Here is a 111,995-nt window from a genome sequence, read left to right as displayed (position 1 = left end):
AAAATATCTATTTCAGTAATATTTATAGTATTCTATTTTTGTCTTGCTTTGTCCTGCTTTTATATTTCTACCACTTAGTCACTGTTGTTCTTTTTTTTAAAATCCTCCTGTTAAAGGTTTTTTATTTCTCATTATGGCATGTTTTTCCTCACTCGAATTGAGGGTCTAAGGACAGAGGATGCCGTTCACTGTACAGATTGTAAAGCCCACTGAAGCAATGTGATTGTGTTTTGTGGCTGTATAAATAAAATTGATTTGATTTGGTTTGATTCCCTCTGCCTATGAATCTAAAGCTGTAACACATGAATTTGTCCACTGAGGGATTAATAAAGCCTTATCTTATTTTCATTTTATAATGAAAGAAAAACAAACTAAATCAAAATAAATACATGTAACTTGTTATGTCAATAAATACTGCAATCAGAGTTTTTGATACAGTTGTATATGACATCAGGCACAAAGTATTTCCACAAACATCACATTATACTCATTATTAACTTACAGTCCAAAACCCAGAGATGTTTAAAATCATAAACACAAAAAAACACACCAGAAAGTAATATGATTTGAGAGTCTGGGACCCCAAGAAGGCATTTATTTTCTAAAAAAAAAAGATTAGTTGATGATCAAAATAGTAGCTGACCAATTTTCAGTCAATAACTTTTTTCTATTCGATTATTCGCCTTATCACTGCAGCTTCATATGATGCATATCTCAAAAGGACGATAAGAGTCAACAGGTGTCTAGTTTTAAAAAAAAAATGGCACAAGGCAACTAATGTATGAAGTGATCATCATCCATCAGCTGAAGTATGATTGTATGAACATTCTGACGAAAACCTGAGATAAAAAAATTAACAAAAGATTTTAAAAAATAGAAATAAGATAACAGTAGTTTGCCAATATAATGCAGTTGTTAATGACGGTGCATGACGATGCAATGGTTAAAGTTAGAAAAGAGATTCATTAAAAAACAAAACGACGAGAAAGATTTTGAAACCCAGTCTAGTTTATTGTGTTGCTCCACAGTTCTCCCACAGGCTGTGACATGCTCTGTTATCGTGTGCAGTTTCCATGGCAATGTCAGTTTTTCTCCCCTCAATTTTTTCTAATTCTCAATATAATTTCTCGTATTATCATTATCAAGTGGCTTATATTAAGTAGACATTATATTCGGCATGACTTGCTGTCAATGCGTTTATTGAATTGATCTTTCTTTCTGTTTCTTTTTACAAACGTCCTTTAATGAGGAGCTGCAATGATTAAAGGAATGTGTATACAACAATAACAACAACACGTCACTGCACTGGTGTTTGCCTTGTCAGGCATTTCAATAAATACCATAACACTTGATCATCTGTGCTTCTTCGGTGGCATGAAAACATATGCAGATGTTCAGTGGATGTGAAAGTAGTTGTGAAAGAGAATAAATATTGTTCTCATACTCAAATTTAGATTCCTTCTTTGGTATGTTTTCTCTAATCTTTTCTTATTTCACTTCTTCAGCCCTGTAAAGGTTATTTAATCCAACAATACTTAATTTTAAGGGGTCACCTGACAAAAAAGTTGAGCTTTATCAACACTACTATGGTATTAAATAAACAAATCAAGCTGCAGGTTGTATTTAAAAGTTAAAAAAAAACCCCAAAAAATCTATAAAACAATGACATTAATTAATAAAATGACCCTTCCTTTACATTGCATTGCAATGGACTCCTACCTGTCTTGAAGTGTTTCTGCAGTTATGCTCTTTGTCCTTCTCTCTGTTGTCCAGCAGAGGGCCTCCTTTAGTGAAAGTCTTATCCTGCTCCATCCTCTTCTCATCAACACCCTGATGTGAGATAACCACTATTGCTTGACCTTAACTGAGTTATTGCTTAATTAAATGGTGTTAATGGAGTGATTTGGCTAATAATGTAATTAGAAGGCTTATGATGTAATGACTGACTTCTGAGTGATTAGATTTAATGGAAGAAGAGAAAGTCTGTGAGGTTTTAACAGTGAAATTAAACTGGTTTTGATGCATGCCAGCAGGTTCACTGATGATCTCACATGTGGAAAATTAATCCAAAATAAATGTCAGTTAGAATATGATGGAAATATATCTCAAACGGATGTACATTATTACGAAACAGGCATACAACATATTTCTCAGCTCTATCAGTATGTGTTTTGTTGTTGTATCAGGTGTAAATAGGCCCAAATCTGTGGTTGTAAATAGATTCTTAACTCCCTTGATATGAAATAGAGTAAGTGTATTTCAGTTTCTGCTTTGAATCTTAAAACTGACCCACTGAGTGTGACTCATTCAGGAAGATGTGTGGGATGTGTCATCATCTTTAATTTGAGTGTAATGGCATGCATTAATAAATGCAGCTTAATGGAAAATCTATAATAGTCCCAGAATAGTCTTACATGGTGTGTTTGCAAAGCTCAGTAGTGAGTTTACAGGTACTTTGACACTGCTGTAGGTGTACGGGGGAAGGCTTTACTCCAATGAGAAGTGGTGGGAAGTAACAACATGTGCTCTTACTACTATAACCGAGAAGCTTTTTCACCTACGTACCTTTTGTGGATGGCCCACACCTTGATCTAACGTGCACTTTAATACAACAGCTTGCAATGGCAGCTATTATGCTATTTTATTATATCCTTATCACTATTTTTTTCAGTTATTTTTTATCTTTTAAAATAAGTCCCCATCTTCTTCAGTGGTTTAGAAGAATGCAGCATTGCTGTTTTGCTGTGAAGCTACAGAAATGTTTATTGGACTACAAATCTTCACCTGACTTTCCATCAGCATGGGGTGAGTAGACAGTGACTGAATTTAAAAGGGGCACTATGTACTTCAGTAATTCAAACTTAGGATTTTCATATTTACAAAAGCAATGAGGACATGATACAAACTCAGAAATATTGATCTTTTTCATAACTTATAAACAGGCTGTGGCAGGGTCCGACAAATATAAACAAAGTAAAACAGTATCAAAGTTTATTCAGTCATTAAAACAAAGAGAGTTTGTTTATTTAGTTTGTTTAGGCACACAAAGAAATCAGCTGATGAAGATCTTTATTCTAACTAACATTTCTTCCCCAAAACTAGATAGTGCACCTTTACGTTTTTGGGTGAACTCATCAGTAAAGTCAAGTCACAGTATTTTTAAAATGTGTCGTGCAAGGCTGTATTACCAACCGTGCAAAACAGGTAACTGTCTCAGGGGCCCTGAAAGAGCCTGTGTTCACCGTCTGTCCGCTGGACACTGTTTTTAATCTTGTGGCCTGATCTTGTGATCATGTAGTGTATTTTTAAGAATAACGTTTTGTTTCATGAAAAACAGAAACAGAAAACCTTATTCCAGTATATACACTACTCAAAATGAGGGATATTGGGATATGGGTGCATAGAAGCATGTGCATGGATATGCAATAAAAGTCAAATAAAATGTGTTGCATTATTTTTAGGGGCCAATAATACTCGCAAAATAAAAATTCAGATATGTCACAGAATAAACAATGAAAAATATCCCAATATCCCTAACTAATTTTGAGTAGTGATTACTATTATTGTTTTGGTGTGTTTGTGCTAAATATCTCATGAAGCTGCCATCTTTAGTTGACCTACTTGATGTGAACTTGAAGGCAACTGCAAGATTCATTAGCCTACATAGTGAACATGTGAATGACCTGTCATATTTGTTATCATTTTGTATATTAGTAGCTTATAGAGTCTCGATTTAAGACCCTTTTTAGGGGTGCTCAAGCACACCTAAATATCATTTCTGCACCCCTAGAAATAATGAAAAACAGAAACAGAAACAGAAAACCTTATTCCAGTATATACACTACTCAAAATTAAGTATATTTGGACATGGGTGCATATGTGCATATGCATGGATATGCAATAAAAGTCAAATTAAATGTGTTACTGAGGGACTATTACTGTTTCTGTGTCTGTGCATCTATAGTTGACCTACTTGATGTGAACTTGGAGACAACTTCACTCCGGTTCATTAGCCTACATACTGAACATGTGAACGACCTGTCATATTTGTTATCATTTTGTATATTAGTAGCTTATAGAGTCTCAGGGATGTAGAGTAGGGGTTGGTGAGGGGGGGTGAATGCGGGCTAACTTTTGACATCATGTGTGTACTGTCTCTTTAAGAGAGGGGGTCACCTGGGACCGGGACAGGTGTGAGTTGCTCTAACAATCACGTTTCACCGGGACCGGGGAAGGTTTTCTGTCTCTTTCTCCAACATGACCACGACCCCCCCTGCAGAGCCGGGTCAGAGTCAGGACGGGATGTCTGACTCACTTCGGCTCTGCGCGCGGCGGAGCTCGAGCTCTCACGCCAACTCCATCGTCAGTGACGTCTGCGTCACGTGTCCGTCTCTTCCCTCGGCACGTCCGTCGTATTTTCCTCCCCTCCACTGCCTGCTTTAACACCGAGAGCCACTCGAAATAAACAAGCGCAAAAACAAGGGGGCCGTCGTGGGGACCGGCGTGGCTCCGGTGTCACGTTTATCACCAGCCGATGGACAGAGGGGGCTCCAGCCTATAAGTTACCATCAGTGAAGCCCGAACCTCCCGTCAGTCTCTGGCTCCACTCAGTCCATATCATTGTAAACTTTCTCAAATCCTCCGCCGCATACACCGAGCCCCGACAGAGCGAGGTGAGTGCGGTTTTATCATACACATTTACACACAAGTGTTTCACCTTTCCCAAACTTGTGCGAGCTATTGTGGACAGCCTTACCTTTGCGGGCTGCGCTTTGGCTCAGCGGTGCTGCCCAGCTGCATGTCGCCTGCTTAAAATGGCGACAGCCAACGGGGGGGTGGGGGGGAGAGAAAGAGTAGTTTTTTTTTATTATTATTATTTTATTATTAAGGCTGGGGGCTTGCCTTTTTCCTGCACTCTGAATCGGGTACAGTATTTAAACCTATACGTGTAGACGAGCCCATTAAGTTGGGGCTCACTCCGCCTAACTTGAGCGGAAGATGAACACGCATCGTTTTCGGAAATGTTTGACGCGGCTCCTCTCAGGGACTCAGCGTTACGGTTCAACCAGAGCCGTTTTCACTCAATACCGCTAAATGTTCCCACATTTGTAGAAACACTGTGTTCACGTTAGAAGAAAACTAGATGTTGTCAGTGTATATTACAGAGTGACATGTTGGATATTTCCCGTAAACAAAAGGCAGATGCTACACCAAGTCTCCAGTCTGTGCTGTGAATGAAGAAGTTAGACATAACTTTGACCTCCTGTGAATAATAATGTCTGTCAGAGTTGCTAATTTACTAGTCTTACTAGACCTTTTTTATGTTGTAAAATGTTTGTGCTCACCCTTTCCATAAACTCTCATGCTTTGCTCCATGTTCCCAAACAGGCAGTTATAAGTTTGCAAGCTGTTGCCATGGTTATTTATCATGTCAGTGTTGTCATGAGTGTGTGTGAGTCCAGGGATTAAGAGGAAAGCTTTCCCAGACGGCTACCGGTCAGTTTATGTCAGATGTCCACGTGAGTCCCGGCCATAGACAAGCAGCTTAATCCAGCCATCACCTGCTGTACACCTTTTACTATTAGAATAGGCCCATTTCCGTACTATACTGTTGAGGATTTAAAAACCAAAACAAACCCACACAATTTGTCTATGTGGGAGCAGCGGTACAAAAGTTTGTGTTATTATTGTTCTGCCTCATTTCGCTGTATGTCTTTTGTGTTGCTGTGGTGATGCTTGAGCTCAATGGCTGTGCATGTCAGTGAATAGTCTCGCTCACACACCCCCGTCACCGCCTCCCACCCCTCTTTCTCCTCGCTTTCTTTCCCTTAGTTTTTAGTTTTGCAGCTCACACAGGTTAAGTTGCTCTGAAAGGTGGCTCGCACTTTTGCTCTTCTCACATCTCGAGTCTTCTTGTTTCCCATTATAAGCACCAAGCAATCTGATTTTGTGTGTCAGTCCCTCAGTAATTAGCCTCCACCTCTCTGTGTTGACCTGTGTAATGACAATTTACTTCCAGATCTCAACCACAAAAACAGAATCAGCTGCTGCTCAAGAGCCTTTCTACAGTCCTGGCGTTGGGTGGGGGGGAGGGAGAGAGCAGTGCGATCCACTCACACGTCCAGAGAGCGAGCAGGTTCGGGTCAGCAGCAGCAGCAGCAGCAGCAGCAGCAGTAGCAGCCTCTTGCTCTGCTTGGCTGGTTAACAGCTTGTGATGTCAGCCATTTTAGGTTGGACAGCAAAGAGCATGGTGCTCCGCCATTTTTCTCTCCCTCCCCACTCAGCAACCCAGTTTCAACGCATGCACTGGCAGTGGCCACAGCAATGCAGCCGTTCGCAACCCACGCAGCCATCCGCTCCTCTGACCTGAGAGCAGCCCAAATGGGACCGAGCAGCAGATGGAATGACGCTGTAGGAACACTGTCATTGAGGTTTTCTTATTGTTGCCAGAAAGAAGTTTTAGACGCACAAAAGGTGCGAGTGTTTCGATTGGAGAGTGAGGGAGCTGATTGACAGGAGGAGGGTAGTTGTCTGTTTTAAGGTGCGAGTAAATTAAGTAATGGGAAGGCGTTTGTGTTTTGGGATGGAAGAAATCACGGTGAAGGATTCCTGCTTTGCTACAGAGACTCGTAGGTGGCGAAGGGTTCGTGTTGTGGTGCAGTCTTGATGATAATCTTGACTACACTTGGGTATAGAGGTGATTCTTGGGATCCTATCTGAAAGATATCTGCCAGATTTTCAGCAGTGAATACAGGAGCTCTGCATGCTTCAGGCCACAGCAGGCCACGGGGACAGGGCAGATGTCTGGACAGGGACACGGGCATGAGTTAACAGGAAGAGATGGCATCAGCTCCAGCCAATAACGTGCCTTGGCGACGGCGACCACACCTAGCTTGGAGACATCAACACCGCGTGAGGGAGGCACTGAAATAGGAGCAGGGCAGGGACTCTCCAAATACCACTCACAGGGGTGTGTGGAACAAACAAGTCCCGCTAGAGCCAGCGACTGGATGGCATAGGAGATGTATTAGTGTGTGTGTGTGTGTGTGTGTGTGTGTGTGTGTGTGTGTGTGTGTGTGTGTGTGTGTGTGTGTGTGTGTGTGTGTGTGTGTGTGTGTGTGTGTGTGTGTGTGTGTGTGTGTGTGTGTGTGTGTGTGTGTGTGTTTACCCACACACATGTGCTTCAGAGAAATGAGCTGGTGGGAGAAAGAGAGGGGGTAGGAGGTGGTTGCCATGGGGACAGTAACACACCAGTGGCGCTGCCGACCTGTCTCCCTGGGCCAAACTTGCTCAGGGAGGGAGGAGAAGAAGGAGTGGAGGGAGGGAGGGGGAGGAAGAGGGTGCAGAGATGGTGGGAGAGGGCGGGGGAGTGAGTAAGGGAAGGAGGAAAAAAGACGAGGGAGGAAGCAAGGAAACAAGGACCGTGCTGCCTGTGTTGTACACCTATTTTCTGCAAAAGAGAGCGTTTGTTACACCTGAGTTCTCAGCTAGGTGTGGAGAGTAGTCGCCAGCATGCAGGTATGCTATGCAGCCATGCGTGTGTGTGTGAGAGTGTGTGTGTGTGTGTGTGTGCTATTATTGGCCTGCACTCAGAGGGATATATCCCAGGCCTAGACAAGAGTCAGGGCAGGGGATGAAAGGAGGTCATGCTGTGCTGAGCCATTGATGAGGCGTAGATAATATAGGTTATGAACTAAGAGAACAAAAACATTGTCTCTGTGTGTCACTGGGAGATCTCTGACTCTTACACACAGAAGAAAAAAATGGCAGCCTCTCTACCTCAGTAAACAAGCCTCACACACAGGCATGCAGGCAGCCACCCCCGCACGCCACATACACACAAACGCGAGCACACATGCGCCCCCGCCCACCCCACCCCACCTCGCTTCTCTCTGCACTCTCACAGGAAACCCACACATGCAAATGCTGACACGTGTAACAGACGCCGACCCATCATCACCACATGGTCAGTCAATGTATGTGCGACAATCAGATTAAAGTTACCGGCCAATGCCCTCATACCAGTGAGCCAACAGGACTCGTGAGCCTGGCATCGCTGAGACTCACTGATAATAGCTCAGCTTGCAGTGTGTATTGTTTCTCCTCACCTGTACAAGGCCTCTGCTGGCTACTCTCACAACTTTTGTCTGCGGAGGTGTTCACACAGTTGTGGTTCTTGATTTTACCACATGCCATCAGCGTGTGATGTGAACTTTGTGGCCACTGGCGCACTACCTGTCAGCCTGTCGATGTGCACAGATGGGACTTTATACCTTGTGACACCTTATGTGTTCACTACTTCTCTTATTTTGAGTAAGTATTATGCATGAGGCACTGTGTGGACACATACAGACACTGTAGCTGAACTTCAGGTTATGTCCACTGGCTGAAGAGCTCGGGTTGGAACATTCCAGGCTTGCTTGTGCAGTGCAGCGAGCGAGGGAGGGAGGGAGGGAGGGAGGGAGGGAGGAGGAGGGAAGGACTGTGTGATTGTAGTTTGGAGCAAGAAGGGGGTGTTGAAGAGCGGGGGTTAGCAGGGTGGGGTGGTGTTGGCTGACTGGAGGGGGGTATCGGAGGAAAAAATTCCTTACTGAAACACCTCAGTGCTTCCTCCACGACAGTTAACACCCCTCCTTCACCCCAAACCGGCTGCCCATCCCCCACCAGCCTCTCCCGTTCGCTCTCACATCTCCTCTCCTCTCCTCTCGCCTGCCCACCCACACCCAACAGAACCACGTGATGGATGGCTGAGGCTTGCCCACCCATAAGCCTTTGTGTTGGTCATGTGACCAGCCTGCCTTGGCAGAGCGGTGCCCCCTGATGCAGAACTGAATGGCAGGGGAGTAGGAGGGGTGCACACAACAGCCCAAGAGAAGGGCAGTTACTCTCTCTGGGGGGTGCACAGGGGAACGAGGGGCATCACGTTCCCTGCACAGTAGCAAACTTCATTTGCCTGTTAACCCCTCACACTCTGATCCAAAGAGAGGTGTAACCTTCCAAATAACTAATTTGATGCGACTCCAGTTAAGTTAAAAGTGTGTAGACTGTATATAAGCTGCGCATTAAGTTACCGCAAAGTTCTGCATTGACTCAAACTGAAACTGAGGTTGCAGGCTTTTGAATGCAGGAAAGTGATCTCTGTATACTTTTCGCTCGGGTAGTGTGTGAAAAGCCATTTGTCACACACCCCAGTCCTGTGAGGGTTAACTTGGCTTTGAGCTAATGTACCATGACCTTTCTGTTGCAAAGCGAGGCTGTGTGCAAGTGCGTTTGTAGGTAAAAGCTTGAGAGAGGCTTTGCCATTGAAGAAGTTATATTTCAGTGGAAAAAGGGACAGTTTATTGAACGCTGCTCACCTGACAGAGCTGGTGGTACTGCAGCTGCTTCATGCACAAAGAGGTCTGAAACAAGTCCCAGAAAAAGGTTTGTATGGGACTCGTCTGTTTGTGCATAATAAGGGAAGGATTATTTTAGATTTGGGGTTCCTACCAGAAATGCTGCATTTGTCAAGTATCTTTGCATAGGGATGGAGTCCACTTTTGAAAGCTTTTAGGTTTTTCCTGTAGGACTTCTTTGAGCCGTTGAACTTTTTGTGAGCTCTCGCTGCTCCGTGCATGAGGTGTCATGTCAGTGCAGGGTGATTGGGAGAGTAATTGCCCTAGAGCTGTCCTCCAATACTGCATCACTACAAGGAGGGAGCAGAGGGCAGAGGGAGGGGGAAACTCCTCCACAGGAAGCTTCGCCATTTTGTATAGAGACAAGGGATCTAGAGGTGAAGTCCAAATGTGAAGATTCACATTCTCGTGCCCGTCTGTGCATTTCTAGCTGTGCTGCTGTTGGCAGACAACGCCATTTTTCCAACTAACCTCTGTTGAAGCACCCACTTGCACAACATCTCGTCAAGTAGCTCCTATGTTAAGCAACACGTTCACGAGTGAGTATTTCTGTGGCAATCTTTGTAAAGGTGTCCAGTGAAGCTACAGAGGCTCTGGATGAGAAAGAAAATACAGAATGTGCTCTCCCCGTGGGGGTGTGTCTGAACGAGGGGAAGTGAGACAGAGTTGTGTGGGGGAGGGGAAAGAAGGGGGTAGGACAGGAGCTCTCCCCAAAAGCCTTCAGTGCAGAAGCAGACTGAGCTTGTTTGAAAACCCTCATAAGAGATAGTCTTGAGTTTCATTGGGCATGAGTTGAGTTTTCTTTATTTTTTTTTTTTTTAATTAAAGATTCATGAGCAACGCCTGATTTTAAAGGCTTCAGCTGAATCTTTTCCAAAACCCTATTGATAATCACCTGGAAACATCCAGCTATGCACGATTTTCGTCCAGCTGAGAGGAAACTGGCTTGTTCTGAGTAGCGTAAGATATCCCATCCTTTTTCTTCTTCCAATCTGTTGCCCCTTATGTGTGCTTGACTTTCAGGAGTTTAAGAAACTAACCAAACCTATCCAGCTTGAACTGCTGAACTAAAATGTGTTCCCCTCTCTGGTTTCCAGGTTTTCCCTCGAAGTTGCAGTGAGAACTACAAGCGGACCTATGGACACGTCCCATTGTCCTCCTTCCCCCATGCCTGGTCTATAGTCAACCAGAGAACGACCCATATTCTCACTCACACCCCATTCTCAGCCATTTGACCGACCCTCCCCACCCTGTGGTCACACCATGGCGAGCAAGAGGAAGTCTACTACGCCTTGTATGATCCCCAGCAAGATCATACGTCCAGCAGAGGAGGCTGAACGGGACTCTCCTATTCTTCTGCATCAATCAAGGATTTCTAGCGGACATAGCCCCTTCGACCCTGGAGAGTCTTCCAAACCAGAGGCAGGGGATGCTGTTAAAGACGGTGCTGGCACTTACACCTGTAAGCCTTGTAACTTTGAAACCCACGACCTTAACTTGTTCTTGGATCACGTGTACTCTGGGCACCCAGACTTCCGTGCAGACCCCAGCTTCTTTTGTGTGAGCTGTGGGGTTTCCGCGCCCAAGTTTGAGGGTCTCGCCCTGCATAATGCCAGGGTTCACCCCAGCACGTTGAACACGACTCTGCAGCTGAAGAAGAGGGACAGGAGAGTAGTGGTGGAGCAGAATCTGGTGACTGGGGCAGAGGCAGGGAAGGATAGTGAGATTTCTATCACCAAAACCCCAATTATGAGGATGCTGAAGGGCAAATCAGAACCGAAACGGATAGTGGTCTCTCATCCAGTCTCAGACGATGCTCCTTCAGACCCACACTCTATCTCTGCCTCTAGAGAGACTGAGAGAAAAGAGACTACTGCAGTGACAGTCACCCACGTTCCCACAATTGTCCACAATGGAACAACCAAGGTCACTCTGCCCCCAGGGATCCAGATTGTGAATGGTTCTGGAGCATTACCAATGCTGAAGACTCCCATCACACAGGTTGGTGGTAGTTCTTTCTGTCTCCAAATGTTGTTGTTTTGGAAAAGTCTGTTTTGATTTGACTTTTAAATCTATCTACAGGTGGTCTCAGTTGTTCAAAACAAAAGCCTTCATCAATCTGCACCAATTACAGCCTCCTCAAATATTTCATCCAATTCCTCATCTTCTTCAAAAAATCTCCCCAAGGTAATTTGTTTAGCGTCATTTTTTGTGTCCCAGTGTCATGAAGGTAATCAGATATTAAATTAAGTAATAATCCCTCTAACTGCTCTCACATTTTTCCTTTCCAGGTGATGATCCCTCTGAGCAGCATCCCTACCTACAGTGCCTCCATGGACTCCTCTTCCTTCTTAAAGACCTCCTTCAGTAAGTTCCCATACCCCACAAAGGCTGAGCTCTGCTACCTGACTGTGGTCACAAAGTTCCCAGAAGAGCAGATCAAGATCTGGTTCACAGCCCAGAGACTTAAACAGGGCATCAGCTGGTCTCCGGAGGAGATCGAGGAAGCCAGGAGGAAGATGTTCAACACCATCATCCAGACTGCACCCTCTAGCTCACATAACCAGGCCCAGAGGCACCGTAGCCCAGCCCAACACACAATCACGGTCCTGCCTGCCTCACTGGGGGCTACTGGGATCCCTCATATTCTGCAGGGCTCTCTTGTGAGCCAAGGAGGGGTAATCGTCACACAGCCTGTGATGGCAAACGGTATCCAGGTTAGCAGTGCTCCGGTGGCCCTGGCCGTCACGCCTAAGCCGCAGGCAGCAGCACGCCCCATGATGCAGGCCCGACCTGCTGCAGCCCTGGTGGCAGATAAAGGTATAAGCATGGTAGTGGGGACTGTAGGCAGCAGCATTACTGGGAGCAACATCATCAGCAGTAGTAGTAGTCGGATTGGGGGAGGAGGCACTGGCAGTATTATCACTAGCAGTGAAGCTAGTGTCATCAACCTTAGTCTAGGAAGCAGTAATCATAATTATGCTAAGGCGAGCAGTGTCAATGGTAAACACAGCAGTGCTAATGCAGACAGCAATGACAAAAGCAATAGTCACGTTACCAGCCATGCAAATGCTAAGAACACTGATATCAGCAAAGCCAACAACACCAGCAATGTGCAGAGTGACAACAAAGAAAGCAAAAACAACACAGACACTAAATCTAGTAACAATAATAGCAAAACAGGCAGCAGCGGACAGAAAAGCAAAGGTACCAACAGTAGCAGCAACAAAAATAACCCAACCAGCACAAGCACAACTGATGTCGAGTCCACCACTAGTGACTCTCCAACCATCAAAATGGAGGAGGCGTCTTCCCCTGCCTCAAAGTCTTCTTCCCCTGCTCCTGGCTCGCAGACACCTGTCAACGCATTCCTGGACCCCAACTTCTATAAGGGCAAGAAGTCGCAAGGGCAGCTCAACGCTCTCAAGGACAGTTTTCAGGTCAGCCAGTTTCCCGACCAGGAGGAAGTTGACCGACTAATCGCTCTGACCGGGCTGACTGTACGAGAAGTCCGTAAGTGGTTCAGCGACCGGCGCTACCACTTTCGCAACCTCAAAGGTTCACGGTCCATTACAGGTGGACAGAATAATAAGTCTGGCTCTACAGCGGGAGCAGGGAGCGGGTCAAGTACGCCAGGGAGCAGCTCCACTGGCAGTGCCCACCCTGTTGATTTGTCTGAAAATAGCAGCAGCTCTGGTGCAAAAACACCCCAGCACAGCTCTGCACCCGTCAGCCCAACAGCATCACAGACTCCGACCTCTCCCACCACACCTTCCCGCCGACACCCCAGACCCCCTTCTCCTGATTTCACAGCTATCCGTTACAAGGAGAGAGAACCACATCAGGTGAGACTCTGCGCTTACTTTTACATTGTGATTAATCAGTTATAGGTCTGAAACTGAAACTGACTAATAATCCAAAATTTCCCCTAGCATCTATCCCTGGACAACATATAAGCCGATACCAATATATTTGTATATATGTGTACGTGTGTATGAGGACTCTACTGCAAACAAAATCTACCTATGGGTACTAATAAAGTAACTTGAACTTGAACTTGAACTATATTTGGGATACTCGACTATCAGTTGACCTACGTATGTATCAGTCAAGCTCTAGTATTGATTTTGAATCCAACAGTGTTAGGGGAGCTAAGCACTAAATCGGTGGTGAATGCTTTAAATCAGTCAATTGTTGACTCTAAAAAACCCTAAATCAGTGATAAATGTCCACTTTCAAATGTCGTTTTGTCTGACCAGCAGTCTTGAACCCAAATATAATTAGTTTACAATGATGTAGAACAGAGAAAAGCAGTAAATCCACCCATTGGAGAAGCTGGAACCAGAGCACATTTCACATTTTTGCTTGATATTTGACTCCAGTTTGACTCCAAAAATCAAATCTGTTGCTGATAGGCCTGGGCTGGGATGTTTTATCATTATTGTTACATGAGACTGTATGCTGTCCTAGATTTTGTATGTCTTTATATCGAGATCTTTCTTGCTTTTAAAGGCTGTATTAAAGTGAAGTGATGTAATTTTTTGAACTTATCATATTTGAACTTGTTCTAATACTTGCCTTTACCCACGTAGTCATTATATCCACATTACTGATGATTATTCATCAAAAACCTCCTTGTTTTAATAATTACAGTGCTACTAGTCATTCCTACAGTATTGTCACAATATCAATATCGAGGCATCTGGTCAATATTGTGATATTTGATCTTGTTCCCCATTCTTTATATTTTGAAATCTCCTTCATAAATGTTAAGATATAAATTGTGTGTTGCAATATAACCATAAAATATCTCAATATTATTTTCAGGCTATATCACCCAGCCCTTGTTGCTGATTAGTGTTTCTTGTTTATTGACCAGTCGATAAACCCAATAATCCATTTAGTTCTACTCAATTCTTCCTGGTATTTCTGTCTTATGTTTAGGTAAAAGCTCTCGAGGCCAGTTTTGCCCTAGACCCTGACCCGCCAGGAGAGGAAGTGGACCGACTGCGATGTGAGACCAAGATGACGAGAAGGGAGATCCACGGCTGGTTCGCTGACCGGAGGAAGAGAGTGGCAGCTGAGAAAAAGAAAGAGGAGGCGGAGCGGACGTTGCGAGAGGAGGATGAGGAGATGGAAGTTGATGGGGAGGAAAGAAAGAAAGAGGACAGTTCAGGAGAACTCAAAGTCAACCCTATTAAAATAAATCTGAAGATGCTGAAGGTGACAGAGGCCAATGGGAAAGCAGAGGGTGAAGGGTTGGATAGCCTCAATTTACCGCTTCAATCTAGCAGCACACCTACATCCTCCCCAGGCCCCACCCCATCCTCCACCCCTAAACCATCCCAATCCTCCACCCCAACGCCCAAACCATCCAACTCCCCTAAACCCACAGCCATCCGAGGTAAGAAGACAGTGGAGCAGCTGCAACTGCTCAAACAAGTCTATGCCCGTACCCAGTGGCCCAGCGCTACTCAGTATGATGAACTCATCACAGCTACGGGACTGCCCAGACCTGAGGTAGTGCGCTGGTTCGGGGACTGCCGTTATATGCAGAAGAACAGCCAGCTCAAGTGGCTAGAGGAGCACCAGAACATGGCTATGGAAGAGGACCTCCAGAAGGGGAACTCCCAGATCCTCCAGGCCCACTTCGACAGCCACGGCAGGCTGGAGGACTCGCAGGTATTTAAGACATAAAGTAATATTCACACATACTTTTAGAGCAGTTTAACAGCTCTGATTAACTGAAACCTGAGGAGCAGCTGCTGATCACTGCGTAGAAGCGAGAGAAAGCATGCTTCTTCTCATGAAAGAGAGGCTATTTAAAGAAGCTAACAATGGGAGCTAACGTAACAGCTCAGCAGAGGATGCCATTAATGTTTACATCTCCAGCATGAGCTACTTGTCCTTGACTGGATGCTTGCCTCATCCTGTGATGTGTAGTTCAATAGCAAGAAAATAATTCCTGCATGAAACTGCTCACAGCTATGTCTGTGGATGCCATCTAATGTTCTATCTAATTTCAATATGATCGAGAGAAGGCCGACGTTGGTATCAACTGTCCCTTTTGGATACGCAGTTATGTTTGCCTTAACTAACTGCTCTGCAACAGAAAATGTACTTATGTACTAACCCTCCAAAAGGTGTCTCTTCTTTACACTGACACTGTACTTTTTTAGGCTTTGAGAGACAATTCTAGTTGTTCTTTTGTGTGTTAAACACAAAATATTTTGTGGAATTACATGCATGACTGTGCAGCTGCACAAATGCTAAAAAAAGGCATTGAATTTTAAGTCTTAATTGTATACGTGTGTATCAGGGGCAGCAGGATGCCCCTCAAATCAGCTCCATTAATCAATTTTTGCAGCTTTTCATGTGATTGATTTCCATGAATCCTTTTGTTTCTCCACTGCAAAACAAAGTATCAGTTTTGTTGGCTATTTTTGTTGATGTTTAAGTTTTATTGTAATCATAAAAGTTGCACAAAGGCAGCTTAAAATAAAATATTTCATGCAGTTTGTGCAAGAATTGGGCTGCATGCACTTTTTGTTTCCCGCACAATAATTGCTTAGAGGATTGGTGGGATTTGCTGGGTCATAAATAGCTTAACAGCACCTGTACCCTGGAAAAATTTTATCAGAGTTTTCATCAGAATTTCAAACGCAGCTGCATTTTTATTTTATAAAGGTTTTTATTATATTCAGGATTCAGAGTGCCTTAGGATTTTCCCGTCGGCCTGTTTGACTCAAAAGAGCTCCATTGTATGCAGACTGTGACTTAAAAAAAACACACAAAAAAACACTTTCTCCTTGCTGCTTATAATAAAGCAAAGATTCACACTCTCACTTGAGTGAAAAATATTTATTCAAGCTTCTGATATGCTGCCTGAGGAGAGGTCCTTAGGTCAAAACATGTGTTATGTTACAGCTATAATGTTCATTTTGTTCTCTATGTGACACTTGTTGATTTGTATCATAGGAAACACAGAAAAATATCATATCTATGTTTTTCAGCTAAGAAGGTTTAAGTTGTCTGTTCTTTCTCACTGGGCCACATTTGAAGTCCCTTTTCCTTCCATTGTAATTGACAGAAGTATCTACTGTATGTAAGATAAGATGATCTTAATTGATCCCAAGTGGGGAAATTGTCACAGTGGCAAAGTAGTACAAAAGAAGTGGGGAAGTAAACCAGAAGATACATATGAGCATTTATTATGTATAATATAAAGGAGCAAGAGGTACTAAATGCATCATACAGAAATAGTAAATATAACATGTTCACTTACAAGATAGATGTCAGATACCTCTTTCTTTTATTTCACTGTAAATAGATTTCTCTGATTATTCCCTATAGGTACATTATTTGTCTGCCTGCACATCGAGGTCAGTATATCTGGCAAGCTGTGGAAAAAGGTGTTTAATTGTTATTTATATTTTTACTGCCAAGTGACACTAGAGAAACAGCTGAGTGATATAATCTCCTCCTTTTTGATGGCTTGATCTCATTTATTTAATTAATATCCACAAGAGCATTCTTTGTTGACTCTGCCTAATGCATCCAAGTGTCTCTGGCAGCTTTCAGGGCTGGATGATTAGATTATTACCACATAAAAAAAAACATTGAGTAGATAAAAATAGATAATGTGATATAGAAGGTGTAAATATACGAGTATGGACATTTCTGCATCCACAATCAGTATATAAGATATGAGATACCAGCAGTAATAATGTTTGGTGCTATTGTGCACACTATCCTAAGGCCGATTGCCCTATTTTATTTCCATTTCAAGCCTTTATGATCGTCTTGATAGTGTTTACACCTAAACTTTAAAGTTCAGTTAGCTGACTTGGACTCTCCCCTAATTTTGCTTTTGTTTCGCTGTCTTTCGGGTCAAACCTCTGCACATCTGTCCTTTTGACATGATAAACTAACACAGATTATTCTCCATGCACAGTTGCAGGAACTGGCTGAGGCCAGTGGTTTATCAACGGACTTGGTGCGACATTGGTTCTCCACCAAGGCGTCTTCGCCCCAGATGGAACAAACTGTTGCTGCTCAGGCAGCAGGACCAGTTGCACCGGGTGCAGCAGCTGAGGCACAAACAACAGGATCCTCCCCTCTGGAGCCGCAGCCAGGAGGAGGGATGGAGGAGAAAATGGAGCAGTCGGTTTGTGGCGTCGCAACGGAAGTGGTGGAGGTCAACGCTGACAAGACTGTGAATCCTACTAAAGGTAGTCTTCATGTTTGGGATAGTCTGTAGTGTGATACATACACGCACGGTGTCTGCAGGTCCTTTTTAAAAATATCTTAAATTATATTGTATAATCATTAGGCCTTAAAGGGGCTCTATGTAACATTTTGTAGCTATTTACATGCAATATTCACTTTCTTATCAGCCATATGTGAGCGGATTGTAACGTGACTTTAAAATTTAGACCTTCCCCGTCTCTCTCGGTTGCCTTCACAAGCCTGTGGACGGCCTTAACCTTTGTTGAAGTTACTGAATGCTGGACTGTGGATTTCTTTGTGAAGGACCGAGGCCCGATTTTCCGCGTCAGATCAGGATGTGACTTAATGCGCGTTCTCTCAGTCTGTCTCTCTCCGCTAACAGAGAGCAACAGTAGCTAACGTTAGTTTAGAAACAGAGTCCGCTAACATAAACTAACGGCCAGCTTCCAGCACAACACAGAAGTTCCACTGTGCCCCTTTAAAAGTCATTAAGAAGTTGAGAATTTGAATTTCATTCATTTATGTTGTAGTTTCTTTTTGTCAAAATGAGTCCAGCTTGTGAAAGTCCACATTTCTGATGTTACAAATCTTTAAAACTACTTATGAACTTGATACTTTCCTTTTACTTAATACTTCCACTTACCTATTTGGAAAATATAGTAACTGACTCTAATAACCATATTGCTACGTGAAATCTACCTCTACAAGAAACGACATATATGCAACATACCTTTACACTTAACCTGCAATGATTGAATATGAAAAAGTGGATTTGTCCAAAAATCCCTCTTTAATGCAAACAAAATTATCATGAGAAGGTCTTCAAACAATCCAATGAAAGTGTCTGATACCTGTAGACACCCTGATAACTTTGACCTATCAATGATTTTCAACAATGTTACAAGACAGTAAAAACAAAAGGTCATGTTTTGTCTGACAGAAGAGCCTTTGTTGTGTGATAAAGTAATGCAGCAAATTGGCTTACTTGAGCAGCTAGAACCAGAAAACATTTGGCAATTTTCACCTAAAAATTTCTGAAATCAATTATAAGAATAGTTGCCAATTCATTCATTTTCTTTGGATCAACTAATCAACCAATCGACCGATTATTGCAACTCTTGTCTGTTGCCTAAAAACCCTCCAGGTTTGAAAAAATGGCATTCTTCAGGCAGCGATTACAAGAACAAGTAACAGTAATGTGTATCAATTACATTCATCCTGTACAACGCCCATCTGTTACACAAATATAATGAGTCAGACGAGGTCAGACACATTAATTCCTTCATAGAGTATCTACAAACACTGTGGTTAACGGTCTAAGAACACGCTCTAATGAAAAAAGCATAAAAATGTTCACACAAAAGAAAAACCAGTAATATTCAGTGAAGGCCTTCTGACATAGATTTGACCCAGTTTATGTCTGCAAACCATGTGGAAAGTATTAGCTCGATAGGAGAAGTGACTTCAGGGCTGTTGTAAGGATGAACTTAAATAATGTGTCGGTAGAGAATTCAAAATTTTGGACCGTCTGCAGATTTGACTAAAACTGAGTTTGGGAAGCACAAGAATAAGGCTCTATGGGTTACCATTTAGGCGTTAGTGTGAGTTGTTCATTTGTAAATCTGGCTCTTAAATGTTGATAAATAGAGATGAATCATAACTGCAACAATTGTCTCCCAGGTAAAACGCACATTGATCTCAATTATGAGTAATCAGATGTGTTGTGGCAGGAGAACAAAGACGTCCGACACCAGTACACTCTGTATAATCATGAAGGAAATTCACACTTTTGGAGCCTGTTGTCGGGGTGATGTGTTTTAAATTTCTTTGTCTTCATTGCCGCAGGAACCGACTGAAGAGGCCTTTTGTCCGAGGATGGAGTTCACAACGCAGGTGGTCTTGGAGGGAAAGACGGCAGATGCGGTTGTAACAGGATCACTGGATGGAAATGGACCTTGAAACCATACTCTCCCATCCCTCCCCCTCCTTCCCGTTCACACCCCGAGAGGTAGGGATGACCTCCCCCTCTAAATGAAATGGACACTAAAGCCACTAACGCCCCTTCTCACTCTCGCCCTCCATCTCCATCCATCCACTCTCTCACCTCCTCCTCCCATCGTGTCCCCCCCTGCGCTGCACAGACCATCACCCGTCGGCCATTTTCCCTTCAGAAGGAAGTTCCAGTAGAGAGTGGATGGAGTGGTGGATGTGGTGGAGGAGGGGAGGGGCAGGGCTGACAGCGTTTTTCTGCCGCGTTTGTTCCACCTGCCTGCTGTGATCGGAGAAAGGAAGGGCGAAAAAAAGGGAGGAAGAAGAAGGAGGAGAAAAAAAGGGAGAAGATGGAGACCTCAGCAGATGTTGATCAGGAGTTGATGGGGGTTTGGTTTGGACATTTATCGACCGAACACCCTCAGACCAGGATCGGCTGAGCGTTCAGAGACTGCTCGTAGATTGTTTTGGGGGTACGAAAACTGCACAGCTCTTTGCTACAGGGTGCTTGCCGAGGCCTTAAAGTAAACGAAACAACCCTTGTTTTTTTTATCATCTTCATGCTCCTTTTTCCACCAACTTGCACTCATACACTTTGACTTCATGCTCGCAGCTTACTTTAAATGTGCTAGCTCGGCTGTTCAGCATCTTATGTGAAACATAGCACTGATCATCTCTTTAGGTTTTTTTCTACTCACTTTTTATTTCCTATCTGTACATAATGTTCAGTTCTGTCATCCAAAGAAGGCAAGCACCCTGTTGTGTTTGAACAACAAAAGGTGACACAATATCGTAGACTATATGGAATCTGGTTTGTGTTGTAGCATCAAGTGCTTCTTTACGTCACTGACGTGTACGTGCATCTTGTTTTTATGGGACTTTCCTACGAAATAAATCTGACTGTAAAAGAACTGTGAACTTTCTGGAGTTCCATACTTAGGCTTGATGTATAATTTTTACAGATGGTATTTGCAGAATAAACAGAATGTAATAAATTTGTGTCTTTGAGTGTCATTGGGCATCTTCCTCATGGTGTATAACAGGAGGGTGGTGGTCCTACAGGTATTAGCACTTCTGTCTGATTTTCACTATAAACTATATAATTCCTTGGTCTAGGGCTTGGCAATATATCAATATTGGACTTTTACTGCAGCCCAGCGGGGTATCTAACCTAGGACCCTCTTGCTGTGGGGCAAAAGTACTTACTGCTGCACCACTGCACAACCTGATTAAAAAAAATCACTGATTCAAATAATCAGAAAAAGCTGAATCTCAGATATAATGATTAGTCAGGCTGATAAACAGTTGACAGTATATACGTACATGCAATATATGTATTACTTGCTGTTATTTGTGCTTTTAATACTTAAGTACATTTAATGTCAGATACTTTAAATCTTACTCAAGTACTACTTGTATAGGTATATTTTAACATGTCTTTTACTCGAGTATAACTTCTGGATACGAGTCTATATATTATCTTGTATATATAGATATTGTTATATTGTGATATGACGAAAGTGTTCCTGGTTTTAAAGGCTGCATTATCAAATTTCATTTTCTGACCTATTTATCAAAAAATCTCTTATGTTGATGTTGAGATATCAGATGGCAAATACAGTCTCATTTGATTTTGTCGCCGTCGTAGCGTTTGTGAAGTGCTTTTGAGGAGATTTCAAAATAGAGATACAGCCTAAAAAATCCTTCTAGTCCACAAAACATTTTGGGAGCTTCACAGCAAATCGGTGTTGCTAAACAACTGAAGCAGACAGGGACTAGTTCAAAAACTTAAAAACAACCTGAAAAAAACAAAATATAAATGGCTCCATACAGATTGTCCAATAAAATCCAAGTCTCTTGAAGCCCCAAAATCCCAAATTGATTTGAAAAGACATGATTTACACCCTCTTCACTGTAGCTGCTGAGCTAAAAGCGTTGGTGCTCATTAACCAGACATCAAGAGTGTAAATCACATCTTTCAAGATCAATTTTGGGTCTCTGGGGCTTCCGGATAATTGGATTGTGCCAGACGAGCTGTATGGATGCTTTTTTTGGTTGTTTTTAAGTTTTAAAACAAGTCCCCATGTACTTCAGTTGTTCAGGAGAATGCTGTGAAGTTGCTGTGAAGCTCCAGAAATTTTGTGGACAATGAAAACTTCACTCGTCTTTCCATCTGCATGGAGGTGAGCAGATAATGACTGAATTATCATTTTTGGGTGAACTCATCCTTTATGGCTATCGCCCAGCCCTACTGGGGCCAATAAAAAGCCTCATGGTTTGGGCGTCAACCAGGACCTTTGTTGTCTTTCTGCATCTCTCTACTGTTACCTCTGATAATGGCACAAAATGTCAGAAAAAAGGGAAAAAAATTGCTAATGTAAACCAAAATATAATTTCAGAGCTGCAGCAGTTGCATCAACCTGCTCTCGGGCGGCTTTTATCACATCTAGAGATCAAAACTAAAGTACTCTTCCTGTGGTGCAGCATCTGAAGGAACCCATTTTTTCACAGTCAACACTTAAATGCAAATGAAAAGAAGACAAAGTAGTATAAAGTAGTAAGTATTTTATTTACTTTTCAGGCTTGAATATGTTTCATATGAAAGGCAAAATTAAAATGAATACTTTTCCTCTCCATAGTTTAGGCACGTTACAGAAAGGCGTTTGTAAATGAGACCATCAGTGATAAAACAGACAAGATTGGAGGAAAAAAAAAAAAAAGGCAAAAACAAATGACACTTAAGGGCCCTGCACACCCACATAGATGCTCTGAGTTATTCTGCTTGATTAGACCTCTTTACAGGCTTGTTCTGCCATAAAAGGTGCGACAAACTGAACAGTCGAGTCAAGGACATGTCGGTTGAACACGGTCTACACATGCTCACACGGTGCTGAGAGGAGGTCCCATCAGTCAAAGTAAGTGACGGCGCCTGTGTGGGTGTACCGTGGCTGTGCAGGTGCTTTAAGCCCGGCAGGGGAGCTGAATGATGTGGCTTTAATGTGATGTGTATACAGACGGAGGCACATATAGACATTAGCAGACAGGTGAGCAATAAGAGCAATGCAGCATTAGAGGGAGAGCTCTCCACAAAGACCATTCGTCGACCACGGGAGGAGAAAATAAAAAAACGGTAACATGAGGGAGCTTTGGGATTAGTATGGGTGCAAACACAAATTTTAGTCGAGACCTCAAGTATTCACTCCCGTCCCTGCTTTTACCTTAACTTAAATCATACCATATGGCTTTAAGTGTGTCTCAGTGGTCGAACACTGAGTGAGAATACTGAGTTTACATCATATAGTCGTCACATACGAGCAGAGGAAACACTGTTTCTGATACAAACCTGGAAAGATAACACCATTGGTTATATACGAGCTCTCTCTGGGCTCACTGAAGGCCCAGACCACAGACCTCTATTACCCCCCTCCCTCCCCCCTACAGGCACCTTTGTCGTCAATTAGCTACAGGAACACAGCTACAACTGAACCTGCTCCTCCCAAACATGCTCTCACGCCACAAACGCAGGAAATGAGAACTCTGCGCACATTTAAGAGCGTCAACGCTGACCTCAAGAGAAGTCTGATTTACCAAGTTAGACGAACATTAATGAGCAGAGGCCAGAATGAGAGTCTAAAAGTTGTGAATGATGAATTGTGGCGTGCAGTGTTTGACATTCACTCTGTCTTACACAAAGTCTGCAATTTTTGCACATTTTATCACAGATAAATTCATGGGCAGTGGCACGTTAACTGAATATCATGGCACACTAACGTAAAATCCTCGCTGGTTTCTGGGGAAGCAGAGACTGTGACAAAACTCCCCAGAACACAAACACAGAAGGTCCCTCGTGTCTTTGTGGTGCAGGTAAATGTACCAACAGAGAGAGAACATGGAGGTTTTTGTTTACACTGGCAACACACACACATCCTCACTTGGTCAACAATACGGAATTTCTTCTCAAACATGGGGAACTCCTGTTGTACAAATGTGGACAGAAAAAATGCTTTGCCAAAGACTGAAAACCTGCTTGAAACATATCTGTTGGAACTAAAACACTTCTCACAAATACTGAAATAAAACAGTGGCGTTTTCTTGATTTACTGTAGACAAAGAGGTGTTGTTATTGGAGTCGTTATGCTAAACTAACTATAAACACTGAATATAGGGGACATAAATTGTATTAAATCCTTACATGTCAGTAAAAATGACCACATTTCTGAAGTACTCCGTTATTACCTCCGCCAAGGAGTTTGTTTTTGTCCGTGTCTTTTTGTTTGTTGGTTGGTTTGTCGGCAGGATTACACCGAATCCTGGTACGTTGGTATCCATTTGTTGTGGATCCAAATACAAATCCGGATCAAGCATATTTGAAAATGTTTTCTTTGATATTGGATTAGGCTTTATTGAATTCAAGAGGATTGTTGGGCCTTGGCGGAGGTATGCGCTCTACTGAGTGCCGTTCTAGTTCACCATGGAAACACATGGCTGCAAAGTTAATCATGTAACTGCATTACAATCTTAATTTCCATTACAGTATGGTTCATCGACACATTTAAAACATTCACAATGTTCCCTGTAAATTAAAAAAAAAAGTTTTTTAAAATTGATGGCAGAGTCATCAGTATCGTCATTTTAGGCGTAAACTTGCAGCCCAATGAACCGTCCCTTGACTGACAACTGTGCTGCCGTTAAAACATGTTGGTAGATGATACAAGTAAAAATCGACAATAGTGAACACAATCATCATTCACGCTCAGACTACAACCTCTTTCAAGTCAACATGTATCCCTGGTCCTGCTTAATCACACAGTGTGGAGTTAGACCCCCTACAGAGGAGTAAGACTGTCGAGGGAGACAGAAGTTTGAATGTGTCAGACTGGCTTGTAAAGGCGCCTGCGATGCAGGAAAATGGAATGATGTGCAGTTTTTAAGGAATGTGAGTTAAAATAATAATAATTAAAAAAAGCTTGAGAGTGTGTGTTTGCGAATTCAGACATAACATATGATGCTGCCTGCTCTCTCACTGCTTCCAACACAAACAGTCGAGGACTTCTTCCTAACGCCTTCGGAAAAAAAAAAAAAAGAAAAAGAAATATTGTTATATATGTTTAGGGTGTGAGTTAGACTGGAGACGCATAATTTCCTCCACAAAGCAGAGAAGAGAGAGACATTAAAATAGCCGTAGAGAGCCCTCGTGTTTTACACATATACATAACAAAAAAAAAAAAAAGAAAAGTCACATTATGAATGTTTAAAGGTTTAAATAATTATAATAATTAAAAACATGGAGACAGGAGCTCTTTGAGAGCAGGTCAGCTGCTGCTGTTCTCTGGCCGACAGCACAGCAGGAATAAATACATATATTCATATACGCCAAATAGAGAAGAGCAAAGAAACTAAACTGGGAAACAGTTTCAAACTGATACCTTTTATAACTCTCTCTGTCCCTCGTCTGAGCCGCCAGACTAACCTAAGATACAGGAGAGGACCACCCACCCCGCACACCGCCAGTCCAGAGCTGGTACTTTTTCAGCCTTGTTTTTGTTCTCCTGTAAATGTCCGTTTCTTCTTCCTGTCCGCAGCGGCCAGCTTCCTCTCAGTGCTGTCCCCCCTCCCACCTCTCCTCTTAAGTCAGAGTCCCTCCGTCTCTGCAGGCGAGTGGTGAGGAGGCTGGGCGGCAGGGAGGGAGAGAGAGAGAGGGAGGGAGAGAGAGGGAGAGAGGGGGGGCGGTTGGAGAATGGAGGGAGGGAGAGCTGCCTGAAATGTAGGCCAAAGCGGTGGTGGGCGTTTCCATGGAAACAGTGTTCACAGCAGTCAGTGACATCATCAGTACGGGGAGAGGCGACTGGGTGAGGAGGGGAAAGGGGGGGTGGGTTGCAACAGAAATGCGTCCTGATTGGCTTGGACTTAAACACGGTTGGTCCTCCGCAGCATCCTGAGGTAAAGACAAAGACAGGAGGATGTCTGGAATCTTCTACGGCTGCAAAACTCACTGCACAGGCGTGAAAAACCAACACACCACACCTTTACCTTCTGTTTGCTGGGTCCATGTGGTCCATCAGTGCCTCCTGGGACACCCTAAGTTCGTCCAGAGGCGACTGGTAGCGGGACTCAAAGGAGCCCTCCCTCCCCCTGAAGGCCATGGCCTGGGCCGGCGACTGGGGCAGAGGAGACATGTTGGAGGAAGTCGAAGACACTGAGCTCAGTTCCCCCAGACGTTCACGCCCTGCTGTGGCAGACACCGACAGTGGCGAGGCCCCGACCGCGAGGAATGGGCTCAGAACCTCTCCGTTTTCATCCTGTGAGGACAAGGGACCAAAGAGTCAGCTCCAGACGCCTCTACTGTTTCAAGTGCTCATGGTTTTATAGTTAAATATAAGCTCATGATGGATATTTAACACACAGGCTCATTTTAAAGGAATAGTTCAACATTTTGGGAAATACACTTATACACTTTGTTATTGAGAGCTAGATGAAAAGATCGATCCCACCCTCATGTCTGTAAAAAGCAACTGCCAGCAGCTGGTTAGCTTAGCTTAGCATTAGAAGGTAACTCCACCAATTTTACACATTAAAGTGTGTTTACAGGTCTTGAGGAGTGAGACCATAAGTGAAAAAAGTAGTATAAAGTCTTTTGTGGCTTCAGAGGAAGCTGCATGTAATTTGATAAATGACCTCCACTGATGTCACTCAGTGGCTGAGTTGCACTTTGGGTAATGTAGGCACCAGGTTTTTGAAAAGAAAGAGGAATACGCAGAAAAAATGGACAATATCTCTGGTTCTGCTGTGTCCATTGTGATCATTTGTTTTTAAACTGTCCATAATGAGTCCAACAGTGTTCAAAACATGGCGCCTACATTACCCACAATGCAACTTAGCCGATAAAAGACCAAGAGAACAGCAACTCACCCTGCCTCTGACGATGTCCATGTGGACTAAGAGAGAAGCCAGCTCCAGATCCTCATTGTAGCTGTTCTTTAGAGGTACTGACCGGTAACCTGGTGTCACAAAAACAGACGGACATAAAAACCTATTATTACAGCAGTGATGTTAAGTCGCTTCAGAGGGCATATTACTGAGCACGTCATCATTGTTGTGTGTACCTGTCTTGAGGCTGTGAATGGGGAACGTGGCCTGAGCCAAGAAGTTTTGGTCATTGAACATGTCGATCTCATAAACAACGAAGCGCAGGAAGGCAAAGGCAGAGTTGCCCACTGCGAACTGGAACGGCTTTCGGGGCCACGTGGGGTTCAGGCCGTTATCAGCTGGAGATGACAAAAAAAAAAGACGGACAGAGAAAGATTAGTAACATCAAATATGCATCCACCACTGGTGTAGTTTAAGCATTATTACACTACAACACATGAAATACAAACCTATGATTAAGAAAAACGTGTACTCGTTATTTGGAAGTGATGCTGGATAAATAAAATCTAAGCATGTGATTGTAAAAGGGTCAGATTCAGCTCCAGAAGGAATCTGTTGACCTACTTACGAAAACATTCACATGTCAAACTGATGATAGAAAAAACCCAGTACGGATAATAGTGAGAAAGCCTCAACTTCTGTTAACCGGCTAAAACTTTGCTTTATTTCTTTAATGAAGGACCAACATTTTACGAGGTGTAACAAAACAAAGAAACTAGTGTGATGACTGATAGATACAAGTAGTGATTAGAATACATTTTAGAAATAAAACTCGTTAGGAAAGGGCAAACAGAACTCCCCTGTAATGTAAATAGAAAACTAAGTCTTTTTTCTTCTTTGGCTAAAACTACAGCATAAACCGTGTGCCAAAACAATATCCAATGTTTTCTCTTTGTATTCCCACACATGGCTTAGTTGTTTGCAGAACTTCCTGTTTTTCTTGGACCAGACAGGAAATTGCATGAGGGTAATGTATCCAGTAAACAGTAACTACTCATTCCTTCGGTTTTGGCAGAGGATCACTATGCTGGCAGACACACCCGTTGTTAAAATTAGAGCAGCGCTCACTCACCTTCTGAATCAGTCTTCTGCTTCGCGCTGTCATATTCTGCCCCGCACACCTCGATCTCGATCAGAGGGCAGACGATGCCACGGCCGTGCTTGGGCAGGTGCCGGGCGCCCAAAACCTTCAGAGGAGAAGAAGAGGGTACAGGTCAAGTCTCAATCCACTTGTTTCATAACATAAATAATAACACACAACAGCAATGGTTGTCAAAGACACTGTAGGCCCGAAATCAGACAAAGACCCGAGACCCTAAACTTACGTTGAGGAAAATACAGTTTCCATAATTTGGGTGGTTAAGGGTATGTCAACTTTGCCATGGAGTCAGTTAATTAGCTAGTTTTTAAAGCCTACATGTGTTACCCTTTAGGCCATACATAAGAATTACCTTAAATGTATACTCCCAACAAATAGGGGCAGCATATCATGAGCAACTGCTAACTGCTGCTAACTGTATAGTTTGTATACACCCTTGACCGAAGCTACTGTTAGCTGCGCAGCTAGCAAACTACCAGGGGAGTGTTGGTGTTTACACCACTAGCACAGGAGCTTAGGACTGCTGGGAGAAAGAGGTTTTCAGAGGTTTTCAGCGAGCTAGTTAGCATGCTAACTTCAGTAGATCTCTCTTCAACACAAGGCCATAGACGTCTCTGACAAAACATCAAAACTGTTTTTCTTCACATTCTGTTGATGATTTCAGTTTGAATGTTTTGAACTCAACTTCGTACACCTCTACAAAGAATGCTGAATTACCCATTAGCAGTATTTGTTTGTACTGTATCCATGAATGTACAGACAACTGTGACCAGATAACACTGATAATGAAGAAAACCCATTAATGTGAAGAACTCAGGCATTATGGGGTTTTAGGATCACCTTTTTTTCTATGATTTCTAAGCAGTTTGGAACATTGGAGATTAAGGATGTCCTCTGGAAGTGCAAGTCTCACTCAATCTAAAAATATGTGCATCATGTCTCTGTTTTCAGATCTGAAAAATTACTCCACAAATTACAGCAATCAGGAGCAAAAGGTTTTAAAGTTCGTTAATTGGCCTCATGAATCGTGTGTCACAGTTGCTGACTGTGCTGATAAATAGGCCAAATCAGCATGTCAAACTATAATCATCTTTTGTTGTTTTTAAAACACAGCCGTGCCCCTTCCCCTTTCACCTCACGCAGTGTCTTTGCCTCACATCTCATCGACTCAGTTTGAAAACGTCTCCTCTATGGCATCACAGTCAATTTCTCAGTTTACTGTACCTCTATCTCTAGAGTGACTTGTTCGAGGCCTCGTAGCGTGTGTCTGTCAAAGGGATCAAAGGTGTCGTCCCTCATGATGGGCGGTTGAAGTACGTAGCCGCTCCGTCCGTTCAGCATGAACAGAGCCTGGTTCATCTGCATGGGCTTGTCTGCACAGGGGGAGGGAAGAGGAAGATTACAAAAAAAGGAGGTAGGAAGAGTAAAACAATAATCTGCCATGCTGTTTCTCTCCTCTGACAAGAATATAGACATATACCTGCTGTCTGGAAGTTGAGCGCTACCAGCTGGGACCCACAGAGCCACATGGGCAGGGGGTCGTAGTTGGAGGAGTCTAGTCTCTGGCCTCTGGGGTAGATCCTGGACAGCTGCAGTCGATTGTACTGCAGGAACTTCTTCCCCTTGATCTTGTTGACGTACTTCTCCGCCTTGGTCTCAGGGAAGGATGACATGTCCCTGAAACAGGCCCGCTCTGTGCCGATCTCTACAGGAGGCAGAGAGAAAAGACAGACCTGACCTACCTGTATTGATATTGGACATGTGCCTATTTGGATTACGTGATAGGTATGTCATCAGTCAAGTCTCTGCTCCTGTGTGAATTAAACTTACTGTCTTCATCAAACGGCACAGGCCTACAGTAGATGACCAGGTCGGATAATTCCAGTGCAATCTTCTTCCTCCTCTCCATCATCTTCCCCTCCTCCAGCTGGGCACAGGAACACAGAGTTTAGGTACAGCTGCACCAACAGCACACCCATCACTTCTCGGTTTGTATTTTCACAGAATTAATTGACACTAACCCTAGCCTGAAGCATTCTCCTACGTGCAACTGTGTGAGTCTGCAGAATGGCATCCCAGACAAACACCATATGTGCTCATCGCTCAGTCAGTACTTCGTAAATACAGGTTATGGGTATTATAGGGCTAACACAAGTCATGACTGGCCCTTTGAACCAACAATTTGGCATGAGCATGGTATGAGTCCTGGCCTTTGTTTTCTGTCAGCAGTGGGATAAATATATTCACCTTGGCCTCTGAGGTCATGGTGACCTCACGGATTTTAAACATCCATTCCTTGAGTTCTTCTTGGCTGTTGGCAGCGACATCCAGCACTGGGCCCGCACGCATGGAGGCATTCGGCACCAGGGAGAAGACGTGAGGCCGACTGCCCTTCCCTTCAGGACGCTGAACTGCAAGGAAAATAAAGAGGAGGGTTAGGAAAGGCCAGAAAAAATAGGAGAGGGGAGGAAAAACACAGGTTTCTTTTCTTATTTGCACCCAGCCTTACTCCAGCTACTGACCAGAACATGTCAGCATCCAAAATGTAAAAATGTCAAATTTAATTGGATCAAATGATTTCAACTTTATGGAAGCCCATATCCACCAGTTAAAGAAAACAAACTGATAAAAGGTTGGTTTTGATAAAAAAAAAAAAAAAAAATCACAATCTGCAATTTACTTTTTATCTCACAATTAACTATTAATTGAAAACAAATGTTGTTAAGCTAACAATGGCTTCAACTGGTGCTATTAATGTGAAGGAAGCTTTAGAACAAAGTGTTCAAGAGGATACAGTTCGATGTTCCCCATACGACCACTAGATGGAGCCTAAGGCCATACAATGGCAGAGACGCAGGCTCAGGTATTAACCGTGTTTAGCAGAGGCCAAAACAATGCATGACAGCATGTGCCAACACTAATGGGTGTGTATTGACTGGACTGGAGGATGTCAATAAAATAACAGATCCAAAGCTGTGAGAGGGGAAAGAGTAATCCTACAACCAAAGAGAATTAATAATAAAAGAGGCTGATAATGGACAAAAAAAGACAGGAAACAAAGTGATGACCAGTGTGTCAAGTTTTGCAGTTCAAAATTAAAGAGGGCACAGATCGCATGCATGCATGTGATGGCCAGAGAATGAGGTTGCCCTGTGGCAAGGTGACAGCCCGCCCTGCAGTCCTGCAGCACAGAGTCGGACAGGAAGTGGAGGGGCCGCTCACCAATCTGACAGGAAGACACGTCCACGCTTCCTCTCAGCAGATCTCCCAGAGGGCTGTTTTCTGTCATCTCCTGCTTGACAGAGAAGAGGAGGATTAGGAAAGCCATAATCCACATTACACATATGTCTCTATCACAGTGGATCCCTTATTTCACTTTAAATATACAAGTTTGAAGTTGTAGCAGTTTGATCCTCACAGTTCTGTCAGGCTCCGCCGCCGACGGACTGATCTCCTCCACGTAGTTAGCAGGAAACCACTGCTGTTTTTTCCCTCCACAGTCGCCCTTCCACCTGAGAAAGATGACGAAAGATGTGTTGAGAAAAGAGGGGGATGTGGTTTTGTAAATATTTATAACCCTGTAGTGTTAAACTGACGCCAACGTTGGGTCGATATTCTTATCACGTCCTGAATAGTCACCCTGTCATGAGCCTTCACTCTCTCCACCTGCACAAATAGGATTTGTCTAAATGGATAATTAAGAGCTACTTCCTGATCTAATGTTACACAGGTGATCACTCACCATCCTCCTTCCTGTTTGTCCACATTAGAGATAATGGCGTTCTTAGTGAAGGAGAGCTCATCGTCTCTCTGGGCTTTATACTCGTACATGGCTCTCACAGTGCACTGAAAAGACGAGACAGAAGGCTGTGACACAGATGTTCGCCGTGTTCACTGTATTGCAGGTCCAAAGGTGCAGAAGTCAACCTCACACGAACACGCTCACCTTAAATGTTGGCATTTGGTTGGCCTCCACGTAAAAGCCTGGATTCCTGCCCTCGTACAGAGACCCGTAGTCTGGCTCCTATTGGACGACAGGTTGTGTGGTTTTTTTTTTTAGATATTATCTAACCCAGAGAATAGTAACTAGTGCCATTGATCGTGAAGTTGTACTCACAGCAGTGCCTATCTTCTCCAGTGTGTCCTCATTGATGGGATAGCGCAGTTTCATTTTGCGGTACAGAGGGTGCTTCTCATAGTAGCTGATGAGATCTACTAGGCTGTCAAACTCTGAGGTGCCCAGCACCACGGTCTGACCCTCCTGCTGCACGCGGCAGTGCTTTATCTTTCCCTCGGCCCTGTGAAGGAACCACAGACATGATATCAATGACTTTGTATTCGTTTGAATATTGGTTATCCTGTATATGATCATTAGTTGCCTTTCTCTTCACTCATCCTCGTACATTAAAAGGAGTTAGATGTAAAAGACTAAACAAGTTTCATCAGTAAGAAAAAGGTTAGAGTGGTCGGAAGTTCAAAACAAAATGTAATGGCGGTGCTCTTTGGTAGCCGATACAGAAGCGCAAAAAAGAAAAGAAAGATCTAAGACACTTTTCTGGCAAAATGGTTCAAATCTGATGGATATTTCAAGCTGAATTTCATTTTCAAAAACATTGCCAATGAATGTTATTATCAAGCTGAGTAGGAAAATTGGAAGTGTGCCTTAGATCTATCTTTCTTTTATCACTTTATGAGGCAATAGGATCGAGTTACCTGAAGGAAATGGCAAATGAATTGGGTTCCGCTCTCTTCCTCACAAGAAAAGCCCCGTCACGAGGAACTCTCATCAGCATGTTCTCGGCATGGCTCCTGGAGAGGTTGGCGTGGTACCACCTGGGATGAACAACAACACAAACAGACGGTTTGTAATTGTAGGGATGCAACTTTGTCACTTTGCGCCCGTTCTTCATTCTAGATTAGGGAGTCTGCCGCAAGTCTACAATGTAATCTGTGGCTATAAGATGTTATTTAGAGTTGGGGACAAGCATCCAGCATAAATCTTTATTGAACGAGATGGTGCCCCTCAACAAAAAAAACAACTAAATACTGACAAATGTACATCCCTGAAGGTCATCAGCGTTTCATCATCAAAAATTCTTTCAATATTGCTTGAGACTCACTCTTTACTCTCGTGAGCGTTGGTCTGAGGCACCGGCTCAGTCAGCTTCATCTCAAACTCGTTGCAGCGCAGCGCCACCTGCTGGTAGTGGTTGATCAGAGCAAAGAGCGTGTCGAACACCAGGTTGTCGGTCAGGTAGAACTTGGGGCTGCCTGCCTCCTGACGAGAGTGAATACGACAGTGTTGCACCCGCCCTGAACGCCTGGTGCAGCGACGGATAGGACGACGACAACAACAAAAAAAGAAGGTGAGCGATACACAGACATACAACAAACAACCGTTTTTTCTTGCAGAAAAAACACCACGTCTGTCGTTAATCTTGAACATACTACCCGCGATATATCTGAGCATTATTTCCATACATTGTGTGTAAATCACACACACGCACAGATTGATTGGCTTTGAGGTAACTCCACTCATGCAGAGCCTTTACATTAGCAGACAGAAGATGAATGATTACACTTCAGACCGTGACAAAAAGCCCATTCAATCAATGATGGAGTGATTGACATTGACTGATCTGACAGTGTGTCACTGTTATTAGCATGAGTTAGTGCGACAGAACACACGGTGTGAGTGCTGTCTACTGACACACAGGAGAGTTTTCCACTACGACATGGCAGTAAACAGTTGTGTAACAGATGGGTGTTAACAGGATGTTTTTTTTGCCAGGCACTATGCTAAACTACAGTATGTCTCTTTTTTACTATGTCTAAAATCACTGGTTGCCTGGAGAATGTCACTTTTACTTTTTATATGTGAAGTTTAAGACATGAAACAAAGAAATGAAACAGTGTAGTAAGCAACTATTCAATTCATTAGATTATCATGATAATAACCTGTGATATGTTCTTCTGTTGCTAACTACAAATGGAAAATCCTGATTAAACTGTAAATTACAAAATGATATTAATGATCAATATTATTTTACAGTTACGCTGTTAAATGTGTAGAAGGTCTGCAGATACTCTGAATGCAAAATCATGTGCACCATCCATACCAGAAAGACAGTGTGTAGTCTCCCACAAATGTCTCGCTCTCTCGGACCAGGAAGGACCCATCAGGAGCTCCGGTCTCCAGGCAGTACTCGGACAGTAACCTCTCGGCTATCTGCCGCCCGTCCCGCCCTGCGCCCAGCTTCCCGTGAAACCATTTCTCTGTCACGTGCTGGTCCATACCGTTGGACACCTAGAGGATTAGAAAACAGAGGGAGATATTTGACATCTATGGTGCTCACATTTGTTTGGTTCATACAGCTTTTTAAGAGTATCAAAAACCCTTATTCATCATATCTATGGTAGGCAACTGGACGTGTCTCATTTTCTTAAAGACGTTTCACCTCTCATCCAAGAGAAAGATTTTTGGTGTACGTGAGTAAGTGAATGAAACACTAGATTATGTTGAAAATAAAACATTTTTCAGGGAGTATATTAGAATATAAACACATTCCTAACTAGGACTACACAATTAATCAAAATACTATCGAATTCGCATGTCCAAATCACAGAGCTGTTTTTTCAGTGAAAATTAAAATTGTTGATGCACAATGATCATTCCATCAGTGATTATATCACAATCGCAGTATCTTTAAAAAATAATCGTAATATGATTTTTTTTTTTTTTTTTTTTTTTTTAATCATGCAGCCCCATTCCTGCCTTTGGAAAAATAACAGTTAAAATGAACAATCTGCCAAGCTTTCAAGACTTTCTGCAATCCCTGTTAGCTGCTTTAGCTTGAAATTATTCCCTCATTCCTTCTGGATCTGATCATTTTCAGGTCTTTGAATATTAGAAATCAAGATTTATTAAATGTTTATAATGGAAAGAATAACTTTTTCTATGAGGCTTCAGAAAAACTAATCTTGAGGAAATGTGGGCGAGGGTGAAAGGGTGTATTTACCTGAAACGCTGCTCCTTTGTTTGAATTTTCTTTTTATTATCACAGTCATTATTTTAATTCATTCTAATTTATTTACTGTTTTTGTATTTTCCCACCTTTCTCTTATCTAAAATGTGTGTTCTACAAATACGTTGTGACAAGCAGGAAATATGGATCTCTCTGTAGTGGTATCTATGTAAAGATGATGGTCTACGTTGATTCTAAATAAAGAAAATTAAAAAATAAAAATAAAAAAAGAAATCAGGATTTTCTACAACACATAAAGCACCGTATTTATCAAACTGTGTATAAATTAAGTGTAATGTCTGGTGCTGTTACAAGAAAAAATTCAAAATCAGGACAAGTGATTCTCATCTTTATGTGCATTGACAGCAGATCAGGCCTACTAACCTCTCTGTGCTCCTCCTCATCATCATTGCCCTGGTTACTGGAGGTCTCTTCTGAGTAGTAGATTTTAGTGCTCGTCAGGACAAAGAAATGAGGGTACCACTCCTGGGAGGGAAAGAGAGAGAGAAAGAGGTGAAGGGAGAGAGACCATTGCTTCAAATGGTGAGATTAAATATTTAGAGGGTCCATGTGTCGCACTGAAGAGTGGCCCGATTAGGCAAGAGGAAATAAATCCTCTGAAACACAGAGAAAAGCAGGTCATTAAGTCAAGACCCAGCTATAAAATGAATGTGGAATAGAAAAGATGATGATATCTTTGCCTTATCACAGCTTAAATCAAAGCACTTAGGAAGAGTGACAACACGCAAAATAGGCTTCAGTGCATCACGTTTCAGCAGCATCCAGAATCCATTTACTATGATAAACATGCTTACATGGTTAATGGGGTCTTCCAGGTACAGGATGCCATTTTTGATGGAGTTGCTGATATCGTTCTCTGAATAGGGAGTGGAGGTGGACACTTCCTCATAGGCACTGCCCTCTGCAAGCTTCTTATGCTGTGGCAGTGAAGGGAGAGGAGGACAGACGGTCAGAAATGCTGCATACAAAAGCATTCATGCTTTTTGCTTTGGCACTAAAAGACCAAATGTTTTGTGCGGGAGGCTCCTGACCTTAATAAGGATCTTCCTCTTGAGCTGGTTGGGTGAGGGCAGGCCATCAGCCGCGATATCCACCGCCTTGGTCAGCAACATGTCTCCAAACACCTTCTTGAAGTGAGTGGCCATATTCCTCTGCTGCACAATACTGCAGTGGTCCTCGATGGACAAGATGATGGGAAAGCTGCAGGAGGACCACGGATTAGAACTTCACAGGAATTCTCTCCTTATCTGCACTTAAGTGCAACTTTCTTATCTTTATTTTTCACGCACAACAAAGATGTCACTGCTGCTGTCTCTCCACATTGTTTCTTTATCAGTGTTTCAATTTCTTTATCTTCATCATCTGGTCCTACTATTGCATCGCCACCGACAGCTATAAAAAGAAAACTGAGTGGCTGGCACTCGTGGAGACTCACTCAGATGTGACGAAGGCATGCTCTTTGATGGTGGTCAAAACATCACAAAACTTTATTTTTGTGGTGAGGGTGTGTCCATGGTAGATGACTGGCATTCCGTCTGGACCATCCCAGCAGTCCACTGGAAATAAACAAACACAGACATGCATGCGACGTCATTTCATCTACTACACTACACACAGATGAGTAAGCAGTGATAACGAGTAGTATTTTATTTTATTTTATTTTATATATATATATATATATATATATATATATATATATATATATATATATATATATATATATATATATATATATAAATAATTATATAATTATTTATATATGTAAATAATTATATAATATATACAGTATATATAATATAATAATAATATTAATACTAATAATGTCTTTATGTATGTTTTAAATTACTTGTATTTTAATTAAATACATTGTCTTATAGTAGTATTTTGTATTTTATTTTGTTGATTTGATAAGCAAGTATATGTAATTTCTAACAAGATACTTTTTGATGAATTTGGGCCCATCTCTGAATGTTTGTGAATACATTTTTAACAAATTTAATGGATTAATCATTAACATTACTGACTGCTATCTCCTAACCTCCTAACTATCAGCAGCTGCAGCCTTTGGTCATGCAGACAAATTATGTCTGTGTGCTACAGAGACACCTCAACTTGATTATTGGAGGTATGGAAGAAGGGCTATTTTACAACTGCATGCACGTGCAGTAACTTAACACTGGTAAAATTCATTGTCTTGATGTAATTCGCTGCTTGTTTCAAGTCTGTTGCTCGTTTCTTTTATGTGAAAATGTTATATTGTTTGTTTTATGTGGAACTTTTTATGCTGCTGTCTTGGCCAGGTCTCCTTTGTTAAGTAACAATAAAACATACAAAACCAGAGCTGACATTTCTGGCACTTTTCCCATAGTGGGGTATTTCATTTTGATTTTCTATTTAATGATCTTTGAACAAGTGGACACTTTCTGCATTCAGATTAACTTAATGGCATTTTTGCTGCCATGTGACATTTTTGTCTTATATTTTTTGCTCATTGCTTTCCAAAGTGGTTTGACCTGCTTTTTCTAGGCAGCTTTAGTTAACCAAACTATATTTTTACCTAGGGTAAGCTTTGCTGTAGATCATCTTCCTCCCGTGTGAAAAACTGGCAGCTCTTACGGTAGCTTCCACAACACTGTGAGAAAGTAGACTTGAAAGTATCTAAGACCTTTAAACTTGTCATGTTTATTTACTTATGAGGCAGAGCGACCCTTTGACCTACTATAATACAGTCCTATTCATAGAAACCTGCTCGACAAGGGTTCGGTGTAAAGGCCATACACCGTACAGCACTGTTGTGTAACAGTGTGTGTGGATAAGGGTGCGGCGGCTGCATTAAAAGTAGAACTGTAAGGGAGAAGAGTTAATTACGAGGTTGAAACTCAAGTGGTGGTGATTTACTGTACGTGGGTTGAGTGTAGAGTGTCTTAGTGTCTGTGTCTGTGTGTGTTTACCCACATTCAATACAGCGACAGCCCATCCTCAGACAGCGAGCGTACGCCTCCAGAGACGATTCGCTGGAAAACTGGTCTCCCGTCAGGTAGCTAAAAATAAGCATGTAACGTCAAGGTAGGCAGACAAAAACACACTTGCATCCAACCAGTCAGTCAGAAAGGATTCTTACGTCAGGGGTTGCAACACAAACACACACACTTTCTATGGTGGTAGCACACACACTGATACTGCTGTATCAAAAGGGCCCTCTCGCTCTTTTGTTGACTGGAGTAAACACTTCTTACTCATTCAGTCGGTCAATTCAAACCTAATCAAAGCAACGTGGGAAGTTTTCATTCCGCTGCTCCAATGAGTATTGTTTCACATCTAGCACAGAAGGTTATCATCTGAACTGCTTTTCACACACTTTTCAATGGCAGGAAAAAATACGTTTTCCTACAAAATACACGCCTGGATCTCATTCTTGAACATGATTGTGAAATAATACACTCTTATCTGATGTATGCAGTCAGTTCAAAAGCTCTCACTGGTTAGAGGTTTTCAAGAGACAATACTAGGCTTTAAGCATTCCTAAGGCCTTATTACAACTGGTCTAACTTAAAAGAAATGTACGTATGAGAGCTATGAACTCCATCCTTACGTGTTGTGCGAAGAGGAGATCCAGTAGTGGGACAGGGCGTTGTTCATATTATCAGGACACACCTGGTCCAGGGAGGAATCCCAAATAGTGTTCTCTTTAGAGAACAGGTATGTCAGGAGCTATGCAGGAGACAGAGGAGAGCAGTGAGAATGAGGCTGATGCCAAATTTATGGACTTTACACACGTTTGCAGACTTAACTGATTTGTTTCTGCCAAATCCACTAGTGACTAGGGCTGTCTAAGTCAACAATTCAGCAAGTCTGCCAAAGCCTAAAGCAGAACTCTCTTTGAACTTCCAGAGAGTCCAGTTTGGAGTGCAGACTTCAGACAAAACAATGTTGATTTGGCATTGTAAAAAGTAACAATAGCACTAATAACAAGAAAGTATACAAAGCAGTTCAGAGCTGGAGGCATGACAGGGCTTTAATAGGTGATAGAAGAAACATTTCTTTGCTTGGAAAAGGCTCAGAAGGCCTCCTGCAGGGCACACTGCCAAGATCTGATCCAGCTTTAGACCACCCTGATCGCTCAGTCCGTGTCTGCACCAAAACTCCTCTAAATAAATCATTTTGCACCATAATTACAAGTGTTGACGTGTCTCAGTTTAAGTACTTTTCTCTCAATACGTAGAGGCAAAAACTCAATAAAGCACAATAAAGTTACACACAAATATCAATGCGTGAATCCATCTGAACCATGAGCAGATACAGAGAATAGTGTCAGAAGTAAGAAACAAATGAGATCTGATATTTTGCACATACAGAATACAGATCATATGCGTTTTGAGGTTTTTTTGTAGGGCTGTCCTGAATAAAAAACTTTGGGCTCTGGCAAAGCTTCGGTTGGGGGAGGAGGGAGTGCTGAGCATGTTTCATGAAGGATTTAGCCAGACATTTCTCTTTTCTCAACCAAGATGGTGTCTTTCAGTTTAATTGAAGGCATTCCTTCTTAAGGATTCTGCTCACCTAAAGCATTGATGTTTCTAGTTTTATTTGTTATTGAATAAAAAAGAAATTTCACGAAAGGTTTGGTGTGTTTAATGCCTGTCAGTTATTCTGAGAGGTTTGGTTAAACAAGGTATAATAACAGCTATTTTGAAGTTTGCCTACATTTAGCAAAAAAGCCAAAAAAAAAAAGAATATCTGAATCCCAAAATTGAAAACCAGATACACATCCATCAAAAGAATATCCAAAAAATTGAATATATAATTGAATTATTTTTTTTGGCCTTTCATTTATTTGGTATAGACAGGGAAAGGTTGGCGTTGATCTGATGACGAAAAAAGAAAAATGACCACCTATATTATAAGAATCCTCAGTCCTCTCCATCTGGGTCAACAATAACAATTGTTCTTATTAACAGTTTTCCTTCTTTCGCTGTTATTCTCAGTAGACCAAGATCCTTGCATCTGCTTTCTAACACAACATAGCCGAGGGCACAGACACACAGTAACAAGTCGTACAGGCTGGCTCGCACCAGCTTCCTCTTCTCAGTGCTTTATGGTGACCACAGAAAGCATCCTTCGCTTTCTGCAGAACCCTCACGCGGCACCACAGTCAATAACCTTTTCTATCTGTGTGGGAGGAGGCGCTTTAGGCCAAGATCATGGCTATCCATGTAAATTTCTGAGCATCTCCCACCCACACCGACAACACAGAGGGGACATCGGAAACATCACGAGCAAAAGCAAGTTTACATTTTCCATTAGTGAGCAAAAAACCCAGAAAAAGATTGTGAGGAGAATTCAGAAAAAGGGGGCATAAGAGAGTGGGAGGGGTGTGTGTACCTCGTCTTGGTGGAAATAAGGCTGCTCCACTTCTCTCAGGGGGTCTTTCAGGTAAGCGAACATAAACTCCTGAACCTTGCTGCTGTCTGTGGCCCACATTTCCTGGATTCACATGCAGACACAGATGTATCAGGGCGTGCACGTGAAACAAATACTTGATGAGCTCGATGTGAAACGGCCTGGAGATATTACCTTCTGAGACTCCAGGAGGAAGCTCTTGAAGTCGTCGAGGGAGATCCTCTGTTCTGGTCTGTCGATGAACCTGGCAGAGAAAGTGATGGTTCACTTCAGTAAACACACATCTGTGACGCTGCAGAGATTCAATGTGCGTGTGTGTGTGTGTGTGTGTGTGTGTGTGTGACCTACCTCTGTAGAAATGGGATCTCCATCTAAGAGAATGGGCAAAAAGAGAACATTTTAGTTAATTAATGTTATTTCAGTGTGTGTAGTACTAGTCATGTAGATGGACACAGACATCCTGTAGGGGGCTGGGTGGTTAGTCATGGGGGGCACTGAGGTCATCCATTTAATCTGACCCCACCCAGTCTGCCTGCCTCCTCATCTGTGTGAGTGTTGAGTGTGCGTGTGTGTGTCCGTCCTAATGGCCTCCACCAGAGGGGTTTGGTGGGTTTTTAACTGGTCCATATTGATCTCCGAGCCATTTGAGAACAGACAGATGGGGGGGAGGAAGGGTTTCCTTGGCAGGGCATCAGATGAGGCGCGGGGGGGGGATGAAAGTGCTGGGACAGAACTATCTGTGTGCACATAAAGCGAGTGCACTTACGTTTTTCTGAGCATCGAACATGAGGCTGCGATAGAGCTGGGCGAACTGGCTGAAGGACACGTCTCCGTTCCTCAACTCTGAGTCCTAGAAAACAAAAAGCAAAAAAGGGCCGTTAACGAAAAATCGTAAATCTTTAGCCTCTCATATTGAAAGGGAAGTGGGCAGGGAGATGGAGTGGAAAAAGGGGGGGGGGGTGTCTGTGATAAGCAGGAGGAGGTTACCGGAAGTTTCTCTCGGAGGAACCTCATGTTGGGCACCCTGTAGTTGACCTGGCTCAGCATGCTCTTCAGATCCTTACAGGATATCCTAAACACATACACAAGTTTTGTTGAGAAATTAAACACAAACATGGATATGCACGTAAGATAAACGCAAAAACCTCTACCAATTACGCAGATCCTGTTGTAGTTGGGGACATTATTTTGAAATTTACAGACAAACTGAAACCCTGCAAACGCACGCCCCTCGTGCTCAGCCGAGTCTTTTTGGCTTCACTTTTACTACACGGCCTGGAATTTTGGCCAGGCAGGACAACACCCCTACGGCGTAACAAAGGTCTGCGCTTTCGTCAGGGATGTAACAGACAAACATCTCTGTGCATCTCCTCCATCCTCTGCAGTCTGTTTCCTGCTGCAGGAAGAGGTGCTGGTGTGCGGCTGAGAGGTTAGTTCCTTCACACCACCTCAACAGAGCTCTCTCACTGACACCTACCAAACTCGTGTAACTCGCCTACTCGCTCTGGATGTTACACCGGGGAAAGGACACACAACTGATGCGCCAAACCATTGAGTTATATCTAATTTTGCCTATTTCCTGTGAGGCTGATTTGATCAACTCTAGCGTTTGTATCCTTTCACTGAGCGGACGTACCTGTCTTCTCTGTTACGATCAACGGCGTAGAACTGCTTACGTAACCATCTGGAAACAAAGAGAGAGGGTACTTTTTTGCATGCAGCTCATTACACAACATCTTATATAGTTTCAGTTTTGGGTGTGATGTGTAGCTACATGTGCATTGTTTACCTCTCTATTTGGAGCGGTGTCGGAGACTTCAGTGTGTCGGCCACAAGCCAGTTTAACCCCTTCACCCACATGGTCATCTCCTCATCAGACGTTGCTATATTTGACAAAATATCATCAGATTATTTGTATTTCTTTGTCAAAGGTCTAAGGATATATTGTGTTGTTTAGCACAGAAATGACTTTATTTTTCTGTTGCTTTTACACTGAACAAACGCCAGGACAAAACAGAATTGTTGATAAAAACAGAATAAAAATAAATCTGACATTGCAATATGCAGGTTGATCCGTTCTTTTCCTTTTGAATACAGTCCATTTTCCCCAGTGTTGTATATGGGTCTGTGCTTTAGTCCTTAGATAATTACCAATTATTTTCATTATTGATTAGCCCGGCAATCATCACCTTGATTAATTGTTTTGACTAAGAAGTTGTAAAGACATCAGTGAAAAAATGGCAGAAGTGATTTCTTCAATTAGCTTGTTTTGTTTGACTAACAGTCTAAAACCTAAAGATATTTATTATAGGATGTATTTTTGCATGAAAAATGACAAAAGATTAATCAATTATAAATATGTAGTTGTCAACCTCTGCAGATTGTAAAGTTTCAGGCAAAGCTGTGATTTGTGATTTTGGGAAATACAATCATAATTGGCATTAGTGGCGTTAAAGCTCCTACATCAACTTTTGAACATTAAACCAAGAACAGCGTTTTTCTATTTATTTATTTTTTGTATGTATTGTAACACAAGATGTTTTTACTTAGAAACACAAGTCCCACCAACACAAAAAGCAATAATTAAAAACTAAAAGATGGTTGAAAGAAAGGCGTCTGTTCATACCTGCCAGACTGAGTGACTTAAGGCGAAACTCAGTGCCATACAGGATGACGAAGCAGTGAGCTTGGTCCAGCCGTGCAGCCGAGTCCTCCACATAGCGCTCAAAGTCCCGGGACTTCTGTCCAGGACGGATCTCCTTAATCTCTCGAATATCAACTGGAGACACAGACGCACATACAAGAGTTAAAAAGAGACACTTGACATACCATTTACTTCCTCGCACATTCAAAGTTGTTCTCAGTAGAGCTTGGTGATATGGCTGAAAAATCAAAGCTATGCTATCAATATGAATAGTTTTCTGATATCACTATATGTCAGAGTATGTACAAAAAAAAAACAAAGAAAAATCTAAATGAGGTTCAACACACTGAACTGTTAAACTTTACTTCATGTGTGTGTCGCAAAAGAATAATAATTTGCTTTCATAAATCTTTACATTCTAAATCTTTTCAGTTTCTTTGTAATTGTTTGGTATTTGTTCCACGTTTATCCCTGGTCTTAGTGTTGGTTCTAGTGCTATAAGTGGTCATTTTGTTGAGTTAATCATGATTAAAGGGCTACTTCTACACACTGTGCCTGATGCTTCTTGCTGTTTGTTTCGTTATCTAGATTATAATGTTCAATTTCCCGTTTGTATCTAGCTGTGGTGGTCCAACACTAACTTTCTAGCAGAACGACCGACACACTGCTTGTGTGAGTATTATAAGCCCCCCGAGCGACCACATAAAACAGTGAAGCTGAGGCCACGACCTAAACCACATATCAAGTAAAGGCATGCTACATCTATACTCTACTGTCAGATACGGACTCCAAATGATAGAACCATGCAGCAACTGACCCCAAATTAACCTTAGATTGCCTTTCACCACTGACATTAACCAAAACCACCAAATAGTAATCTGAAAACAAAAAGACCTTGAGTCAGTCGCACAAACCGGTTTGTGCTTGGGATGGGTCGGGTCTGTATAATAGAGGTTTCAAATACACTGAAGACATATTGTGCATGGAGAACTGTGTGACTTTAAGAAGGCTGTAATGGGTTAATAATGTATAGTACAAAGGGCATCAAATAGGGAACATAAAAGTGATTACGGCACTCAAGAACCCTGCCTGCCAAGCTCAAATCTAGTGTAGACTGTATACAGAAACATACAATATATGTTCTAGTTCCCATACACTGGACTGATTTTTTTAAAAAAGCACTGCGTGGGATTTTACACAAGATTGCTTCATCATTTATCTTTAGGAATGAGATCATTTAAAAAAAAAAAAGCCCAGTACAATTTCGTCTTAACTCCATTAATAGGCAGTCAGAAGCTTTACGAGTGTGTAGGCTGTAAAGTAGCTCAACAGGGTCCTATCAGGGTTGTATTAGTGGCAGCTAAAGACCTACAGCATGAGCACACACACACACACACACACACACACACACACACACACTTCTTTCAGCTCCTGCTCCTCTTCCTGCCCCTGAACCACACATCCTGTGCTTTTGTCGCCTACACACCACATCTGTGCTTGCGTATAGGTGAGCATGTTCATTTCTCGAGCATGACAAAAAAAAAAGTGTGTCGTCTTCTCATGCAGAATTTCACCATGCTTAGCTCTCTAATCATACATCATATCTCAGTTTACTTCACCCGCCAGAATGGCCAGCAGACTTCCACTGAGAGCGAGAGCGGCTTTGACAGGCTGATCTGTTACAGACAACCACTGAAGTCATTTGAGTCAAAATATTTGGAGCCTGCCTCAGACAGATGCAGGAAATAAAGAGATAGCCAGAGGTGTAACCTTACCAAAGGAGATGAGAGGAGCTATCCTGCAACACACTCCCACACTTCCTCCAGCCGTCCGTCCTGCCTTCAACACTTCTTCTACCACTCCTCACCAAGGCTGGGCTCAAACTTTTGTTTTGTTTTTCCAATAGTACTAGAAAAAAGTATACCCGAGTTTCTGTCCCAAAATTATTCTTACTTTGAGGATTCTCAAGTTTTTCTATAAAAGTGTCAACTCAAGCAGCCATACTTACAAACATACAGAGTATTTCAATCAGCTGTTCAATTGATGCTGGTTTCTGTTTAGTGTACTGTAAATTACCTTAAACTTGTCAACCATTTGTCAATACAATCCAGTCCAATATTTGTCTGACAACACAAACAATTTGAAATGACATCTAACATTTTATAGATTAAGATATTGATAATAAAACTATAATTAAAAGTTTACTGTTAATGAAAATTATAATGAGCTGCAGTCATTATCAAGTCTGGGGCATCTGTGAACTTACTCTGTGTGTCTGGTGTTTACTGAGACAACAGCCTTTCTAAAGGAGACAACAAAGGCTGACCTGATTATTAACCTACTCTAAAATAAAACTGATACTGAACTTGTATAAAACCTTTTCCATTTAAATCAGTAACTATCTGATCAAAACATAAGTACGCAAGATTATAAATCTGACCATGGATTTAATGCTGACTGTCTTGAAATTGATATGTGACGCTACAAATGGACAGAAAAAAGGTTTGATCAATACCTAACTCTACTACTCACTCTGTTCAATGTAATAACCCTCATCACACTTTCAATGCATTACAACAATTTGTATTAGTAGGTCTGCTTAAAAGAAAGAAGCCAATAAAAATAATTCATACCGAGTGTGCTCTGATTTAAATGCAGAAAAACATTTATCTGCACTGTTTACAATAACATTTTAAGAAATTAAATTATATATATAATTATAAATTACATGTATTATTGTGTACACCTCAATGAAAAAAGGCTCACCAGTGCAACCAGTGTCAAAAGTTAGACTGGAGCCCTGTAATGTTCCAGTTATTGTGCAGAATATTGCAGCTGTGATCGATCGACAGAAGATTAACTGACAACATTTATGATAATCAATGAATTGTGAAAGTAATTTCTGTTGCAAACTCTTGATATGTTCAGATTAAGGCTTCAAAATAATGTGTCGTAATGGTGCTTTTCTTTGTCATTTCTGATCTTAAACTGAACACCTTTGGGTTTTGGACTGTAAGTCCAAGATAAAACATTTGAAAACATTATTTCGGGGAAAATTTAGCTCAAGCACAAGATTTTGGACATCATTATATTGTGAAGGGGAGTTAGCGTCGTCTTATCCTGGCTTTAAACGGTGCATCTTAGTAAAGTGATATAATATTCTGAACTTACCAGATCGTTCTACTTGTTCTTATACTTGCCTTTACCCTTAATAATTATTTTGCATGTTTGACCACGGAATAAATAAAAAGCTGTACTGTATATTGTGAGCCTAAGACTGTGGCAGCCAAAGTGGTTCCTATTGCAATCAAATTTTCGAGCAACTGTGCTGCCCGGAGGCCGGCGATGTTTCAGTGTGCACTCACACGACAGCTGGTCAAACCAGCTCCTTTGACATGATGTTGGATAAAGTTAAACACAGGACTTTCCCCCTGACAAATAACTGCCATGAATCTATATCATATGGATTCTGTTCCCCTTTCCAGCACATTGTAAATACAGCAGTCACAGTCAACTGTGTGGAACTGCACTCGTTCTCCAGCGACAACCTGATCTTTACAACAGTGTTTTCACACAGGCGTAAACAATCTAAAAGCAGAATCTTATTGTGTAACCTTGTTGCTGCCTGCTGGATAGTGTCCCACTAATTTGTTAATACATGTGTCATAAATAAACTTGGCTGAGGGCCTAGTGTGGAACTGAAAAAAAAGCAGCAGTGTGGAGGCTAGAAATGACATCAGGCAGTTTGGGTTGTGAAAGCATGTGCGTGTCCTTTTGCGGGAGGTATGGAAAAAGCAGGTCAGACAGATGACCGCCCACACAGACATGTGCAATTCCACCTACAATTCATTTACAGACAACAAAAAATAACTGATGATTGCTTCATTTCTTACAAAGAAATTTCCAAGACACAGCTGACAACATTCAACTGCTGGTCAATATGAGCTCATCCACTATCATGACTGATAACATGCAAGCAAAGTCCCTTGTTTTAATAACCGGTGACACACCGCTCAACCTGAATACACGTCACATTCCAAGGCTCCGTGCACCATTGAAGATTAACTAACGATTTTCATTCTAGACTGATCTGTTACCTATTTTCCCAGTTAATCATTTAAGTCTATAAAACATCTGACAACTGGGTTAAATGTCAATCCCAGTTTCCTAGAGTTCAAGGGGACATCTTCACATGTTTTGTTTTGCCCGGTGAGTATCTCACAGCCCAAAGATATTCAGCTTAAAATGATATAAAAAAGAGAAAAGCAGAGAAGCTGTAGTTAAGGTCAAATTTCAGGTCAAATTCAATCAACTCTAAATGATCAGAGCTATCGGCTTTTACGTCAGGATAACCTGTGTGCATGTGCAGTTCAGTTCTGCAGTGGTTGTAGCCTGCCATCATTACTTAGAGCAGTCTGAGAAATCTGAAGTCTTGTCTGTCAAAGGTAAGTTGGTGCTAAGGTGTCACAGTTGTGTGTTAACCACTTGGTTGAGTAAGTCCTGCTCTTTTTATTCTCACCCCACCATAACTCTAAATACAAGTCTGTTTTGCTCTACTGTTTACTAACACAAATGTAAATATATGGTTTTAAAGTACATCTAAAACTCATATTAGCTCCAGCAAACTTCTACTCTGTGTATCAACAGCACTCTCAGTTTATAGGCCTTTAAAAAAGCTGATAGCTTTCTCTTTTAAAACCACAAACAGGATTTCTGAAGGAATTGTCACCAATAAACTCAGCGGGACAGTTTGAAGTAGATAAAACCATGTCTCAGTGATCTATAGTGGACAAACTACGTTAGGAAGACACTGTGTTTACATTACCTCAAACCTAGTTTGATATTTCTGTACTGCAGTTTCTTATTACTTATCTGCTGATATTAGGGTTACTGTACCTATATCTGTATCGGAAATGCATCTGATGCTGCTGAAAATGCTGGAATCGTTATCGGCATGTACACGAATCAATGCACCGATCTGATACCAAATGGAACCCTGCTACTTCCCAGCAGTGTCCCGAACACCTGTATGCAACTTAAGAAATGTTTCATGGCACAAGAAGCCAATATCCACTATCATCAATTATTGGGAAGACAAACACGGTCGGTACACATCTAGCCGACACATAAACCAGTGCTGATATATATTTGCAGCCAGCTGAAATCTGCCAATATACTGACGTGGCTCATTAATCAGTTTAGCTCTAGTGATGGTATATTTTGTGGCAATTCAATTGAGCAAAGGCACAACATTATATTGATGTAAAACTCCAGTGAACACCAATATCATCATATGGACACAGATACGCATACGGGAGACCAACAGTGGCAAATGTTTGTCCTCCGTTCACTTCAATGTTTTACGCGAGCAAAGGTAAAGTTGTAGCCACAATCTATGGCAAAGACATGTGTGGTTGGCCCCTAGAACAGACTACAAACCAGCAATCCAGTACATCCTGTACTGCCCACATTCAGTGCCGGTAGGGAATGGTCATCCACCTGCACTTGTGTGTGTGACCATGCCATAAAGCAGTCCTGCTCAGTAGTTTGCAATACTGCCCGTGGTCTGAAACCACCAAGGATGATAAAAGGAGGGATACTGAGTTGGACGCAATATAGAACAATATCTACTGGTTTTCACATTTCTATCATTTTGTGGTCATATGATGTGCTACTGAGTGTACTGTAGTCTTTGTTAAAAATGAAAACCTGCATCTGAAATATGGGTGGGAATCGTACAGTACCTCACAATACGATTAACGATACGTTTCCAGCGGTAACAATAGCATCACGATACAGCGATTCTGCAATAATCGATACATTTCAAGACAATCGCCGAATGATACATGATGATATCTGTCCAACTGATGGATACAAAATCCCTAAAAAGGCAAAGTGCAGGAACTATGTGTCAATTCACTGCATTGGGGAGTGAGTTTCACAGGATTTGACATGAACTGAGATCAGACAATGTACGAAAAAGGCGACTGCAGCATGTCCGTGTCTACCATCATTCCAACTGACGGACAGCAGAAACGTCTGGACTCAAAATGTTGAAAAGGAATCTGAATAAATTAAGTTTACAGCACAGGAAGTTATAAAGTACTGACTCTGGTTATCAAATTGTGAGGGGACACGCTGTGGTATGATATACTGCAATATTGATATTTAGTCCCACCCCTATCTATCAGTTTCCTGTGGTCTCTGTTTGAAATGGAAACCTACATCCTAAAGCCCACTACTTCGGTGCTTTTGAGCAAAGCTTGTAAACATTAAAGACTGGAGACCAAACTTAAACCTAAATTTCCCCCTAAGAAATCTGTGACTAGCTCATTCAGTGATGTATGTAGGTGTTGAAGTCCATCAGTTCACTTATTTTAACATCCGAGTTCCTCTTTCGGGTTGATAAAGTAGAAAAATTACGTGTCATTGTGTCACATGATCTTGATTTACACTAACATTGCGTGGTTATCAGTGATCAGTTCTCAGAAACCAGAAATTCTGAAGATGATTTGTACGATACTCTGGAGATTTACTGAGTATACCAAGTGATGTTTTGCAACAGTCTCCCTAGTATAAAAAAAAACTACACACTAATGTACAGCCTGTCGATAATAGAGTTCGATTGTACTGGAACATGTCAGATATCAAAATCTTTATGTTTATGACATACCCTGCCTGCACTTCTAACCAGTATGTTACCGCCATTTTTTCTGCAAGACCACATCCTGCCTCTTTGTCAAGCCAGACCTACATCTAATTGCATCATATTATGAAATATATGTGATCAGCACTAATATCTGCTGCCAGATATTTGTATGGTCAAGAAAGGCCGACTTTGTGTGAAAGAAGCATCAATCTGGGAGAGGAAATGTGCAAAATGCACTTTGATCGAGGGACAAAAAGGTACGCTTGTCAGCATTTTATATTTAGCAACAAACTAGAGTGCTGTTTCCACAGTTAATGGACATCATTCTCTCACTGCCATTGATATAGGGTAAATACAGCAAGCCAAATTGTTCCCAAATGATCGCACACTTCCAGTAAAAACCCCTCATATTCTATTCCAGTACATTAATGAGCCGCCTAGGCCAATTTCACCTTACCAAGAGTATCAAGTGGCAGCTATGAGCTCATGTGTGAAACCCTTCATGGTAGAGAAGATGATACTGTTGTGTTAAAGAGAATAAAAAAAAAAAAAACCCTAGGCCTACTGTCTTTTTTGTGTGTGAGTGTGCTCTTTTTGCTGCATCCGGAGCAGAGTGCAGCTGTGCACAAGGCATCCTGCTACCCGAGAGAGAGATGACTTAACGACTCACTGAAGGCCTGCGTGTCCTCAACTAGACACGCTGTTTTGTTGAAGATTAACCTGAATGTCAGCTTCCTGCCAGAATTCAGCATATTCCTATTAATACAACTAAAGAATTTCAGGAATTGTACTTTCTTCTTGTTGTCGACCTTAGATGTGATTTATGCCCTCACACCTGCTCTGTCACAATGCAACAAATTGAAACAAATAATTTGACTTTAAGGGCAAGTCAGGTCTCTGAATGACGCACAACAACAAACGCATGAATGGACCAAATCCTATAAATCTTATTTAAACAGAAAAGCAACTTTCAGGGACTAATCAGAGCTGAAATAAACAATGTAATATTTATATTGAGAGATGCCACTGAGATTTTCTTTTTACTATCATTGTTATCTAGAGTGAATGTTGTCTTTTCCTGTCTTGGAGGCTGCCATGTTCACGGCTAGGTGATAAAATATGGCTTGTTATTGAGTTGTTTCATCTGTGTAGGATAAACAATTAATGCCTCCTGTTTCAGGTTAATTTCCACATAACTGGTCTTTGTTTTACATGATCTTTGTGCATGTAAATATCTTCTGAGACCACCATAAGTTCCCTTAAATATCATCAAATTAAGTCAATAATATGCAGTATTTAAGTTCAGCATTACAACTTACATTTCTAGGATCTAAACGGTTGTGGAAGTGTCTTTGTCAATCTGAACTGACATCATCCACCAGCTGTTCATGTGTCAGTCTTTTGTGAGCTATTCAAGCACCTAACACAACAAGTTGTGCCTTTCATATTTCTGTCTGTATGTAAACCAACCAGTTCTGACATGGACACATTTACAGCTACAACCAGCCCTCTGTTTGCAGTTATGTTTGTGTTTGTGTCTACTCACTCTCTCCCTCTATTTTATCCGTGCCCCGAGTCCAGATAATAGTCCTGGTCTCCAGCTTGACTTGAAATGTCCGTCTCTCTGGCCGCTGGGACTTCTTAGAATAAAACAGTGTCAGTACTGTGCCCAGCTCCAGGTCTCGATACAGGTTGTTCATCTCCGTGTCGTTGTCCATCCACGGAACGGGTCCGTTGGAAAAGAAGCCCGAGGTCCCAGCCATGTTCACTTCCCCTGTTTGTTGTCCGTTTCCTCTCAGAACAATCTGCTCAGTCCAGGCCTAGACAGGGATACCTACAGCAGGAGAAGAGGGGGAAACCCGTGAAACAACAATTCCCCAGGGACTTCTTGTGTGTCAACATTGTACACACATTATATGGGAGTGAAGGGTTGTTGCTGTCAGAATAAAAGTTGACCAAAACATGTTTATTTGCCGGTAGATATGCTGTCAACAGGGTAAAAACTGATTTTTCGGCATCAAAATGTTTTTCCAATTACTGCCATTTTCCTCTCAAAGGGGCACTTTGTAGTTTTGAAGGAGAAATTCAATCCAGAATTTTAATATTTACAATATTGATGAGGCAATGATATAAACTCTTTCCATACTGAATAAACAAGCTGTTCTCAGAGGAAAATAAGGTCCCCAGAACACTGTTTGAAGGTAGAAAGGTGGCAGGGTCCGCCACATATAAACAAAGAAACACAGTCTAAGTTTATTCAGTCATGAAAACGAAGAGTTTGTTCAGGCATAGAAAGAAAAATAAACAAACTACACAGCGCACCTTTAAAATACACATTTTGTACAATTAGTTTCTTTTCTTAACAAAATCCGACTGATATTTTGACATACATGCGAAATTTGAACCGATGTCGTTTTGAGTGAGAAAAAAACAGCAGTGACATTTTCTCCAAAACTACATAGTGCACCTTCTATGTAGTTTTGAGGACGCACATTCTTAACCAGAAGAGAAAGATCTTCATTTTTAATGCCTAAACAGACTGAATAAACAAACTCTTTGTTTTCATGACTGAGCAAACAAACTGACCTTAAAGGACAACACAAATTCATACCGTTTTACATTGTATACATGTGGCGGACCCTGCCACCCTTCTAGCTTCAAACAGTGTTCTGGGGACCTTATTTTCCTCTGAGAACAGCTTGTTTATTCAGTCATGGATGAAAATAAATATTTATGAGTTTGTATTATTACCTCATCAATATTGTAAATAATACAATTCTGTGTTTGAATTTCCTCTCCAAAACTACAGTGTAGCAAAAGTAAACATAGTGGTAATAAAACAGCATTTATATCATATGTAACGTAGCTATAATCTATTTTGAAATGCTCATAATCATGTTAAAATAGACACTATGGATGTGTCACACAAAAACATAACAATTCATACATGGTGTTATTGATTTGTCTATATGGGGAAGGTTACTCTCAGTATGGAGCAGCACTGAAACAAGCCTCACAGGAGCAGCACTCTGATAGAAGTAAGTAAATGAGCTGTCCGCTGAGGAGAAACGTGCTAATTAAGCCGATCACGCAGGATAACTTTCACTCCAACATGATTTTACCTTTTAATCCAGCAGCAGTGAGCTTTAATCTGATTTAGACTGCTGATTCAAAAAAAAAAAAAAAAAAAAAACTACCAACAGGCCTGTAACCTGCTGCAGTCCGTCCCAGAGGAAAAGAAAGTTTCCTTTTGGATACAGGAGGCATCACGTTATTGGGAAATACAAGTGTTGGCGAATGGCAGCAGAGGGGGGATAACAAGAAACGTCTGGCTATTTTCACAGCGTGGAGACGGGGCCGGTGTGAGCTAGCGTTTAGCTGGGCCAACAGGAGGAATCACGGCAGCGCTTAGCCCTAATAAAGTCCAGGCAGCGGTAGCTAGTCTGCCCCTTTCTTCCCCCTCTCTTTCGCCTTTACCGTGCGGGGAAAAACGAGCTGGGAAAACAACACGTCGCAGGGGCTGCTGCGCTGTACCTACCACCGCAATCTCGGCCCGACCGCACATCTCCAACGGCTGAGGACTGCTGCTCTCTCCTCTCGGGCTCCGGTCGTCGGTCTGTCTCCTTGTTTTTTTCTGCCCCACGGCCCGCTTTTCCGTCATTAAATCATCGCTAGGCCCTGGAAAGGCGCTGCGGTCCCGACGACAACAATCCCAGCTTCCTCTCTTCCCCTCCGGTCGTCCATAGAGAGAGGCAGGCAGACAGCTAGGACCGTGGTAAGACTACGCAAGTTTGTCTGCTCTCAGATCCAGCCAGCGCAGGCCCTTCCCCCCCAGCCGACCGCCAGCAGCAACCGGGCCCGAGTCGAGAACCAGGCTTCCGCTGCGGGCCTTCACAATAAAAGTCGTGTCAAGGAGCCTGTTGCGCTGTGTTTTAGAGGAGACACACATGGCTTAGTTTGACCCCCAGTTCGTACCTTTCATGTAATTATTTATTTATTTTCTTACATTCAGATCACACAATACATTTTGCCATCAACATTGTACAAATAAAAATGTAAGACAAAACTTGAAACACAGCCAATTTAATTGACAAATTTGTTTTGTTTTGTTTTTTGTCTGGTACATTTCCCTCCACTGTAAAGTACATTTGTAATTTCAACCCATTTCACAAAGTGCATCATTCCTTGACTCTAAAATGATGACAGTAGGATGAAGAATCCAGTGCTGCAAAAAGTACACAAGTAAAAGTAAAGATATCGTATTAAAATATTCCCACATTGCCTACAAATAGTACTTGAGTAAAAGTCTTGAAGCATTTGATATTAAAGAACTTAAGTATCAAAAGTAAAAGTAAAATTATACTTATATTCACATGTAGGCTATATGTATACTATTTTTTTGTGTTTGGTTTCTTGTTTTGTTTTTCAATCTAATAAAACAAATCCATTTAAAAATGCACTACTTTGGCTCTGACTTTGGAGATCTCCAAAGTATCTAAAGTTATCAAATAAATGTAGTGGAATAAAAAGCACAATGTAGTGGACTGGAAATGTAAAGTAGCGGAAAATGAAAATACTCAAGTAAAGTACAAGAACCCTTAAAAATTGTACTTAAATACAAAACATGACTGAATGAACTTAGTTACAATCCATTACTGAAAGTTTCTATCATGTTATATTTTTCATTTACTTGGATATAATTGTTATAATCAGTGACATTATTGTGATTTTCTTTCAACTAAGTTAAGGCAACATAATGAGAAAACAGCCCTGCCATAAATGCATTTCACCATTTATGAAACTCACAACACATATTCACTTATTTATTTCTGTTGATAATGTTTTCAGCATCTCAGAATCTCTAGCAATCACTATGTTACAATTGAACTCAGCTGTGTCATGCCTGTGTAACGGATGACTTCTTCAGCGACACCTTTATGCATTTATTTTGACACAACTGCTCTACTTCCGGTAATCTTGCCTCTCTCCCGCCAGCTTGACGCAGCTCGTCTCTCCAGCAGGAGCGCCTGTTATCGGCCTCTTAAAGAAGCAGACCCTCTGCTCATACTGTAGTTAGCTGTCTCCTCAACAGAAGTTACATAACCTGTATCAAAACTCATAAAGTAACGAGTAACTTAGTGGATATTCCCCCGGTGACGAATACTGCACGTTACAATGTCTGATTAACCAGTCGAAACCCAAGTTGTTAAGTTTTGTTCTCATGGCTTGAATGTTCAATTGTTGCACTTCTCTCTGGAGAAATAATCACATTACCTTTGATCAGTTCTGCGAATGGGGGTGAAATATAAGTGAAACTACAAAACAATACTGACAAGCTAATTGTTTTTGAGAAGAATACTTAGGAATAATGACCCAATAACAATGACCCTGACTTGACCAATAACAGTTGATTGCATCTCAGCTTGCTGTTTCAATCACTTTTTCAAACATGTGAGTAGAAAAAAAAGCACAAAGTGAGGACAAAAGGGACAAGGTTGATGTTTTATTCTGAAACTACAAAGCTCAAAACAATAAGCATTCAACCACTCAGTGAGAAATGATCAAATAGCAAGAAATATTAATGACAAAAGTTAGAATATCCATTCACATTTGGAAATCAATGCAAGGAGGACACTTTCTGCTTAATCACAGCAATACAAAAAACAGCACACTACAATGATAGACTTCTGTGATCTTTTTTGGCAAAATCCACATCCCTCTCAGAACCCGCCTCTTACTGAAGGAACAGTCTCTTTTTATCTCGGACACACAAAACATTATGCGGTACTTCAGCTGTTTCAAGTGACCAAGAGGAATGTTACGTCTTGTTCATCGCAAAACTGTGGGAACAGACACACACGAGTTGCATATGAGCAATAAAGAGCTTTTTGTTGACAATGCATACAGCACACGTTTTATAAAACACTGAATCATAGTTACTGAAAATGACAAAAATATGTACATCCCTGAAATAAACTGCAAAATCAAACTAAAAGGGAATAAAAGATGACATTCGGTGTGCTAATAATTATATGAGCATAGTGCTAGGGTTTCTATTCTTCACACTGTCATCAGTCTGTCAGGCTCATTTTATTATCTTTCACACTAAAATCCCACAAATTGAAATTCATCCCATTATCTCTCATGTTGGTCCTCGCAGTCTCCCACACAAACATTTATTAATTCATTATTCTATGAGAATATAGAATTTCTCAATAAGTCTGATGGCTTACAAATTTCAGTACAGTCGTATCTGACAAAAGATAATACTAATGTGTTCATAGTTCATCGTTTGATCACGGGCAGATAGCTGCAGCTACATACACACTACTGTGATTTTATTTGAAGAGAGATGCCCTTTGGCAGCTTGGTGAAATGGTTCAGGAGTTACTTTCCTATACTCAAAACCAATCCATATATATACAGCAGGATTATTAAACTGTGGTCACAGCTCAAATAAAGTCTACGCTTCCTCCTTCACAGCCCTGCAGTAACCACAAAGTGGAATCATTTGACATCAACTACAGACCACCGTTACAATCAAAGGCATGGGTAGAAAAGGTAAAACATCAAGTGCGTTTAAAACTCGTAGTCCTTTTCGGCCATGTCGATTGCCCAGGCAAACTTCTCCCTCTGGGTTTTGTTATAGATTTTCTCAATGGGAACGGCCCATTTCTTGCACCTGGAGGGGAGAGAAGATGGACCAGTTAACAAAGAAAAAATGGCCGAGCTCCTGTTAATTTTTGTACAATCATTTTATATTAACTCCAAATAGTACGTTGTGGCAGCGAAAGCATATACTTGATATATTTAGTAGATACGATATCATGGAAAGGAGACACACTCCACCCACAGTATATACATGGGGCAAGCTTAGTGGCTAGATAGTAGCTAACCAAACAGAAAACAAGATCGTTTCCATGCTTAATCCAGGCAAAGGTTGTAGCTGTTATTTAGAACAATGCATGTTACTTATTTGATATATTCATATTTCTTTACAGTTTGAACCTACTTCACTCTCTGCATGACAGAATAACACGTCAGCCAGGCTAACAATCAACTGGGTTCAACTCGATGTATTCATCTCTGCACACATATAACTACAGTGTAGACCAGGTTCCCATGCACCACCCTACAAGAGGGGACCCCATCCCTTATGCCTTACAATCGGGCAAAACATGGAGCATTCCTGTATCCATTGTGCTTGAGGAGGAGGCTCTCCATAAATAGCTGTGGGGCATGGGTTAGGGAGGACGGACCACGGCTCCCCTTCTCTGTGGCTTGGCCCTCCATTCAGCCACAGACAGCTCCTCATTGACTTCCCACATGGAGGAAGGAGCGCTGTTTGGGGACGCTCCCTGGCTTTCAGAAACAAACCCCATTGTTCCTCGCGCTCACACGCTTTTCTTCCTCTTATTTTCCTTCTGCAGCCGTTAGCTTTTTTGCTTGTGCTGCTCCTTTTCCTACAATGCAAGAGCATTTCCTGCCTTTCTGTCACCAAGGTAGATATGCACCCCGCGCACCCACCCAGCCAGAGAAAGCAGGCCTATTAAACAGTGGGTGGTTTACTCATTTAAAGGCACTTTTTTTGTAGTGACACCTGTAATCAAATAAGTTAGTAGCTGATAAACAGAAGTTAACACATAAATACCATGCAACAGAGATGCGTGGATCCAAGTAGTTGAGCTTGGAGGTGCCAAGAGCAATCTGCTTGTTCTCCTCTCTGTCTGTGGCCTGCACCTGGAGCTTCATCAGCTGCTCCTCTATCCTTTGGACAGCTTTACGCTTCACCTCCACAGTCCTAAGAAAGACACCAAAACACAAAGAGGGAGGCACAGAGACACATAGAGAGGAAGAATTATACAGATGGACTACACATAAAACTTTGCGGTCTTACATCACATCAGGAACAAAGTAGTTCAAGGAAGTAAGACATGGATAGTAACATAAGTATAACAGGTTAGCAGCACTCTGGCTTTCTTACTTTTTGCTCTTGTCATCATGGGAAGCCTTGTGATCAGCCTTGGCAGCCTTTAGCTGCTTCCTGGCTGCTGACAGCTGATTCTGTTTCTCGTCAATCTGCAAACACAAAGAACACGAGCTGAGTGATGACGAAAATATCTTAACTTTTCATAGCGGCAAAATAGTCAAAGTTTTCGCCATAGTCACCGAGACATAACTACTTGTGGAGGGTAGACAAAACTGAAGAAAGGTGGAACACAGGGGTTTACCTTGGTCTGAAGATTTTGCATGGACTTCTCAAATGTTTTTGGTGGAGCTCTCTGGTGGTTACAGAGGATGGCCACTGCCCGGTTGGCTCGGTTGTATGACAGGACTTTGGCTGGGATGCTGTCATCAGCTGGAGACGCAAAAATGACACAACAACGCAGGAGAAGTACTTTAAAATCAAAATTTAAAATTTGAAATCACTGAGACAAATTTTGCATTTAAAGATACCATTATTCTACTCCAGATACTGGGTACCGTACAAATAAATCACTAGTGTGGTATCTGTTATTAATGTGATTACACAAAAACGCTCAAAATATAGTTATTAAGTGACTGAGGAGGCATCCAAAGTTGGTATGTGTTAATTATGTATCTGTAGGGTTCAATCAAAGCCCACCCTCTTTCATCTCTTCTTCTTCAATGCTACTCGCTTAAAGCTACAATAAACTAAGCTGATACCCTCCTGCCTGTTATTTATCTGATTTGTGTGGACACTGGCGCAGTTTTATTAACATGGATGTTCTGCTTTATTATCTGTCCCTATCAGGTATTTTTATAGTACACAGACGTATGTTCCATGTTGAATATTTTTACAACCAAGCCCTTTGTAGCTGCAGTGGGATAGGAGCGAGAGCGGGCAGATTTATTTACTTAAAGGTTTTGCTTTATTATCGGTCCTTCATTTCTAACAAACACAGGACTGAAGCCACTGGTTACAAACTCACTGTATAACTGAAGAGAACTATTATCCATAAAACCAGAATGCTATTCATTTTTGAACTTCACAGGTATTTACTTATTTATGATCTTGTTTTTTTTATATATATGAACCATCTTTAATAAATGGTTCATTTAAAGTTAATTAATTTCACTGTTAACAAACAAAAAAAATGCTTTATGAACCATTTATTAAGCAATTGTAAAGTTTTATAAACATCAGTTGGAACTTTATAAAGGCCATCTAAAATTATGTTGATAGATGAACTACACAGTATTTAATAACAATTTACAAAGAACTATCAACATCAGTTGCAACTTTACAGTAAAGAATTGCTTTTTAAATGGTTTCTAAATCATTTCATTGTTTGTTTCAGACAAACAACTATTAACTCAAGTTTAAATGACCAGAAAAGTAGCAATTACTAATGATGGTTATTATAAAGTGTTGCTGATAAACAATGTTGGGAAGGTTAGTTTTGATTTGTAAAAGAATACAGATTATTATTTATTTAAAATGTTTTTTATCAGAGTATGTAACTTATTACATAGGATTCCTTTTTGATTGCTTTCCTAATAAGTGTTTCAAATAAATAAAGTGTGAAAAAAATGGTTTTCCATGTCTGTCTCTCACTTGACACTGCAGAACATCAAACTACTGAGTCTGAAGGTTGTGGAAAAACGTTAACGTGTGATTAAAGAGTGAAAAGTTTTAACTGTGCTTAGAAAGTATTTGGGCATCATTCAAGTGAGTTGTGTGTGACTGACTGAAGCTGCAGTTACTCACAGCAGGAGAGCTCCTTGAGTTGCTGCTGCAGGGTGATGGAGGCATTGTAGGTACGAAAGACCTTAGCTGTCAGGCCATCCATCAGCTCCTGTAAGTGCTTGTTCAGAATCGAAGTCTGCAGGAGACAGACAACGAGTAAGACAGGAGGGAAAGAGGAAACAGAGTGACACAGGCAATACAACTAGAAATGTAAACACTTCATTTTTATAATTATCTGTGTGTTTCTTACATTCAGTCTGTCAAAGAGGTCATCTTCAGGCTGCTTGTTTTCCAGGAAGAGCTGAAGGTTTTTAAAGACCTGATAAGAAATCAGAAAAGACTTATTTAGCATTAGCTCACTTACATTTAACACTTCAGACTCGAGTGTTCAGGGATGCACAATCACATTTCTGCCAGATGGGGGTGCTATAAAATTTCTGCTCATGATGACAAGAGCCAGTGGTTTATTATAGGTTAATGTGGCTTTTTTACATTCCTCTATGTCTAAGAGGTGATGCAGAGAGGAAGTGAAGCCAAATAGACGGTGTCCAGGCATGCTGAAGAATATGTGGCTGAAAACCGAACACGTCTGGGTGCATATGTGTTTGTGTGTCTGTACACTCCGGTAATAGCAGGAAACAGACCACCCTCTGAGGGAGAGCTGACGGAAGGCTTTTAGTGCCTGATCACCTGTCTGTGCAAACATCCTCCTCAGCGTAGCAACTCCTTATCTCGTTAACACCAAACTCACATATTTGTCAAATACACACCCAGCACCACCCTCATAAAACCTCATTAAAGATGTCCTTTTCTCCCCTCACTGTCCCGTCCCTCTCTTACCCTCTTCTCCACGGGAATCTTGTTGTAGTAACGGATGGAGTCCTTTCCCAAGAAGTCAAACTCCACCACGTACTCCTGGTCGTCCATCTTGGGGTACAGTTTGATGTGCTCCACTCGCAGCGAGCAGCAGCCCACCGTGTCCGCAGTCTCACCTTCCTCCTTTTCGTTACCTGCCCTCAGCGCGAGCTACAGGGGAAAAACAGCACGTTGTGTTCTTTATGTGTAACATTTTTGTCAGGATTTAGTCACTTATACCGAGAGTATACAAGTATTTCTCCAGGTGGGATAAAGGGAGCTCTTGTGGTTAATGGGTCTGTAGTATAATTAAAATAGTAAATTTCAGCTTTTCATTGCTAGGTAACATCGAGGATAACCTGACTCTGCACCCAGTGTGAAAGGGGTAAAGTATATGCTGGTGTTTCTAATGATTTTTCCTCTGTTGTTCTGTGTTTCATCATTTACTGTATCTCTCCTCACCTTGTCTATGAAATACAGAGCCACAGCTCTCTGCCTGATCCTCATCTCTTTTGACTTCCAGTCTTCTCTGTACTGGTTACGGATGCGATCCACACACTTCTTCAACCGTCGAGCAGTCTCATATTTCTGCCAGTCCTTCTCCCCCTGCACACAACAGTTAAATCAATAGAGAAACAGACGGATGCGTGAAATATTCAAATTCATAAACGGGTGAGGATTGAGTTCAGCCACAGTACCTTGATCCTGGAGCTGGGATTCAACATGATGTACTTGATGGAACCCTGAATGTTTTCCGTCCAAGATACCAGCCAGGTCACCTTGTTGTCGTGACGAACCTCCTTCCATTTTGTCCCTGGGGGAGGTTTAGGTTGCTTGGAGTCCCTACAGAAAAAGAGGCAGGTTTTCCTATGAATGAATAGGTACTAGTGTTTTACACTTTTCCTCTTATGTATATTTTACACAGTATTTACCACTAGTTGGTACATTTCTTTGGGTGCAGTGTGACTGTGATTGTATGTGTTAAGGTACAATAAACAAAATGTATTACAGACCGGAAACGTCTATCTACTTCAACAACATATTTGATTTTTTTTCCCAACTTAATGGACCAGTGTAAGATTAAGTTTCTATAGTGAACATGGCAGCGACGAAACAAAAGTGTACAGAGAAACGTTACTGTAAGACAAACCCCATTATGACTAGAATGTGGGGGTCCACATGTCCTCCCAGGGTCGTGTTATTGTTTGCACACACACAGTGTACTCAAACAGGAAGACTACCTTTGACACAGTGCCGGCATGTGTGCAAGTGCATGTCAGCGATACATCTGCCATACAAACCACATGCAGCAGCACGTACATGTTTTTTGTAATGTCTCTGTGTTAGCAACTGAATGCTATAAATTAGCCTTTCCATAAACTTGCTCCCTCACAAGCACACTGCCCCTGAGGCATGGAATGATAGAGATAAGAAGAAAAAGATCCCCATTGTCTATAAATAAATAAATCCAGTACTACATGGCAGTTAGCAGATGGCAGGGGGGATGCAAGGAAAGAAAATGAGTTGGGTCAAGAATAGGAGAAGGAATGTGAGGTATACAGTATTACACCTTACCCTTAGAATTAATGTACTACTCCCACAACATGCTTAACCTCACCTACAATGGTTTGACAGAGCCACCTTGTGGTAAAAAGTCAGAACTAGACATAATATTAACATAAAAACTAAGGTAAAATGGAAATATGCAGTGGTGGTGAGATTACCCACTTGCTACAGTTGATAATGATGTCTTCAGGTCTGATGCGTCGCTTAAGCATGCCCATCTTCGGATGATCGCCTCGTCCCCGGAAGAGGCCTGGCGGCTCGATGCGGAAGTTTCCGATCCTCTCCTTGTGGTTGTCCATAATGCAGAAACCGTACTCCTGGAGGATTCTCTCATTCTCTTCTTTGATTTTCTACAGTGTAGTGTGCAGAAATATTAAAAGGCAATGCAAAGATTTTACGATGTTTTTCAGGGTTGGGAGGATGTGCATGAATGCAGGCCTACCAGTTTTTCCTCTTTTGACATCTGTTTCCTAGCTTCTGATTGGGCCTTGAAGTATTCACTCATCTCACCGAAGTTGCACTTGTTCAGGTCGGTGATCTTTGACTTCTCCTCTGATGTCATTTCCTAAAATAGATCAGGCGACATCTGAAGCATGCTCCATGAAAATACTTGAACCTCACAGCCACACCCAACGTCTTGATCTCCTCACCTTTCTCCAGTCTTTATAGAAGTTCTTCCTGAAGATATCCTTAGTGGTGTACTCATGATCCAACATCTTGGCAAAAAAAGTGGCTACCTCCTCAGCAGGAGGATTAAGTTTCATAGGCTTACCTAATAAAATACAAATACAGACAAATCCCATTGCAGTCTTGACCGAACAAAATGAATAAAACATTACGAATTAATTTTTGTACACAAACAGACTCACCATCATAGTAAAACTTGACTTTGTCAGGCAAAGGTTCATACGGAGGGGCAAACACTGGACCTTTATGCTCAAGGAAGCGCCATTTGGAGCCATCAGTATATCTTTCCTCCTCCCACCTTATCACCACAAACAACAACAAAACACAACTCCTGAGAGAGAAGACAAATATGGTATCTGCTTCTGAGTAGCTGTTTATATCAGCTGACTGTGCTTGTGTGTGCAATTTCCTCAGGATAGGAACTATTTGTCACCATAATGATCTCACCATTTCCACTTCTCCTCTTCTTCTTTTTTGGATTTCTTTCCCTCTGTTACCTTTTTGTCTTTTGTCTTCTTTTTGGGCTTGATGTCCTAAGACCAGCGAAAAGAACGGAATAAATCTGGAGAACAGCTGACAGTCCAACCAGGGGAATATTAGAATGTATTCATCATAACATTATTAAAATGCAATGAACCTCATCCTCCTCGTCCTCTTCGTACTCATGTTTCCTCTTCTTGGCCTTTTTGTCATGTTCTGTCTTGACTTTTTTGGGCTTGTATTCACATCTGTAAGCAAATGTATTGATAATGTAACTGTATCGCATTTGACAGAATCAACAGTGACAAACAGGAGGCACAGATCTAGTGTGATTTGTAGGATACTCACTCTTCATCATCATACTCTCGTTTGGAGGTCTTGTTGTGTTGGGGAGAGGGGTAGAAGCCGTTGTCTTCTTCAGGCTCGCTCTTAATAACAGCAGGGCTTGTATCTCTGAGTCATACATCGAAGACATTGAACTGCATATTAGTAAAGCAATATCCCACTAATCATGACCAAGCAATGTCTAAACCTGTTGTAACTTCTTGATAATGACCTTTAATTCCACATCAGACAAAACAAAGCGATGGTGTTTACCTTACGTATCCATTTTCTTTCTCCTTTTTAGGCCTGTCTGGGTGGGATGATTTGATCTGTGAGACACAGGGAAATATATATTAGCACATCTCTTGGTCTTCCCACCTTTAAACAATGTTCAAACAGTCTGAAATTTTACTAATAGGCAGAGTTCATGGAAGGCTCTAGGGGCCACCTGTGTTGTTATCAGTTTTATGTTTTGTTTTCTCATCTGGTCAATCTCTGGAAGACAGAATTATTTCCAAATTATTGGGTGTTCATGAGGAAACAAAGCTTTTAAGTTAAAGCAACATTATGCAACTATCTTACCTTAAAATAACAGCTTCAACAAGTCATTTTGATGATACAGTGACTTGCTCGAGGCAGAGTGCAGTGCAGAGTGTTGGTGTTTACACCTTGACAGAGTACTGCAGTAATGAGTCCAAAAACCCAGAAATAAGTTTGCATTTGTGCACTTCCAGTTCCCTTGTCTCAAAGTCAATGGGTATTTTGAATTGATTTTCCGTTAGATACCTGAAATAAGGTCTGTGGTTGACACAAGCTTAGAATATTTTCATGTTTTGTCCTAAAACATAGAATCCCCCAGTAAATACCCCACATTTAAATTATACAATGTTTAAAAAAAGGTGGTTGCTAACAACTGGCTAAATGAGACTCAAAGGTTGTCAGGGACATTAAATGTCATCACTCAGAGAATGGGGATCGTGCTGTTGTTCATTTATGGCCTAACATTAGCTTTTTACTTCTGGTGATTTCATTTACGCTTCAAAAAATAATAAAAGTGATGTAATGCGTGAAGATTATCTGCTGAACAAAACGTGTAAGTATCATCAAATTATGTTTGCCACAGAGCTTATTTTTGGCAATAATCCAAAATCCAATGGCCGACTACAGACGAGCTGGACTTGTTGCTGTTGAATAGTAAGTAATATTAATTGACTAAATTATCTGTCTTGTAATGTTGCACTTGCTTGATGTTTGGTAGTGTCAGCAAAGCTGTCAACTGGCTGGTTTTTGATCATAGTCAAAGTCAGCCCATTTCAGTGGTTAAGACGATAGCAGCTGTTATTGGCTAGAACATGGTTTCAAGACATAATATACAACATAACATACAGCTTTTCACGAAACACAGACTGACAACCTACAAACAAACCTTCTCTTCTCTCCTCTTCTCTTTGTCCTTGTCTTTCTCTTTGTGTTTTTCCCTATGCTTGTCTGAGCTGCCGTCACTGTGCCTCAGCTTCTCTTTGTCTCTGTGTTTCTTCTCAGAGTGCTCCTTATGCTCGCTGGGTCCCAGAAGCCACAGGGGTCAGAGATCAAGTGCAAGAGGTCAGATGTGGTCCAGATGCACACAGTCAAAAGATGTCACAGACAAAAGTATCAGACACCAGCACTATAAACTTGACCATTTTTTAACAAACAATGTCAGCGTCTGCCAATAAGAAAGGCTCAATGTCTGACTCTACTAACATCCTGCATCCCACAAGTATTCAAACCACACGAAAAAGAAAACATGAAGACTGTTTCACAATGGTTCAAATTACTAATGCTCTGCAGATGTCATTCATAAAAGTGGATTTCATGGCGTGCTTGTGAAGTATGTTTGCTGATTTAACCTCCAAGCGACCCACATGAAACAGTCTTTTATGTTTTAATTGGCAAATCTGTATCGAAATGCATGTAATTTATCATTATCCTCTTCATTAAAGACTCAGTTATGACAATGGAATTTATAAAAAAGTAAATGCAATATTAATACAGACAATATACTTAAAGGATTGAGTATGTATAACACTGAAAAAGCACTTCACTTTGGGCTGCAGGCAACTTAAATGCACTGATAATGGTATAGGACTAAAGAAACTGACATTGCTCAGTTCATATGCAAAAAAATCAACTTCAGTTTTGTCTGGTATTTACAGAAAATCACGAGGGAGCTGCAGATATCCCACCTGTTGCTGTGCTTCAATTTCTCTCTCTCCTTGTCTTTCTTGTGGTCTTTGTGTCTGTGTTCCTTGTCTTTGTGCTTGTCTTTATGTTTGTGAGAGTCTACGATACAAAAGGAGAGATCAGCTAGTTCAGCAGCGTTAAAAGAAAACAGGAACAAACACACATTTACTGAACTAGGATTTGTATTGACGCAAGCTGACAGAGAGAAAAAAAACATCCTCCGTATTTCTTTTACATTTTGCCAGGCTGTTGAAAGTCATTCTCTGCATCACGCCCAACATGTGTTTGCTTGTCAACCTACAATCCCTTTCTACAACCACCATCTTTACCCTACAGAACACACCTGTGTGGTGTTACTTTAATATTTGCTACAACTAAATGCTCACGAAATTGTCTAATTTTTAGCAGCAGGCTTTAATCTAATTTTTTTTTTTTTAAATAGTGTTTAAAATGAAAAATATGATGAGATCTGCTTGAGAGGAGAGGCTGTTTTCATCCTCTCAGTGCAGCTAGTGAAATGATTAAGCTGCACTAATGATTGTACACCAGTCTTCAAGATTAAAATGTTTCCTGCTGGGTGAACTCCCTCCTGAGACAGATCTTGGCTTGGCTTGATCATCACCTCGTGGCGCCCTGTTGTCATGGCACTTTAATAACGGGTATTATTATCATCTGTATGAAACAGCAACACACATCCCACATAAACTAAATCAATTCCCACACACTGCTCTGCTTTCCATCATATTATGCAGCAAATTAAGCCTGCATGAAAAAAAGAAAAAAAGAAAAGTGCTCTCAACTTTGCAAAGAGTGAAGAACACTATGGAGGCTTTAATTTGTGCAAAAATGACTTCTCAAGGCTTTTTTAAAATAATGTTAGTGCAACTTTCTTTTTCTGTCACTTCAAGTTTCTAAACTCGTGTGTGAGCGTTCCCTGTTGGCGGTGCAGATAAATGTGTACCAGCCAGCACAGAGATGGAGGCAGAGGGCAGCCGATGGGGGAGATACAGGCGGCGAGAGGCGATAAGTTCCCAGCCATCGCCTCCATATCACGGCAGACAGTTGGCTCTCCTATCGGCGCTCTGGCTGCTACGTACAGAAAAAGAAAATGGCGCAGAGACTAAGTCCTCAGCCCCAATTCTGCCACTTTCGGCTCCAAAATTCGTTGTAATTGCACGTCCGTATCACCACACTGGAGCATGCAAAATAAACACGATGCCATGCCCTTTCGGAATAGCCCTGCAGGTTAAAAAACCGAGGGTCGCAAGTGTACATTACAGACCCTCTTTTTGAACAATAGCCGCAAGAGAGTGGAGGAGAAGGGACTTAGTCTCTGGGACGCCATTTCTGTCCTTTAAAAACTAACAGTAGACAGATCGGGATTTCGACTGGAAATCAGATGAAATATGAATAAAAATCCTCATGAGAGGACCTACCGCTTCCTTTAGATCCGGAATTGGCCTGCAAATTGATAAAAAAGACGTTTTTAATATTAATATTTTGAAAATGCCGGTAGCTCGGTTATTCAAGTTTCAATTGGCGTACAAATGTACCGTTGCATTTTGCGAAAATGAAATAAAATACAACAATTGCATCAAAGTTTTCACTCAAATAACAAACACAGCAGCGCAACTTATTACGTTAGCTAACGTTTAGTAACCGTTATTTCATATCATGACGATTAATACGCGCCAGTTATGTCAGTTATAACCGAGGAATTGATACAAACTGAGCAGAGGCGTGAAAATACTGAGCAACAATGTACCTGAGAGTCTCCATGTCCATGATCCCCGCTCATGGTAAAGTTGTTTTTGTTTGTAGAGCAGGTGAAGTTGTGACAGTGGACAGCTGTTCAGGATGCGAGGCTCAGGGAACCCTCACTGACACACTGGAATGGAGTCCCAGCGTTTACTGACTGCGCATGCTCACAACCTCAGCACCGAGAGGACTACCTAAACCAGTATCAAAATGCCAAACCAGTTATGGCAGAATGGATAGCTTATCTTTTTAAATATTATTATATTCATATAGGAGACGTGTTTATAGTCCACATATAGTTGAGTTAAAAATATCCATCTCCTGAAGCATCATGTGCTTTCAGTGCTTTAATCTCTCCTCACCTCAATGGAGTCCTGACTTTTAATTCCACACTCCGCCTCCTACTTGTGCTTATCAATAATACAGGACATTAATGCAGCACTGGTAAGAATTATCAAGCTGAAATTAAAATGATCAATAATCTTTATACATGAATCATTTTACACAGTTCCACAGGACAAAAGCAGTAGAAAATTTAATTCAGTTTTACAACATAATTATACAATCATGACAAGCTCCATTATCAGTCTTCACATTATTAATCCAGCATTTAATATAAAAAGCACATTCACACAAATACATACTGTATGCACACATTCTAACTACAATCTCACATGATAGCATGGACAAAAACAATAGCATAATTATTTTTAAAACAATCTGTACATGGTTCCTTCCTCCAGTGAAAATTCATGATCCGGGACAGTGAAACCGATATTATCAACCGATTCACAGCGGGGAAACAAAAACATTTACAGTACAGTTCACAGGCTATTTAGACTTCCTTCGTTTGGCCTGGGTGGGGCTCGCACCAGTTTCTGTGAAAGAAAACATACAAGTTCATTAGGAAACAGGTAGCAATGCCATGTGTGTAGTGCAGAGAAAGATATTCCATTACCTTTTACAGCAGCACTGGTTCCAGGCCTGGCTGGTCTCTTCCTAATGCCACTGTCTGCTACCGGCTCCTCCTCCACCTCCTTCTCTGCCCGGGAGCTGCGCCTGCTCGGTCCCTTGGGCTTCTCAACTGCAGCTCTGGGAGGACCAGATAGAAAAACAACAAACGACAAGGAAGGAAGGACAACACAAGTATGTGTTACTAAAGATGCAGGGGTGTGAGTTAACTCTGCTCTACTCAGAGAAAGATAGAATACCACTCAGGACTCTGCTGTTTTTCCTCGTCTACCACAGATACTGTCCATCTTCATCCCGACAGCATCCGCTACGTCGACATGATCACTGCTCGTGTCTTTGCAGCGCAAACATGTTAAAATACATACCTTGGGACTAAGTTGATGGGCGTCTTTCTTTTCTTTGCCCATCTGTGATAGAAGTGGAAAAACAGCGGTAAACTATAAACTGTGCTGAACAAACATGGCTTCACTTCCCCACCATATTATGACAATCCCCAGGAAAAGAGATATGGCCATAAGGGTCAGTGGAGTGGTACACATTTCGTTGTGATAGGCTGTTCTTGGTATAAAATTCTGACATGCATTAGTATATTTATGTTGTTGCATGCTAATCATACATACCAAGTGCTGAGGCCACGTGGCTCATTGTTTTCACCATGTACCCCCTTGGCCAACCAAATGAACTCCCTGAGTTTCAGTAGAGTTAGAAATGTCTAAGCATTTCTCTTCCAAGAACACAGGTCTCAAGACTAGGCCAACTTTTCAGAAATCAATAGTAAGGGACAGCTTAAAAGACCCCAGCACATGAAGCATTACACAACTAATCAACAATACAGAACTTAAAATGACACAAATGTTATGATGAATCTTACCCCTGCTCAGAACCTGTTGCGACCTCTTCACCTAAACAAAACAAAACAGAAGTTATTTCTGTGCCACCGAGCTTGAGGTGACTTATGTGAAACTGATTTTACAAGATTTGTTTTCTTAAAAGGAAAGATGAACACACATACCTGTCTTCTCACTGGCAACAGGTTCCTGTGACTGTGGGGCTTCTTGCTGAGTAGGTGCTGGGGAAAAACGATCAAATACATCAACTGACACTTTTGAACACGTAAAAAAAATATTGGTCAGGAATATATGCCACTCACTGCTGAACTAAAACCACACACTAAGTGGCTGTGTAGGGCAGTAGGCTTGCAAAACTGTCTTTCCTCCACAACCACCACCACTTGGCAACAGTTTTTGCATATAAAAACAGTTTATTAAACATGAAAAACATAAAAGCTTAATACTTTGGGTTGATGTCATCTGAGGCTGCATTAACATGTTAATACGGCATGTATAACCCCAACCACAGCAGGGACACACAGTGTATATATGTAACACATTTCATGTGGGCTGAAAGACGTGCAGGCAATCAGCTTTACTATCGACATGGACCTTGGACATGTGCCCCATGTCTTTACTGAGTCTGCACACTGGGTGAGTAAGTTTTAAGGGAATTATTAATTCCTAGATTTATTCAAGCTGCTGTTGCTGTTTTAAACTGTTATATTTAAAAAGTGGCTGCGATTAACAGTTTTGAAGGAATTGTTTTTTATTCCTAGATTTCTTTGTTTTTCTGTTTTGACTGTAAAAATAGATAATATGTGTTATGGCAATCATTCTTTGCAAGGTTTTACCTGAGCCAGGCCATACAACAATGATAGCAATTGTATCACATCCACACAGGGTTAGTAGTATATACAACTGTTAAAAAAAACCCAAAAAAACCCCTTCTTTTTGAAAAAAAAAAAAAAAAAAAAAAAAAAGTTTTTTAACACACACTGGTATTGGATCGGTATATCTATCTATATATGTGTACATATAATCATCAGCTTGACCTGACCAAGGATCATGGCCAGAATATGGTCATTATCCTGTTTAGTTCAGACGTGTGTACAGAAACAATGATTGTTTTTGCTCACAGTTGTGTTTACCTGGGGTGGTCTGAGTGGTTTCAGCAGGTGCTGCAGCTGGCGGCAAGGGGGGCTCCATAGGTGGGGGGTCAGACTGACCTGGGGGAACTCCGCTGGGGTTCGCAACTGGAGAGGATGTCGTGGGAGGAACCTCCTGAACAGATCCAGGCCCAGCAACAATTGGAACAACGGACGGTACGGGACTTTGTACAGGAGTGACCGTAGAGAGCAAGCTAGCAGAAGAGACACCTGTGGGAGTTCCAGCTACAGTGACAATAGGAGCTTGAGTAGTTACAGCCTGGGCTGGGCTTGAGACTGAAGCTGGTGCAGGCACTGGAGCCTGGGTAACCATCTGCGCAGGAACAGCAACTTGGCCAGGCACTGGGATTGGAGAGGAGACTGCAGGCAGAGTGATGTTGTTTGAAGCAGCCGCAGCAGCAGTAGTAAGGGGAGCAAGTGCTTCCATCTGAATGGCAGGACTAGCCGGTGGATGAAAAATCTGTGTTGGCACAGCTCCAGTGGGCCCCTGTGCAGGCCTTTCTGCAGGACTCTGCTGGGAGTCAGCTGTTCCAGCAACAGCTGCAGCAGGCTGTGCAGCTTTACCTTTCACCTGGGCAGAGGGAGGTGGAGACATGGGGCTCTTCCGGATGGTGTTTACAGCCCCAGGACTAGAGCTGGGAGGAGGAGATGCCAGAGGTGGCTGAAAAGGAGACGATGCAGAAGGGCTTGGATGGGGTGATGGCTGCTGGAGTGGGGGACTAGTTTTCTGGGCAGAACCTGCCTCACCTAGATTTTCTGTTTTGAGACCCCCTGGGTTAATTTGCTGAGGGGCTGGGAGGGGACCGAGGGGTGCTGTTGAGGACACTGTAGTGGCTAGTTGGACCTGTCCAACAGCACTTCTGGCAGCCTGAGTGCTGGCCATGATTGCTCCTGAGGACTGGGTGGAGATTGGGGCAGGAGAAAGTTGGATATTTGTAGTGGATACTTGGATAGGCCCCATCATGGTGACTGACTGTGATACCACAGTGGTATTGGGAGTCACAGATGCACCGGGGACCTGGAAAATTGGGTTGATATATACAGGGGTGGTGGTGATAAACTGAGGAGGTCGAGGGACAGGGGCCTGCTGTCGGATGTCCTGAGGTCTAATGTTCTTGTTAGGGACAGCTACCACGGTGGAGACCATAGATGTGGGTGCTTGGGGAGTGGGGGCAGAGGTGATGGGGTTAGAGGTGACAAATACAGTGATCTGGTTGGGGGAAATGGTGCTAGAAGAGGCAGGGATCTGTATGACTGAATGAACACTGGTCACAGGTTTAGGACTGGGACTTGGTTTGTGAGCTGAACTGGCTTGATTTAGAGCTGTGCTGGGGTTGGAACTGGTACCAACAGTTGAGGCAGGACTGCTCTGAACTGAAGTGACTGGGATGGGGCTTACACTAGTGGTGGCATTAGTGTTGGTACTGAGGGTGGCGCAGAGGGTAGGTGTTGGGTTTACATTCGGACTGGGATTGACACCAAGACTGGAAATAGGGTTTTGGTTAAGGCTTGGGGTAGTATTGGTGTTCACCTTAGTGCTAGGGTGTTGGCTGGGAACTGAAGCATGCTGTAAATTAGGACTACTGGTAGGGAGATGGACAGCAGGTTTTGGTTTAGCTTCTGATTCATTTATAGTGGCAGTAGTACTGGCAGAAGCTGACACATCTGTACTCTGGGAATTACTGTGGAGTGGTCTCTCTGCATCCAAAGCAGACTTGGGGCTGTCCTTTCCCATAACATCCCTAACAGTATTACTCTGTACAGGCCGATGAGGCATGGCTGGCATACCCGTGTTATCCAGTAACTGATTGAGGGAGGTTGGAGCTGTCCTGAGTGTAGGAGAGACCTCAGAGTCCTGCATAGGAGCTGTGTTGACTGGCTGCCTATCAACTGTGCCAGCCTGCAGTTCCATGTCAGGTTTAGGCTGCTGAGGCATGGGGAAACGAGGACTTGCCATTCTGGGAGCAGATAACTCCCTCAAAGGCTGTGGTGGGGGTTGAGACTGAGACATCTGTCTCTGTTCTGCTGTCATCATTCCCTGACTTTCCCTGACTCCCTCAACAGGGTTACCTTGTATCCCGTGGAAGGGGCTCTGGGTCTGTTGCGCCTCCATGCCCCCACTAATTTGTGATGGCATAGATACTGGACTTGGGGGTACTGAGGTAGGGCTTAGCATCATGGTTTGCCCCTGAGGGTTGACCAACGGCTGCTGAGGGGGAGGGCAGTTGATGGCCATCTTTGTCCCTTTTTGTCTCCCTGGACTTGGAGTAGTTGACTTGCGGCTAGAAGCTGGACTTGACCTCCGACTGTTGCTAGGACTTGCCCTCTTTCCCTGCCCTCCAGGCTGCTTGTCCTGTTTAGCCCCTGGACCTCCTGTTCCAGTGCCTGCAGAGAACGGCTGTTGATTGTTGTTAGTGTTATTTCCACCTGCACTGCCATTGTTGTTGTTGCCTGGGAGAGTTAGGCTAGGAGGGGCCTGCCCAATGGCTTTCAGAGTTGTGGGGTTTAGACCTTGCTGGTCAAATCCCCTGTTTAAGTTAGGCTGCCTGGGAGGCAGAGGAATGTTGATTTTGGGAGGAAACAGCCCTGCAATAGAGGCATTTAGCCTCTCAGGTGAAAGGTTGATTTCTGAGGGCTCAGTACTGGGTGGACGATTAGTTGGGGTAAGGGGGTGGTGGTACGGCCTGGGGCTGGCTCTGTTCGGGGTTTTGGGCCTGGAGCTCTGTGAGGTTGTGGGGACATTGGGGAAATGAAGGCCAGGTATGGGGCCTCCTTGTTGAGGCTGAGTGGGTAACTGGGGCTGAGGACTGGCTCCAGTGTGCTGGGGCATTGGTGATGGACCTGGGCCCTGCTTCATCATGTGAGTGTTTGAGCCCTGATTGGCCATCATCTGTTGGGTCCCATTTCCAGGCTGTACCCCAATTTCTGGGCCACCAGGCCTCTCCTGCTTCAAGTGGGGCCCTGCAGAGGGCTCTTCTGATCCAGTGCCCTGGGGACCCTGCCCTACTTCAGGATGGGACATTCTTCGCGCAGCGCCTGCAAGCTAGAAAGAAGAACGACAAAAAACAGTGTAGTTTACTGCCATAAAATAGATCACAGTGTACTCATCAGTGAAATTCAAACTGTGAGATGTCAATGTGAACATTGAGTTTACATATGCCGCAGCACTTGGCCCTCACCTGCGGGTTTACCATAAGTGGCATCCCTCTGGCTTTGTCAGGTGACGGCGGTACATGTCCTTGAAGGCTGATCATCACAGGCATGTTGCCTTGCTGTGAAACAGGAAGCCTCTGCACCTCGGGTGGATTGCCCATGCCCCGAGGAGGGAGCTGCCCCCCTGGAGGGATGGACATGCGATTCTTTGCCTGCTCCTGCTGCATCTTCAGCATCATCATCATCTGCTGTTGTTGCTAAAATGCAAAATGTGGTACAACATTAATTATGCATAGGTAAACTGTTAACCAATGTGTTGATACCAAACCATGTCAATATGGTATGTGATAATGGTGATACCTGCTGTTGCAGATGTGGCTGTTGAACTTGCTGCTGTTGCTGCTGCTGCTGTTGCTGCTGCTGCTGCTGCTGCTGCTGCTGCTGCAGCTGATGAGGGTGCATTTGGGGCTGGCCTTGACCCGGAGTCTGCGGCCCTGTCATGCCCTGCTGCCCTTGAGCATTCTGGAGACCCTGCATCTGCATCTGTTGAATCTGCTGCTGTTGCATCTGCTGCTGTTGCTGCAACTGCTGTTGTTGTAATTGCTGCTGCTGCTGCTGTTGTAATTGCTGCTGCTGCATTTGTTGTTGCATTTGTTGCTGCTGCTGTATTTGTTGTTGCTGTATCTGCTGCTGTTGCATATGCTGCATTTGTTGTTGTTGTTGTTGTTGTTGCTGCTGCTGCTGCTGCTGCTGCTGTTGTTGCTGTTGTTGCTGCTGTTGTTGCTGCATGAACTGCATGGGTACCTGCTGCAGTACTCTCTGGTCTCCAGGTTGGCCAGGGAAGCCTAGGGGTAGAGTAGAGAAGCACACATAAACAGAACAGATATGTGTAAACATTTTGAAAATGACAGTATCCTGTAACATTTTTCATAACTAATTAATCACCAAGTAAATGCAGATACAAAACAATTGCCAAACTGATGAATTCTGTGTAATTTACCTGCAGGCCTGTTGGCAAAATCGGGGAGTTTGGGGCCAGCGTTGTCTAAGCCCAAACTTTGTTCACCCAGATTCGGCAGTTCAGAATCCTCCATGCCAGCAGCCGCATCAAGACCACTAAAAAGAAAAAGAATAAATAGATTAGGCGATACAATTTACAATAATAAAATTTACTTCCAACTATACACAATGGCAAAAACAGAACTGTAACAAACACAAATTATTACCCAAGTCCATCGACTTGTTGTTGTCCCTCTCCCTCTTTGGGCTTCTTCTTTCGAGGGGGTTTCTTCTTTTTGGGTTTGGCCTGATTGCCCCCACCAGCTCCTTGTTTTCCTCCTGGCCCAAACTGGCTGGCTGAGATATCACTCTGCAGCAGGTTGACTAGCAGTGGGCTAGTCAATGTTACATCCTTGCTGACGGGAAAGCCTCCAGCCTGTCCACAGGCTGCCCCCATTGGCATCTGACCTGGGAACTGTGTGTTAAAGTTCATGCCATGACCTGCAAAGTGGCCATTTCCCATCTGCATATGCTGAGGGCCCCCCATCATTCCTTGCTGCTGTTGTGCCTGCATATCAGGGACCATCTGTTGGACACCTAAGTCACCTGTCCCACTATTGGGATCTCCCAAAGGATGTGGATGTTGTTGAGCTGCCTGTTGTTGTTGTTGTTGTTGTTGTTGCTGCTGCTGCTGCTGTTGCTGCTGCTGCTGTTGTTGTTGTTGTTGTAACATGGCCTGCTGCTGCTGTTGTTTCTGCTGCTGTAACTGTTGTTGCTGTTGCAACTGTTGTTGGATAAGAGGATGACCAGCAGGGAGTCTCATCTGTTGCCCATGCATGCCCATAACTTGATTAGGATTGCCAGCAATAGGAACCTGTTGGGGCTGTTGCTGGTTCATTTGCTGGTGTTGCTGTTGCTGCTGCTGCTGCTGCTGCAGCTGCTGCTGTTGCAATTGGTGCTGTTGCTGCTGTTGTAACTGCTGTTGCTGCAGTTGAGCCATTTGCTGCTGCTGTTGTGGAGTCATCTGCTGTGGGCCAACCTGGCCCTGGAACTGAGCCATGTTACCAGGAACGTTTGGAGAAGGACCACGCATCATCTGGCCTGGCATGACCCCAGCTGGAATTTTGCCTGCAAAAGCCTGCTTGTTGCCTTGCATCTGGTTGGCAACCATTTGTTCCATCATGGAGTTTTGTTGTTGTTGTTGCTGCTGCTGCAGGAGCATGGCCTGGTGCCCTTGGCCTCCAACCATCTGACCCTGCCCATGCATCACCCCCTGGCCTTGCTGAGGCATCATCTGCTTGGGTGGGGTCATTCCTCCCCTCTGCCCTTGACTGAGGGGCCTTGAGAGGACAGTTTGACCTCCACCCTGGCCTTGAACCTTCTGGCTGGGGGAGGAAGACACGGGCTGGGCCTGATGCTGGAGGCCCATCATCTGGGTTTGGAGGCCAGGCTGTTGCTGCCCCATACTAGGCCCAGCAGTTGTACCAGGGGGCACACCTGCCATGTTACTTTGTACACCCATAATGTTGGGTTGGACATGGGGTTGACCCTGCATTGAGTTTGGTGTAGAGGCTGATGCCTGAGCACCTGATGTGAAATAGAGAGGGAACAAGACAATTACCGAAATGGGCTGCACAAAAGGTAATAAGCTATTATGCCTTCTGCTAACTGCATGATAAGCCACGGTGTGTCAAATTAGGCTGTCATCACATGAAAGCAGTTTATCAAATCTTAACGACAATTCTTTTTCTTAAGGTACTTGATCTCAAAAAGTTTGTGATAAAGTGGAAGCAGTACTTATCTAAAAAAATGCTAGATACAGGCTCTGTCCACATAAATACACAGGTATTTTATATTTATTTCTTTTCAATGCGTGTTGGCCTTTCAGACACACAAAAAACAGACATTTCAGAAATGTCCTTCCAGAGTCAAGATACCAGAAACTCAGTTTTCAGTGTCTATGTCTGGACACACACAAAGATTTTTGGAAAGGATGATGCATTCACTTCTAACAGGGCCTCATCAGTGTATGAAGCATAACTGGCAAATGTGAACTTGCGTAGTATGATATTGTGGAGTATTTCAGTTTGTTCATTGATGGAATAGATTTTAGAATGTCTATATTTAGAAAGATACAAACGGGCACTAGAACAATTGAAAACAAAGACTAAAACAGCTGCTGACAATGTCTTGATAAAATTAGCATTAATCAGGAGATAGACTGAGATTTTTTTCTGAAATGGTGCAACACTCGTCTGACTGGAGATTGTTTTTGTTTTAAAACCCTGTTTCCAAAGTACCTTTGCAGTGTGGACAAGGCCTAACCTGACATAAAGGTTCATGATGTCTGTTGCTTATATGGCTAGTAAACAGAGAACCCATTGCAATTAACTGCTTTTTATTAGCCCTACGATTTTAGTTTACTACCTGCAGGGTCAATCTTTTGTGCTGTTGACAGCTACTTTTATTTACTGCGCTCAAACTTAAGGCATGTGACATTTCATTTTGCCATTACTATATCATAACAAACACATACATTTATTCTAAACATGGACCTTTAATTGCAGTTTTGTGGTATATGTGCTATGACAAAAGAAGGTAATTTTTCAAATGTAAATTAACCTGCCTGCACAACTATGTGTTAACAAAACTCATCATTGCCGAAATTGTTTGTGATTGCATAGAGAGCAAATCTTCTTAAATGTTTTAAAAGACACACCCCCACACGATTGCAGTGTTGTAGACATTTTACCTGTGTGAGTCATCACTTGACTGCTCTGTAGCTGCTGACCGGGTCCTCCACCAGGGGTTCCTGGAGCACTGGCACTCACCTGACCTTGGACAAAGTTTTGGGTTGGAAAACCCATGGGACGCTTTGGCATGCCTGTGATCATTATTCATCGATTTAGTTATTTTGGATATCTGAGTACAAAATTTAAATTACTTCGATATAATCTTTTTTGATAACCAAAAAACTTTTGGATGTGCATTTCAGAAATGGTTACAAACAATAACCCACCTGGATGAACTTGGCCCCCAGGCTGTCCATGCTGGGGCATTCCCATGAATCCTTGTTGCATGTTACCCTGTTGGCCCAAGGCTGCTCTTCCTGGTGATCCAACGCCCTGGGGAAAACCCTGTGGAGTCGTAGGTCTCTGAGCCATCATGGGAGGAGTCCCTGGTGAACCCTGTTGAAAAGGAGATGAGGACGAACCAGGGGACTTGGCAGTGAGGTTGCCCTGCGGTCCAGATGTTGGTGGAATCGGTGGTGGGGGTCTTGGTTGGCCTGCAACACCACCTGGGCCACCTTGTGGGCCTTTAGGCTGAGGGGCTGCAAACTGACCCACTCCTGGTTGCTGTTGTTGCTGTAATTGCCCCTGTCCCATGGTATTGAATACCTGCCCAGCCTGCTGGCTGCCAAATGGGTAAGGCGGCGGAGGGTGGCTGGGAGTCTGAACTGTAGCGAGGGAAGGTGGGCGCTGAACCATTTGAGCTTGAGGTGGGGGCTTTCTCCAGGTAGGGCCTCCTTGGGCAGCTGGTGGCGGAAGCACCCCAGGGGGCAGCTGGTTCCAGCCAGGAGGCAGAGCCATCTGGCCTGATGGGTTGAATGGAGGTCTAGGTCCAAGCTGGGAGAGCTGTGCTTGCTGCTGGACCTGTTGCTGTTGGTGATGCTGTTGTTGTAGCTGCTGCAGTGCAGCAGGGTTGAGTGGTCTCCCTGTCTGCAAGGCCTGCATGTGATGGGGAGCCTGAGGAGGCATCGGGCCTGAGCCATGGGGACCAGTCTGTTGGTGCTGAAGTTGTTGTTGCTGCTGAACTGACATTCCTTGCATCATTGGATCCATCACATCTGTGGAAAAAAAACGTTTTTATCATTATTGCACCTTTCAAGCAGCAAGATATTCACAACTGTGACTATCATTTGACATACAAGAAATAAAGACCTGAACCTGTCTGTGAAGATGGTCTTGGAACACGAGGATGCATCTGTCCACTGCTGCCTGGTACCATAGCCTGGCCTGCCATGCCAGGTCCAGGGGGAACCATTGATGGATTAGCCATCCTTACTCCTCCTTGTATAAACAGGGAATTCACTAATATTTATCAAGTGACTAAACACTAAATAAGAAAATAACATTAGAAATCACTAACTAATGAAATTATATGACATAACTAAGAAAATTCAAGTCTTTATGGATGCATGAGTATTAGGAATAGATTTCAGAAAATAATACCTGGACCAGGCTGACCGGCAAAGCCAACATCCATTCTCATCTGGCCTGGTGCTCCAATTGGTCCATTCACTCTGACTTCTTGTCCTCTATTTGGTCCCACAGCCACATTGATGGCCCCTTCCCCTGAACATACAAATGAGGAACATCTATAACTAACATTCACTATGAGCTAGTTTGCATCCTTTATTTTGAAGTCATAAAGATGAAGAAAAAAAAAATGTGTTTTTTGCATCCTGTTTTAAAGTGACAAGCAGTTTGAAGGCCATGCTGTTACCTTCTATCTGAACTGAGAGAATCCCCAGGTCTCTGAGCTGCTGCTGGTTGTTCTGGGCCAACAGTCTAAGTCGCTCAGCAGCATCCCGGGGAATATTGAAGGTAACCCGCACACTGTTCCACGGCTCCACATGCTGTGGCTGTAGCCTCTCAGAGCCTGAAAGAGGGTAGGGACAATTAAGGGAAATGTGTTGAAATTACAGTGTATGCTAGACGGAAAAAAAATCTAGAGACTATTGGTTAGAGAAAGACAAGAAAAAGAAAGGGCTTGTTTCCAATGTATTTTCAGTGCTTGTAAAATAAGTGCAGCCATATTAGATGTGTTTTACAACCAAGAAAACAAAGTGGATGTACCTCAGATATTTTGACACTGATGAACAGATTAAGAGCTTTTTCAATGCGAAAGTGAAGACAAATCTCCAATTTATTTTCCTAACTGGGTACAAATATGGAACACAAAATAAGTAATGGAAGTATCACCTGATAGACTATGCCTACATATTCCTACTCTGACACTAAATTGTAATTTGTTGTCATTATCTACCCATCCCCCTGCCGATGAAAAGTCAGGTCAAGTTTTGTAGTCCACAAAACCTTTCTGGAGCTTTAGAGTAAAAGAGCGTTGCAGCATTCTCCTAAACAATAGAAATAGCTGTGGACATGTTTTTAAACGTAAAAAAAACATCAGCGATAAAATGGCTTCATAAAGCTTGTCTGGAGTAATTCAGGTGTGCAGAAGCCCTGAGATCCCAAATTGGTTTAAAAATATGTTATTTACACCTTCTTTAAGTGTGCGCATGAGCTTGGCTATGTGTTGAAGGTGTAAATAACATTTTTTCAAAACAATTTGGGATCTAGGAGCTTCCAGAGACTTGGATTACACTGGAGAAGCTTTATGGAGCCACTTTGTGTTTTTTTCCCTCCCAGTTGTTCCTTTAACGTTGTAAAACAAATCCCGATCTACTTCAGTTGTTTAGGAGAGTGCTATAAAAGCTGTTTTGCTTTGACGCTCCAGAAAAGTTTTGCGGACAACCAAACGGGACCCAACTTTCCATCGGCATGAGGGTGTGTAACTAATGACTGAATATTCATTATTGGGTGAACTTTCCTTTTATCAAATTCACAGATAAACAGCAGGAGCTGTACAGTGGCAATCAATGGACAACTGTACTGTTCAGATCCAATGTTTTTTGTCAGTATAACGAGTGTAGTCGAGCAAAATTAAACTAACCCATATCAAGCATGTTTGGTATCCCGCTGAGGACAGTGTTAAGTTTTTGTGTGAAATCCTCATCCTCCATATTCCCTTGAAATGCAACAAAAACTGTAAAATCTTCTCCATCCCCGCTGTTTTCTTCTGTGCCATCTTGCTTGTTGACATTGTCTTCTTCTGTTAGTGTGCTTCCATGGCAATCATCAGCATCCTCCCCTGCATCCTCCCCAACACCAGAGTCCCTGTCGGAGTCATTATCAGGTTCCAGGTGCTCTGTCCTCTGGGACAACTGAGGTGGGGTACGTCGATGTGCCATCCTCCCCTCTAACTAGGAGTGGCGTTAGAACCGTATTATACTGAAAGAGCACATGAGACAGATCACCAGACCATCCTAAAAACCATTAAAAGGTGCACTGTGTAGTTTTGGGGAATAAATCTCAATCAGAAGTGAAAGATCTATCATGGACTGATTTTTATGCTTAAACAAACTAAACAAACAAATATACAAGCTTACCTTAAAGGACAACACGATTTCATACTGTTTTACTTGTGGCGGACCCTGCCACCTTTCTAGCTTCAGACCTTATTTAGCTCTGAGGACAGCTTGTTTATTCAGTTATGGATCAAATAAATATTTTTAAAGTTTGTATTAATACCTCATTAATATTGTAAATATTACAATTCTGAGTTTGAATGTCTTCTACAAGACTACATAGTGCCCCTTTAATGTCACAGTTAAGAAGCTACAAAGATGATTAGAAGACCACTGTAGCAGTGAAAACTAATGTAAATAGATCATTAGATGCTGGACACAAAGATAGCTTGGAGTTATACGTTGTACGCTGCAAGCTCCAGGTAAGACAAGGTCAAACGAGGAGAAGTAGCCTGTCCTTCTTGTAAATCCACATCAAGCAACAACATGACGTTAACGCAGAAAAGTTAAATCTAGCGTTGACAACACACCTGTACGCTAGTGACATCACTTTAACCTGGGATGCTATGCTCAATAGTAGGCCTGTAAACAGATTATAAAGAGGGGCTGTGGGTGGTCGAGATGTTTTTATTGTAGTGCGATTTGCATTAAAGTCAAATAGCGTGACATTGTATGAAATCTCTTCCATAACCGGTGGCCAGCTTGGTTAACATGATCGGCTCCGCAGTAGCACGGGCCTTAGCGCAAACGTAAGCTAACGCGACGAGATCAAAGTCGGCAAGAATAACACAAATATCCTGTATCACTTGTTATTGTGCATTTTCATGCACATGTGAGCATTACCTACAAATAAAACTGATACGTTTATAGCAGAAACCGCGTTATGAGAGAGTATTAAATTCAAATCAAGGCGGTTCCTGCTGGCTTCTCCGAAAGCTCCAGTTAGCAAACGTTAGCTAAGTTAGCTGTGTAGCACTGCAGTTAATTCATCATGAATGCATTGAAACACAACGTATTAGCTTTCCAGTTCTTTAGTTTAACTTGCTACACGTCAGCAGCAGAGACTTACGCATGAGAAAAGCAAAATCCTTACCGCATATATTCATCAGAAAATAAGTTCAACCAGTCGACATCAACTAGCCAGATTAGCTAACAAAACATGAATCACAAGCAAGCAATACGATGCCAAGCTCGCAGAGCGAAAAACACTTCCGGTATAGCTTTGCAAAATAAAACGCCAATAGAGGAAGAAGAGGCAACGACGACTTGTTGTAAGTTTCTGAAATAAGTTAATTTAGTCACAGTTTTCTTTGGTCCTTGGAGCCGAGGATCCAACAAAAATACACGCTTGTGATTAATTTTTGCAACGCCTCTATATCAGGGTTGTCCAAAGGGGAGCCTATGAGCCATAAGGTTCAATTTGGCCTCCAGGTGTTTCTACAGAAAAAAAAATTAAGTTTGTTTTAAAAATGCATTTTTTTTTAAAAATATTGTGCAAGGTTAACATGCACTTTAAATATTAGGATTCCTAGTTATTTATTATTTTTCATAATCTCTGGTCAATCAGAGGTCATTCAATTCAGGGAATTTGGGATCCTAGTGCCATTTTGCATTTTAACAATACAAAAGGTGTTTGCTTTTACCAATTCATTTAATTTTCAGCCCTCCAAGGGCAAAGGTTTGGACATTGCTATTTTATATAAATTTATGCAGCAGAATCTTGACCAGTGTGCACATTCATCGGGTACTGCCGTTTATTAATAATAAAAACAGCTAAGAAATGTTGTGTGGAATTTGTAAACCACATCATCTGAGTTTTAAAGTTCAGTCATCCAAAAACCTAAAGCTCAGTGTCTGGAAAGAGAAAGCCTGTTCTAAAGTAGGTCAGACACACCGAATGCACAATCACTGTATGAAGGAACAAAGGGTCAAACATTATTCAGAGACGAGTGCAAACATTTTAATTCTTGGGTTTGGACGGTGCTGAATTTTATTCAAATCAGATACAAATGCACATGAAATCAAACATCGGGTTTTGTGCAAATGTGTACCTTAAGGCATGGTACTCTATAGTACAGGAAACAAGCATCAACAGTCATATTGCACTAGTGCCCAAAATGGGAGACAATAAGGTCAAGGAAACGTTTGATCAGTCAGCATTGGCCATTCTGAAATTAAATAGATGTTTAAAATGCAATGCTGTACAAAACTGGTTACAACCTAAAATCATTACACAAGTACACAGAAAGAAAAAATAACAGCCATTTCCGAAATGTGCTGATGTCCTGTGTTTCAACAATAATGTATACAGCCCAACAAATGTTCATATAAAAATAGACAGATTCCAGTTAAACCATGTCTAAAGAATTAGATCGTTCCCATTCTAAAAACGAGTATCCCTTCTGTTAAATAAAATAAATGCAGCCACAAGCTTTAAATAAAAACTAAATCATGCACCAATAAAATGTCTTAAATTAAATATCTAAATACACTTATTCTTACATTAGTGATATTTAACTCCTGTGAATCTGAAGCAATCCTCTTATTTAAGGAAGTCATTTGAGATGTGAAGGTCTTACCGTAGTTCTGTATGACGTACTTTGTGTGAATATGTTAGTCTTAACATGGTCCCAAGGAGCCATGGTTTGTTCACAACAGTTAAAACTCCAGCAGCTGTACCAAACAACATCTAATCACAGTTAAACACCACATAAAGAGCAGCAGAGTAAATAGTTCAGCCTCTGTGTTCAGTTAATAGACTAATTCAGGTGTGTAAATGTGAGGCTTAATGATAGGTTTAAATATCATTACCTTCACCATTCCATGTGATTTTATGTGTTATTTGAACAAATGGTGAAACGCAGTGGAAGGGTGGAAGAGCAGAAAGGTGGGTCAAATGCACTGAGGACCAGGCATGTGCAGTAAATAATGGTATTATCATATTTTGTCTGCACATTCTTGCACCAAATCATTTTGTTCATTAATTTCCATCAGAATTCCTGCTCCTATGCTCAGAGTGCTTTGTCCCACTCGGTCTCACACGCCAAAAACTAGCTGCTTGTCTTTTTGTTCAGGGTTTTCTTCCGTTAAGCAACCGCACTTTGACATAAACCTATATCAAGTGTTTAAGTTGATGAAAAGCCTCCTCACTCCCGTACTAGCCGTCACTACAGTGTTACTCTTACCCCTTCTTCATTATGTGCGAGTACAAGGGGAGGAGGGGTGCACTAGGGCATGTTGGACATAGTGAGGGCGGAGGCATCAGCGCTACGGGGATCCTTCACCCCGATGATGAGGTCATTGGTTCTCCGGGTGCCCTCCACCAATGAGAGAACCTCTATCCTCTCCACCTTGTGCCCTTTGGCCTGCAGCAGCTCCACGTCTTCCTCTAGAAACTCAGCTGTAGGAGAGAAAGAGACGATATAAGGTAAGCGGGAAGAACGTACAACATAAAGTAAAAGTAAAACAGAGAAGGTCGTGTTTACACCTGGTGTTCAAATGTTATATATATATATATATATATATATATATATATATATATATATATATATGTGGTAATGGAACCTATTACTCAGCGTGGGTTCACATGGCTGGTGTAGCAATCGGGGTGTGTTCAGATTCTATGTCTATGAGGATTTTCAGTCTTGCAGGTCAAAGTATATCATGTTTAAAACCAAGCACGCAGCAGTAGGCATTGACTAATTAAATACACTACATTTAGACCTCAGCTAGATCCAAAACATCATGATGTCTGCTCTGTAATGGATCACTATTAATCAATTTAAAATGATCTTCAAGGATGTTGATGAAGGTTCTCAGTCATCAAGTATGTTACCTAATTTAATTATAAAAATATCCTGAGGCGTGCTTTGTGTAATGTTCTATATATATATTGTTGTCCGTGCTTTTAAGTGTTTTTTTATGTGCTTTTGTACAATATTTCTGTTTTGTTTTAATGTATCTTATGTATCTATTGTAACAGGATGGCTAAACTGGTACATTTACAGAAATGTTATCAATGAGCAATGTCCCTGTAACTACAAACTGTATAAAAAAATAAACAAATCAAAAAAACTATGGTAATATGGATTCATTCAATCTAATTCCTCCAATATTGGGTTCACAGCATTTACATATGATTTTTACAACTAAAATTGTAGAAGATTATTGTTTTCTCAACACATGAAGTCAGGAAGGCATTTTGCTATGTCATGGTAAACCTTACCCACGTCATGTTTGTTTTTAATAACAATAGTGGCACTTGCCGTTTTCCCAGCTTTTTATCTACCTTGTATAGTGCACACAAAAATTAGCTCTGAGGACAATGTAAATACTGGCACAAAGGCACTATGATTATTCTTTATCTAGATGGCATATCCTGACACATACTGCATATTAACAGCAGGAAATTACAACCGTAATTTGAAAAGAAGTCAGAAAGCCAATCTGCTGTAGCCACTAGTAAGAGCACGCTAGGATTCAATATGAAGTTTACTTATCTTTTTCACTAACGAGGAAACATACCTAAGGAACTTGGTATCAAAGACAAATATTTACTCAGAATTCTCATGGTAACAAGCAAGAGGGCCTTACAAGATGTTGGCTTCTTAAAGAGCCTCCTACCCTGAAACAATGAGTAGATATTGTAAACAACATGTACAATATGGAGCGTATGACATTGTGTAGACGGTTGCCTTTAAACAAATATCAGCATATAAAGAACAACAAATTACTTTGTCAGTATATTGCATGATTTTGAATATGTCTCTTGCACGTGTTGCCTTGTATGTCCGTGGGTGCATGTGTGAAACTGCACCCTGTACTGCTCCCACATTTCTTGCATGTAAACAAGAGAACTTGTGAGACATCATAACCTAAATTTGAATTGATATTTTATGTCATGACAAATGCTGCGATGCCTGGTCCGCCTGTCCCTCAGCGGAGTAAACTGTTCTACCTGTCCCCGTTCCTAAGAAGCCTTATCCGCACTGTTTCCTCTGGTAACGTCTTGTCATGGTGGCCCATGGGTGAAAAGAAAAATATTAATCTGGACCTACATTCCTGTGTTCAATCATTTACATAATGTGATCAGACATTCAACTAAAACGTATTGGGTGCACCTAAACTATGTGCTGGTGCGCCTGAATGAAAAAGTTAGGTACACCAGTGCAACCAATGTAAGAAGTTAGTTGGGAGCTCTAGAGTTACAGTTTTTGAAGGGACTCTGTTGTATTTGGACCAAGCACACAACTGATGGATCAGTAGGAAAAACTCACAGTCCACCAGGAGGAGATCAGGCTGCAGCTGTGGGTGGAGTCTTCCATATGCTAAGCTGTCACTCATATTTTTACGCGATGACAAAACATTCATCAGCACCTGTACAGGATCAGAAAACACTATAAGACATATAGAACAATAACATACATACAGGGATTGTTATAAATAACATGGGCAGAGTTCTATCTATCTGTGTAAGTTCTGCGTAAGCAATACAGAAAAAAACAGAAATGCAAAGATATATTTGAACACAAATAAATGTTTAACAATCAGTCATGAAATTATGTAAATATTCCACTAATTAAATAACCTGTGTGATGCCGCTGAGAGCTTTCTCTCCATTGGAAGATCCAACGGCTACGTATGTGCCACATAACCCCACGGCAGGTCTCACTGCTGTGGGCATCAAGAAGGACATGGGCCTCTTCCCAGGCTGGAGGGTGTTATGCTACAGCAAAAGCAAACAAAGACCATGAGGACTAAGAGCAGTTACGAGCACATTTTCAATAAGAAATCAATCAATACCACAATCACTTAAACAAAGACAAAATGCACAATTACTGGGTTAGGTGATGAGCTCTCAGTTTTATTAGGCCAGGAGAAGTCCAGGATCTGGCTATTCAAGAGGATTCCTGAAGGAGTGACGATCCCGCTGCCGAATGGTTTGTTCAGAGAGCTACAACAGCGGAAAAAGAAAACTGATATTAGTTTTCCAGTGACACCAATCCGCTCTTAACTGTGTAAACAATGTGCAATAGCAGTTAAATTAAAGCAGGATGTACCTCATGACTGAAACAATGTAGTCATCTGGGCCCATGACCATGACCTGGGCAGCTGCTGAACCCTTCTCCAGGGTAAATGATGGAGTGTAGTGGCTGACAGGGAAGGCCTGAGAGTCGCTGATCATCTGGCGGAGCACGGAAGCCTGTGATTTACTTTAAGAGGGTAACAACAAGGGTTCAATGAAAATGCCTTACTGAAATAGGATGGATATATACATTGAATATTTAAGGACATAGGGATCTCTACTTCAGCATCTTGGCAACAGTCTCTGCAACAGAAGTGTCATACATGGGGTCTCCAAGCCAACTAGCCTGGGCAAGAGCTATCTTCACAGCCTGGGGAGAGTGATGCAAAATGAAGACTTGCGTAAAAATCACATCAATTACTGCACATTTAATACTGCTTATGCTGTATAGTGGTGAAGCATTTTGTACACTACCTCTGCAATCCAGTGGTAGGTGCTGTTCCTCGGCACCTGGCTGGTAATGTTGTAGCCTTCCAAGATGTTTAGCGCAGTGAGCAAGGCAACACCTGCATGTGGGGCCGGGGCCGCCATCACATGGTGTCCTTCAGAAAGACCAACAAATCACATGATTGAAACTTTAAGGACTTCTGTGAAAATGGAATCATTTCAGTGGAAAAATAAAATATAAGGAAGACAAACTGAAAATCTATGCGATGCAAAAGGAAAATTGCAATAGTTGAGCACATAACGTCAAGTAATTGTAAAAAATAAAACATTTGCACACATATGTGTACAGAAAAGGGTCAAATTATAAATATCTATAAGAAAAAAAGACATGAAAGATTAAACAAAAACTACTTCAATATTTGTAAAATACAGCAGATGAGATAAATTACAACAATGTCAGATGTGCAGGTGTACACTGTTCACACAGTCTCGCCCTGTTGCTGTAGGCATTTCTATGGTTGTTAAGTGTATATTTAAAGGGACATACTGGATTTACAAGAACAGTGGAAGAAAGTAGAGAATATAATTATCCGAGGAGCTTGTGGGGGATTGCTGGCGGCTGAAAAGCTGACACTAACAGTACTGCTTAATGAACATCTGGGAGCTACTGTAAACTTCATTACTGCCTTGACTTTGTACAGTGGAGCAGCTTTGGGATTATAAAGATTTAGAATGGTAGGAGCAGGATAAAGGGAAAGAATTAATATTGTGTGAGAGGGAACTCTAGTGAACATGTTTCTGTAAAAAATTACATTTGTGGTGTCAAAAAATGTCGGTAACGGGGCTTACAGAGAGTTAGACTGCACAGAGAGTAAGGAAAGCCTCTTATTCTGCTTTCCTCCTGAAAATTCCATGTGAAGTAAATGGTTTCCCTCCATCTATGATCCAGGTCAGGCGAATTTTATGCTGTTGTTTGTCTTCTTCCTCTCACAGCACTGATGTAAACACAACAGATACTTACCTTGATAGGTGATCTCTGCTGGTTGCTGTAAGACTGTGCTGTAGTTCCCAAAGTCATCCTCTGTGAGCACTCCGCCTCTTGCTTGCACCTATTAAAAATGCATAATGACTTTAAATTTTAAGTTGAATAGTCTGACTGCAGTGCTGGGAAATTTAAACATGGTTGACTCTCAGTGGATACTTCAGTCAAATAATGCCCAGTGAATTTAAGTGACAACTTCAGTTGGTTTGACCTCTGGTGCTTGTAGTTTGATAATTGTTTAGCTGTGTGTGTCTTTACAATTGAGTTACTCTCCAGTCAAATAAAAGAACAAGGGTCCCTCATGTTAAAAGATGGAGGCTGATATTGACAATATTTCTCTGAATATTGAGAATGCAAATGTCAAAAAGCCTGACTGCATCCCATGCTGATCTCATATGTAAATGAATTGATTTGGGGGAATCACAGTGTTCAAGTTTCATGTAAAAAAAAAAAAAAGAGTAACATTTCAAAGGAACAGCCCAGCAGACCTTTGTGACTTCAATATGAGATTACAGCTATACCTTGTCAAAGGGCAGTTAATCAAACTGTACAGTAATTTTTGAAAATGAGTTGTTGTCAGAAGGTGCTCTGCAACGTGTTTGCATTTCCGCCCTTTTTAAACAGTTGATTACTATATTGTTGATATTACATATGTGTTGTCGTGTCAAAGTGAGTAAATGTATTTTCTCACAGGAGACACAACAACATACACCCATAGGCCACTGCCAAGTGTACAATCTATTGGAATTAAATTTACAAAACTTCAAAGTTATAATAACATACTTTAATATATAATGTAAATGTATGATATATATAATAACACCTTTTGCTGGCACAGTCAGAATCCTATTATATATTTATTATTAAGGGTATAGTGAAAGGCGGTATTGTACCGGACTAGATTATATTTAGCTTTATCTCCTTTCTAGTTTTCATATTTACATACATGAGGGATCAGAATATTATTAACACCTCTCAATATAACACAGTTCAGTACAGCAACACCACTAACTATGAAGTTAGCCTTTAAGCTGAAACATTTTTTATTAACAACTCTATGACACTGCAAAAAAATGACAGCTATATGCATGAAAGTAGACTTGATTGCAGAGCAGTTTTATTGAACTGCATTAGCCTTACCAGGTATACCAAATAAAGTGGCCACTGATTTTATAATTTATGATATTGTAACATATACTCATGTTATACAATATAATAAATAAATAAATGTGTAGTATATATTTTGAACATCTGAAATAATTTAATCACCCCTTAAAATATAATTTTTGTGACATTATTGTGAATAATAAATACCATCTTGAAATCTTTCCCTTTTCCCTTTTCTGAGACAACCATGAGTCATAATTAACTAACATAATTATTTTATGACAATTTGACAGCACTGAAATATTACCTCACCCCAGCCTAAATGTAAAAAGCCATGTTAAAGTACAAGACGAACTCCCTGTGGAGATCATGCAAAATTCATGACTGCTTTTATATAATCATAGTCGGAGACAGAATAAAAAAAACTTTCTTACCGCTGCTGCCATTTCCTGCGTCAGATTTCTGCTGTAGAACTCGGATATCCCATTAACTGCAATAGCATCCAAGATGGCTGCCATATCGAGACGCCTGGTGAGCAGCCCAGAGAGGGGAGCCTGGCCGTTGGGGAGGAACAAATCCCGAAATGCACCCGACATGTTTTGGTCCTTTACTTTAGCCAGAGCTTCAGCTAGTGAGAGAAAGGAAAGGCAAATGAGACCATACCTCATCTATATATGGCTTCACCTTGTGTTGTTCAGGAACAACACTGAGGCCGGGAGATAACGCTGGTGCTGTGTTATTGGTGAATATATTACACTATGCTTACCTAGGTCATGAGTAACATTAAATCCATTTCTGGCCACATCTGCTGCCATGGTAACCACATCCTTCCACGGCATTCTGGGGAATTCAACGGCCATTAAAAATTGGCTTAGTTAACAATCCTTTAAACGATCAGATGAACACTGAACTCCTTGAGAGGTTACAAAATGATATCAGCAATCTTCGAGCATGGCTAAAGCAAGTTAGTACATTCTGTAACAGCATCCTCCAAGCAGCTGAGGGATCGGGATCGTGGTAATTACACAGCATCGGAGTAATTGCAGCCTAATACACAACGTCTTTTCTTTAAAACACAGCTGGTGACGCTTTCACTGAGATAGTACTCATTTAGCTCTGAACACTGAGACAAGGCACAGGTTTTGTCAGAGCTGATGTAAATGTAAGCTTTTGCTAAGCTTATCTTAAAATACTAATATAGTATATTCTGCTTCATTTGTAAGCGACATTTGAAAGACAGGACTGTCACAAAAGGAAATAAACATCATGTCCAGAAACCAGGACTACAACTATTCATGACACATCATGGGGAGAGACTGAACAATTAAAAATAGTATTACATAATAGTTATCGTACCTGCCATAGAGCTGGTGGGCCTGATACATCCCACTGAGCATGCCTGGTACTCCCACCAGCAGGCCGGGCTGAAATGCAACAGCAAGAACAGGTTAAGTAAGTAACAAAAACAATGTCATCCTTAACATCTCAGAATTACAAAAAGGACACAATAAAATAAACCCCTTACATTTTGATCAAGATTTGTACGCAGCATCTCCTCATTGATGGCAGACGGTGCTGTCTCTCTGAAGTCGATGACCCTCGTCTCATTTTTACGGATGTCGTGCACCAACATAACTCCACCACTAAAAGAAAATCCAATAAGAGCACAAGGTTTTGCTTTGTCCAAGAACCTCATTGTTAGTCCTATTTATAAGAGTTTCTGTTACCTACCCTCCAATACCAGAAGTGTGAGGGTGAACAATTCCCAAACAGAGGGCAGCAGTGATGGCAGCATCAACACTGGACCCCTGTTTCCCCAGAATGTCAAAGCCAAGAGATGTACACTGGGCCACATCCGTCACCACTGCTCCTTGGTTAAAGACCTTGCAAGAAACAGGTGGAAAATAAAGCAGGAGGGAGGAGACTGTTGAAATGCTTGTGTGGGATGGCATGAGAGGAGCATGCAGAGTTACTCATAATCTGATAATCACTTGCAAATATTTCACAAGCGCAACACTTTTGAAATGTGGTTACAAATGAACAACATACACGCCTACCTGTGGGTCTCCAAAGTAGATTTGCATGATGAGAGCTACAGTGACTCCTGTAGCGAAAGTGAGACAGGCTGTGATGATGACTGTCAATCCATCTCGCTGGCAGGCACACTCTTCTGTGAAGGGGTCTCTGCTGGTCTCCCGCAGGGAAGCGATATCCTGGCTAGCCAGGTCAGAAGCGGAGGAGGGAAGACGCTGGAGGCGAGCCGACTTCAGAAACAGATCTGGGTCTGACACAAACAGCACAAATCAAAAGGTTTAGACTGAACCAGAAAGAGCAGAAAATTACAAATGTTGCTACTGTTTTCTCACACCAAACTCTATTCAAAAATGTGTCAATACCATGGCGAACAAATACCAATTTCTGAATTCTGCACGTGTGCAATCCACAAAGTTGCACAGAAAATTAATCAGCAACTGTGATATTCGATCAATCATTTTAGTCTTTTTTTTTCCATGTTAAGAATAACAAACATTTTAGGTTCCAGCATTTCAAATCTGAGGACTTATATGAACATCTTTGGGTTTTGGAGTGTATGTTAGATATTACAAGTAGGGGTCAACCCACATCACTACTTCAGGGTTGATAACGATATCGATTATTAGAAATCAAGGAGAGTTAAAACCGATATTTGGGACCAATATTCATTTGCTATACAAATGAAACTCTTTGTGTCAAAATGTAAAACAACCAGTGATGGAAGAAACCTAAGCACTATTTACTCAAGTACTGTTCTTAGGTACAATTTTCAGGTACTTTATTCTTCCTCTCGACCACATTTATTTGAAAAATGTAGTTTCTAGTTACTTTGCAGATTCAGACTAATCAGTATTTATAGGCTATTGAATGGGACATGTTCCCAATCAGATTTTATCGTGGGCGGGACATTGTGTGAGAGGATGTTGCATCAGAGTCAAAGCAGCACAATTTTAAATTAGATTATTTTATCGCCAATCTGACAGAAAAAACTGTCTCTGTTACAAATAATTGGAAAATGCTGAATATCGGCCCGGATAATCAGCCAGGGCCGATGATTGGTCTAACCCTAATAAACAGACATTTCAGCATATCATGTTGGGCTCTGGAAAACTGTGATGGACATTTTTCACCATTGCTTGACTTTTCATAGACTGAACAATTAAACAATAAAATAGGATGCTCCAGTGACACTCAAACCTTTAGACATGATATGCAACAATGAGCAATGCAATCAAATCTTGCTGCTCCATGAATCTACATCTGGAAACCTTAACACACTCAATAATAGCATTTGTGGAGGCCTATGTTTTTGCATCTGATCTGTCTAACACACCTGTATCTTGCTCACTCAGGACGTTGTCATCATCTTTTCTTGATTTTAGGGTGTTTTCCCCAGACAGCATGTCGTCCTCTGGCAGCCTGGGGAAGCTGGTGATGCTCATGTAGTCCACCGGAGAGTAGGCACTCCCTAAGGTGGTCTCCGGATTGGCATCTTTATCAGCCACACATCCACTTGGGTACCCTGCTACGATGTCAGGAGCTGGGCTGTGCATGGTGACTGATGATCCAGCAGTTACACACTTATCTTTACCTTAAGGGCGCGGGTGATTTATTCCAGGGGATCCATATTTCCAGTCACATCAGAAAATCAAGTCACCCAGATGAAAAATCACCTTAATATACTTTTATGGACCACTAGTGTTGCTGTGAAGAATTACATCAATTTGATGGGATCTTTAATGTCCCATTATATATCAACTCTCCTGCAGGGATTTGTAGTTTTCTTGTGTGATGTAAGCACCCTTACTACAACATCACTGCAGTTTCTTAGAGGATATTTCTGATAGGCCAAGACACGGGTGTGCAGCTCCGATGATGATGATGCATTTTTCCAGTCGTGCAGCCTGTCACCTGCAGAAGACAACAAACCATGTAGATCAACTTGTTTTAGAAAAGGAATGTCCTTTAGAGAAGCATACGCCTCTGCATCCTTGTATTGACGCTTCGGGCTCATTACACTAAGCAAACACGGTCTACCACAAATACTGACCTGCGACAATATGTCTGCCTGCGTCTGTTTAAGATGCTGAAAGGAGGTCGTCTGAATTGTTATCCCTGTACTGTGTCCAACAGCATCACTATAATAAAAACAACGTCCACACACAGAGAGCCGAGCCCTGACGTGCTAGCTAGTTATCCTGCGTGTGCTGTTTGTTAACAAGCTAGCTAACGCATCTATCTGTTAGCGTTAATTCTGGACAAACGTGCGGCTACAAAGAGCTTAAAGCGAGGGGTAACGTCACTCACCGTTGTCGTCAACTTAAATAGTCAAATAAAAAATCCTCCCTCGACGGTGTTATTGATGATTTTGAACAGGACAGGTGAGCTGAAGGGGACGTCGCTCCCCGTCTCCAAGACTACAAGAGCTCCTGAATCACGACGCCTGACAGCGGCGAAGTTAGCTTCGTGTTACCGCTCAGGACAACCGAGAAGACTTGCCACGAGAAAACGAGCTAGCTGGACTTTCAGGCTCATATTTCTCACTACGTCTCTGGCTAAGAGGTGACGACCGAGCTGAAATCGTTTGAATCCATCTGTGTACATAAAGGAAATATTTGATGTGCGATGTCGCCTAGGCACCGACATCAGACTTACTTCACAGTAGATGGATGAGTGCCCCTCTACAGCACAGGTGCCTCAAGCGTGTTTGTGCCCCCGAGGACACAGGTCCACCCGGTCTGTCTGTCTCTCAAGTATCTGTGAGGCGGTTCGACAGGTTATAGCAGGTTAGGAGAATACCTGCTCCAATTACAAATCTCCTGTCCCTCCCATCGAGCCTCATTCTCCTCTTGTTCCTCCGCCTTCTAAATAGGTCAACAGGTAAATTGTTTTACTTGCTTCAGTCCACACAGACAGACCACATTACCACTAATCTAATCACTGCTGACCCTACATACAGTATCCTTCATGTTGTCTCATAGTTTGATGACATTTAAAATTCCAAGCCCGGAGCAAAGCACCCCGCCCATATTGATCTCAAACAATAGGCTATGTTTACACTTTAGTACAACACCCATCTGTTCACCTCTTGCCTTTTTTGCATACAGTAAACTTCTGCCTGCATGCATGCAGCTAATCTGCAAGATAGACTGTGGTGGAATGATGTGACAGAGGACTTTCACTCATTGTATGTTACTTTATATTTATTCTATTCTATGTGTATGAAAATAAGGTATAATCATCATATTGTGTATTATTCATTGTATTTTATAAGCATAGTCACATATTTTATTACATATTTGCAATGTATATTATATATAAAGATAACTGGTCAATATGATTAAGATAGATATGATTGATAGAAATATGTAAATAATAGTATATCAGTAATGAATTTATATTTTGTATGACAAAGATAAAAGGTAATCAATATTATATTTAGACAAGTTTAGTAACATTAATGAGAGTATAGGTTTAGACCACTAAGTAAGCTGGTTAATTACCATTCAATGATTTATGGAGAAGTGGTGTGATTAAAGAAGTTTATACTCCTTCTCACTCCTTTTCAACTATGTAAACAAAGTCATCAAGTCATCACTGCTGCCCTCAGTTTGTCATTATCTACTCACCCTCATGCTGATAGAAAGTCGGGCTAAGTGTTGCAGTCTGCCAAACATTTCTGGAGCTTCACAGCAAAACTGCATTGCAGCATAAATGACTGAAATAGATTGAGACTTGTTATAAAATGAAAAACCAGAAGACATTTTTTAAAATGCATTAAATGGCTCCATAGAGCTTGTCTGGAGTAATGCAAGTTTTAAACAAGTCTACAAAACTTGAAAACCTTCCATCTGCATGGGGTTTACAATCAATATTTACAATATCAATAAGGTAATAATACAAACTCAGAATTATTATTTTTTTCATAACTGATGAACGAGCTGTTCTCAGAGGAAAATAAGGTCCCAGAACACTGTTTGAAGCTAGAAGGGTGGCAGGGTCCGCCAAATGTAAACAAAGTAATACAATATGAAATTGTGTTGACCTTTAAGATCAGTTTGTTTATTCAGTTTAGTCAGTCATGAAACTGAAGAGAGTTTGTTTATTTAGTTTATTTAAGAATTTAAAAAAACATCAATCGTCAATGAAGATCTTTCTCTTTTGATTAAAATTTCCTCCCTAAAACTACAAAATGCACCTTTAAAAATAGCTTTCTGTTAACCAGCTGCAGGATTTAAACGCTGCTTGCATCTTTTAATGCATCAATAATAATTATCAGTCAATACAACACTGACGGGGGAAAACCTGCTGCATAACGTGCTACTTTTTATACTTTAAAGGTGCAATATGTAAGAATTTAGTTTGAAAAGATTACAAAAGTAAGTAAAATTGTGGAGAATTTTTTTTTTCTTATTAGATTTCTGATTAGTGGAGTGATGAGTACTTTTATTGTGTTTTATTATGTCAGTGTTGCTATAAAATGTGTTTCAAGATGGATGCCTTGTCTTTGATTGCAAACCAAATCTACCTGTGGGTACAGAAAAAGTGACTTGAACCTGAACATACTTGAGTGTTTCTACTTATCGGGACTGCTACTTTTACCTTAAGTATCTGAATTATACCACTGACAATAGTTACCTTGCTCTTAAATCTAATCCCATTCCCTCCTGCTCTCACACATGAAAATAATGACACAAGATTCAGGTGTTAACCTGAGTATTTATTGTTGTTGTTGTTGTTTTTTTTGGGCGGGTACCTGTGTTTTCTGAATGGATGCTGGAAAACCCATCCTTTGATTTTTGCATAGGTCTTGCCTGTCAGTGGACGACTGTCCACTTTGGGGATGGAAAAATCAGTACATCACAAAAACCATGCAGAAATAGTGAAAGGCACAATCACCATACTGTAGATATCAGATACACCAAATTTTATATGTCTATATATTTCATTTTTATGGGGGGAGGGGTGTACTAATTGAGATGTAACATGGGCGAAACCCCAAGTGTTTTTAAGCTGCCATCATTTCAGGGCACAACATAAAACATATGAAACTCCCCAGACATTCAACGCCTTTCATTTAAAACATCCTATTGGTGAACTAATGACTATATGGGAAAATACAAGCATATTGTACTTTTTTATGATACATTTAATTTCTTTTTTTTTTTCATATATTAACTATCTGTCTCCTGCCTCATCCATTCCCTGTCCATACATCATATAAGCTCAACACACCTGGTGACCACTCCCTCTCCCCATTGCTGGATGACTTTCAATCATAAACCACACCTTTATATAATCACACACAACATACTGAGGACACATTTCCTGTTTACATGACACTGGTGAGAAAGGAGGAAATAAAAATAAGATGTCCAAACAGGACAGGTTTGCAGCAGCAGATGGGTATCTGTGGTGATCTTAACATTTTACACACATGACTTCCACCTGCGATCTCTCATTGTTATTTCCCTGTTTTCAATCTCTGTGTACCATTTTACAACAGGCAAGTAAATTTAAACCTGGAGAAACAATCAGTTAGAATAATAAGAAAGTGTATAAGTGTTAGACTAATCACCTCAGATCCATCCCCTGCACCATTCAGAGGAATCAACAGGATACATAATAGTCATCTTTAAACAGAAAAAAGATCATATTCATAATTATATCATAAATTAACAGATATTAACAGATTTTTGAATAAAACAATCATTTATAGGATTATTGGAAGAAATAAAAAATATGTGGTTTGTGTCAAGAGAAAATAATGTATCTCTCTTGTCTAGATGATGTAAAAGTGACAAGACATCTCAATTTTTCCGACAATCAGAAATGAATCCGCAGACTCTCAATCTGTCCGTTTGAACACACCAGTACAGATCGGTTTAAAGCCCATGTCATTGTACTGCATCCTCACCAGCATCCATACAGCCGAGTGCTGTGCTAAGTGGACCCTCTGGAGGGCAGTGTTTGCCTATGGCACATCAACTCTGAGTCTAGTGCTGTTTTAATCTCAAAGAGATGAGACTGAAGTTGGGGCAAAGACACCACTTTTGGCCACTGAAATGCCCTCTTGATTTGATAATGAGCACAGAGGTGAGGCGGAGAGAGGATTCTCATTAGTCCCATCGGACGCGACGTTGTGGACTCAAGTCCTGAGAGGCTTTGACATCTATCGGAGCGTTATAAATTGTTTTTGTAATATTTACAAGGACAAATGAATGACCATTATTCATGTATTTTCTAGCATTTAACGTGTCAGTACACCTTCTCACACACAATTTGAATCAAAACAAAAAAGAAAAGAAAAAAAAATATCACAAAAGAAAAAAAAACAAGCACACAGCACACTAAAACTTTGACTCACAAAAATGTATGACAGTGCAAACTCACATCCATGTCTCAAATAATTTACAAACATTAGTATACACTTCAGCACCATTGTTTACTATTGTTGTCGAATACATATCAGTAAGCTAGATCATTAAGTGGACACTGTTAGTGCTGGATGTGCTAATAAGAAAGGGACCGACAGTAACGGAGGAGATGTTAGAGAGCAATGTGTCGCACATCCATAAGCAGGATGATAGTCCTGGACGGGAAAGATGGGTGTTGTTAGGATGTAGGGAGACATTTCTTCCCTTTCCTCCTAAAAGTTGCTGCAGTCAGTGTCGATGAAAGGAACTGATGTGTCGAAAGATTTTCTTTTTGGTGTTCATGTGGATGAGGGAGGATCACGGCACACGCTGTGGATGGAAATGGCTGATGTGTGCCGGGCACATTACCTTAGTTTACAGACTGCACATTTAATGATCATGATGCAATTTATGATCCACAGGGACCTTTTTTTTTATTATTATTTGTTATGTTTAAAAGCCAAGCGTGTACTTTCTCTATGTCTGACAGAAACAAGCTTTCTCTTCTTTCTTTGGTGGAACCATGCAGAGACAGAGACTGTAAAATAATGTTTTAAATAATGAGCAGAAAAACAATCTAACAAAACAAAATAAAGAGTTGCCATCAATACCGCTCCGCACTTACTGTAACCTTTCATACCCTGTAACCCAAAGGCAAGCTCTGTATCCTTTCAACTCAACCCCATATCAGTATGTCTATTATATATTCATTATGGGTTCCTACAGCACCAGTCAGTTCACAAAATAAGGTGCTTCATTCATTATCCAGAGCAGCCACTCAGAGGGTTACATAACACTTTCCTATGACCATTTCCATGTTAAACACATCTAGTTCTATTCCATCATTACATTTTTATTTTTACTCTTTAGTCTGTTTTGCTCATACTCTCACCATCTTCTACTTGCTCGCACCCTTCACTAAGTGAGAAGAGAGAAATATCACAACATGTGCTTCCTATGATGAAACAGGCTGCTTATTGTCCTTGTCCTTGTTGGTACTTTGCATGTTGCAAGACCAAACTGGGGAGAAACAAATGTCGAGTGATTTTCCTCTCACACTCGCCACACACGGTATAGCCTTCCACCTTTCTTGAATAAAAAAAGAATTGCCTACAACATAAAGCTTCGAAGACATGATGAGTTGTTTTTGCTGCAAAGATACTGAGGCGTAACTTGTCTCTGTCTTGCTTTGTTTCCATCAGACATGTCTGAAAGTACACTTTCAAATCATTATTAATTGTTGAATTTTAAAAAAAGAAAGTTGAGGCTGTCTTGAGGAAGAGTGAAAGAAAAAAAGATTATTTTACTATGATAGGAGAAAAAAATCAATAGAGCTAAACTTTTTGTTGTTTTTTCAGACATTATTGGTTCTAAGTATAACCTGTATAAATATTTTTTTTAGTTGTTTGGATACTGCAACGGACGATAGGTATAATAGAGGTCTACACAGATCTACTCAGAGGGCTTGGTTCATATCAGCAGAATGGGGCATAAAACTACCAGGTGGAGTCAGCTTGTGACTAAAAAAGCTTCTGGTCTACCAGTGTGTGTACCAGAGTGTGTTATGATATAATGTGCAGAAATGAAAGCAAATGTAGCGGATGAATACATTTAACCATGTGTGTCTTGGAGTTGACTATGCACTACTAATGCCCTCAGAGTAAACGATGCCCCCTGGTTGCTGGGGAGCTTAGTGGCAGACGTTACGCTTGCTGGGCTGGTGAAGGAAGGTGTTTCTGGTGTGGGCTGCGTGGCGGGGGACCTGCTCCCTGGTGAGGTTCTGGCGTTGGAGGCGGTTGCGGCCCAGATGGCGCCGCTCGATGCGGGCTTTGCTACGCTGGACCCTGGCCACTTGGGTGACCTTGGCCAGAGCTCCAGCCTGGGCAGCTGCTCCACGGGTCACCCGGGTGGGCATAGTGCTGCGGGTAGCGGGGGCAGCAGCTGGTTCAGCCACTCTGCTGCAAGAGGAGAAGAAAAAAAATGTGAGCATGGGTGAGATTATTGTGACAGTCGTGCTGATGCTGAAAAGGCAGTTGAAGGTCAAGTGTGGTGAGTGTAAAGAGGGTTTTTCTCACCTCACGCTGCTCGCCAGGCTGACAATGCTTTCCTCTCCCACCACAGACAGGTTGCTGTTGGAGACCATGGAAAAGTTGTTGGAGGAGACGTACACGGACATGCTGGGGTGCTCAATGAGCAGGTCCTCCATCGGGCTGGCCTCCGCTGTGGCTCCCTCTGCAGTGAAACAGGGGGGAGGGGTGACAAACCAGCTCTCATCCATGCAGCCTCTCTCTGGGGCTGCCCTACTGCTACCCCCACTGCCCCCACACTCACTTCCAGAGCCAGGGGACATTGACGGGGTGGAGGAGGGCGTGGACAGTCTGGCCCGTCTCGGCAGGGTCACGGGTGTAGTGGCACCCAAGTCTGACGGACTAGCGGTCGGACAATACAGGGGGTCTGATGATGCTACAGCACCACGTGCCCGACCTTTATGTGTCCTACGGCGCTTGTGAGGCGCGTGGGGAACGGGGGCCGGGCTTTCAGTCCTTGTATGTGTGTCTTGGTGGTTTGATTGGTTACTGTCTGGAAATGATTGTGCAATCAGTGGGGCTCCCGTCTCATCCTCCGCCTGCATCATGCAGTCAGATACTTCTGAGCAAATGGCAGCAATGAGATCGGGAGTATTTAAGGTGGGAGGTTGCAAAAATGATGCAAATGTGGTAGATTTCCAAAAAGCCATGCGGGATGAAGGGGGCAATTTTTAGGGGATCACATACGCACGCGCACACATACCACCGTGGGGAATGTAAGGGTGTTTAAAAAAAATTGCAGGAGGGGAAGGAGGAGGGGGGTAGGGAAACACAAAACATAAAAGAGTCACATCATTAGTTGTGTTGACCCTCTGAGGTTTTGATTATGTCAGTGACATAATGTTTGTCTTCTTGATTCTGCTTAATGGTACTTTTAATGTTGCTTTTGGTGTTTGGTTGGCTTCTGAACAGGCACCAAAGCAAATTTTCATACTCAATAATTGCCTTTGTCATGATTGAGATCATAAACAAAAAGGTAGGAGATGTGTGTTCAAAGAGAACTATGTGTTTCCATCATCTGACGGACAACACTGTTGGTGTGGCAGCCATATGAGTGAGCATCAGTGTAGCTGTGCCACGCCCCGACTGATTCTTCACCTCACCCCATCATCCCCCTCATTACTTCTACACTTCAAATGTTAGTAGCATGAACATGCAAAAGCAATTTCTTGGCTGCCTAAGCTTTTTAACATGAAACACATATCATTTTGTAGTTTAGACATGGCTCTAAAACGCCTCCACTTCCTCTGTTGAGACTCACCAGGCAGGTTGACGAGCATCCATCCCTCCTCGTCGGCCTCCGTCACACAGGGTTTGGGTCCCTTCAGCTCAGCCGCCACCTCTTCTACTTCCCCAAACAACAGGTTGCTCAGGCGTTGAAACATGACTGCTTGTATTGTCAAGTATTGATGACTCAGGTGCTTTTTGTCGTCCACAAAGAAAAAGCTGTAGCTGCCTTTTTGAATTTATTATCTGTTTATACGTATCACTTGTTGCTGTTTTATGCAACTGTTTGTCTGATTTTCTTTAGTCTCTTTTTTTTTTTTTTTTATCAATTGAAGCCCTTTGCTGGATTTCGGTTTTGACAAACAGGAGTGGACAGGCTTCTGTAGTGCAAATGTAAGGTTTCACTTGGTTTGGAACAAAGGCCTGCAGAGAGAGAGAGAGGGAGAGAGAGAAAATGATGGTTAGTGGCAATGACAAGATAAAAGGCTTGAACACATTTTTGTTTAATAAGACAACTAAAAAACAGGAAGTCACATATTGTCTTAATTTCCTGCTGCATAGTCAGGACACATTAGATAAGAACAGTCAGTGAGCAATGTGTGTGGTAAGGGCAAGTAGGAACCATACTTAGACTCAAACATGGAACATTATGGCTTTTTCTGATGACAGGTTAACACATAAGAATGTGTTATAAAAACTATAACTCTCTAGCCTGATAGCTTGCGTGTCAGATTAGCTGGGAGTCATGAAATCAGCTTGGTTGAACCAACACGTCTGAGTTCTATCTCTGCTTTTTTGTTGTTGTCATCGAGCTGCTGCATCTGTACTCAACGCTGATGAAAGAGGTGAGAGTGAACCAAAGCAGCAAAGTGGCAGGCCAGAAAACAAAAACAGTGACTTGATTGTCGCTAAAACGCTCTGTAGAGCTGAAGTCACCCGCTTCACAGATGCATAGTAATCATTAGTATAAAATGATCGATCATAGCCACTTTAAAGCTTGATGATGATGCATTTTCATGTTTATTCAGTCAGTACTTCAAGAGTAAAGCACAACTGCTACGAGCATTAAACCTAGACAGAGGTATGTACTGTAAATCCTCAACTCGAGACAAAAAAAAAAAAAAAAATGAGTCAGGAGACTTCCTCATGGAAGTGCCGATATTTATAGCCTATATATAAAATGGTGCCATCCATTTAAACTTTCTCAAGACGATGACCCAGCTGGAAGCTGGAGGACAATAGCTGAACTCCCTTCCCCCCACAAAATCTTAGATAACCAATCAACACAGCCTCAGGACAGATGGACAGGCTGGAGAGGGAATGGAGGAGGTGAATGGAGGTGATACAAAGAGTCTCACAAAGTCAAAGAAAGTGAGTGCAGGACAGAAACACTGGGACAGAAGGTACTGAGGCAAAGGACAAGTGATGATGTAATGTTGAGCAGATGTTTGAACAGCCAACGCTTACATGACAAACTCTTACATGTTCAAAGGCTGAGTTCTGTTTACTCAAACTGTGTGACTGCAGTGACCGAAGAGATCACAGAGTGAAGAATACTTCACCTGCTGACACACTCATTCTGAATTTTAGGTGAAACTGGTTTCTTCTCAGATGCTTTTAACGCTTTCTAAATTCCAGATCATAACCTTTTTTCAGGATTATCTGTTTGACCCAGAGCCTCATCTGTCTTTACTTTCTCATGGAAATCTGATATGTGCTGCTGTCACTCAACTATTAAATCAAGTAAGACAAACATTAATAATGATGAAGGAGCACAGATTAAAAGGTGAAACAAAGCGAGAGATTTAAATAAGGAGCACAGAGACATGGAGGGAGATCCGCATGGATGGACGCTCGCTGGGAAGCTGACACTTTCTGTCCTTATTTGGAGAATCACCATGGCCACCAGGAACTTAAATGGAAGAGAAATCCCAATTGCACCCATACAGAGACAGGGCAGGCTTTTGAGATTTATCATGTCAGATGGAGTATTAATCATTTTAAAGACTGTTTGCATGGGTGTAAGCTTAAAATACCAAGGGAACATGACAGACAAATGAACGAGGGGAGAAAATGGGGCCAAAATCTGCAAAGGTGGAATCCTATTTCAAAAAAATAAAGAAATTGTTATGACCTGACTGGATAAAAAGCTCTCAGCTGTATTTTTTAGCACTCTGGGTTATAAGAGTTCATGTTGACTCATTTTCTAGGTCATGTGTTTAAAATCCAGAGCGAATTAAATAAAAAGGCCCATGGTTGTTGTGTTTTTGGGGATTTTGCAAAGGAAATCCGAAAAGATACCATGAACCGAGTTTGAACTGAAGTGCTGCGGCCCATCCGCAACACTGAGATTGTTTTAATGCATTCCTGGACTAACAGAAACTTAAGTCATGAGACCATGAAGAATAAATAGGGATAAACAAATTTTGGGTGGCAGGGCCCGAGGGCTTTTTTGCATAAGGTGTGGCAGACATCCATAAAAAACACACTCAACAGGGATTACATGGAGCACTTCCCTGATAAACCACTTTTATCAGTTTGGTGGCTGTGGCAGCTAATTCAGGGCTATCTGACTGGTGTAAATATAGCTATTGATAATGCTAATAAAGAGCAAATAACCACCACTGATATGGCTTCTATCCTGGAGGAGACACTTCCTGGAGAAATGTTGTGTAAAGGCATTATCTAACAACTAACACTGATACATGTCCTTTGAACTGACATCTATTACATGAGAGAAAGCAGAGGGACAGATGTGCAGCATTTATTGCAGTCAAGGCAATGTCTAACTTCTTTTAGTCTTTTAACAGAGCTGTATTTCCTTATTTTTAGGAACTGTATTTCGGCATTAATTAATGTTGGAACCGTGTTGTATATTTATTGTATATTATTTATTATTGTAAATTCTATTTTGATAAGAAAGGCAGTTTTATGACAGTTTTAGGATGCCAAAAGTTAAAATTAGCTGTTTTTTGTCCCTGTCAGAATCAGAAATACTTTATTGATCCCTGAGGGGGAAGTTGGGTACATTACAGTTGCTCCTTCTAGAATAGAAATATCACACTATATATAAACAAGATATAAATAGAGAGAAATATTAAGACATAGGAGTAAGTGAGAATAAACTGAAATATAAAAATTACAGTAAACATTTTGCATTAAATCTTTAATATGTGACGACTTAGTATATGCATATAGAAAGAGAAATACTAATGGATATGTAAAGATATGTGCCTCGTACTACACTATAAGTACAGTGTAGATAATGTTGAGCAATGTTGCAACATGTAAGACTTGAGAAATAAATGAGCAACATTCCTGTCAAATAAACTGGCAGGCCTAAATTAAAATCTAACATGTGAGAAAACAACGTCTAATATCTAAAGATTGAAGCTAAATTACCTGAAAACATTAAAACAGAGATGCTACCTTATTCTTATATGCATGAGGTGTGCTGAAAGGTCTTATTTTGTGTTTTTAATCCAAATGTCACACTACAAATAGGCATTAATTAATGGTGGATGTGTGTTGAACTATCTTGTGCATATTTAATTTGCTGTAAATATGAATTCGATAGGCTTTGTAACATTTTTAGGATGTCTTTTTAACATCTGGCGAGGGTTAAAGGTGAATATTAACCATCTGCAACTTTTTTTTATAGTTTATAGTTTAATAGAAACCCAAGTTTCCTAAGGTTTATATTTAAATATCTATAAACACTATAAATACAATTTTACAGGCACACCTGCACATCCTCAAATATGAAAAGGACCTTGAATTATGAATCTTTCTTATGACATTGGTCTTTAAAAAAGAAAGAAAAAAACAAAAGTAGGAGGAGGAGGAGAGGAGCGGGGTGGGAGGGGACTCACGAAATAAAAACAAGACGCCTGTGACGTCGCACCTACGTCACTGATGCTGACAGAGAGGCTCCAGCCTGGTTGACGACCGGAGGGGAAAAAAGAGATCTGAAGCGCAAATATAGCGAGAATTCAGCATATTATAACCCTATACATGCGACCTACATAGCTTTTTATGTCTCATTTGCGTTTTGCGACACGATAATGAAAACAATCCGCATGTGAATGGTTGCTGTTGTCGACAGTCATCGTCTGGAGTTGTTGTGAAAAAAAAAAAAAAAAATGCTCATAGCAACAATGTTGACATTTGAAAAAAACCTTTGAATTAATTAAGGGGGGGAAAAAATAAAGAGTAAAACAAAGACCTCAGCCTGTGACAGTCGAGTGACCGAGAGGAGAAGAAGACTTTCTGGAGGGTATCGAGGTTAAACATGAATTATCCGTATAAGCTGCACTGAAGGGTCAAAGCAATGACAGCTGTGGCTCAGCGACACTGCACGAAAAGACATCGACTGGAGAGGCGATGCAATGACTATGACTCTTATTCCGCTTTATTTCCACTATATTTACAGATAAAAAAGCCCTCAGCCTACATACAAGGTCCGCCTCCCAGAAAAAAACATCAACATCCGCCATCGACTTGGACTCCACATCAGCATTTGGTGCAATTTACAAAACATAGGTCTGCTGGCACCCTGTGGGATGTACATACAAGCAGCCCGGTGTCATTTTTCAGGATATAGGACGTCGAATAGACCTAATTAAGCCGTGTGGTTTGGGCTGCTACAGCCTTCTACTTTCAAATCTATTCCTGACCTAATAATAGGTCATCACGAATTACAACGCACAGCAGAAATAGCCAGCGAGTCAGTGACAGATGAAGCAGTTTTAGTCTGCATCCTCTCTGATTTCATGATGGCTGATGAATATTTTCTGTATCATAATGAGGAATGCAGCCGCTTGTAGCTTGATACCCCTACAGACACAGAACACACACAGGTATCAGATTAGAAAGCGAATAAAAAAAAATACATCTTACCTGCCTTTGCAATGTTATTCAAGTTGTAAACGAGATCTCACACACAGTAGAAACGACAATAATTTTTAAAGCATAGCTTTAGATAGTCTTTAAGTGAGGTAGTTAAAACACCATTATACAAAAATAAAAGGCTTTCTTCTCAGAAGAAGGGCTTCGTGTAAAAAAATGTTACACGGATGTTTTCAGATCATAACATCTGCAGCTTTTATTTTATCCTCCTCTCCTCTATTTTTTTTTCCTCCGCTGCAGAATTTTCCTCCTGTTTATTGCTGCCTCCAGCTGATCCTCGGATCAGAATGTAAAACGTACAAAACAGCTGATTGTGAGATCACAATACGCTCGGCCACGCCCCTCGCCCCGCCCACACCGAACCGAACCAGCCAATCAGAATATTACACAAGCCAAAAGCCGGACCCTTCTTGGTAACACGGTGGGGGCTGGGCGAGAGGAGCTGTCAACCTGCACACAGATGGAAACGGTGACTCTACACAGGGACTGATCTCGGATCAGCTTCTACTTTCATCATCCTCCGCTGCTCTGGGTCAGGGCTGGGGGAGGGTAAACTGATCCCGAGTCTGTGCTCGCATAGCTCCAAATATAAGGCTTTTATAACATGGAAATATGAAGATCTGTTGACAGAAAAAGTGATTACATTGTCAACTTGGTGTTTAATTAAATACAGCCAGCTGCAGGAAGAAGAGCACAGAGCTGTAAAGCAGTAACATCAACTCCTGGATGGACTTTGGACCACAGACAGAACACAGTCTTTTGTGTCCTTATCTTTGTGTTATATAATTTATCATGTGGACAGTTATATTAAAATATTAAACTGCATCATTTCATCTTGTTGAATACTGACAAACATTAGTGATACAAGTTTATCTGTTTTTTATGTTCCCAGCTCTCTTCTAAGTTTTAAAATGAATCATTTACTGAAAGTAATGCTCATGTCAACCTTGACTTTTCAAATTATCAAACAGTTCCACTTCACAAACTATATTAGCTTTCCTTGTCCAGTGATGCTGGTGCTGTTGCTTTAAATTGTATTTGTAAATAGACCTGTTCCCCCTCCCCCTCAACATCACTCTTTTCACTCCGCCTCAGTGGGGAGGCACCTCCACCTGCCACTCAACCTCCACCAGCCAATCAGACGTGCTTTTTCTGAATGCAGCATTTGAGTAACCAATGAGCTGTGGAGAGGTTTTGAAGAAACCCCTGGTGGTCACTTCTACACTCTGCAGTCTCTGAGAATACCCACTGCCTTTTATTACTGCAGATAGTGCACACTGGTGACTGTTGAAATAAATGTTGGTGTGTGTGTGTGTGTGTGTGTGTGTGTGTGTGTGTGTGTGTGTGTGTTCCTGTGTCCGTTTGTGCGTTAATGCATAATCCCCCACTTTATTGTTGTGATAACCTAGAGTCACAGCTTGCTTGTGTTCATGGGCGCATGTATAAATGTGTGTGGCTGTGTGCACGTGTATGTCCACATAAGCACCAGAATGCTGACACTGTGGAAGAGGAAATTCCTTTAGTGAAGATGAAAAGCACTACTACACTATTTATAGTTGAATTATCTCTAACGTCTGGCCATGATGACCTAAAATATAGTGTGTCCAATCCATCTTTAATTTAAGGCTGCTCCTGGCTAATGTCTGGTCATAGGACAAAAGTCGTGTCCCCATCATGAGATCCAAAACAAACTGTTGCGCTCTGCAGGCGGACTGTGATCCAAGCTGGCAGAGTGCAGGATAAGGAGAGGTGGACTCTGCCTTTATGTCACTGATGCTTGGTGCTCAAACACAGACAAAGTTGATGGACAGTGTTTACCAGATGTTGAACTTTTTATGCGAAGATGTCGACCATCTTATCATCACCTTCCTGTTGCTGTTGTCTACAGTCACGCAGACACAAATTTAAAAAATGCACTATGCAATGCTGTGTTGTATAATGACAATAAATCACCCTGAACCTTGAACTTTGAGGCAGGTTGAAGTTTGTTTGCAATCCAGGTCCGTCTCCTCAGAACTTCTGGACAAGAGCTCTTTGTGATTCTTTATAAGCTACCAAATATGATTTTGTAATGTTTTTTGGTGATATATTTTCTGTTTGTTCCACCTCGCCAAAGTAAGCTACTTGTCAAGAAGATACTGCATACAGATGGAAGAATACCTGTACTCTCAAAATTTCAATTGGGGGATTATAATGCAGAAAAATATCCTTTTATTTTGTCTTCTTAGAAATTAAAGTGTATTGCTTAATTTCCCATGAAGTCAAAATCGAGGTTTTTAAATCACATACAGTCTCACGCTCACCTACAAAAAAGTAATTTTGTAGGTATACTTAAAGGGGCACTATGTAGTTTTGAAAAAGACATTCAAACTCAGAATTTTAATATTTACAATATTAATGAGAAATAGAAACTATTATAAACAAGCAGTTCTCAGAGGAAAATAAGGTCCCCAGAAAACTGTTTGACGCCAGGAAGGTGGCAGGGTCCGCCAAATATAAACAAAGTGGAAAAAGACACAATCCTGCCAGAGCAAATTGAGCGCTATGGCTACTGTAAACACCATTCAATATCCATGACAAGTCTCTCCCTGGCTGCCTGTTTTATAGTAAACACGTAAATACGCTGGAGAAGATAGCACTCCACAGGCAGTTTCACTGGAACTTTAAACTGTAAAACATCCTGCCTCTGTTACATATCTTTGTCACAAATGTTTGATAACTTACTCCACAAAAATCCAGTAGCCTATCAGTCGGGCTCTAGTGTCCGTTACATCATGTCATGTTTGAAAATACATGTGATGGGTGCAGTGCATGTGAGTAATAAGGCTTGGCTGTGTGACTGGATGTCTTGAATGTAAATTGGAAACAAATGAACCACACCTAGCAGGCGATGATTCTCCAGATGCCTGTCTGTCTCAAACAAATTCCTGAACAAGCTTCTTTTTCTGCCTTAGACTTTGTCATGTTGTTACCACAGCGGTGAGAGGCGATAGCAAGAGTCCGGCACAGCATGAGCTCTCTAAAGGCAGGATGATAAGGTTTCAACCTATACAGTTACCAGGTGCTTGGCAACTCACGCTGACAGACACACAACAGTGCAGATATTCACCCTGCAGTGATGATGATATCCAAACCTCGGTAACACGGCGAACACAAACATTTAGCAGGAACAGTTTGTGCATCTGTGCTTGTGTTTGTGTGTGCTTCGTGTTCTCACGCTAATCAGGAGAACCATTGGTGGAACTTGTTCTGACATGTTCCTTGTTGCCATGTCAGTACCTTTTATGCACAATGACAACAATTCAAGATATTTGTAGCAATTATCAGGACATGGATGCGATAACAACCATTTAATTCATGATTAATTTCACTGCTCAAGGACACAGAAAGAGAAGAGGTTATAGTTTTCCATTGTCTGCCTCTTTTTTTCCTTCTTTATCCATGCCAGAGCTTTCACTGAAGTTGCCTGGCTTCACAGGATTCCCACAGTTTCCCGAGCCGGTTGGAGAAATAGGTGAAAGGTCACAGCAGTCTCTCCCCGTCTCTCTCGCTGCGTGTGGTCACGTTCATGAATGTGACATGCAGCTCTAGTTTGACAGCATGCCTGCCCTTGCCCCAGCTGATACGGCTCAGTAAGGCATGTGCTTTAAAGCAGAGGGCTCGTGTTTTGTTTGTAGTTAAAGACTGAGGTGTGGCAATGGGCAGGTTGACTCAGAAGTCAAGCTCACAGTAAAGTAAATTGTTTGTGAGAAGCTATTTGACGACTCATCCCTTCCTGAGAGGCGTGGTGTGTTTACTAACACAAAAAGGTCACAGAGGAACCTTACATTTTCTTAGTTGTTGTTTTTGTTGTTGTTTTTAACCATATTCTGCTGACTTCTTTTCCTGTGTTTGCTCGTCACCAAAGGATATCTGTCTGTTGGGATGCACTTTTTAAAAGAGAGGCTGTGAAAACATAGAAAAGAAAGAAAATACTAAGGGTGTGTCCTCTTTTTATATCAGCAAACAGACATGATTCTGTCGTCAAACTATAATGAATCATATAAATTCCCTAAACTTGAATTTCAAAATTGTCTCAACCCCCAATTTTTTGAAAGAGGACTTACTATATAACCTTAGCGACCTCATTTCATCTGCTCTCTAGTCTTTATTTTTGGTGCCTCTCTCTACTCTCTTCTCTCCGGCCTCTCTGCCCCCACATAGCTGGCTGCTGGCAGATGATAAGCTGGCAGCCCCAGAAGATACAACGTCAGACCTTCTTCCTGCCTTACCATCACCCCACAGTGCCAGCAGCAGTGTTTATTACCTGCATTTGACATAGTCAAGCTGCTCAGGTTGCAGGTCTCTATACAATTACAGCACTCTATACAGTTTGATATTTTGGGAAATATGCTAATTAGTTTTTCAGAAGAGAGTTAGATGACAGCATGCCACTTAAATGTGTGTGCATCAACTTTGAAGCTAGAGCAAGGAGGTGATTAGCTTAGCTTAGCTTAGCTTAGCTTAGCTTAAGGACTGGAAACAGAGGGGGGGACAACAAGCCTGGTTCAATTTAAAGCTTAAAGCAACATTATGTAACTTTTTGTTAAACTTAAGATAACAGGTTCAAAATCATGTTGATACAGTGTCTCAGTGTCTTGTAATAGGCTGAACGGTGTCTCAGTCTCAGCTACTCCGCCCCCACGACTTGTTTCTGTATGATGTAACCTCAGTGGGAGGGTAGGATCACAATGTCACATACATGTTTACTTCACGATATCAGTTTTCAAGACATAACGTTGTTATGACAAAATGAGTTTTGTTTGTAGTTAGCACCTACATTACATCTTAGAAAGTGCTACAGACCTGGGATTTCTATTGACAAACAGTGGTGACCCACTCAGAAACTGTGGTTTCAGAAACCATGTAGCGTGCCACAACCGTCACTCAGCAAAAAGTGTCAGAAGTCAGTTTGTAGCTTCTCATCGCTGGCTATACTTAAAATGAGCTGTGACTCGTTGCTTTGTCACTGGTAGTCTGACGCACCCAAGAGTCTCAGCTAACTTCTGATCTTTACTAGGTAGAATATTTACCATGTCATTCTTCGTAGTTTAGCATGTTAGTTTGCTCGCATATCCTAATTAAATACAACTAAGCCAGGGATATTTCATGTCATGTTTGGGGTCACAATAAACACAAAAGTTTCAACGAAGAAATTGGTGAAGGAGACCCCGAGGTGCTGCCAAAAGTACTGTTGTATAAAAAATGCTGACGTCTAGCTACTATTGAACTGCATTAGATAATTGAAAGCATGTTAAAAGAGCTGAGTACCAATATTTTGTTTGTGTTGATACACAAGTTTCAATCATGGGGAAAGGAACTACAACTTGCTTTTCTTACATTCTGGTTTGTGTGTGCATTTAACAAACAAGATATTTTATGCTAATTAGAGCAATGGCAGGTATATTTTTAACTTTGTAGAAAGCTAAGCTAGTTGTTTGTTCCTGTTTACATTTGTAAGAGATGAGATTGTATCAATCTTCTCTTTGAACGGTAAGCAAGGAAGTGAGTAAGGGGATATTTCCACAAATGTCAAACCATTCATTTGAAACACTGATCAAGTATCTGAATCAACATCAAAATGTCCAGATTTATCAATCTCTCGGGGGAATGTGGAAAAAATAACATCCACAAAAAGTTCAGTGGTTGATTTATGCAGCTGTATGCCTTTAATGCTGCGAGCCCTTGATGTTTGATCCAAGTTTGTTTATGTGCGTCAGAGACCGTGGGGGAAAGTAGCAAAGTACATTTACTTAAGTACTATACTTCAGTACAATTTTTGAAGTACTTTTATCTATATTTGACTTCCATTTTGATCGCACTACATTGCAGGGGCAAATATTGCACATTTGCTTCATTTATTAGATGGCTATGGTTACTATTTACTTTTCAGATTAAGATTTTACATCCAAAACATATGATATGCTAACAAATATAACAATTTGTTGGTTTACCAATTTGTCAATCACCAGGAAATTCATCTGCAACTATCTGGATAGTTGATGAATTGTTTTAAGACTTATTTCAAGGGAAAATGAAAAAAAGTCACTCGGACAGCTTCTCACTATGCTGATTGCCTTCTTTGTTCTCTAAACTGAATAATTTCAGGTTTTGGTCTTGCAGAAATAGGTGTATTTTTCTTAGACCAAATTATCAAAGGGGCTCTATGTAACAATTTGTAGCAATTTACATGTATTACTTTTTTGTTGACCATATTTGAACAGATAATTATGCGACTTGAAAAACAAGACCGTCTCAGTTGCCTATTCAAACAAGCCCCCAGGAAGAATACCAGGCTTTGAAGTGTTTGAAGTTTTTGTAGCGGCCAAACTGTGTAATTAAATCATCACGTGATGCACTGCAGCCCAAAAAGACTTTTTCCCATAAGCTTACATTGTGAAAGAAACAT

At 41.6% G+C, this 111,995-nt stretch overlaps 6 protein-coding genes across 14 annotated transcripts; 1 reads left to right on the top strand and 5 right to left on the bottom strand.

Moving 5' to 3' along the window:
- Positions 1–5,421: 5,421 nt before the first annotated feature.
- Positions 5,422–20,608, top strand: zhx3b (zinc fingers and homeoboxes 3b). Its single transcript, XM_084366657.1, is given in 8 exon segments — positions 5,422–5,519; positions 10,493–10,585; positions 10,587–11,396; positions 11,478–11,582; positions 11,687–13,240; positions 14,340–15,077; positions 17,350–17,626; positions 19,470–20,608. Coding segments are annotated over 8 exon segments (3,603 nt in total). The 5' UTR covers positions 5,422–5,504; the 3' UTR covers positions 19,481–20,608.
- Positions 20,609–22,163: 1,555 nt separating this feature from the next.
- plcg1 (phospholipase C, gamma 1) lies at positions 22,164–53,204 on the bottom strand. Its single transcript, XM_084367382.1, has 33 exons — positions 52,914–53,204; positions 50,922–51,209; positions 42,709–42,861; positions 41,872–41,965; positions 41,719–41,766; positions 41,070–41,154; positions 40,849–40,932; positions 40,431–40,453; positions 40,257–40,326; positions 40,065–40,166; positions 38,278–38,396; positions 37,641–37,726; positions 36,121–36,241; positions 35,717–35,885; positions 35,480–35,602; positions 35,049–35,150; positions 33,759–33,946; positions 32,760–32,960; positions 32,353–32,472; positions 31,757–31,937; positions 31,586–31,663; positions 31,382–31,485; positions 31,058–31,151; positions 30,862–30,931; positions 29,887–30,050; positions 29,470–29,566; positions 29,120–29,344; positions 28,864–29,012; positions 27,613–27,727; positions 26,717–26,878; positions 26,523–26,611; positions 25,644–25,912; positions 22,164–25,548 (listed from the first exon to the last, which is right to left on the bottom strand). Exons 2-33 carry the CDS (start codon positions 51,136–51,138, stop codon positions 25,521–25,523), a joined length of 3,930 nt encoding a protein of 1,309 aa, XP_084223508.1. The 5' UTR covers positions 51,139–51,209; positions 52,914–53,204; the 3' UTR covers positions 22,164–25,520.
- A 1,661-nt stretch (positions 53,205–54,865) lies between these two features.
- Positions 54,866–67,139, bottom strand: top1b (DNA topoisomerase Ib). The gene is made up of 21 exons (XM_084366060.1): positions 66,988–67,139; positions 66,659–66,683; positions 65,225–65,321; positions 64,426–64,558; positions 63,273–63,328; positions 63,024–63,128; positions 62,833–62,923; positions 62,643–62,728; positions 62,378–62,493; positions 62,159–62,280; positions 61,951–62,073; positions 61,671–61,858; positions 60,641–60,785; positions 60,405–60,548; positions 59,928–60,113; positions 59,338–59,406; positions 59,109–59,223; positions 57,607–57,734; positions 57,360–57,454; positions 57,027–57,176; positions 54,866–56,057 (listed from the first exon to the last, which is right to left on the bottom strand). Exons 1-21 carry the CDS (start codon positions 67,018–67,020, stop codon positions 55,955–55,957), a joined length of 2,310 nt encoding a protein of 769 aa, XP_084222186.1. The 5' UTR covers positions 67,021–67,139; the 3' UTR covers positions 54,866–55,954.
- Positions 67,140–67,498: 359 nt separating this feature from the next.
- ncoa6 (nuclear receptor coactivator 6) lies at positions 67,499–81,536 on the bottom strand. 3 transcript variants are annotated; one of them, XM_084367511.1, is made up of 17 exons: positions 81,348–81,535; positions 79,840–80,177; positions 78,610–78,765; positions 78,336–78,458; positions 78,045–78,173; positions 77,123–77,950; positions 76,856–76,987; positions 74,331–75,690; positions 74,105–74,220; positions 73,465–73,949; positions 73,131–73,361; positions 69,934–72,994; positions 68,965–69,021; positions 68,824–68,854; positions 68,318–68,359; positions 67,939–68,072; positions 67,499–67,858 (listed from the first exon to the last, which is right to left on the bottom strand). In XM_084367511.1, the coding sequence occupies exons 2-17, from the start codon at positions 80,135–80,137 to the stop codon at positions 67,812–67,814; spliced, it is 7,230 nt and encodes a 2,409-aa protein (XP_084223637.1). In that variant the 5' UTR covers positions 80,138–80,177; positions 81,348–81,535; the 3' UTR covers positions 67,499–67,811. The 3 variants fall into 3 exon arrangements, with proteins under 3 accessions (XP_084223637.1, XP_084223638.1, XP_084223639.1); XM_084367512.1 differs by having other exon boundaries at positions 78,051–78,173; positions 81,348–81,534; XM_084367513.1 differs by lacking the exon at positions 68,318–68,359 and having other exon boundaries at positions 81,348–81,536.
- A 663-nt stretch (positions 81,537–82,199) lies between these two features.
- Positions 82,200–93,796, bottom strand: ggt7 (gamma-glutamyltransferase 7). Of its 3 annotated transcripts, none has more exons than XM_084366722.1 (16): positions 93,565–93,796; positions 92,243–92,820; positions 90,933–91,159; positions 90,607–90,758; positions 90,401–90,518; positions 90,232–90,299; positions 89,642–89,715; positions 89,310–89,503; positions 87,748–87,835; positions 86,754–86,881; positions 86,561–86,649; positions 86,314–86,466; positions 86,093–86,207; positions 85,842–85,979; positions 85,531–85,630; positions 82,200–83,654 (listed from the first exon to the last, which is right to left on the bottom strand). In XM_084366722.1, the coding sequence occupies exons 2-16, from the start codon at positions 92,460–92,462 to the stop codon at positions 83,482–83,484; spliced, it is 2,037 nt and encodes a 678-aa protein (XP_084222848.1). In that variant the 5' UTR covers positions 92,463–92,820; positions 93,565–93,796; the 3' UTR covers positions 82,200–83,481. The 3 variants fall into 3 exon arrangements, with proteins under 3 accessions (XP_084222848.1, XP_084222847.1, XP_084222849.1); XM_084366721.1 differs by lacking the exon at positions 93,565–93,796 and adding an exon at positions 93,217–93,540; XM_084366723.1 differs by lacking the exon at positions 93,565–93,796 and adding an exon at positions 92,960–93,183.
- Positions 93,797–95,608: 1,812 nt separating this feature from the next.
- tp53inp2b (tumor protein p53 inducible nuclear protein 2b) lies at positions 95,609–105,905 on the bottom strand. Of its 5 annotated transcripts, none has more exons than XM_084367296.1 (4): positions 105,543–105,905; positions 100,674–101,062; positions 99,401–99,974; positions 95,609–99,283 (listed from the first exon to the last, which is right to left on the bottom strand). In XM_084367296.1, exons 2-4 carry the CDS (start codon positions 100,795–100,797, stop codon positions 99,016–99,018), a joined length of 966 nt encoding a protein of 321 aa, XP_084223422.1. In that variant the 5' UTR covers positions 100,798–101,062; positions 105,543–105,905; the 3' UTR covers positions 95,609–99,015. The 5 variants fall into 5 exon arrangements, with proteins under 5 accessions (XP_084223422.1, XP_084223421.1, XP_084223424.1 ...); XM_084367295.1 differs by having other exon boundaries at positions 105,539–105,902; XM_084367298.1 differs by having other exon boundaries at positions 99,401–99,971; positions 105,539–105,902.
- Positions 105,906–111,995: the final 6,090 nt, after the last annotated feature.

This window comes from Pagrus pagrus (genome assembly GCF_965226575.1).
Source record: "Pagrus pagrus genome assembly, chromosome: 11".
Taxonomy (NCBI): domain Eukaryota; kingdom Metazoa; phylum Chordata; class Actinopteri; order Spariformes; family Sparidae; genus Pagrus; species Pagrus pagrus.
The sequence above is the reverse complement of the archived record's forward strand: the minus strand, read 5'-3'. Positions and strand labels throughout refer to the sequence as shown.

What these genes read in the sequence shown, in the direction of transcription:
- plcg1 (XM_084367382.1), bottom strand. Translation starts at nt 51,138, where the DNA reads ATGGCTGGGACCTCGGGCTTCTTTTCCAACGGACCCGTTCCGTGGATG. An exon ending in ATCTCCTCTTCGCACAACAC is followed by an intron (nt 37,727 to 38,277) that starts GTAAGGATGGAG and finishes GCTTATTTTTAG; the next exon opens with CTACCTGACGGGAGACCAGT. An exon ending in AAGTCACTCTAGAGATAGAG is followed by an intron (nt 27,728 to 28,863) that starts GTACAGTAAACT and finishes TCTCCTCTGAAG; the next exon opens with GTTTTGGGCGCCCGGCACCT.
- top1b (XM_084366060.1), bottom strand. Translation starts at nt 67,020, where the DNA reads ATGAGCGGGGATCATGGACATGGAGACTCTCAG. An exon ending in GAAGAGGAGAAGTGGAAATG is followed by an intron (nt 62,494 to 62,642) that starts GTGAGATCATTA and finishes TGTGGTGATAAG; the next exon opens with GTGGGAGGAGGAAAGATATA. An exon ending in TGTCAAAAGAGGAAAAACTG is followed by an intron (nt 61,859 to 61,950) that starts GTAGGCCTGCAT and finishes ACTACACTGTAG; the next exon opens with AAAATCAAAGAAGAGAATGA.
- ncoa6 (XM_084367511.1), bottom strand. Translation starts at nt 80,137, where the DNA reads ATGGCACATCGACGTACCCCACCTCAGTTGTCCCAGAGGACAGAGCAC. An exon ending in TCTCTCAGTTCAGATAGAAG is followed by an intron (nt 78,459 to 78,609) that starts GTAACAGCATGG and finishes TTGTATGTTCAG; the next exon opens with GGGAAGGGGCCATCAATGTG. An exon ending in TGCCGGTCAGCCTGGTCCAG is followed by an intron (nt 78,174 to 78,335) that starts GTATTATTTTCT and finishes TGTTTATACAAG; the next exon opens with GAGGAGTAAGGATGGCTAAT.
- ggt7 (XM_084366722.1), bottom strand. Translation starts at nt 92,462, where the DNA reads ATGCACAGCCCAGCTCCTGACATCGTAGCAGGGTACCCAAGTGGATGT. An exon ending in CTCTCAGCGGCATCACACAG is followed by an intron (nt 85,631 to 85,841) that starts GTTATTTAATTA and finishes GATCCTGTACAG; the next exon opens with GTGCTGATGAATGTTTTGTC. An exon ending in TGATCTCCTCCTGGTGGACT is followed by an intron (nt 83,655 to 85,530) that starts GTGAGTTTTTCC and finishes TCTCTCCTACAG; the next exon opens with CTGAGTTTCTAGAGGAAGAC.
- tp53inp2b (XM_084367296.1), bottom strand. Translation starts at nt 100,797, where the DNA reads ATGTTTCAACGCCTGAGCAACCTGTTGTTTGGGGAAGTAGAAGAGGTG. An exon ending in GATGCTCGTCAACCTGCCTG is followed by an intron (nt 99,975 to 100,673) that starts GTGAGTCTCAAC and finishes CCATTTGCTCAG; the next exon opens with AAGTATCTGACTGCATGATG. An exon ending in AGCCTGGCGAGCAGCGTGAG is followed by an intron (nt 99,284 to 99,400) that starts GTGAGAAAAACC and finishes CTCCTCTTGCAG; the next exon opens with CAGAGTGGCTGAACCAGCTG.